Raw genomic sequence first — 141400 nt, forward strand, 5'->3', positions numbered from 1 at the left:
TCCACTGAGCAAACTGTCTTTTTTTTTTTTTTACAGACTTTTCAGAAACTGTCTTATTTATTTTTTTTATAGAGTTTTCAGATTTTTACACATTGTTTTCTGATTTTTTTAGATTATGTAGAGATAGATCCTCTTCTCCCATGATCTCTAAATTTACTCAAGAACCTTGAGGGATTTGGAGATATTTAGGTTTTCAAAAACCCTTTGAGGTTGTTGACATTATCACCATCTATTGTATATATGTGTTCCTATAGACATATTCCAAAAGTGCTAGAAGATAATTCACATCTTTAGTTGATTTTTCTCTCTCTCTGTATGCACATTAAAAAGTGGGATAAAATAAGGTAACAATAATGTTTAGGTAGTGCAGATTGGAGGTGGTGACCATTTGAGAACTGTATGCAGCGAAATTTCATTTTAATGTATGCCAATTAGTGTACATTCAAAGTGACAATAAAGTTATTCTATAAATTTATCTTTGTAGATTGCATGCTTATTTTCCTTCGGGAAGGCTTGCTAATTGATCAAAGGTGTTCACTGATCAGAGTAGGATAAAGTGCAAACGTTATTTCCCGTAGAGTGGAAACTGCATTTTACTCTATGTGCTCTGAGAAACCCGGACAGGTTGATCAGTTTAGAGTTCCGTCTATCGCTCAAACTCAGAAACGTGGTGTTGAAAAAGCCTTAGGTACAGTTGCAAATACGACCATGTCTCGTGCAAAGGTTCATTGATAAAACAGCAGCCCTAGTTTATCTTGCCCTTCTCTCACTAACAAAAAAACAAAACACCCGATCGCTCCTGGCTTGCTCTCTTCCCTACGATGCTCCGGAACATCAGGACAGCCTTCTTTGACTTCTTGGACTACAACTCCCAGAATTCCCTAGCTAGAAGCCATGCCGGTTATGAATTCAGGCAGCCGCGATCCAGCGCTCTAGCTCGGCTCCCTCCTCTCTATGGTTCGAAACAGAAATAAACCGCTTCCGCCACGCCGCAGCTGCGCAGTAGCTCCGCGCCTGGCACGTGATGACAAGAACCTTACAGTATTGGACTGTGGTAATTCGAGAACTTCTCCGGCTGCCTAGAGAAGGTTAAGATCGTCCGGAAAGTTTCTATGGTATCCGAGAAGGGAATGAAACCAAAGGCACCCACTGGCGGAAGTGCTGCTTCCTCGTGCTTCCGGTTGGTACCTGGGCCGAAGGTGAGTTTTGATAGGGATGAAAGCGGGAAGGCTGTTGAGGTGTGTATGGAAGTTTATGGGGGAGGCAGAAAAAGGATGGAGCGGGGTCTTGGTGGAGGCGAGGCTGCAGGCACAGGAAAAAGGGGGGGAAGATAGGGTAGGAAACACCAATAGGTTTGCCCACTTTCATTAGGGAAGCTAGTAAAAAGACGCGCCTCCCTCCACCATCGCCAGCAATAGCCGCCAAAGGAGCTCACACTGTGCGAAAAAGCTTTTGAGATCCGCCTTTCTACTTCAGGTCTTTTTTTTTTTTTTAATTTGATTTATTTTTTTCCCAGTATAACAAAAGTGTGTAGAAGATTAACAGAGAAAGCCCTTCTTTCTATCAAGTTAGCTCAGCATCACGATTAAAATAAAACATACTATATGACATACATTTAAAATACAAAATGCAAGATTACAACGTGTACAGGTTAAATTTAATTTCTATCCAAGTAATTGCCATCTTACGCTTCTCCTTTCCTCATTGAGGCCTTTTAACCCCCATCTCTTTCTGCTTCAAGAGTTGATATAGTGGGGTTTTTTTTCTTGCCATGACACTGATTGTTAAAGTGGGAAATAGGGCTCGAAGTGATTGGTGCACTCTCACATTTTATTAGCCAGATTACAAAGAGCCTTGGTAGTACAGGGGTTTAAGGCACCCTGTTATTAAGCTGGTTATTAAGACCAGCTGCCTGCAATTACTGCAGGGTTCGAATCTTGCCAAGGCTCAAGGTTGACTCCGCCTTCCATCCTTTCTAAGGTAGGTAAATTGAGGACCCAGTTGTGGGGGCAATAAGCTGACTTTGTATAAGTATACAAAAAGGATGAAGGCTATTGCTGAGCACATTGTAAGCCGCCCTGAGTCTTCGGAGAAGGGCGGCATATAAATCAAATTTAAAAAAAAAAAGGATTAGTTATCAAAAGAGGTTATAATAGGATTATGTTATAATAGGAATAATAGGGTTAGGTTATAAAATACTGAGCATGTACAATTTTATTGAGTTAGTGAATGTGCGTGTACATATTTTTATGGTGATAGAATGACTAGCTTCTAATATTTGTGTTCTGCAGCTATAAAAAAGCCATTTACTTGAAGTTGTGATGGATCCTCTGCGGGCTCAGCAGCTGGCAGCTGAGCTGGAAGTGGAGATGATGGCTGATATGTACAACAGGTATTAACATTTATAAGTTCAAGATTTTTTAAAAGCTATTTTAGTTTTTTAACTCCATGAAAAAGCTAACAGAGTTATTATCTCATTCATTCATTTTGGACTACACCATTGGAATATAGTCATAGGTATCTGCAATTAGCCAAGTTGAAGCCAAAATGGCAAAACTTATTTAGATCCTTATAAGGAAATTCCAATTGTCGTTGAACTTTGATCATGGAAGCTGTTTTTTGCTAGGCATTGGTGGCCAGGGCATGAAATGCTGGAGCTCAATGAGACCTCATTGCTTGTCATTCAGGTGAGTGGACAGGCTTAGGAGTTTTTAGTTGTGGAGATGCTGGTGATATGGCTGAGAAGGTGTGGGCTCCTCTACTTCTGTAGCTCTGGTGGTAAGTCAAACGACAAAGCATAACATAGTACCAGAGAATGAGGCTGTCAATTTATGAGAGAAGGAAAATATAAGAAGGAACTTTTTTTTAATCTTTTGATGTTTCATAGTCATTATTCTATAATTTAATTTTAGTTTTAATATTACTTTGTTTTATCAGTTGTATTATATTGTACACTGTCCTGAGCCCCTCTTTGCAGGAGATGGGGGGGGGGTTTAAGTCTGGTGAGATAACTGGATAGTTCTCGGAGACAAAAAAAGTGGAGGGGGAGTATAGGTACAGTAATATCACTAGTATGGAGCAAGAGCATTTATGGGCAATTTGCAGCTATGATGCATTGAGTATGGCAATAGCAGGAAGACTTGCATGCTGGGAGGAAGAGAAATACTAGCATTACCCAGGAAAAAAAGGAGGGATCAGACAAAATGGCTGCTGTTATTTCTTTTAGTCTCCTCCTAGACCAGCCCAGTATTTTGCTCCCTTTAAGTTCAACCCAGGCAGTGAAGTTGACTTTTTTTATCAATATCTGTCCCAGCAAAAAACAAAACAAAACTGTGTAAGTGGTTTTTAAAAAATGTTTCATGTGTATTGTGGGCCCTTTGCAATGACTCTGCAGTTTTCCAGGAGTCTATGGCCCACTATTTGGAAACTATTGATTAGATATTTATGATAGAGTGCTATTAATGCTCAAATGGTTATTAGAGGTAAAATTATAGAAAGAAAACTTAAAATTGAACTTAGTTTGCATACTTGATTATGCAGTATGTTTATGCTGGATATTCTGTATTTTTACTTGTTCTTTTTCCTGAGAAGAAGTTAGGCTGTTTTTAAAGCCACATGTTCAAAGCAAATTTTTAAAATCTCACATTAAAATAATCTACATAAGAAGAGATGGGAAGTTTAGGGATATCAGTGTCGGTTCCGAGTAACACCCCCAACGAAATAAAACTCCGAGGCTTGAAGTTCTTCAAAGCTACATTTTATTAGAGATGTCATATTGGCATATCTGGGAAAACCCGAATCTGAAAGTTTCCAGATTTTCCCCACCCAAAGAAAAGTTCAAATTATTATGACTATATATCACCCTGGCTCATACAACGCCCCCCCCCTCCCAGTTTCCCACAGTAATAAATGTAGCAGGTCTGAAGGCCTAGTGCAAAAGATGGCTTCGAGATCTGACAGCTTCAAGACCTGACATCTCTTCAGATGAGAGCTAAAGACATGATGAATTTGAAATAGTGTATTAAGATGGCACCATAAGTTTGATTCCTGGTGAATGAATGAGCAGTGTCTCACCATCTCAACCTGTCTCTTAATAGAAATTATAGCTTTCCCTTTTAAAAATAAGTTTATTAAAAGTTTTTTTTAAAAAGATAAAAACTAATATATCAGATAAGACAGAAAATGAAAAAAGAGAAAGCTAGAAATGCAAGAAAGGAAAAGGTTTTTTAAAAAGAGAAAATAAAGAAAAAGATACAAAGAAGTGGCTTCCAAACTTCTTTATGCCAGTTATAAGTACAATTATAAATGTCCTCCTTTCTCTAAAGTTACAAAATGTCTGCCTTCTTTCTATCATCTATCCCAGGAGTGTCAAACTCAAGGCCTGGGTGGCGGATCCGGCCCGGGGGGTTCTTAGATCTGGCCTGCAAAACCGTCCTGGAAGCAGGAAAGGACTGGCCCGCAGTGCCCCTGTCAGCAAAAATGGAGCTCGGGAGGGCTGCAGGCAGCTCTTCCGAGCTTCATTTTCCCTGGCAGAGGGTTGCAGAATGCCGTCACAGCCAAAAATGGGGCTCAGGAGCCTGTTTTTGCTGGTAGAGCGCTCGGGCCACCACAGGCACCCCCAACACGAGTGATGTCAAGTTGGCCATGCCCATCCCGGCCACGCCCATCCTGGTCCCCTGAGATCAAATACAACCCTGATGCAGCCCTCAATGAAATTGAGTTTGACACCCCTGATCCAACCTGTCTAATCATCAAAGCCAAAAATCATAAGTTCATTTCCCCCCCTGTTTTCGGCAATAAGTCCATAAGGGTTTTTTAATCAGCAATTAACATGGATAGTAGCTTTTCTTTCCTCGGGGAATTTGGCTATCTCAGCAAGTTCCAATCGTCTTCACCAACCATTCTTCCCTCGTAGATTTTGCTAAATGTTTTCCTTTTTGGGCATACATGTCCAAATGTGATTTCCATAAGACCAGCTTGGACTTCGTAGGCTACCAAAGCTTGAAAAACGGCATAGAGATGGATCCTGGGAAGGTCGAGCAATTCTAGAGTGGGAACCTCCGTGAACAAGTAGACAGCTAAAATTTTCCTCAGTTTCGCTAACTTGCATTGTCAGTTCGTCCCCATGTTCACTCAAATAGCCCTGCCGATCACAAACTTGTTGAAAATGAAAGGAGAAGCTAAACCCAGGCCCAGCCAACCCCTAAACTGGTGATTAGAGTGCCAAACCGCATTCGAGAAGCTCAAAAGTCTCTTTGCCGCCGTCCTAAAACACCCTGACCAAAATGAGCCTTTGTAATACAAGTGGATGCCAGTGATGTGGCCATGGTGCTGCTTTAGTAAAATGCAAAGGGAGAATTGCAGCCATGAATTACATGGAGAATTACACCTCCCTCAAGCTCTCTGAGACTGAGGGACGATGGGCTATCTGGGAGAAGGAAGCCTATGCAGTCCGTTGGGCCCTCCTTACTTGGAGGCAATTCCTGGAGGGCAGTAAAATCCCCTTCGAGGTGTGGACAGACCACAAAAATCTAGAAGCATTGAAGGCTCCCTATTGGGGAATCGAACCCCGGTCTCCCATGTGACTGGCGGGGATATTTACCACTATACTAACGAGGAGTTATCTGCTGCAGTTATCAGATGCAACAAGTTCTATGACTTTTTTTCCAACCTCTATCAGTCCCACCTCTGGTCTCCAATGTATTCAAAAGTACTTTTACCCAAAAAAATCTTTCAAAATTAGTTACATCCAAATTTTTTTAAGAAATTACTAGCTTGTGCAAACTTTGTGTCCATATGGGCTGTGTTAAGGCTGCCCTTAACTTGAAATCCCAGCCACCCAATTCACGAGCCAAGTGCCAAAACCTCGGTTCTTGCCGTCTGTTCTGAAGAAGCACCTGGCCCAACTGCAGATGGCAATCTCACAATCTCTCCTTATATCCAAAAAGAGAACGCTGGCCGAAATTCAGTGAATGGTCACCAATCTCTGCCAATTTTGGTTCAAGCAGTTGAAAGTGGGGGCAGGAATTTTGTACAGTACTTTCAGTATTGCAAAATCGACGGCATTTTTCCCAGGTTAATCAGATAGGAAACAGAACTAGATGAATGAATTAACAAACTTGCAAGTCTGAAAGTACAAACTTCCCACCATCACTTTTAATTGCTTGATATTTTAGGGCAGGTTCTTTCCAATTTTCTTTCTCTGACTGTTAAGCCACGGGGGGCTCCTGCTTCTCTTCTCTTATTGTTTTCTAGGTAGCATCTTTTCTCCTCATCCCCCAAAGTCATCCACCTGTTCCATTACAACTACTTATCTCTAGTCACTGTCATTGATTAATAAATACAAAAATGCAAGATTTTCCTGTTTTGCTTGTTTTTGCATATTCTTTAATGTTCTGGCTTCCATTGACCTTTCATTCGAATAGACTTTTTATATGCTGACACAGGCTTCTTATTTCTTGAGAAATGTATAAACATATGTATATTTATATCTGCAAACTAAGCAGACATTCAGGAATCTGTGAACATAAAACATGAAAAACATGAAAAACAAGCAGGCAAATAAAAGGAACTGGAACTGGCACACACTGGCAGTAACAGTTATATGGTAAAGGGACAAGTAAGAAAGGATGTCTTGGAAGTCTAAATCTAATAAGGTGTTGGCTCCCCTCAATCCCATCCACCTATATTGGGTGGGCAAATATGACCCTTTTACAACCTGTGGACTTCAACTCCCAGAATTCCTGAGACAACTTGGCTGTAGGTTGTAAAAGGGCCACATTTGCCCACCCCTGACCTATATCTTTTCCCCTAAATATGCCAAACATACTTATTATCCACTACTTGATTCATATCCCCAAAGTATATAAGTATTTGCTTATTCAATATATTTTGGTTTACAGCTAGTCCTCGACTTACAACAGTTAATTTAGTGACCATTCAAAGTTACAGCGGCCCTGAAAAAAAGCGACTTATGACCATTTTTCACACGACATCCCCATGGTCACATGATCAAAATTGAAACGCTTGGCAACTGACTCATACTTATGACAGTTGCAGCATTCCGGGGTCATGTGATGACCCTTTGCGACCTTCTGACAAGCAAAGTCAACGGGGAAACCAGATTCACTTAACAACCATGTTACTAACATAACAGCTGCGGTGATTCACTTAATAACAGTAGGCAAGAAAGGTCATAAAAGGAGGAAACTCAACAGCTGCCTCACTGAGCAATAGAAATTTGGGGCTCAATTGTTGTAAGCGGAGGACTACTATATTAATCATTTTATAAGGTTGCCTATCTATGCATTGAAACTCTCGGCACCAATTAAAAAATTAAAAATACCAACAGTCATATAAAAACCCAAGCTGAGGCCCCTCATTAAAAATCTCAGAAGATACCAAGGCCATAAATGCAGACCAGAGCTTCAATGACTACAGTCTGGCCCAGCCTCTGAGCAGAGAGGCAATTCTTCACAGCCTTTTGAAAGGCTGGTAGGATTGGACCATCTGTATCTTTTGCTGCTTATCATCTAGGGCAGGGGTCCTCAAACTTGGCAGCTTTAAGACTTGTGGACTTCAACCAGCATTGCTGGCTGGAGAATTCTGGGAGTTGAAGTCCACAAGTCTTAAAGCTGCCAAGTTTGAAGACCTCTGATCTAGGGGAAGTGCCAATCATTATTTGGTCCAGGACTAATTGACCAATGACCCTTGCATGCCATGGTGTTTTTAGTAACCATTTCAAAGACATAATTTGAAGGTATCCATCTTCTTTCTCTCATTTTTCTTGTCCAGTTTTTTTTAATTACCCTATCATTGCTTTAACTATGCTTACATTTGTTGTTATTGAAATCCTCCATAATGATTTTTAAGTTTGCAATTTCTTTCTAAGAATAGTCTTAGGTTTTGTTTCCTGAGTGCAGTATCCATCAATATCTGTTCTGAAGCCCTGCAAAATGAAACCAATGATTACATTATGTTTTTTGCTGCAAGCTGTATGTTCACTAAATATAAATTGGCATTACTTTTTTTTTTAAAAAAATCATCTATAATTTTTTTTACTGCATTATTGTAAACCTAATTAGTACATTGTATTATTTGAATACAGGTTGTTCTCGACAATAACCCATTCATTTAGTGATCGTTCAAAGTTACAATGGCACTGAAAAAATGACTTATGACCATTTTTCGCACTTATGACTATTGTAGCATCCACAGGGTCGAAATTCAAGCGCTTGGCAACTGGCATGTATTTATGATACAGCAAGATACATCAAACTATATGATAAAGGTTTCTGTTTGAAACTTAATAAAGTGCTTAATACAAAGGTCACCACTGTTGTGTTATTTATTATTGTTTGAAGATATTAAAGAAAAAAGACAAAACAAAATTAATAAGAGCACAAAGGAAAAGGAAAAAGGCTATTTGATTTTTAACTTCCCCATTTTCTGCCTTTGCCGTTTTGTGATGTTCATAATTATTTAGGCCCCCTTAACATTCAACCTGAGTTTTTCTTTTATGTTTTTCAACTATCTAAGTCTTACTTGCAGCTAATAAAGTGATATGGCTGCATGTTAGGACTGTGTATTACTTTGGATCTGGAAGCAAAAAGATGTTTTTCCTTGGGACCTCATTTAAGAAATTAAAGTTTTTTTAATGTATTTATTTTAGAATCCAAAGCAATGCACAGCTTGACTGCACATTCAAATTATTGCTGTTTGGTTACAGTTTTAATTTCAATTGTTAATTGTTTCAGTTCTGCTTTTTAATGTGATGTATTTGCTGAACGAGGTAAACAGATATGAGGACAACATGCTTCCTTGTCTCACTTCTTCTATTTTAAACTTTCTTATGATAGCTTCTCATTCATTACTCAACGGACTCAAGTATTCTGATTCATCAATGAGTCATTAATATTCATTAATATGAATCATTAATACATTCCATGTTCTGACATACTCCTCTTGTAATTCTCATACTGTCTCCATTATTTTTCTTGTGCTCGCTACATTACCTGATATTGGGTCTCTGCTGAATTTGTAGGCATGTGCAAAATACTTCATTTGGAATTTTTTTCATTCTAAAAACTTCACAATATTTCCTGTCTTGAGCATAAAATGGATCTCTTCAAGCATTTTGGAGAACATTTCCAATCCAAAACTGTAATTTTGCCCTTTAAAGGAGGACATTTCATGGAATTTCATGCTTGAAACACTTAACAATGAAACATTTTGCACATCTCTATTTTTTTAAAGAACCTTTTTTTTTATTTGGCATTTTTCTTTCCATATACAGGTAATCTTCAATTTACAACCGTTCATTTAGTGACTGTTCAAAGTTACAGCAGCACCGAAAAAGTGACTTATAGCTGTTTTTCACACTTACGACGATTGTGGCATCCCTGTGTTCATGTAATGAAAATTCAGTTGCTTGGCAACTGGCATGCATTTATGATGGTTGCAGTGTCCCAGGGTCATGTGAACCCCTTTTGTGACCCTCTGACAAGAATGGTCAATGGGGAAACCAGATTCACTTAACAAATATGTTATTAACTCAACATTGTCAGTGATTCACTTAACAGTTGTGGCAAGAAAGGTTGTAAAATGGGCAAAACTCACTTAACAACTGTCTTGCTTAGCAATGGAAATTGGGGGGCTTGATTGTGGTCGTAGATCAAGGATTACCTATATGGCTGCTTTTTGTAAGAAGTTAAGTATTTATTTATTAGCTTGTAGGATTTCAGTAATTTTTGCGAACTTTTATATGTCCCAGGTTTTTAGCCCCATATAGGTAGATACACTTTGTTTTCAACTGTCTAAGCCTCATGTAGAGATGTTAGCATTAACTACCTCTTTTCCTGCAGCTTTAAAGGATTCAGTGGGCATTTCATCTGCATTTGATGTATTCCCGTTTGAAGCTATTCTATCAGGTCACGTTCTTGTTGAGCTAGTTCCTAAATATATTCTCTCTCCCTTCAAATGTCTTTGTCAATTTACAATCTCTTTTGTAAACGATCCAAGTGTAGTCTTTTCATCTTCCTTGAATCTCATTTGCCCATTCAGATATTTTCTATATTTTTTTTGTTGAATATTTTACCATAGCTGAAAAACTTCCCTTGATTTCTGTTTTTTTTTTCTGCTACTTTTCTTTTTCTTGATACTTGCCTGTATTTATTCACAACCTTAACTTTTTGTGCCTTTTTTGATATTGAATGTCTATGTCCAGTCTTCATACATCCTTATTTCCTCTTTTTGATCTTTCCTCAGCTATCAGGACAGCTTATTCTGAAACACACTTGAATCTTTTCCTTGGTAAAATTTTGGTTGCTTATTTGTTTTTGCTTTGGTTTCCATAGGATCTCTTCTTACCATACCTTGTCAGGTTTAGTTTTGCATAATAACCTTGTGTTTCAACTATATAGCCCTCTTGGTCATATTTTACTGATATACCTGTTTTCTTTGGTTTTTTAAGTTTAATCCATTTGAATAGCAGTAATTCATGGTCTGTTTTACAACCTGTAACTGGAAGTGTCTGACTGAATGGATTGTGCTTTTTAATCAGAATGGTAGCTAAAAGAAGATGGCACTGGTGGTAGAGAAGCATTTGAAGAATTGTTAGTAGAATAAGAAACCTATTGTAATTCAGCTACTGAGGCAAAATATGGATTTCTGAATGAAGTACTGCAACTGATTCCATCATAGTGTCATCTGGATTAGAATATTAAGATGTGGTTAAACTAAGTCACTCAGGGTGCTTTGAGTCTGCAGTGTCCAGTATACAAAATTCAGTATTGAATTGATAGTTTCTGTCCAAAAGTATAGCCTAGACCAGGGGTGGGCAAATATGGCGCCTTTGTGACCTGTGGACTTCAACTCCCAGAATTCCTGAGCTAGCTTGGCTGTCTCAGGAATTCTGGGAGTTGAAGTCCACAGGTTGTAAAAGGGCCCCAGTTGCCCACCCCTGGCCTAGACTATTTGTTGATCAAGAAGGGCTCATTTTGTAATTTTGATCCTAAAGAAACCAAAGCTGCATCAGCGATTAATTAAACTCTTACAGGAAACATCATGTTTTAGATACCATTAGAGTTGTGGGCATGATGGTCTTCAGGTGTTTTATGTTGTCAGAATGGAAAGCACATGTAGAACTCTGAAGAATGACCTGTTTTCTCAAGTTCTTTTCTTCTTGCACAATCACAGAATGACCAATGCCTGCCATCGTAAATGTGTTCCTCCCCACTACAAAGAAGCTGAACTGTCAAAAGGGGAATCCGTGTGCCTGGATCGCTGTGTCTCCAAGTATTTGGACATTCATGAGCGGATGGGCAAGAAACTGACAGAACTCTCAATGCAGGATGAAGAACTGATGAAACGGATGCAACAAGGGACTGGACCTGCCTAAACTCCCGCTTCTGATTCTCCCAGCCTATCTCTACACCTTGTGTCTGGACTGGTGTTAATTCTCGCTTTTGCCAATAAAACATCCATGCTGTGTTTTCTCTGCTAGCTGCTAATGGGGCTGAAGCTTTGCCTTCCATTTTTAGGCCTGATAAATGATTATGCCTTGTGAAGGAAAACAGGCTCATCTCTGGAACCCCTTTTGTTAGCTTATTCTTTCTCGTTGAACATTGGAAGCTGAACCTTTGGGTTTGCTTAGTGGGCTATTTTAACACTTACTATCCAGCTCCACAGAATTCCCTGGCTTGTTTCCATTCCTTGTTTCCATTGATACACTAACAGAAAAAAAATAAGTTTATTATCATTCAGTTAAAACACCTTTTATTTATTAGGTATGTTCAGCTTTTAAATTCAAGACTAGGCAGGGTACTTGAGTAGCACCTGCTTTTACTTCCTTAGAGCAGTTGCTATTTCTTTCCCCAAGATCTGTTTACAGTACTGAACACCAAACAGATTTGTAGACATGCTGTGTGCATCTCCCCAGGTGTCCCCCTTTTGCTTTTGACGTCAAAGAACTGCAGGCTTTTCTGTTTATAAAAGTGTTTCCCTGCCTAGGCAACTCTGAGAGGAGTGGCGTTCAACTCCCAGAATTCCCCAGCCAATATGATCATTGCTGGAATTCTGGAAGTTGAAGTCCAACCGTCAAGAAAATGTTGGTTTAGAACAGGGGTCCTCAAACTTGGCAGCTTTAAGACTTGTGGACTTCAACTCCCACAATTCTGGGAGAGAATTCTGGGAGTTGAAGTCCGCAAGTCTTAAAGCTGCCAAGTTTGAAGACCCCTGGTTTAGAATCATAACAGCTGAGGGGTATTAGGGCATTTCTAATACCTTGCCTCCTCCTGCAGCACATGGAACCATTTAACACACTTCCGTGGGGAATGGGAGTGGTGCATCACATGACACAACTATCTCTTAGCTAATATAGGTAGTCAGCCAAGCTAAATGGGAGGAAAACAATCCAATTTACCAGCCAATGTCAGGAAGGGGGAGAGGTAGAATCTTCCCTTTCTCCAAATTTCAAGGAAAAGGAACAAGAGCAGTAATCATGCTGGCCTATATGATATTGCCTGATAACGTAATTGTTAAATGTTTAAATAATTGATGTGAGCTGAGTGTTTCCTGTGTTTGGGCTCATTGCTAAAACTGGCTGCAATTGCAATAGATAATCGGAAGGGGGAACTGGAGTCTGCAACTTTGAAGGCCCCAGGATTGCTTGGTTGATTTGCAGATTTCAGGAAGTAGGAGCCCCCCCATATGTGGAACTCTTCATGGACACCAGGAAGAGATCGAGTAGTGTATCTTGGAGAATTGTAGACTATTTGATAAGGGACTTCTGATTCAACCACTTCTTCAAAGAAAGATTACTGAAATTATTAGCTTCTTGGCTAAAATATAGCTGCTGTTCTTGTTCGATGTACTTACTGAGCCAGCAATTTTTCATTATATCCTGGTAGCTTTTTATTGGAGGGTACAAACCATTTCTCTGTATTTTGAAACAGAGATCCTATTTCTCTTCATGTGGTCTTAATTTTGCTAGAAATAAGGTGCGGCACTTTGTTGCTTTCCAAATAGCTTTTTGCCTCAAATGCACTTGTAATTCAATCTCTGTTGAAGAATGCCTCTGTGTTTCTGCATTGTTCTGGATGCTGCAGTCTCTAGTGTGACATTTGTGAACATATAGGTGCTTTCAGAAGACTGCCATGGGGATCACTATGCGATCTCTCCCCCCACCCCGCCATAGATTGATATTTTTAAAAACTGTCTCTCAGAACAGCAATTATTCTTTGCCTGCTTGGTGCGCCTTTCTGGGTCCTTAACGCACACACCCACTTTCATTTGAATTTCACAGCATATTTGTGGGTTGTGGAGGCTAAATTATGCCTGTTGTGGCTTATAGGAGAAAAATTCGAAGGGGGAGGGAAAAACAGATGGAGGCCATGGGAGGAAGGTGAAAAAGCGTGGGTTGGTCCAGGATGGTGCGTGCTTGGGAGGGAGGGAGGGAGGGAGAAATAGAAATAAAACCATGAATTAAAAAAATCAATGCAATTAAATAGCAAATTCAGTGGAAGAGGTTTGGGTGAAGGAGACCATGGGGAAACAGAAGGGGAAAAAAAGATGGCAGTAAAGTGGAGGTTTACATCTCCTCTGCACATGTACACACACACAAGTGTGAAACAAAACTTCGCAATTGGTACTTTTTAAGGGGTGAGTTGAGCTGGTTAGCATTGACTAGTCCAGAGGTCTTCAAACTTGGCAGTTTTAAGACTTGTGGACTTCAACTCCCAGAATAGCTGGCTGGAGAATTCTGAGAGTTGAAGTCCACAAGTCTTAAAGCTGCCAAGTTTGAAGACCTCTGGACTAAGGAGTAGGAGAAATGAGTTGGCTGGTGAAGGCAGAAGGGCCATTTGCCTTTTTTTTTTTTTTTTTTTTTTTTGCTTTATGAAATTGAGGTTCTATGGAAGCAGAAAGCCTTGGTTTTAGTATTCGCTACCTTTCTATATTGGCATTTAATTCCACGGGCAAATTATTGCTATTTGTCCTTCAGCCTCACTGTTGCCATTCTGTGTCAGCACTCAGCTTTTTTTAAATAAAAAAAAACACTGAGTAGACTTCTGAGCCCAAAACCCTTAGACATCCAGCTAAGCACACTGCTACACCTAATGGCCAGCAGAGGTCGGTGGTCAACAAAGACGTGAGCACTTCTTTTATCAAAACAAACAATTTTTAAGGTATGGCTAATTTTTTAATGAGTATGGTTCATAATTGGGCCCTTTAGATTTCTTTTAGACTCACTCTACCTTTTCTAATTAAATAGCGGTACTTAGCCAGAGGGTGATTTATTCAATTAGAGCTGCTTAAAGCAATTAGAAGTTATTTAAAACCACATGCTGGAAGTTATTTGGCAACCCTTGCTTGTGGTTTTATTTCTACCCGGGGTAGGATGCTACGCTGCAGTTGCTTTCATGGTTCCCTGTATGCACCCTGCGGGGGCTGGGGAGAGCAACCAGAGTTTAAGACACAGCGGCAACAGCAAAATTGCAAGACATTCACAGGATTCCATGATTGTGCAAAAGTGGGAGGAGGAAAGAGAAATGGAACCAATACATGTTTCAAATAAGACCTGGAATTTGATTCATAATAGTTCACTTCTGTTCTTCAATTTCATTTCTCTTGAGAGGAAGGTACTACAGGTAGACCTCGAACCATTTGTTTAGTGACTGGAGAATCCTGGAGAATTGAAGTGTTTGAAGTTAACAATGGTAGTGAAAAAAAGTGACTTATGACTGTTTTTCCCATTTATGACTTGCAGCATCCCTGTGGTCATGTGATCAAGATTCAGATGCTTGGCATCTGGTATGTGTTTATGATGGTTGCAGTGTCCCGGAGTCACGTGATCACCTTTTGGGACCTTTTGACAAGTCAATAGAGTAGCCAGATTCACTTCATGAATCAACTACATAATTGTTAAGTGAATCTGGCTTGACAACAGCAATGATTGACTTAACAACTATGGCAAGGTCATAAAATGGGGCAAAATTCACTTGTCTTGCTTAGCAACGTAAATTTTGGACTCGACTGCATTTGTAAGTTGAGGACTACCTGTACTCCAATCGTTAGGAGTCAAAAATAGACTTTCATTCAAATGTTTGCCAATAGACCCAGTACTGTTCTATATATCTATGTAACAGTGGTGGATTGCCCCCGGTTCGGACCGGTTCTATAGAACCAGTAGTAAAACCGGCGGGAGGCTTTGCCCACCCACCCCGACGTCATCAAGAAGCTTCTGCGCATATGCAGAAGCACACACACACGAGCCCCATTGCGGCCCCATTGGGAACTGGTAGTAAAGGTAAGTAGAACCCACCCCTGTTATGTATCTAATGAACATATTTTATAGGTACTTTACAAATTAAAAATACACAGTAAAAATGCATATTCTATTTTCTGCCCAGATCGTGCAGGTCCTGGTTTCATGTTGGCCCTGTACAAATTGGTCCTATACTGTAGAATAAACTAAGTTCTCATCTACGTCTCTGAGGATTTTTCACCACTGCTGGCCTGAAGTGCTTACAACCATTGAATTAGCAGAAGACTCTGGCATGAAATTTGCCATCCTCATTGCCAATCCCTATCTTGTTCTCTACTGTCTCTCTTTTCAAGGCCCAGCAGTCACCTGACTTCCTTCCAAACTAATGGGTACCAAAAGCAAACTATATCTCATAGTTGTCACTGAACACGGTTAGCTTAAGGGGAAAGCAGTATTTTAGTATGGCTCAGGAAAGCTTAAGATCGTCATCTTGTGGGTTGGGGACAAGATGAAGGTGACATCAAGAGGACACAGCAGAAAAATGATGATGCCAGGGCTTGTGTGTGCTATTGTTAGATACAAGCGGGGAAAGGTCCTTTCCTGCAGTAGAGGCATTCTGTCTTTCAGATTATGGATATTCCTTTTGGGGAATATGCACAAGAATTTAATGTGTTTCTTTAACAGGCTGGGGTGTCATCAGGCAACTTTTTCTTTCTAGTCTCTCGCATATGTTTTGTATTTTCCCATTTAGGTTTTGCCTCCTATTTGACGGCTTCCTTATTTACATTTTCCCCCTCCAGGTCTACTCCTCATGGTGGCCTATTAAACTTAAGAGTATAAACCTCAAGCATTCAGAGGGACAGCCTGGCTTGGTCTGTCCCCTTCTGTTGTTTCCAAAATTTTAATCTGCATTACTGTTGATCCCCAAACCTTGTCAGCCTTAGCTTTATGCTTGCCATTGTCATGTTAGCAGTAAAAACCTGCATTTCTGTTATCAGGGGCTCTAATAGAAACTAATTTCCCCTGCCACGGCTTCTAAATGGAAGGCAAATCCATGTTTCTTCTGTAAAGGGTAAAGCTGAACTTCTGCCTCAAGCAGGCTATGCAATGTTTACAGATCAATTAAGCTTAGAGCCATATATCTCAGGCTTTTTCATCTTTTGTGGCGTTGCCATTCTGTGTCCACCAGTTGACCTTAACCATCAAAATGCTTTTTCTACATTCAGGGGCATGCAGTTCCTGCTTCATATTCCTTCACTCATTAACCACCTGTAAGTCTCCAACCCTGTCTTTTAAATAATCAGATAGCTGAGATGCTGCCCCTGTTCAATTCAGTGAGAGAGAGGATTATTTCATAATTGCTTATGCTCAGCAGCCAGATCTTCCTTATTTAGCACAGTATTTTCTCCTATGGATTGAAGGCATTTTTCATGTTGCTCATCTAGGAATTTCAAGAACAAGATTAGCTGGAGAGAATTTCAGGCAGGATCTTCTATACCTGGTACACTGAAATTACCTGCAATGGATTATATTTTTGCAGTATGCTAAAGACTCTGAATATGTTGCTTCTGACACAATCTCACATACATTGTCATAAATAAAAAGAAATGTAAATGAGAGGCAGCTGCCGGTATGATGGATATGTGCCAGGTTAAAAAATGTTTTCAAGGTGTAGTAACCTAGCTATGGTAAACTAGGGATATTGGAAGGATTGTTCTCCCATTAACTATGCACCATCGTATGCTATTCATAAATCTCAAAGCAACATTGATAAGGGGATGGGGCAAATACTAACTCAGGATTTCCCAAATTGTGAGCTATGTGAGGTCTGCCTGCCTTGAGGAGGTGCAGATAGAGGCCAGAGGAAGTATGAAGATTTTTTAAAATGTCTTTATTGAAAATAGTTTATTGTTTTTATTGTTCATTTGTATTCATTTGGTTTTTGGATTTTTAGGGGAGGTGTGTACATTAAGATTACACTGAAGGGAGGTATGATGGCAAAACGGTAGGAATGCTTGATCTAACAGTTAAACAAAACAACCAAATTACACAAAAACTACATTAAAACAACAATGTCACTGTTATAACTGCAGGGCTGGGTTGACAACTTAAAACGACATTCTGTGAAAGGAGAGATGGGAAAATGTTTATTAGAGTTATATTTTGCCTTTCATTCAAGAGTTCAGGACAGTAGACAAAGTGCTAGCTTCTAATTTTCTCAAACTTCTGAAGGTAGGATGGGTTGAGAGAGAGAATGCCTTATCCAAAATCATTCCCATGGGTTTAATGCCAATTTTTATCTGATCAGTGGTCAGAGATGATGGTCATTGTAGTTCAGCAGTCATAAGTTCCCAAGCTATAAACTTAAGTGATAGAAAAAGCAAATAAATGCCTAGATAAGACAAGCCATTTGTTAACTCTAACTGAAGCACAAACTAACAACACATTTCAACTTGGCATGTTGCCTGAACCCAGCCTATAATGTTCATAAACTCAGTGTGTTCGTAATTGCAGAAATGAGTGTAGATGGATTAAATTATAGTTAAGCTAATGATAACTAAATTTGTGATGCAAACCCACCTGTTCAGAAACACCTGAGTAACACATACAGTGCATTTGCTAGCTGTATCCTACATCATGAAGCTTTCTATATGTACCAGCATTATCTCTAATCAAAAATGTTTTTATAATGTATTTGAATACTAATGGAGTATATATACCACCATCTCCTTATTTGAGTAATCATATGGCAATAAAAGCAGCCATTAAAACAATCAACCAATAAAACAAATAGCCATCTATTTAAAAAACAGCACAAATAAAAACCTCAAACTTGCGTGAAAAATGAAAGCAATCTGGCTTCTGGACTTAGCTTTTCAGGTGGCCATATTCTCACTTCTGGGAGCTGCCCAGAGTGTGGTATAAGATGGGTGACTAATATAAATGTTTTAAACAAATAAATACATTCCCACATCATACACTACTGTACCCCTAATAGAGGAAGCAGCTCCTTGGCAAATCTTAATACTCAGGCAAGTAAAGACATGGGGAAAGACATTCCCTCAAACATAACAGTCCCAAAACATTTAGATGTCTGAACATTTAGATGTATTAACATTAACTCTGACTGGAAGCATAATGGAAATCAAGCAAACAGTGGTGAAAATCCAAATTTAAAACAGTGGTGAAATCCAAATTTTTTTACTACCGGTTCTGTGGGCGTGGCTTGGTGGGCATGGTGTGGCTTGGTGGGCGTGGCAGGGGAAGGATATTGCAAAATCTCCATTCACACTCCACTCGGGGGCCAGCCAGAGGTGGTATTTGCCGGTTCTCCAAACTATTCAAAATTTCCGCTACCAGTTCTCCAGAACCTGTCAGAACCTGCTGGATTTCACCCCTGCTTTAAAACCAGGAATGATTTTGGTACCAAGCCACCACTATTGAATCAGCTTCAATCTGAATGTTTTCAAAAGTAACCCCAGGTGAAGTACATGAGAGTACTCTAAAATATATAAATTCCTGTTCTATGATTAGGTCACAGCTCTACCACCAACTTGTGGGTTCCCCATCAAATTTTTATAGTCTTCAACAGTGATCCAAGAAGTACGTTTTTCTATACTGTACCATTCTGGTGATCTCACCTAAGCAGCTTCATATAGAGATTAGACTACAGAACATTTCCAGTTTTTGGAATTGGTATACACATAAGAGTGAAACCATCATATAGCCGCCAACTTTTACCATGCATTGCTGTTGCAAAAAAAATATTTTATTGTTAATTTATTTTTATTAATAAAAATATTATATAAAAACTGGTGAGAAACACAAGTATGCTAGCAAGATGGCAGTTATCTTACTTCCTTCCCAGTCAGGTCAAGCAAGACTACTTCAGTCTAGAAACCTTACCTCCAGAACATGAGTGAATGGTGATCATCCATAGATAATTTCTCAAAGATGTCTGAAGCTAATTGCCTGTTATTATCTCAGCATTTTATCTGGAAAGCAACTGGTTGATTGCCTTTTATACCTGAGTTCAGGGAAGTCTTTATCTGAAGAGATTGTACTATCATTTTTCATAACCCCCTGCTCCTGCTTAGATAACCCCCCCCCATCCTTTCAAACCAGCCAGCCAAATTCTTCTGCTAGCTTTTGTAAGCCAAATGATTAAGACTGCATATAGTGGAACAGATTGACTCAAGCATTTATCTTCTTTTTTCAGACCTTGCCGATTAAAACCAACCATCCCATATATGACTAGGAAATGCTTTTGATACCAATCTAGACAGTCTTAAATTACAGTGTTAAATTCTGATTAGATACAAGAAACCTTCTCAAAGGTTTATCAGATTTTTTTATCAATTTATCAGAGCAGATGGGTGAGAATTTCACTTCTACATCCACCAAGTAAAATGCTAACCAAATGCTAAATATTACCACCTGGAACAAGTCTGCTGGACAACACTTTGAGGATACCATGGTGGAGATAACATGTCATAGAATGAGCCAAACAGCTGGACCTAATTATCTAAACAGCTCTCAGAGGTTTTCACTATAATAGCATTAAGCGAACGGGTTAGTGAGAAGCAATTACTTTTGGGGAAAGAGGGACAAGATGCATTTATGTCTACTGTCTTCTGCTGCTGCTCTGGCTATTAATACATAGGCACAAAATACAAATCTGGGGATTTTGCATTCCCAAATGATATTTCTGAACCACTGGGATACTTATTCTACATGTTATCTAGGATTGTGTTTCTAATACTAGGCACCAGTCTTCCACAAGATCTTATTATGCTGCCCATCTGCTATGACTGTTAGAAAACTGTGTTTAAACAAATAATAAACTATGATGGCTGAAAACTTTTGCATAAGTACCATAAATAATCACATATTCCACACACACCTATTCCATCTAGCCGGGCTGGCTTGATCCCATCCTCTCAGTTTTAATTGAATTCAGTTTTAATTGGGTTGTTTTTAAATCTTGGGCCGAAATTATTTAATTGTTTTTTAAATTGTTTTTAAATTTTATATGCAATGTTTTATCTTGGCTGTACACCGCCCTGAGACCCGCAGGAGAAGGGCGGTATAGAAATAAAATAAAATAAATAAATAAAATAAATAAATATCCATTTTATTTGGAAAAGATCTTCTTGACCTATATTGACCTATGGTTCAATATCACACCAAAATGGAGCACTGAAGCAGACATATTCACTTTCTTGGTGAGAGCAACTTCATGTGGGATACAAATTTCCTTTTAGGATCTTAAAGATTACTTGACACAGTCCGTCTTGTAGCAAAAAGTCAGAGCCTATAGCAGTTGGGCAGTGTTGTCCAAGAAACACTGTCTATGAAAGCCTTCACCAATATATTAGTCTGCTGGCACCTTTTATGATTAACCAATTTTATTTAAAAGACATTTATTTATTTATTTTTAAATTTGTATACTGCCCTTCTCCCTGAGGACTCAGGGCGGTGAACAGCCAAGTAAAAACATAAACTACAAACATTAAAATACAATTAAAAAGATATAAATTTGGCCCCATGATTAAAAACAATAACAAACAATTAAAAACATTTAAAAAAGTGTTAGGCCAGCCGGGCTTGCTGAAAAAAGAAGGTTTTAAGGGCACGGCGGAAGGCACCGAGGTCTTGGATTCTCCTTATCTCTGGGGGCAGCTGATTCCAGAGGGTAGGTGCCCCCACAGAGAAGGCCCTTCCCTTGGGGGTCACCAAGCTTTTCTGAGCTGCAGCTCACTTCAACAGATACACAAAGTGTATTTAAATTGTAGCGAGGGAAGTAGAGGGAAGGGAGGAAGAGAGAGGTTGGTTATGCACATGCAGGTAACATAGGAGACAGATTACATGTAGCCTGTCAAGTAGTCATAAGTCTCAATTGTATTCTGTCTCCTCAGGAAATTAGGAGGAGTCCAGCAGCACCTTTTCCAACTAATCAACTTTATTAAAAGCCACGAGCTTTTGTGAGCTGCAGTCACTTCATCAGATGCACAGAATGGCTCGAGTAGAAGAATGTTGAAAAATGAAGTTTTGTTGAACTGAATAAACAACACTGAGCAGGCTTCTCAGTTCAGTTTCCAACTGAGCTCTTTGCATGAGCCCTAAATAGGCACACGGTTAGGGTTAGGGATATTGCTAAGCAATTAGTGAATTATCCTTCTGCCTTAAAACACATATTTTAGCAGTCTCTTCAATTGAAGAGCCACAATATCTATACTTGTCTTATGATAACTAAACGCTTACTCCATCTGTGCAGGCACACATACAATCATAAATGCTTTTAGTCTCCAAATAACATATCATTCAGGCTGTACCATGCTGTTAACTTGCATTGGCCTATGATTCTCCTAACTTTACAGCGCAACTAAAACGACCTACAAATGTTTAACATAGTTGCAACAAGTAGTTTCCCTCACATGGATATCACTGTGGTTTATTTATCCCACCCGCTCTCCCCCCTGACTCTTGTTTCTTTACCCATTCTTGCTACATGATAGACGTAAGCTCAGCTGCCTTAGCTAGTTTGGCAAGTTCAAGAGATAACCAGTTTAGAGAGTGTGCTTTGTGATGCACCCGAGGATATAAGAACATGAACAGGAAATTTAAAAGGTTTTTTTAAATATAATTTCAGAATTTCAATGTTTCTTTGTCTTTCTCAGTGTTTTTTTTTTTTTGTCTTTCAGTCCATTGGATCAAAACTACAAGGTTCTTGAAATGACACAAGAATTGGTGAACACACATGAATGGTATGTCACAACAACTGATGGAGGAACACAAACCACAGAGACATAGGAAGGGGGAAAATCTAAGCAAATATGCTTGATAAGAGGACAGTAATTTCACAGTAAGAGCTCACAGTAGGGAGCTGTGGATATATACGGCTTAGAACGTCAAACAATATTCTTAGAATTCTTTGTCACAGGGCATATGTCATTCTTATCCTCTTTTCTCGGAAAGCAATTTTTAACTAGACTCTAGGAGAAGGGAATCTAGAAAAACAAGAAAAATCTATCTAAGGGGGATTATACTGTGAGATAGTGTTTTAGTTTGCAAGCCATTTCATTTTTAAAAATTATGGACTGCCACTGATTTGTAAGATACCTCTGGCAAAATATTGTTTTGCTGACCCCTTCCCTTAAGAATTTTATAGGTAGTCTTTGGTTAACAACTGCCCTATTTAATGACTGTTTGAAGTTACGATGGTGCAGAAAAAGTAACTGTTATGACTGGTCCTTGAGCTTATGAGTGTCACAGTGTCCCACAATCACAATTGCCATTTGCCGCCAGCTTCTGACAAGCAGTCAATGGAGAAATCCCAAGCCACAATCACGTAAGTCACAAGTCATAGTCATCTCACATAACAACTGCAGGTGATTTGCTTAATGACCATGATGGAACTGATGCTGTAAGTCCGGTGCAGTCACATGTTTCATTTTAATAATTCTTTCACTTGGTGAAGGAGTTGTCAGTCCCAATTGTGGTTGTTAAGCGAGGAAGATTACCTGCATTTGCTACTCTTAAACTGAGACAACAGGCCAGTGATTAAGACTAGATAGGAAGTTTGGAATAAGCTTTAACTCAGAAACCAATGGAAAGAGGGGTGTTTTGTCGCTTTGTAGAAAAATGACTCTATGCAGCTCATATTTGTTCGGATGAGCCACCTGGAACTGCAGCAACATGCACACTAGCACTGATAGTTTCAGATTATGCAATGCATACCCATGGTTACTGTATAGCACTCCTTTTGCAAGAAGTGAAATCTGACCTAATCGAGCACATGTGGTTGGTGTTCAGAATGGAGAATTCATTCTTAAAACTCACTCTGGTGCCCCCCTCCTCGTGTTATGGCACTTTCGTGCAATGCACAACTTGCATACCAGCTTGCAGAGATCCTGATCACACTACCATATACAATACAATACAATACAACAATTTTATTTCTATACCGCCCTTCTCCCGAAGGACTCAGGGCGGTGTACAGCCTATTAAAAGCACAAGACAAACATCAATTAAAATAATTTAAAATTATTAAATAATTTGGCTCAATTTAAAACCCCAGAAATTTAAAACACCCAATTTAAAATTATTATGTTGATAGCCCGGCCTGGCGGAACAACAGGGTCTTGAGTGCACAGCGAAATACCCGGAGGTCGGAGATCTTACGCACTTCCGGGGGCAGTTCATTCCACAGGGCTGGGGCTCCCACAGAGAAGGTCCTCCCCCTGGGTGTCGCCAGCCGACATAACTTGGCCGATGGCACCCTGAGGAGACCCTCTCTGTGGGAGCGAACTGGCCGGTGGGAGGCTATTGGTGGCAGAAGTCGGTCTCGAAGGTACCCGGGTCCTATGCCATGGAGCGCTTTAAAGGTGGTGACCAACACCTTGAATCGCACCCAGAAGACCACTGGGAGCCAGTGCAGCTCGCGCAGGAGAGGTGTCATGTGGGCACAACGAGTTGCGCCCATAACCACCCGCGTGGCCGCATTCTGAACCAGCTGGAACCTCCGAGTGCTCTTCAAGGGGAGCCCCATGTAGAGAGCATTACAATAGTCCAGCCGGGAGGTGACAAGGGCATGAGTGACCGTGTGCAAGGCGTCCCAGTCCAGAAAGGGCTGCAACTGGCGAATCAGGCGAACCTGATAAAAGGCCCCTCTGGCCACAGCCGTCATATGCTCTTCAAAAGACAGCTGTGCGTCCAGGAGGACACCCAGATTGCGAGCCCTCTCTGTGGGGGGCAAAGATTCACCCCCCATATGGCAAATGCTTGAAAAATATACTTTGAATTAATGTCAGCTCCTTCCCCACCCCATTGTGGTAGTACTGACAACATGAAGGAAAGGAGAAACAATGTTTTATTTATTTTTTAATCCTGGAGCAAAGGCAAGCAGCCCAGCATGACACTCTGAAATCTATTGTCCGCTGCATGCATTAGCTCAGCTGAATCAATGGATAGAAATATGTGCTTTAAGGCAATATTTGTCCCAGCTCACAATTACTTTTGTGTTTTCTTCTATTTTCTCTGTTTTTTTAGACTTACACTATCCCCAAACATGTTTTGCACGGCCCTGTAAGCATCACATCCCGGCGCTATGGGGCGTATATTTCTGCACCTGTGTTATAATAGCAACGTTTATATTGTTAGACCTCGTGTATTTGCTTACAGCGGGGTAGGGAAGCAAGTCGGTTCCTCTCCTTTCTCTGGTTTCGTCGTTTATGGTGAGGGTGCCCAAGACAACTTTAGGTGACGTTGCAGCAGAGGATCGGCCTCTGAAATGAGGACTCCCCCACCCCCACCCCCCACCTCCAAACGAAGTTGCCCTATTGGCTACTGAGCCAGGACGGGACGAAAGCGGCCGAACCTAAAATCCAGCAGAGCCGAAATACCTGAGCGAGCGAACGAACGAACCGGGCAGCCTTCCAAGAGAAGCCCATCTCTCTGTATATTTGCCGTGTACTTTTTCACCCTTCCTCGCGATCTCGCCCCAAGTTCCACGTTCTTTTTTTGGGGGGGGAGAAGGGAAGGGGGGGATACCCAAACACACACCGATGACCTTATAAAGTCACGGGCAGGCGAGCCTCTCGATTCCTGTCCTCCCCCCCGCCCCTCTTCCCGTTTTGACACGAGCAAGGAACACTTCCTGCCCGGGGGCACCGCGTGGGAAACGCGCTTCTCTTTTCCTCCAGGTTGAGCAGACCCGCGCAGCTGGCAGGCGAGCGAAGCGGCGGCGCCAACGGGGCTCCGGCAGCAGCGTTGAGTCGCCTCCTTCTCCGCGGCTCGCAGGGGAGGATCCGCCCGCTCGCCCGCGCCCGGGGCAGCCCCGTTGGCAACGCCTTGAAGGCAGCTACCCCGAATAGTCGGAGGGAAAGGCGCGCCTTCAGTTCAGCCCGCCAAAGGGCTGGAGCCGAAAGTGAGTTGATTGAACTTGGGAGAAACAGTTTGGAAAACCGGGGCTGGAAGGCAGGCTTAAATAGGGGCAGCTGGGTAGGGGCCGGGAGCGAAGGCGATCGGGGGGTTGCCCGAAAGCCCTCTTTGTATGGCTTCACTCCCTTACTAGGCAGGGCTCTGGCTTCCACGTGGCAGCGGCCGCGGCTCCTTCCAGCTTGGGCTGACTTGGGTGGAGGGCGAGCCGTGCCAGCCATGTCTTTGACGCCTGCCCCTCGCGGCGTTTTAGATTTGTTCCGAGTTGGGAAAATGAGGCCTGCCCCTAAAGGCGGGAAGACAAAAAAGCGGGGAGAGGAAGGGGGTGAATTGGGATGGGGGTGGGGGGAGAGGATCGCCCGAGTGGGGGAAAAGAGGGGACGAATTGAAAGGAAAGAGTCCCGGGTGGCGATTATAACGCATTGGAGAATGTGAAGAACTGGGGTGTCCACAGCGGCCTGCCTCCCCCCTCAGGATAATAAAACATGGGTCACAGGAAAAGGGTGAGGAGCGACTACAGCAGTGGTGGGATTCAAGTAATTTAACAACCGGTTCTCTGCCCTAATGATTTCTTCCAACAACCACTTTGCCAAACTGCTCAGAAAGTTAACAACCGGTTCTCCCGAAGGGGTGCGAACTGGCTGAATCCCACCACTGGACTACAGGATTTGCTAAACCCGCTTATGGCTGGAGTACATATTGCGTGGGCGCAGAGGGCTCATCTCTTGCTTAGTTGGCATTAAGAGGGAGGGGAGCCAAAGGGTCTCAGCAGGCCTCAAACTTTGCTTGAACTGTGCTTCAGCTTTTACAGATCTCTCAGAAGTTTGCAGAAGAAACCTGACTGGGCTAATATTGGATCCTGCACAATTGGTAAGGGAAATGTAGATTTCTAAAGAGCACCTTTACACTCTTAACTGCAGTGTACCCATTTTGTTTTTGTTCTTGTTCACCACCTCTAGACTTTCATAGTTTTAAATTCGAACAGATGTCAGTTCCCTGGAGCACTTTGTGTTCCTTCTCTCTGTTCATTTTGCCTGATATTTTCAGATCAAAAGCTTATCTGTGTTCAGATTAAACTGTAGCCAGTCACACAAGGGTGGGGGATTTGAGGTGTTTTCTTTCCACTGTTGGTAGCTGAGTAGGATCACTGTTGTATATGTGACCACCATACAAGTGTGATATCCCCGTCACATGCAAGGGAGGGACTTGATTTTAAATTTGCCACACATGTAAGTTTCACTGAATACAAGTCACAAATCTAAGACAAATGTACTCTTTTATGCGGGGTCCTTGGTGTTCTCTGAGCTTGGTTTTTTTTTTGCAGATGTTTCATAACCCAAACTGGGTAACAATAACATTATCAATGCTAGCAGGGAGTAGGGTTACCCGACTGCCTACTAGTACTGATATTATCCAGTTTGAGTAATGAAACATCTGTAAGAAAGCAACCAAGCTCACAGAGAGGACCAAGAACCTCTCATTTCAACCCTGAGCTACAAATATTCTCCTGTATTGGTACTATTTTATCCCTGCTCAGATGACCTGTTCCTAAATCTTTCCAGATGATCAGCCTTGTTGGGGGAGGGGGGGGAGGGGCAGTGAAAATATCTGCATGGCTAGTGAAACAGGTCCAAGAAATTGTTAATTGGCCAAAACTTGAGTTATAGATGAGATGGGGTTTTATTGATGAATCCTAGTCTAACAACAGTTTAATTGTTGATGTCAGTGACAGTGGTCAGTAAAACCAGCAGTTTTACAGTACAAACCTTGCTTTTAGTGGTCACAAGCATGTTCCCTGCCCCTAAAAGTCTGTAGACTCCGGTGTTAAGTGTGCCTGGACTTTTCATTATAGGGACTGGTACTTGGGTCCCTTTGAATCGGGGGTGAAATGCTACCGGTTCGGACCGGCTTGGGCGAGTAGGTAGCGATGGCGGCGGGCAGTTCGGAAAACCGGTAGCAAAAATCCCTGCCTCCACCCCCCATGCCCAGCTGAGCCGTGTGATCATCAGAGGCTTTTTTTCTTTTAAATGCCTCTGACGATCCAAGCTCTGACGATCCCAGCTGAGTTGCCTGATCGGCAGAGGGTTTTTTTTAAAAAAGGGGGGGGGGTTACATGGTTTTACATGTAAAAAATGGTTTTAAAAGTTAAAAAAAATTGGTCACTCCCACCTAGTCACATTACGCTGCCCCCCAAGCCATGCCCACAGAACCGATAGTAACAAATTTTAGATTTCACCACTGCTTTGAACCCCCTGCCTTGATCTGTATCAGCACATCGGGGGTGGGTTCTACTTACCTTTACTACCTGTTTGCAACGGGATCGCGCACGCACCCTGCGCATGCACAGATCACCGATGACGACATCCGGGGTGGTGGGCAGGGCCTCCCACCAGTTTTACTACTGGTTCTTGTGAACCAGTCCGAACTGGGGGCAACCCACCACTGCAGCACATCCCTAAAATATTTGATCCAGATCTCCAAAGTGGCCTATCCATACAAAAGGTATCCTTTGTCTCTGTACAGTCTTGGCTATTTCATAATAAAGGGAGCCCTTGGTTATCTCTTCACCATCCAATTGCTTGGTTTCCTGCTCCTTCCCCTCTACTTCTCCATTCGTTACCCTCATCTCATCTTATCTTATCGTCTCTCTACAGCTCCCAGAAACAACTACAGACTTCTGTTACAGAAGCAGAACAATATAAACAAGGCTCACTATTTTATAATAGTTACATTGTTCATCTGCCAAACTTGAAGTTACACTAAGGCAGTCAATGACCCAACCCATTTATCATGACAACGCTGTGTTTTTGCATGGACTGCCAAGAATAATGTGGTATGAGGGGGAAACTTAAATTGCATCCCTCAAATAATAATAAAGGTAGATTTGCATTGATATCCTACTTTGGCCTGCTCAGAAGTAAGTTCCTCTGAGCCATGCTTCTAAATAAATATGCATTGGATTTCTGCCTGAATAATGCTTGACAATGTGCAGTTCTGTAGCATGACTCTAATATGATCAGTGCCTTCCTCTGCCTATTAAATTCTCTCTGGTTATCTTAGTTAATTCCCTGTGACGTACAGGTGAGATCATTATCTAGTGCCGCTGCTGAGATGATAGTGCCCATTTGGAATTCTCCTCTTTTAAAAAGCAAAGCGGGGGGGGGGGGGTGTCTCCAGAGGTTTTTCAACCATATTTATAATTCTTAAAAAATGTATAATGTTCTCTCACTGCTAATATACTGTTTTTCTTGCTCTCACATTGCATTACAAGCAATTGTGGAAAAACTAGATTCATTCTTACAAGTTTTGCTAAGATCGCAGGAAACAATGGTGTTTGTTGGTTCATAGTTTGCTCAGGCCTCTGCCTGCTGCTATCCTGCTGCTGAAAATAGGAGGAAGGACCACTACTTACTTAGAAGTGGAATCCTTGAATGTATGCATTGTTCGTTTTAATATAATTGGGCAACATTGGATAGCAACTACTCTCCTCCTTTGTAAGGATGCCTATAGGATCTGCCTAAATCGAGTTTCCTTTGCAGCATAACAGTCCCCTATTTAGTTTTGTTTCACAGAAAATGCTGTTTGTATAAAGTTATGTGAGGTAGGGATCTTGATATAACAGGAGTCTGATAGATTGATTCTTTCAGCGAAGAGAAAAAGAACCAAGAGAAAGAATCTCTTCCTATTAGTATAAGTCTTCTTTCTCCTTTTCTTTTGTTGTACTTAACTAACTTAAAAGAGGAATAGATTTTTAACTACCTGGCAAAGCACACAGATTGGAGTTGTATGGAACCCAACAGCTTCATTCTTGGAGGTTTATCTAAGCAGCCTTAGCCTAGGTCTGTGATGGCTAACCTTTTTGCCATCGCGTGCCAAAAGCTAGGGGAGTGGGGGGGGGTCGTGCGTGCGCGTGCCCACACCCATAATTCAATGCACCCCACCCCCACGTGCTTGCAACCCCCCCGTTCTCCCGCTTTTGGTACATGATGGCACAGTGGGCCCGCTAGGCCCATTTTTCACCCTCCCCAAGCTCCAGAGGCTTTTTAGGAGCCTGGGGAGGACGAAAACGGCCTCCCCCCCCGAGGCCCACCGGAATCCGGAAACGGCCCATTTGCTGTCTTCCGGTGGGACCAGAAGGACTGAAAATCAACTGGGAGCTGAGCTCGCATGCCCACCGATATGGCTCCACGTGCCACTTGTGGCACGCGTGCCATAGGTTCGCCATCATGGGCCTAGGTATTTCCAAAGTTTTCTTTTCTTTACTCCATGAGGGACAGAATCTTGCTTTCCATCCCTAAAACAATAAGGCATCTGGTTTCCAGCCTATTACTGTAATTTACTAAATTTCACAGAACATTTTGCTGTCACTAAATGAAATGCAGGGCCGGGAATTTATTATTTTTGTGATTTATACCCTTCTGTCTTGAATAAGATACAGTCAGAAGCCCTGTGCAGTAAGGAAATAAAAACATAGGGATATACTTGCCTGCTTCAGTCTAATAATTTTTCCATCTGACCTCATGCTCTGTTAAAAAAAATATGCAGCAATAGTTGTTCATTTACTTTATTCAGGATTATTTATTTATTTATTTAGCGTATGGCTGGTCACACACTTTATTCAGGATGCATAAAGATAAGTGGAAATTCAGGGAGCCCATATTAAAATCTAATGATTTGGAAGGATCTGCCATGCACTTTGTAGGTAGGGAATATGCACAGTATTATCAGAAGCTCTAGATCCTTGTTTTTCTTGAAAGAAGTCATCAAACAAGTTTCACATTTAGATAACTGATAATTGGTAGCAACTGGAAAAGATTTAATTCTCTTCAATGGCCTCGTTAAAGAATAGTATGCACAGCTGCAAATATAGTATTGCTAAACATCAGATGATCAGCTGAGTGTTATGAAAGAGATCTGTTAGGATAGCATAACCTTTCCATCCGATGGCCTTTAAATGTGTTGGACTTTAACTTCTATACAGTAGTTTTCAGTGCACAGGAAGTTTGATCAGTTTTAACATTCTGGAAATCTGGAAAGTACAGTACAGGTAGTCCTTGACCTATGATTGGGTTGCAACTGGTCAAAGTTATGTTGGACTCCCCCAAAACTACTTATGACCTGATTTTATAGTTAACAATGATCACACACACACAGCAGTCACATGACTGCATTTTGGGTGCTTGGCAACTGCCTCATAGCAGCTTGCAGGATCTTACATTTATTGCTCTTGCAGTGTCCTGTGGTCATGTCACTGATTTTCATTTATTTTTTGCTGATTTCTCTCACTAGCAAAAAACACCCATTGGGTAAAATGTATTTGCTTATCAACCATGGTTCAGTTAACAGTCATGGTATTCGTTTAATGACCACCATAAAAAATGTTGTAAAATCAGGTCTGGTCATGAAATGACCTGCTTAATGACTGCAACAACTTACAACCTTATTTACAGGTTCAATTATGGTAGCAAGGACTGCAAATTTTTCATATTCTACATTATTTCTATAACTTGATCTGATTGTTGAAAGCTTTAGGTCAGAATCTGCTAAGATCTGAATACTTGTATCAAAAGAATTTCCATTTTTTGCAGAACATAACACCAAAATACATTATTTTCTGGTTACCGTACATATTCAGTTAAGGGATATTCTGATTAATATAGGCAAAATATTTTTATAGATTAGAGATATTTTCTTTCCGTAATTTTCAGTCGTTTCACTTCATTTTGGAGGAAATGAAATAAATTTATCTTTTTTCCTCCATGAGAGAAAAATTCCTTTTAAGGGTAAATTTTATAATTATAAGATGGCTAAGAATTAAGCATAATGTAATCATTTCTATTGATATGCAGCATCCCAAGTTCTATAGAGTTTAACTACAGTTCAACTGATGACACCATGAAAGGATTCATTCCATGGCACTTTTTACCCTTAGGATGTATGAACAGCCAAAGTTACAAGAACTCTCAACATCTCATCATAACAAAGGATGTTCAGATACCACTAAAGAACAACAAAAAAAGAAGTATAAAACAGAACCCCTTTTTTCTGAGGTGTAGGAATAATCTTTCAGGAAATTGGAAGGCAGATTTCAGTGAAGTCTTTAAAATGTTGCGGAGGAATCCATTTTTCTAAAGGAAGGGGGAACAAAAATAAAATTACAGCTTAATACATTCTCTAATCCAGACCAAAGTAATGGGACCAGTGCAGGGGTGAAATGTTCCCGGTTCAGCTAAACCGGTAGCGATGACGGTCGGTGGTTCGGAGAACCGGTAGCGATGTCAGCTTGAGGCTCCGCCCACCCGCCTGGTCATTGTTACTTCCTGGTTTTAACCTGTACCCTGTTTTTTACCCTCTGCTCATGCGCAGAAGGATTTGCACATGCATAGAGGGTCAGCGTGTGCGCGTGGGCAGCGCGTGCACTTCCGAACTGGTAGGGAAGGTAAGTAGATTTCACCCCTGGACCAGTGCATCAAATATAAAACATCTTAGCATTGCAGAGCATAGAACCCAGATAGAGCACTGTGTGTGCATTCCATCCTCTGTGGTTTATAAAACTAATGACTCATCACACTAAAGTCAGGCCTCCAACCTGACAGCCATTTGGCTCAGTATTCTAATCTTGACATTCATACCTTTTAGGATTTGCCCACATTTTTCTAGGAAGGGAACTTGGCCACCCCTACTTCACTAGCGCTGTGCAGTGTATAGTCTTAGGCTTCCAATGTTTGACAACACATTCCTGTAATATGGATTCTTAAACATTTCAAGCAGCAGCTGCTTTTTGGCACTGGATACTTTCAAGTAACATCTGTCTTGAAGGTTCCTTTTTTTTTTTTAAGTTTCTGTACTCAATGATACAGTCTTGTTTCTTCCAGTTTTCCATTTTTTCTAGTTTAAGAGCTATCACCATCTCTTTCTCTTCCCCTATTGTGCTTGTTTACAATGCTGCTGGATCTGGTGTCATCTCTGAATTTCATTACCAAGCTGTTTACTTCCCATTCTGCCTCATTACCTAAAGCATTAAATCAATCAAGCCCCACCTTGCATCTCTGGAACTTCAGAAATACTAGTCCCAAACCAAATGTTCAAAATGAAAAACCTAACAATTCAGGAAGTTGGCACAGTTTTAGTAAAATCAAAGTTCTGTGCCAGGACAATCTGACTTTTGCATGTTTAGGTTACACATTTACATTTTTAAGTTCTCTGTTGACATTTCAGGTTTTTAGAAGCACTTCTGAAACTTTGTCTCCCAGGTAGGTCTTTAACCTACAATGTCCTGATTTACTTCTGCAGCCTCTTTCACGGTTTTAAAAATGAATGTTTAGATTGCCACCTCTGGTTTATGTAAATATTCATACCCTTTTCTCCAAGAAACGCTGTGCTTAGTGATCTTCCACATTGCCATCCTTCCAGTATTCTCCTGAGAAAGGCAGAGTATTTCAAGATCATTCAAGTAAGCAAGTGGGGGATTTGAATTTATGGCATATATCTTTAGGTCAGTACTTCAATTGCTACATTAGAATGGCTCCCCTTGAGCTAAAAACTTCATGCACGATCCATTTATGACTTCAGTGTAATTCTTTGTAATCCTTTCTCTAGTCTAGGACTAGGTTGTTCTGTGAAGATCTCTCTTGTCAAAATAATACTTCTGATACAAATAAATTGTAAGCTTTAGTATAGATATGCATATAAATGAGCATCTGCACTACAGCTGATGCCCACTTATGTACCGGTAATTGATTTTCAGAAAATAAACAAATTAAAAAAGCTCATAGGAGCATGTTGTTGTTTTTTAAAAAAGAAGTGGTACTTGAAATATCCTTGCTGTAAAAAACAGGTTAGCAAGCAGGTTGCTGAAGCTAGTTTACTCTTGGCCTGTGATAGGCAATTTCAAGCAGAAAACGAGCAAATTGACTGGGCTGGTTTTGGCCAGCAAGCAAGGAACAAGATCTCCTTTTGTAGTATATGAAACTCCACAGTGACATTCTAACCCGGTCATGTAAAGGAAGGGATGTATATTGACATTTCCATGGGGCAGAGTTTGCCACTACTCGGCTACATAGTTTTATCTTATATTTTATCTTCCTTTTTCCTCATGAAAAATGAAAGGGTGAAGGGGAAGGTGGCAACTCACAAAACAGATGGAGTCTCCAATGATGCATGTGCTTCTGCAGGGAGGGAGCTGCAACCTCTCTGTGGCTCCTGCCCTGTGAGTGGCAGCAGCTGCCAGGCTGCCCTTGTTTAACTCCAGTAGCTACAAGTCAACTGATTGTGTGGCTCAGACCTCTGTCAGAAGAAATCCTAGCAGCTGTTTGCCCTCAGGCTAATAGCTGGGCCAGCAATTTCCTTTTTTTTAAATAGTTTTCAAGGTTATATATTCCCCCTTTTATAGTATTTTGCTGCTAGATCTTGCCTTCCAGGATATAATAGTCAACAAGTATCATCACCCCGATGTGTAGTGTCAAGCTGGAGTGCTGCTTCATTACTTGTGTAGATTTTTAATAACTCCAGTGAGTTTGGAAGAGTTTTGTGTCCCATTATTTAAAAGTAGGTATCTCTTGCTATCGGATCTGACTATTGTTCCATCTAATATAGGTGGTGATGGGCAGAGATCTACGGGCTTTCCTTCTTAACCCTTTTTGAAGGGAATAGAGATTGAACTTGGGACCTTTACCATGTAAGAGCTGTGATGGTGCAGTAGTTAGAAGTAGCCAGCAGTAGGCAGGCTACTTCTGACTGCCGACTGACTGCAGTTTGGCAGTTCGATTCTCACCGGCTCAAGGTTGACTCAGCCTTCCATCCTTCCAAGGTTGGTAAAATGAGGACCCAGATTGTTGGGGGCAATATGCTCACTCTGTAAAGCACTGTGAAGCTGTATATAAGTCTAAGTGCTATTGCTATAGCAAGTGTCTTACCACTGAGTTATAGCTCCTGTGTATCTTACCTGTAATTTCCAGGTCAAAATCAGTGGAATAGTAAATAAGACCTGAGTGCCAAGAAAGATGATGATCTTGTTTTGTTTGCAGCCTCCTCTTACAAGCCAGAGGAAAGATGGCACCCACCTTGCATCAGGCATACCGGCGACGCTGGTGGATGGCCTGTACTGCGGTGGTGGAAAATCTCTTTTTCTCTGCTGTTTTGCTGGGCTGGGGCTCCTTACTCATTATGCTCAAACTTGAAGGCTTCTACTCCCATATGTGCACAGGTGAGTAGGATGGGGGTCTGAGCCTATTAGGTGAGTTAAAATGATAACAGGTGTGGGGAGGTTGCGGGTGCTATTCTGAGCAAAGTGTTGCACTTTCCATTCCCACAGATCTTTGCTTGCCTCAAGGATCTTTGCCTCCCCAATTCTGCACTTAACCAAAACATTTGCCAATGAAGCAGATTGGGTCCTATTGATAAGGCCTCAGTAGGGACAGAATTAAGAATGAATCTGACAGAACTTTGAGTAGTAACTTGTACTAATATTGTGTACTTGATAAAAGAGAGGGAAACTCAATGCAAATGGATTCAGCAGCTTCAGCCTTGGGGTCTGGCATTCATATGATTCTTCCAAGGATTCTACCCAAATCTTGTAATATATGTGAGGGGCTGAAGATGGAAGAATAAACAAATTAGTACCAAATTGATAGAGCTGGTTTTATTACATGGTAATGGCTTAAAACAGTTTCTGTGGGGTTCTTTATCATTAATTTTCATAAAACATCTCCACATTGTAGTTCCCCATGAAGTGAAGTTTCCCATGATCCTAATTCAGGCTAAAGCTGTGAAGCATTCCATATTATAGGATATAGCAGTGTTCCCTCACTGTGACCATGTGAGATTAACAATCCCACAAAGCTTGTTTCAAACCACCTTTTTGTAATAAACACAGTGGCTGGATTAGCTCTTATTTTCCTACTATTTTTCTCAAGGACCTCGAGAAATCTTAAAATAGTGTTCTTCCTTATAAAATTGACCTTGTATTTATAGGAAAAACAGATTACAATTCCTCCAAGTATTGAACCTCTCATTTTTTGGAGTCAGGCTTTTTTGTTTCTTGTGTTACAGCACCTCAGATCACGGCCTGTCTCCTAAATCTTTGACAAGCAACAGATTACTGTCTGACTTTATTAAAATTTTAGAAAGAGCTGCTCTCACTATAAATGATGGCCAAATCCATTACTATCCCACATTCTCTTTAACTTAGAATCACTCCCTGCCTTTCTTGGCTGGCTATTCTACTAGCAAAGCAATCCCTTTACGTTCAGAATGGGCCCACAGCAATCAACTGGAACACTCAGAATGTGATTCAGATCCTGTTCCTTCCCAGGTCATTTTGCTCCTCTTTTTGCTTTCTCTGCTGTGCATGAGAACGTTGTGATTAATCAACAATGTTGAACCAACAATCAAGAAATAATACCCCAATCAAGGAACTACCAACTCAGAAAAACAAGCTAATAATAAACAGCCAAGTCAAGGAGCCACCAACTCCTACAAACATTGACAGGGCAAGCCACTAGTATATAAAATGAGAGCAAACCCCATTCCCTTCTACCACTGATGATGTTACCTAGTTTGGTAATGCAGTGTCTGAAGAAAACAACCAAGCTCAGAGAGCATCAAAGACCTCCCCAATTTTGTGTTTTCTTCAATGCAGCAAGAAGGAAGATGTGCAACAGGGCTTGATTGTGCTTCTTTAGGAACAAAAAACAATCATGCCCTTGGGTAGAATAGATGTAAAAATGGGATTTGAAATCAATGTCCTAATCTATTTTGCCATTTTCTCTTTAGAGAAGAATAACACCAATGTTTCACCTGTGGCTAATGTAACCCATCCCTTCAGTTGTGTGGAACAGGAAGAAATGCTTACTCTGGGTTTCACCATTGGCTCCTTTCTCTTGAGTGCGGCTACTTTGCCTCTTGGCATCCTGATGGACCGACTTGGACCCAGGCCTCTTCGCCTAGTTGGCAGGTGAGAAGAACAAGGTCTCTGGGGCAAATGGCACGGTGGCCTATTGAAGAAAATACCTGAAAGAAAGGGAAAAAAAGTGCCTGGAGGTTACTAGGTCCCAAATTCTCATTTCAGTGGAAATGAATAAATATTAGAAAGTTGTATTTGTAGATTAGAAACCGCACTGGAACGGGGAGAACTAACAATAGATTGCAGCTTTTAGGGTGGAAAGTGTCATTTTTGAAATAATTGGGGGATAATTTTCAATAATTTTTGGTGTCCCTTTGAGGCAGAATTTCCATACCTGGAGCTTTTCAGTTGTGTTGCACTCACAATATGGCCACTAGAATTCTGGGAGTTGTCATCTATACATCAAGCGGGCACAGGTTGAGGAAAGCTGCTTTGAGGACATAACTTAGCTCAGCAATGATTTGATATATCTATTATTTCTTTATAGTGCCAGCTTTGCTCTCTCCTGTGCTCTCATGGCTCTGGCTGCCCACAACCCGTTAGGTGAGAAGAACTTTTGTGTTAATTGAATTAGTAACTTTTAATTACTTGCAAATGGGAGAGTCTTCTCTCTTCTCTGATTTCTCTCCCCTGACTTTCTCCTGGTTCTGTCATCCAACTCAGCAGCCCGCTCATTTTGGTTTCCTGCCTTTGTGGCCCCACATGTGCACTACGAGTAATCCAATTCATAGAGAAATGGTCCTGGGAGGGTAATGGCTACATCCTCCTTAATGGCTCTAGATATATTAAAAAGACAGGTTCTCAAATTGGCAGTCTTAAATCCCTTCAACTATCTCCACTCTTCAAATGTGCTAGATTACAGTTTGTGTCTTCCCCAACTGGACATTTGTGGATCTATTCCTTTAAAAAACAACAACACCCTATACCATGTTCTCAAGTCTTTCTGCTATCCCACTCAGTCTTCCATTATATTTCTATTTCCTGTTACAAATCTCCTCCATTCCTTGAGAACACCACCCATCTTCTCATCCCATATTTCTGTTCTCCTTCCCAGTTCTTTCTCCATTGATTTTTCTTGGCCTTTCCTTAAATGGTTTTGGTGGAATCTGCCTGACCTTCACCTCCTTAACTGTAAGTACTGAAATAACCTTTTGCTTGGCCTGTCTAACTAGAATTCTTCCAGCAAGTTCAAAACAGCCTGTTCTGTTCTGTTCTAACTTAAAACCAGAATGGGATTATTCTGGTCTTAAATTATTTTGCCCATCCCTGGATTTTAAGATACAGAGGCCTACTCTGGGTTAGTTTTCAGAGCCTGACTCCTAATTAGTTTGTTCATTTTACTCAGATTCTGTATATTGTTCAACCCGAGAAATTTCTGGCACAATCTGTAATTGAGTGGCTTTGCCAAGACTTTCTACTAAATTTCTACTAAACTGAGACCACAGCTTTCCGTCTGGGCCTGTTTTGATTGGGTGTGTCTGTTTCATTTCATTTCAGACACATTGATTACATACTTATTCTTAACTGAGCCTAGATGTATTCTTGTACTCTTGGCTGAACTGAAGGACACACCAGGAATCTCATGTCTTTTAGAATGTAAAGATTACAGAAAGCATTTACGAAAAAGAGAGAGATTCCTCAGATCACTAAGCTTACAGCAGGTTTATAAATTAGATCCAGTTCTTTTGTAGTGCAGTCATAGGTTAGAAGGTAGTTCTTCCTGAATTCCCACTGTTTTACATAAAAAGTGAAAGGTCACTGCCCCAACCTCTTTTTTCGTGGCTTGTAGAGCTCTTTCTGACTGTGACTGCAGGAATAGGATAGTAAAGAACTATTTGGTGGCTGGGGAAAGGGGCAAGGGCCATAGTGGGTGGTGATGGTTTATTATAGCAGCCCCAAAAGACTCTGGATTCAGTACATAATTTAAAATATATTGCGAGTTAATTCAACTCACTGTCACTGTCAGGAGGAGTTCAATCCTCACTGGCTCATAGTTGACTCAGCCTTCCATCCTTCCGAGATTGGTAAAATGAGGACCCAGATTGTTGGGAGAAATATACTGACTCTGTAAACCACTTAGAGAAGGCTGTAAAGTGTTATAAGTGGTATTTCAGCACAGTATAAAGAATCATAATAATAAAATACAAACAAACACATGGGTGTGTGTGATGGGGATTCCACTAACACATAAACCCTGGACCTAGGAACAGGTGGATCTGAAAAGATTTTCCCCAAAAACTGGAGAGAGGGAAGCTTGTGTGTCTTAGAGATGTGGCTTTCCAGAAGATAGGAGCTATGACATAGAAGGTGTGCTTCCTCAGTCCCATATGTGTTTAATTGACACAATCTGGACTGGCCCCACTCCACCCGAACGTATCAGGTGGGCAGAATTATTGAAGTCAACTAGTTCCACAGATGTGGCAATTCAAACAGGGCGGCTACTTTGTGGACTTGGGCTGAGATATTCTGTCTTGAGTGGGTTGTGAGAGAAGGTTGGCTTATTTTTGTTTCTAAAACATCATTAAGCTTATTTGAGGTTTACAATGCACATCTGTATGGTCCTCTTCTCAAAACAATGGGAATCCAAAGTTCAGTATTGTAGCCAGAAGAGACATAAGCAAGTTCAAGGTTGCAAAGAAGGTCCATTGCTTTTTCTAGTAAAATGTCACCTCTTTGTTGAGGGGGTGTATTCTAAAAAGAACAGATTTGGCACTTGGTAACACCACTATGACGCGACAGTGGCTTTAAGTGCCTGTCTGCAGAAAGGAGGAGACTGTGTGAAGGTCTCTACCACTGCCACAGCTCTGCTGGGAATTGCTGCATCTGTAATTTGATCCACCGGCTGATTGCTTGCTTGCTTGAGTTTATTATCCATGGAAGCAGTTCTAGACAGCATACCAATAGAAGAAACAATTTAAAACAGGTTTAACATGCATAGCAGAAAAGAACACCAATTACTCACATTGGGGAAACAGCAGTGTAAAGCCAGGTTCCCCAGGTGAGGTCATTAATTGCGCTGTCCCAGAACCTATTGAAGAAAACCAAGGTATCAAGGCTTTCCTAACAGGTGGGGTGGATGGTGCTCCAGAGAGCAAGAACAGCCTCAAGAGAAAGCACATCTGTGAGCTCCAGTCCAGCATGGTGGCATTTCCTCAGCGATAGGCTCTGGAGCATATCAATCTTGTTGGAGCTTTATATTTGCATGATTTTCTATTCATGGCTTTTAGGACTGATTAAATAGCCACTGTAGTTTGCTTGTACAACAGTGAATGTCCTTGTGCTTCAAATCTAATTGCTTGGACCAAAGAAGTTCCAAGAAGCATGGATCCATAATTTTTGCAATGCCTCCTGCGCCATCTGGCACCTAGAGGATGCTAGAGCCACCATGAGCTCTAATTAGTTATGATTAAGATACTCAGACTTTCCACGTAAAAGCCTGGATGCTTCTGGGCCACTGGAAGGATATATGCAATTCTAAATTCTACATGCCTTTTAGTTGTGGTGGGGAAGGGGAGAAAAACACGAGGTGCCAAAGATAAATCTCTGTCTCAGCACAATTTTGAAAAGCATACTGCTGTTCTTCCTCATTGGCAGTTTTAAAAAAACTTTCTTGACAATTTGTGCTTCAGATCTGTTTTTGCACCATGTACATTCAAGATAATATTTTTATAGTGATTTTATGCATGCCTATCAGAATTGAAATTGTACTGTGAAATCTATTTATTTTATTGTTTATTTATTGGTTCGATTTATATGCCACCCTTCTCCAGAGACTCAGGGCGGCTTACAATGCGTTAAGTAATAGCCTTCAGACTTTTGTATATAACTGCTTAGTAGGGCTTTCGTCCCCCCCCCAAGCAGTGTTCTTTTTTATACAAAGTCAGCTTATTGCCCCCACAATCCGGGTCCTCATTTTACCTGCCCCAAAAGGATGGAAGGCTGAGTCAACCTTGAGCCTGGTGAGATTTGAACTTGCAGTAATTGCAGGCAGCTGGCAGCTAAGTGCTACTTAACAGCACTTTAGTCTGCTGCGCCACCAAGGCTCCTTTGAGACTGTTGAGACTGCACCTGTTGCAGGTAGACACCTTCAGTAGCAGAATAGAGAAGTATGAGAGGGGTTTGTTAACTCACCCTTAGTGCCCCTGGAAGTCTGCCTAGAAGTCCATCCAGATGTTCCTTAGAAAGAGACCCTGGGTTATAAGGGAAAGATGATATCCGAGGGGAAAAAAAAGATTTTCCTTCTACTGCTGTTAGTTTGCTGGTGCAAAACCCCATTCTTTGGGATTCCTTCAAATCAATTTGCATAACTTCTGTTTAATACCCAAGAGCATCTTTCGGCATCTGTGCTTCAAGTTTGAGTGGTTTTTGTTTTTGTTTTCACAATGGTAATTAAAGCTTTGCAGTTTGGGCTCAGAGGGATTGCTCGTGTGGCACCTGTTTGTATGTCCCTGCCTGCATGCCTTTAAACAGCCCCCTAAACCTCGGTAAAATGCAGCTTCTTTAAAGCATTACAGAAGATGCTACACAAATGCTTCACATTCATCAAAATTTAAATTTTAAAGCTGGAATTTAAAAAAAAAATCCACACAGCAATAATGGCAACACTGCACAGAAAACTCTGTTTCTCTGGTTTTTATGAGACAGCTGGCCAACAAATATGATATGAATATCGGATGATGTGGATTATGATAACATACCTTGACAGGAACTGATGAAGATTGTTATCTGCCTGAAAAATCATGGGGATCACTTGCTTGATTCCAGACTTTATTCGATGAATTATATTCATCGAGTAGTTTGTGGACATAGATATGAGCATCTCTTTACAAAAACATAATGATCTGTGAGAATATGTGCTCTGACTTAGTGATTTTATAGCCGCACCATAAAGTTGCATCCCTGCTCATAAGGGCATCCTGAGCAGGTGGGGTATGATCTCTGAATTGACAGTGACTTATCTCTTTAAAAATATATATATTTAGAAAGGTCTGTGCAAGACACATAATTGTAACGTAATCATATATGTGTGACTAGTCTTTTGAACATGGTTTTCAAGGAGGCATTGTTTTTACAGCAGGCCTTGAACCAGTCTCTGGAAAGATGCTGAGTTTTCTCCACAGGCTTGTTTCTTTAGCTATTCTTATGCCGTTGACCTATTTGCCCATCACAGCTCTTCTATTATTGTTGTCCTAATGGCTGCTCAAAAGTATGAAGCTCATAGAATTTCCCTGAAAATTTGCTTGTCTTTCTCTTTCTCTCAGTGTTCTTTAATATGGTAAAAAAAAAAAAAGCCAAAAATAATTTTAATAGTGATCATCTAAACATTAAACATTCTCTGCATTAAGCAATGAGCAGCAGATGCTGAACATTTTTTTTCCAAATGAAAGAAGTGCCAGTGATTTAAATGGGGCATACTCCCTTGTAAGTTTGAAACTGGCTTCTATTAAGCTGCTCTCGGAACCAATCCAACTGCAAATAAATAGTAAAGATCATAGATTGCCCATGGCCGACAGGTTACATATGGCTCTCTGATTCACTTTTTTTGCTCCCAAATTGTATTGGCCAAGTTCAGTGACACAATCATAGCTTTTTAGTAACAGAGTTCTCTGATCATTTTGTCCATAATGAGGGACAAAACTGATGTAATAAGCTTCCATGACAATTAAAGTAATTATTTCTTCCTTAACTTTTCTTCCCCCCCACACACAAAAAACAAACAACCCCAGACCCTTGGTGAGAAAAATCACATTACCAGCCATGATACCTGTGGTTGTCAAAAGATGAAAAAAAAATAATTAAACAACTCTAAAGTCTGGCCCTGCTTTAAAACTATTGCTCACCCCAACAATAGACAATTTACAAAATATCCATGGCTTTTCTTGGCACAGGAGTTTGCTTTTGTAGCATAGAGAATAAATATAGCATTGCTTTGGAGCCAGATTCTCAAGCATAACAACTAGGGAGTAGAATAAAATCTTTGTGCCCCTTTGAAAGGCTGAGTGTTTTTTCAGACAAAGCGGGAAAAATACATTCGTGCACAAAGAAAACATATATTTGGAATATTAGTATATCTAATCAATTAGATAAGGTAGTAAGTCTTATCTATATACTACTAAAACTCTTATTGTCATGACTTTTAATTGGGTGAAACAGTGCAGGTAACAATTTTTAAACAGATGCCTCAAATGGGTTAATTTACAGCAGGCGTGCAAAACCCAGGACCCATGACTTTTGAAGGAATGAAATTGGGAAGGTTGCGGTTGCTTCAGGCTGATCCCGTGGTTGGGCTGCTACTTTAGTCATGTGATATTCATTTGGAATATTCTATAACAGTTTCCCAGCCATTCACATAATCCCTTGCTTCCACTCTCCCAGCAGCAGCCATTTCCCTGCCTGCTGGGGAGGAAGGAAGGAAGGAAGCCCTCACACACACATCCTATTCAGTCCATGCCAGTGGTGAAATTCATTTTTTTTTACTACCGGTTCTGTGGGTGTGGCTTGGTAGGCGTGGTGTGGATTGGTGGGTGTGGCTTGGTGGGCATGAAAGGGGAAGGATACTGCAACATCTCCATTTCCACCCCACTCCAGGGGAAGGATACTGCAAAATCTCCATTCCCACCCCACTCTGGGACCAGCCAGAGGTGGTATTTGCCGGTTCTCCAAACTACTCAAAATTTCCACCACCGGTTCTCCAGAACCTGTCAAAACCTGCTGGATTTCACCCCTGGTCCATGCCAATCCTCCCATGAGTCTGTGCCATCCCCTGAGTGCCTTCCATGATTTGCACCACCTCCTTTGAGTGTCTTCCCCACCACACTATACATGTTGTGCACTCCGATGACAGGGAAGGAAGGAAGGAAGGAAGGGATGGAGAAAGGAGGGAAGGAGGGAATGTCTAGTATTTCCTAACATGCTGGATTTCTCTCTTTCTGTTCTGACCATTATCTACTTATGTGATCCTCTATCAACATTTTTTCCTTTATTTGCTAGAAGTAAATCCACAGCAAAACAAAATGTTATAGGATAAAAGCATTAAAATCTGAATATTATCCTTTTGAATTACAGTTAACACCCACGTGCCTATGAGATTTTTTAATGTTAAATCTCTCAGCCCTACTGTCTCTCATTAGCATTTCTCTGTGCTCATATAATTTAAGTAATTTACAGAGATAAGTGAATTTAAATATCTGTAGTTGTAAAATTTAGCAATTTTAACCCTTGTATAACAAATGGTAGAATGCAAACATACAGATTTAAACATTTTGCTCTCTGTGTGTGTTACGTGTGTTTCTAAATCTTCCTTGTTGGGCTGTGTGTATATGTGGTATAAGCTGTATGGGTTGTGTGGTGTATGTCACTCTGGTAGAGTATCATGAGCTCTTCTCCTGCATGAGATTCCTTGAATGCCATGTTTTATGAGACAATACTGTGAAATTTGGGTGACCAAAGATACCTGTGCCTTTAAGAGACATACCAAAGAGAGATTAGTGCAGAGGTCTTCAAACTTGGCAGCTTTAAGATTTGTGGAAGTATATAAGGGTGATTCTTTCTAACTAAAGCCAAAATAAACTGCACACCTACAAGCACAAGAGAATAATGTTCCCTGTTCAGTATGCTGCTTCTTTGCAAAGCTTCATAGATAGATGATGTATAGCATAGCTATGCTGGCTGGAGAATTCTGGGAGTTGAAGTCCACAAGTCTTAAAGCTGCCAAGTTTGAAGACCTCTGGATTAGTGGCTAGGGCTCAAAGGTCTGTATCTGTTGGAATTTCCTGCTGTTCACCATTTATAAAGGCACAGGGTGGCTCTGGTCACTTCAGGCTCTGCAAAGCCCATGTTGAAAGAGTAAGGATTATGACCTTGGCAGGAACTTCTCTCTCCCTGTTTGCTTATCAAGGTGACCTGACCAACAGCTCTTCCAAGCCCTCTGCTCTATCCCATTGCAAAATGTGTAAGAAAGACATTGCTATCTCAAAACATACAAGGATTATACCTGCTTCACTAGGAGATCAATGCATCTTTTGGAATAGGCAGAAAAACACTCGCAGGGCACAGATGGGGAGTATCAGCCAATGAGCAGGCAGAATAAAGTGCCACACCTTTCCCTTTGCCTTGGATAGAGGCATATGTTAGGGAACTGGAGAAGGAGCCGTTCTCTGCTTCATTGTTTACCCAAATCCAATGTTAGGTTTGGCACCATGCCTTCCTTAGAGCTGTTCTAGAGGAAAAGAAATGAGCTTAAACCAGGGGTGAAATACTCCCGGTTCGGACCCGATAGCCCGATCCGGTAGCGATGGAGGTGGGTGGTTTGGAGAACCAGTAGCAAAAATCCCTGTCCCCCCATTGCCCAGCTGAGCTGCGTAATCATCAGAAGCTTTTTTTTTTAAAGCATTTTTTCTACAACCTCGTTGGCCGAAAAAATGCTTTTAAAAGTAAAAAAAAAAAAAAAAGAGCCTCTGATGATCGCGCAGCTCAGCTGGGATCATCAGAGGCTTTTAAAAGCATTTTTTCTACAACCTCTTCGGCCGAGGAGGTTATAGAAAAAATGTTTTTAAAGGGAAAAAAAGCCTCTGCTGATCAGGCAAGTCAGCTGGGATCGTCAGAGGCTTTAAAAGCATTTTTTTTACAACCTCTTTGGCCAAAGAGGTTGTAGAAAAAATGGTTTTAAAAGTAAAAAAAAAAAAAAAAGTTGGCCACGCCCACTCCACCACCAAGCCATGCCCACAGAACTGGTAGTAACAAATTTTACATTTCACCGCTGCTTAAAACTGATAGTACAGGTAGTCCTTGACTCGCAACCATTTGTCTTTGAAGTGGCCCTTCAAACTTACAGCAGCATTGAAAAAAGTGACTTATGACCCTTTTTCACACTTACGACCATTGCAGCATCCCCATGGTCACGAGGTCAAAATTTGGGCACCTGGCAATTGGTTCATATTTATGAGGGTTGCAGTGTCCCGGGATCCTGTGATCAGGTTTTGTGACCTTCTGACAAGCAAAGTCAATGGGGAAGCCAAATACACTTAATAACTGTGCTGAACAGTTGGAAACTGCAGGGATTCACTTAACAAATGTGGCAAGAAAAGTAAAATGGGGACACTTAGCTGTCTCATTTAGCAATGGAAAATTTGGGCTCCATTATGATTATAAATTGAGGACTACCTGTTAATATCACCCCTGCATAATCCAACAGCCTCTCAATCCGAGTGATAGTTTAGGGCTTAATTTTGAAGACTCCTGGGATGCTTTAATGTTCATCCCTGGATTTCCTGGCCTGTGCTGGACTTCAGGGATTGGGGTTTGTTTTTTGTATTTCAACTGGGCAGAAGGATGGTGACACCTCCTTTACATCTGCTCTCTTGCCTTACATCTGCTTATTGAGACTCTTCTTCTCTGCAGAAGTGGCTAACCTGTTAGAGTGGTCTGCCCCACCCCTCCCCCACTTTCCAGGAGGTTGATTTTTCGACTAGTGCAGTTCATGTTTCTGTTGATGGTTTGGCCTCCTCTGGAATATAGAGATTGATTATTACCCCTTGAACATTTTCTCCCATGTCATACAGCCTGTACAATCCCTTGATACACATGAGGGCAAGTCAGGAGATGACTAATACACAAGTAGAGATAAAAGCCCATCCTGAATCTGATTAAACATAAGAGCTCATTATCAAACGTACTTTGTGGTGGTGATGGAAGCAGAAAGCAGTTTCTCTTCCGCCATTGCATCTCTTCCCAGTGTCATCCAGCACAGTTTTTCTGAATAGGTGAGAGTTGTTTGGGATCCAGCTGAATGCAGATCATAATCCTCGATGACTAGCTGTGTCACGTTAACTATTGATCACAATCATAATTTAGACTCTGCAGCTTCAGACCAATTTCTAGATGTTTTCAGGGCTCGGTTTTCATTAGATTTCTTTGGATATTTTATTTTTAGGGCCTTCTAACACTGTTTGAGTGTTTGAGCTAGCCCTACATCTGTTTGCCTGTTATCCTTTATGGCTTATTGTATTCGGCAAGAATGACATGCTCAGCTTGGTCTGGAAGTTATAAATCCTGCTTACATAAGTGATCCTAATCTCATTAAAGGAAGGTGTAGTGAGCCCATTTCTGGGAATAATATCAATGACTAGAAGATCTAAATAATTTTTAGGCCAGTGGCCAGCATTCCCTTCCTGAACAAGGATAATAGCTGATCAGTTGGAGATGCTGATGGATGAATTTACTAGATCCACTTCAATAAGGTTTAGGGGTTTTGACATGGAAACTGCCTTGATAATCTTTGCCTGGAGAAGATGGAGGAGTGAAACTTCATTGATTCCCCAGCTTCTTTCAGCAGCTGACTATCACCCATGGAATCTTTCTGGAGACAACTAAACAGCTTAACTGTAGAAGGTAGAATAGCCTTGATGTGGTTCTCCTCATTTTGGATGGATGGATGGCTGCAAAAGATGATAATGGAGGACTTCTGACTGACCTTTGTGGGGCTTCACAGGTTCCAGTGTATCCTCCATGTTGGTCAATACCTACATGGAACCAGGAACTTCATTTGGTAATGGACTGGATGACCAAGAGCAACAGATTGAAGCTCCATTCAGAAACGACAGCATGCTGTTAGTGACGTTTGTGCCCAGAGTCTGTTCTGAATGGTCTTTTCATGTGCCTTAAAGGATCAGGTTCATAGCAAAAGGCTATTTGCAGATCCATAAATGAATGTAGAGGCCCAGGTAGCCTTTATGGCATGGAGTTCCTTTATTAGTTTAGGCTGATATGGTACTGTAGCTACGGCCCTAACTGGATAGACGTACAGTAGCTTCAAAACAATATTTCTACATATTTCTTGTTGTAATGGGATGTATGTGAGGCTACCCTGAGACAGCTCAGCAGCTTCACTTAGCACAGAACTCTGGTAGCAAGAGTATTGAAAAGAATTGGTCAATGTGAATACATCATGCCAGTTCTTTATGATCTCCATGGTCATGCAGTTTATTTCCACTTCAAGATGCTAATTTTAGTCTTTAGTGCCAGGCAAATATATTTTTGTTTTCCCCAGTCCTTTAATTATAATGTTGCTGTGATTTTTAGATCTTCTATTGCTACCTTTCTTACAATTTTGTTATAGAGTCTGAAAAGTACCTATAACATTTTAATGTACAATATGCTTTAAACAACATGTTATTGTTTTAATTCCTGGTTTTTATGCTTTGAGATTTTTAAGGAAGTAGTATATAATTTTAAAATAAACATTATATTAGTTAATGCTACTATTCTAGGCCACTTAGTTCATTGGGTCTTGGCTTCTGAGTACACAAGTGAAGCTTTGGACTGTAAATTGTTAGGAAGTGATAATACATGTAGTTTGAATATGTATCTTTGATGGAAAATTAGAATTTAGAAGAAGTGGGAATGATTTAGAAGAGAATATGGAAAATAAAGAAGGATCCAGCTTTTTGGGTTAGGGTTAGGGTTATAGTCTACAGAAAATAAAAGACTCCAAATAAAAGAGAATAATTTGAAAGGTCCAGACTAGGGGATATATTTCTGTTTATTGTTGCTTCTTTTTGTATCTCTTTAGCTGCCCAACATGTTTGGAAACTTGCGTTCTACTTTCATGGCACTCTTGATTGGCTCTTATGCTTCTTCTGCTGTTACTTTTCCTGGAGTTAAGGTATGTAGTAGAACAGGATGATGCAGCAAAGAATGTCCTAATCCCAAATTCCTGATCTGGAGAGTCAAAGGCAGCTGTGGGTTGTATATCTGCATGTTTCTTTCTTGGCTGATGAGACATTCAATAGGCTGAGAGAGACACTTGAGGAATTCAGATGTGTGGTCTACCAGCAAAAGTTCTACCACTGGGAAGAGGAAGGGAGAGTAAAAGCAGGCCTGATTGACAACTCATCAGTCCTTCCAAAGGTGCTTTTCAAAAGGCAACTGGACTTCCTTGTTTTTTTTTCCCTTGAAAACATTTTGTTTCTTATCCAAGAAGCTTCTTCAGTTCTGAGGGTGAGAAGCAAAATGTTTTCAAGAGAAAAACCAAGAATGTCAAATTGTCTTTGGAAAAACACCTTTGGAACAACCATAACCTGGATGATTTTGAGAATCTCCATAGACAACATCTGTCATTGCTTCCCAAGCTTAGGTGAAGAGATGGATTCACATTTTCAACTGTGTGCACAGAATCCACAGGAATTGCTTTCTGTTTGGATATTAGAGAATTCATCAGCCTCTTCTATGACTACTTACTGGAATGTCCAAAGCCATCCCATCCTTTTTCTGTGGCTTTTCTACCATTTCTCACATTTATTTTGCCTCTTGTCCTATTGCTATTAGCTGATCTATGATGCAGGAGTTTCCTTCATCGTTATCATGCTTGTCTGGTCAGGCCTGGCTTGCCTCATCTTCCTCAACTGCATGGTCAACTGGCCTAAGGAGTCCTTCCCAGCTCCAGAAGAGGCCAATTATACGTAAGTAAGAATTGCATGGCAATGTTGCTCTAACCAATCAAAATTATACCTGTTTTCTACAGGTAAACTCATCTGGTAAACAGAGTGCAAGAATGATGATTCCCGAGAATTTATATTGTGGCTCTTCTCCCTCCTTAGTGCGGACACGGCACCAATCTATCCCCATCAGATGTGCTCTATTTATTACCCTTAATTTCTACCTATTTGCCATGTTCATTAGAAATTTTGGGAGTTCAGGAGCACATCAGCTTGTGGACAGTTACAGTACATTACGCTAAATGGAAGTCGGGCTGATTTGCAATTTCTTGCCTATCAGGGTCAGCATTCTCTGCTTTAGTAGCTTAAGTAGTACTATTAAAGAGAGACGTGTCAGTTTCTGTGGAGCTTCCTTCACAGACTTTGTTTCCTTCTGAATTGCTTTGGCTGTCTTCTGATGGCATGCTTTTGCTGCCATGTGCTGGCTTGATTTGAGGAAGTATTGTTCTTCTACCTTTTGCTAAAATTTACATCTTTGTTAAGCATGTATTGCAGAAAACTTGCATGCTACTGGGTTACTTAACTATATTCTAGTTGGTTGGTGATGAACAGAAAGCTTAGCATGCAGGAGAACTTCAGGCTTTCAAAGTGATTCTTACTTCTGTAATATTCCCCTGGGTCAGAAACTCGGGAGAGGGGGGGAGATGAAAAAGATCTGGCACTCTTCCTGAAATAGGCATAGTACACCCCATCCAAACCTTGGCAGGTTCCTAAAGGTGCCAGATGTTGATGCCAGCCTTGGCTCAGCTTTTCCTTTCAACCCCAAGGCATTTCTCTCAAGAGTTTGAAGAGAGGCTTGTTTTCCCTTGGAATAGTCCACAAGTCTTGACGCTCTCCCTAATGCACCGCTTGTATTTGGCTTGGGTCCCATCAGGCTCTTCTGGTACATGTTCTATTGTACTTCAGGCTCTCTTGTCCTTTCTTCACCTCTGTTTTCTGCCAAGTAGCAGAAATTAAGGAGGGAAAACCCTTTCTTTATCAGCTGCAGTGGAGAAAGTCTAGGCTTAGTTTTAGCTAATATGAGGTGACATTGCCAGGATCACTTCTGACCACAGCCATACATTATCTACAGACCACGATCTGCATAATTGTAGTTTATTAAACAAGAAGCGTTTTATGCAATTAAGACAAAATTCATTTACTATACTTTTTAACTACAGTGGTCCTATGTCCTTAATTATAAATGACAATCCTTTATTTCAGAAATGTTTTAGATTTATTTAATTTATTTATGTTCTCGGTTTTGTTCTTAAATTTTCCTTTGTAAAGCAAAATTATAAACTTAAGCATTTTTAAAATCCCTACAGACCTCTTTCAGATTTGCTCCCTTTTCATGTTTGTCCTCTATTTTTCTCAATAAAAGATGGTCACTATAACTCATGAAGGCTGGGTTCACTTGAGAGACTACCAAAAGCCAAAGAGTCTGTGTAAGGGCTTTGTTCGGTGTGTGAGCCCAATTCTATCTCTCTTTCTCCTCTTCCTCGATCCTTTATCCCTGAAACAGGAAGAAGATCAAACTGAGCAGCCTAGCTCTAGATCACAAGGTGACCGGTGACCGATTCTACATGCATGTGACGGCTGTGGGGCAGCGGCTAAGCCAGAGGGAGCCACAGCTGAAGGGGGGCAAAGAGGCACTCTACCCATCAGTGCAGGACCTCTGCCAAGGACCCACCAAATCTGCCCAGCGTGAGTGCTCCTCTTGCTTCGCCATCCCTCAGTTCAGTGAGAGAAGCTGGACGGGGAGAGGATGTGGGCAAGGGGCCTTTTTCACAAAGCTTGCAGTTTGATTTGTCATGTGCCCGATGTGCAAGGCTGCAGGGGGTTTTGGGGCTGGTACCAGCCTTCCTAAGAAGTGGGAACTTCTATAGTTTGTAGATTTGGCACTAAGATGTATCTTCCCTCCCAGCTGTTCCTTCCCTCTCCAACTTTGGGCTTGTTGCATCAGGGGGAGTTGTTAGCTGTGGCTGCCACAGCTGAGGACAGACCCTGGCATCTGGCTCCATCTGTTGGCAGGAGATGGCCCCAGCATTTTTGTTTGATGGCTTTAGTCCTAATTTTGGAGGGAAACACCTCCTCCTAGGCAGCGGTGAGTGGAAAAAAAACCAAAACAAAATTCAGGATAGAAATAGGAATGATGGGGATCACCAGTCCAACTACTGTTCTTTGGACTATACAGAAAAGCAAACAAGCAAACCAACAACAACAACAAAAATTTGTTTATAAAAATTTAATAAATATAATAAATAAATTTAACAAACAAACAAACAAACAAATAAATAAAGCGGTGTCGTAGTTGAATTAACTCTGCATTGTTCTCTTACTGGAACACAGTCTTTTCTCTCTAGGTTTCTAGCAATCCTATAGCAGTATAGGTTAGAACACAGGTGTGAAACTTGCAGCGTCACGTTGCCATCACATGACGTTTGGGGCCTTTTTCCCATTCGCAGAGCTGGGGTGGATGTGGCCTGCACATGACACATCTGGCCCACGGGCCACCAGTTTGACACCCTGAGTTAGAACATCAGCCAGGGAAATAGTGAAATTTGTAAACAAATAAGTAATGTGGCCAGTACCTTTATGGACCTTGAATTCAATCCAGGTTTACAAATAACAGAAAACATTTATTTAATTGATTAAGATACAAATACTGTTAAACAAAAATCCTCTCTCCTTGTAGGTAGTCCTCGCTTAATAACCACAGTTGGGACTGGCAACTTCTTCTCTAAACAACACAATCATTAAGCAAATCATCATGTGATCCCAACTACAATTGTACTGCTGGCTTCTCCATTGACTGTGCTTATCAGAAGCTGGTTGTGAAGTGTGCTGATGGTGATCATGTGACCATGGGATATTCCATTGGTTGCAAATGCCCTCTGGTTATGAAGTACCCCATGTTGCAGCGTCCCTATGATCACGTTAATCACGTGATCACAGGGACGCTGCAGTTGTCACAGGTGCAAAGACTAATCGAAAAGTAATATTTTCTGTGCCATTATGACTTGAATGGTTACTAAACGGGAGTTGTTCAGTGAGAACCCCCCTGCCTTAAGCATCACTGCCTTTCTGTTAAAGCCTCCTGAAGTACTGCATAGTCTGTCCAGCTGAAATCACCAGATCTCTTCCTAAGAGATCATAATCTCTGACTCTGAGGTGAATCTTTATTACCGACCTTGTTGAAAAGCAGAGTGCTAAGAAAGGATTGTTTAGACCAGGGATCTCCAACCTTGGCAACTTTAAGCTTGGCGGACTTCAACTCCCAGAATTCCTCAGCCAGCTTTGCTGGGGAATGAGGAATTCTGGGAGTTGAAGTCTGCCAGGCTTAAAGTTGCCAAGGTTGGAAAGCCCTGGTTTAGACCATTCTTTCTGGATCTGATGCCAGACAGATTGGCTGGGACAGCTTACTTTTTCTAGGAGGCCATAGTCATAAAGCACCTTATGGAGAATCCAGTCTTGTTTGAGACACAATCCAATTCCTTCCTAGTAAGTAAAGCGTAAATGGAAAGGATATTGATTTGTTTGTCCGAAAATCATTCTAATCACCGCAATGTATTCCTTCTGGGTGTAGGCTCCATCCCCTTCTGCCACAGTGTCTGTTCTCCCATCTTTCTGTGGAGCCTCATCATAATGGGAATCACCCAATTGCGAATCATCTTCTATATGGCAGCCATGAACAAGATGCTGGAGTTCCAAGTGACGGGTGGCGTGGACCTGGGTGAGCTCAATGGGAAAGGGTGTCTGGAAGCAATGCAGGAGAAAAGGGAAGCAATGGGAGGAAGGACATTTCTTCCTGCTTAGTGAACTTCTAGTTGAAAGTTCTATCCTGAAAAGAAAATCTGGTTAATCTGATGTGGGCTTTTTCTTTCTTTCCTTTTTATTCCAGTGCCAAAAGAATTGGAGGATAAAGCCGAGAAAACAGGCAGGAGCCTTAATTGCCTGGGGCTAAAATAGGTCTCACAAAGTATATGTGTAATGTAATCTGATAAAGGACTTCTACATTCAGTTCTCTGTCTAAGCTTTAAGGTGAAATCTTCCATTTCCTAGGAAGCAAACCTTTCAAATATTTCCCATGTACTTCAAAAAATTCTAGCCATGGCTGTGAGCTCAAGCACTGCCAAACACCTGCCCCCTTTGTGTTCTCTGATTACTGGGTATATGTAAGGGGATGATTTTTCACATTAGTGAAATCAAAGTGCTGAAAGAACCATCATTACAACTGTGAATGTTAACAGGAGCTTCCTGTAATGGAATGGGAAGTGCAAGACATAAAATCATGATCAGCAGGTTGATCCAGAGAATTTCTGCTGTTCTGAAAGAAGTTTTCATTTCTGTTATGATGTGATTTTATACTTCTATCCCATCCCCCCTGCCCTCCCCCCCCCGAACTTAGAATAATATGCCTTAGGGCTCCAAAATGATTTATTTGGGTTAGAGAAGGAACATTTCTCTTGGTTCTTCGGATTATATTCTCATTTCCTCTCTCCTTTCTTTTTTGTTGGACAGTCAGTTTCTACTCTTCCATCTTTGGTGTCATGCAATTGTTATGTCTTCTCACTTGTCCCTTCATTGGCTATGTGATGGACTGGCACATAAAGGATTGTGTGGATGCACCAGGAAATATAAACCGTGCTGGATCTATCAAGTGAGACTTCTGATAATTTCCAAATGTCAAAACAGCAACTGTAGAAGGCAACCCATGCTTGAGGGTAGATATACTGGGGCGCTTAACAGAAGGACCAGTGATAACTTTCCTTTATCTTCCTAGTCCTGAGGTGAAAGGAATTCCACCTAAAGTCCGCTACCTTAAGATCCAGAAGCTCACCAATGCTATCCGAGCTTTTGTCACCACCAACCTTCTGTTGGTTGGATTTGGTGTCACCTGTTTGATCAACAACCTTCCTCTGCAGGTAACTTCTATTGTGTTCTTCATTCCTCTCTGATTTTCCTTGATATTCCCTCCCTTTGATAAAGTTCTTCTGTTGCCTCAGTGCAGTTTCCCTTCCCTCACCAGCTCTTTAACTTGTTTTTCATTTAATGACTCCTGTTGATTTCCTCCTCCTTTCTTTGTGTCTTTTCCCCTACAGTTTGTGACCTTCATTCTTCACACTATGGTGCGCGGCTTTTTCCATTCTGCCTGTGGAAGTCTCTATGCTGCTGTGTAAGTTATGCCACTGGGGTGAATCTTTTGCACTTAAGAATAGGTACAAGGGGATTGGCCTAGTTTGGTGGACTGGTCTGCTACTTGGGTTAAAATGGGGTAGTCCTTCTAGTCTGAACAGTGTAGTCTGTCCAAGAAGAAGAAGCTGTGTGAGATTGGCTTTCTTTTCTTGCTTATTGTCTTCTTTTCCCCAAGGGAACAAACCTAAGAATGGAAGAGGATGAAGTAGAAGACAAGCATCGGTTAAATTTCTTTTCCAATTACTGAGTTCTAAATACCGTTCATGGTTTTTAAACAAGAGTGGCAGTTTATCTTCTTCTTACATTTTCCATTAGCATTTTCTTAGACCTAAATACACGTTTAATCCATTGAGGCTTCTAAATCTTTATAATATTGATAGATTGGACAGCTTTTCAGCAGGGTGGGGAACCTATGGCCTTCTAGAGGTTGTTGAACTATCGTTCCCAGCGTTCTCCGTCATTAGACATATTGACTGGGCTGCAGAGAGTTGCAGTTTAGCAGTTTCTAGAGGACCACAGGCTCCCCAACCCTGAACAATTAATAGATTTCCATTTCTCTAAACAAAATAGAAACTTGTGGTTGTTAAGAATGGATATTTCTGTGTAGATGTTGGGGTAAGGGTTGTCAATAGCCTCTCTGGCTTTTTGAGAGTCATTTTCTTCATATTATGTTTGATCACCAGGTATCCTTCCAATCACTTTGGTACATTGACCGGACTCCAGTCTTTGATCAGTGCCGTATTTGCTCTCCTCCAACAGCCACTTTTCATGACTATGGTGGGGCCATTACACGGGGATCCCTTCTGGGTGAGTTTCAGCTGTTTGAATGAAGATAGGAGTTTCTTGAAGAAGGAACGTGGTGTTTTTTAACATCGTGTGATATCCATTTCATTATTTAGATTTACTAACAAACACTCCAGCAAGCTCAGTGCCAAGCTGATATGCTTCTTCCCATACTAACAATATGTTTGGGTTCTCAGTTTTCTTATTCTGTACTTTGTGTATCAGCGTATCCCTTACCTTGTTTTCCCCAAAGCTGTTGTACTGGAACCCACATACATCCTATGTCTAATTTTCAATTCTCACTCCATATCAGCCACTTTTTAAAAAGGGGTTTTAAAAAGTGCTTTACAGATTTGGAAAAGAGTGATATTGGTGATGTCACATAAGCTCCCAAAAAATTCTTTGACTGGCTTTGTTATCTGACTTTTTCTCTGGGCAGTTGTTGCAGGATAGGAAGAACAATTCATATGAGTATGTAGTGTAATTATCTATTGTAGGTAGATAATTATCTAAAATAAATAAATGTGTGCGATCCCATTTTGAATTAAAGAATATTAGAAAGAATATCAAAATCTGAATCTGACTGAACACTCTTAAGAGTCCTTTATTAGGACTTATTTAGTGGCGATACGGTCGGCAAAATGTTCGCATTTTTCCGCACTTATTGCATCCGCTGATTCTCACCCAGCCACACTGTTTAGGGTAACTCGCTCTCTCCTTAATGTAGGGGGAGCCGAGGAGCCCTTACAGGGTAGAGCTGAGGAATTTGTGCAGTTTCTGTTGGATAAAGTTGCTCAGATTCAGATGGACCTGGACTCTGATTGGGCAATTCCGACCGAGATGACCAGGGCAGGTCTTAGTCATATTGTGTGGGATGAGTTTGAGCCTGTGACTCCTGAGGAAGTGGACAAGGCTGTGGGTGCGATGAGTTCCTTCACTTGTTTGTTGGACCCGTGCCCCTCCTGGCTGGTTTTAGCCAGCAGGGAGATGACACGAGGCTGGCTCCTGACTTTAGTTAATGCTTCCTTAAGGGAGGGGTCTTTTCCACAACCATTAAAGGAAGCGGTCGTAAGGCCCCTCCTCAAGAAGCCTTCCTTGGACCCAGCAGAATTAAAGAACTTTCGTCCAGTCTCCAATTTACCCTTTGTGGGGAAGGTTGTAGAGAAAGTGGTGGCACTTCAGCTCCTATGGACATTGGATGAAACAGATTATCTGGACCCTTTTCAATCTGGCTTCAGACCTGGCTACAGCACGGAAACTGCTTTGGTCACTCTGATGGACGATCTCTGGCGAGCCCGTGATGGGGGTCACTAAATGTTATGTGCCAGTGCCTGGAGGCTGTGAGAATCTGGATGGGAGTCAACAGGCTCAGACTTAACCCAGACAAGACCGAGTGGCTGTGGGTATTGCCTCCCAAGGACCATGTCAACTGTCCATCCTTAGCCCTGGGAAGGGAGAAGCTGTCCCCCTCAGAACGGGTTCGCAATTTGGGTGTCCTCCTTGACCCACAGCTGAGATTAGAGCAACACCTGGCAGCTGTGGCTAGGGGGACCTTTGTACAGGTTCGCCTTGTACACCAATTGCGACCCTACCTGAATCGGGAGGCTCTTCTCACAGTCACTCATGCCCTTGTCACCTCATGGTTGGATTTTTGCAACACACTCTACATGGGGCTACCCCTGAAAAGTGTTCGGAGACTACATTGGTCCAGAATGCAGCCACTCGAGCGGTCGTGGGTGCATCTAGGTACTCCCACATTACACCAATCCTCCGTGAGCTGCACTGGCTTCCTATCGGTCTCCGGTCACAATTCAAGGTGTTGGTTATTACCTTTAAAGCCCTATATGGCTTAGGGCCAGGCTATCTTCGAGACCGTCTTCTACTGCATAGCTCCCAACGACTGGTAAGATCCCACAGAGTTGGCCTCCTCTGGGTCCTATCAGCTAAACAATGTTGGGTGGCGGGTCCGCGGGGGAGGGCCTTCTCTGTGGCTGCCCCGGCTCTCTGGAATCAGCTACCTCCTGAGGCCCGGACCGCTCCCACCCTACTGGCCTTCCGGAGAATGGCGAAAACCTGACTTTTCCAGCATGCTTGAGGCCGTTGATCTTGCCACTGCAATCTTGCGAGATCCAGCCATGAGCGGTGTATATGGGGTTTTTTTAATGTCTCTTATTGTATATTGTTTATATTGTCTTTGTTGTAAGTTGCCCAGAGTCCTCGGAGAATTGGGCGGCATAGCAGTACGAAAAATAAATAAATAAAATTAGGGCTTTGATGCAATCAAAGCAGTCTTCTTTGAAGAAGCTAGTCCAGAAACAAAACTAGCAATTTCGTACCAGCTACTATCACTGATCATAAATGGACATAATTCGTATGATGTTCCTTGCTTTATTCATAGGTGAATCTTGCCCTCCTTATCTTCTCATTTATGGGCTTCCTGCTCCCCTGCTACCTCTTCTACTACCGCTACAAACTGATCCGGAAGCAAATGGCCAAAGATGATGCTCATATGAAATTCCAGGACAATGCAGCTGCCAATGGCTTACTGAACAACGAAGCCACCTCTTTATAAACCAGGCATGGGGAAAGTGGGGAGTTGTGGATGATGGAGAACAGAATGCAGAATTGGTGTGCCTAACAGATGGAGCAAGGCGCTGTGAGCAAAGGGATGAGACAATACTGTGAGAACATTACATTTGGGAACTATGAAAATAACTGAGGTGCTTTTAATTCTCAACAAATGCCTATCTATATTTATATCTATATTTTTTATATATAGAAACAAAACTCTATTTTTTTGCAGGGTATTTTAAAAAGCTCAGTGATTTTTAAATAGACAATTAGAACATCAGTCACTAAGCATTGCAGACCAAGAAGCATTTATGAAAAGATCTTGGATGAAGAATTGGCAGGATGGAGTACCGCGTCTAACCTATAGCACCTTAGGTTGCCCTTGCCAGTCATAATTTTCCAGGGTTGTTTGGCCCTGGTGGAAATGGACTCTCACCACTTCCCTCCTCCCTGACTGATAATTATGATAGAGAAAATCAGGGAGTGTCTGCAAAACCCCAGAAGTAAATTGAAAGGGATTATTGTTTGCCAACAGTCCCAGGGAATCCCTTGTGACTCGGTTCCCCTGGGTTTTGGCAACTAATGTTGGGGTGTCAAAAAATCTGATGCCGTGTTAGATCACTGCTTGGTAATGAATGCTGCAGGTTGTGCCTTAGCCCCCAATCTTGTTTTGAGCTTTATAAGACAAGCCACCTCCCCATGAATTGTCCCCCAGAGATGAATTTAATGGCCTTTTGAGTGCTGTGAATTTTTCCAGATATTGTTCTTTGATCTGTCTTGATTGCAAGTGTGACAAGGTTTGTATACTACAGAAATGTAGGGAGGCATTGATTTAACAAGACTTGTGTCAGAAGAATAGAAGTGCCAATTTTTCATGACTGACTTTCTGCCTGGGCCCTTCCAAAATAAATTTTAAAATCCTAGCAACTGGATTTGCACCAGTAGATCCCAGCCAAACTTTTTATTTATTTATATGGAAATTGTGTTGCTGCCTTTCTATTAAGAGCAGGCTGTGGTTTTTCTTAAACAAAATAAAGCCATACAGTAATTCCAACGATAAAATTAAATAAATTTCTGTGCAACATTAAATCCAATAAATGTCTTAAAAACTAAATAAGCCAACTGGCAACTGAGTGATAAAATGTAAAGTAGATTAAAAATAGAAATGATGGAAACATGGTTCAAAATGTTTTATGAGGTACATAAAGTAGGATTTCACTGGACTGGGCTGACTCTTCCTTGGGAGTAAATTTTATATATAGGTAGTCCTCGACTTACGACCACAATTGAGCCCAATATTTCTGTTGCTAAGTAAGAAATTTGTTAAGTCAGTTTTGCCCCATTTTATGATCTTTTTTGCCACAATTTGTTAATTGAATCACTGCAGTTGTTAAGTTAGTAACAGTTGTTAAGTGAATCTGGCTTCCCCATTGACTTTGCTTGTCAGAAGGTCACAAAAGGTGATCACATGACCCCAAGATACTGCAACCGTCATAAATATGAATCAGTTGCCAAGTGTCTGACTTTGTGCTGTAACCGTCATAAGTGTGAAAAATGGTCCCAAATCACTTTTTTTTTGGTGTTGTAACTTCTAATGGTCACTAAATGAACTGTTGTAAGTCGAGGATCACCTGTACTAGAACCAACTCTGAAAATGTTTTAGGCCTACACAAAGATACCTGCAAGTTTCCATTCAATGGTTGTGGCATGAAAAAAATGGAGGAGAAGGCATTATTGGTTGTGGTTGATAAATATTCTATTCCAAAACAACAGAGGAGAGAAGATCATTCACCCCATTTTTACAACTCTGGCAACTTCAATCTTAAAAGGTTAAAGTCATCAACATTCAGCTAATGTAGCCAGGGCAAATCGTATTTGGCCTATTTCTGCTAAAAGTCTGGCTGCCATATTCTGAATCAGTGGAATTTTTTGAAATAGTTTCAAGGACTCCTCTCTGTATAGCATACTGCAGAAGCTAAGTGTGAAAATTGCTAGATGAGCAGCATTTGGAAACGTTATAGCACTTTCACTGAATGGATGCCATAATGGGACTTGCCTACTTGTGAATGCCTACCCTGGTGGGCCTTGTAGTCACAAAACATCCGTTTACTAGGAGACACACTGGTGAGATTATTTTATAATACTTCCCGCCCAGCATTCCAACATTGCTCAGTCTTTTTTTCTGGTGAGTTAGGAGTGTTTCCAAAAAAATGATGCTGATCCTTCATCATTTTCTAAGAATACCTAGGACCTTTTTCAGAAATATTCTTCTTTTTTTGGAAATAAATGTGAAACTAGAATCTGATATTTTGTTGTACATCATTCCTTTATGTATAATATCAATGGGTGGGGGGGAGGTTGCTAGACACCAATAAAAGTATCCCCTGGTATATTGGTGCCCATTGATACCATTTTACTACTATATATTGGAACCTGTGCGAAAATAACTGAGTTTGTCACCGTTGGAAAAGAGTTCATCTGATACAACTGTCAAAGCTAGAAAAGAGTCTATTTGCGGATATGCCAGTTACCTAGATATCTAAAAGTAATGTTTCCAGGGTTACTTTTAAATTGCAAATATATAAGGGAGCCAGAAGGGGTTATACCTACCATTCCTACCTCAATTCATCAAATCTTTCCTTTAGAGCAATATCTATCCATCCATCAATCGATCTATTGATCATCTGTCTGTTGTCTATTCATATTGTGTGTATGTGTGTCCTGTGTGTGTACATCTCTCTCATCTCTATTAAAAACAAAGTGACACTACTTCAGTTTGTCACTCATCTGATTTAGAAGCAGCCTCTGATGAGTGATGCTCTCATGCCTGATGTACTGGGAGAGGAAAAACACTGTCATGGCATTTAAATGGGTCCATCTTTCTACTCCTCTTAATGGTTTTTTTTTCTCGAAACATTTTGCACAAATGCAAAAGGAGGAGGTAGAGGCCTGTAGTACAATTGGGAAGGCCAGTAGTTTTCCAGGATCTCTTTCTGCTGGACCATTTTCCTACAAGGTAGAAGAGGGGCTTCTGCAAAACCTATTGCTCCCAACCAGCTCAGAAAGATGCTTTAGCCACTGTCCATTAGAAAATGCTTAGCAGATCTTCTTGTCCCTCAATATAGGTCTGTCTTCCAAGGGCAATTGGAACAATCTGCATCATGAACAGCAGAGTGAAATGGATTTATCTTATTCATTTCATCCGGAGTAAATGGATAGAATACATCACTGTCTGCCTGATCCCCTTAGCCAAGATACTGGTAGAATAAGAATAGGCCAATGGCCAAGACATAGAGAATGAGAGAAGGCCTCTTTAAAAGCAGTATCAGAAGCATTTAATTAGGGGGTTACTAGAACATGGCAAAGACATCTGACAGAATGTATCTGCCCTCTGTGGAAGGGACTGCCACTCTCGAATTGGCCTTTTTAGTCACACTAGATGCTGTTTTAGGACCTCTTTCCAGAGCACGATACCATAGTCTCTTGAGACTGAAGGATGCCAATGGCAAAGACATAGAAATAGTGATGTTCCCAGTCCATCCAGCCTAATATGAGGAATTGCCTTTCTCTAAGTAGGACGCTGTCTGATCTGGCATCAGAAGATAGGAAGGATTCTATTCATGGTGCCCTTGGAAATTTTCCAGAGCTAAAGTGTTACGTTTTGTGGATTAGCGTAAAACAAGTTTCAGAATGCAAGCGATGGGGACTTTCATATCTTTTAGGACAATGCTGTTACTTGTTTGATATTTTGACTTACTTTTCCTTAGTCAGCTACCCTCATTCAGAATTGTTCATTTCCCAGCATCAGCGCTGAGCTTAAAAAACAAACAAACACTCAGAACAGGTTAAAGTTAGTTAGCCTTAGGCCCACATCAGTGCAAGGGATGTGCATATGAAGCTTATTCATTTCTGTGACAATCAACATATATATCTATTTTTCTACCATTATCATTCAGGGGAAACAAAAAAAAAAAAGGTAAGATTGTAGCCCTGCTAATATTTCTTAATCTGAGACAGGCCAGAATGTGGATACTTGGTGGTACCAATAAATAACCCACCCTCATTAATCTGCTTCCAATCCCAGTTGTGTTTTAAAAAGGCATTTAGAGGTAAACCTTGAGTTCATGACCATAGAAGAGCCTGCCCATCATGGTTGTAACTCATGACGGTCATAAAATGGGGTCAATTATGGGATGACCTTTGTAGTGGTCATTGCTAAATGAACCAGTGATTCACTATGAGTGTGGTTTTGCCAAACACCAGAAATAAATGTCAGTTTTATGCTAAACTATTGTAAAACATGATCATGTGACTGCAAGATGCTGCAAACAGCTGTAGATGTAGCCTGGTTGCTACCTGAAATCAGTCATGTGATCCCATGAAGGACCTAAAGTTGGAACTTTGAATCTGGGTCGTAAGTAACCCCCCAGGTAGGTTTATCAGAACTTTGAATGGTTGCTAAGTGGCTGGTCATAAATTGAGTACTACCTGCACACATATCCAACTGCACCAAAATGGAGATGACGCTAAATATTCATGAGACACCAAAAGCAATGCATATTCATGAGACACCAAAAGCAATGTATATTCTGACTGTATTTGGATATTAATCTGACATGCTTTAGTTCTGAACTAATAAAGCTATTTTATTGAAGGCTTGAATGCTTGCATAAATCTCCCTGACTGAACCGGATTGCTGGTATGTGTGGTTGAGGGAAGAGTTCCACTAGGACAGAAGTCTGCAACTTTAAACATTCAAAGAGCCATTTGGACCAGTTTCCCACAGAAAAGAAAACACCGGGAGCCACAAAACCATTCCTGTGCCCGACTATTTCTTGAGTGGCCACAAAACTAGCATATGTAGTTGAATTAAATGTTCTGTTTTCTTCTGAAACTTTTCTTTTCTGGGATTTATCCATGGTTGGCCTACCGGGGGTTGAAAAGCTCAATAAATTGTGTGCCGGCGGGTGTTACACATTGGTGGTTGTGACACATTTTGAATGACGGAGCCGCAGCAGAGGGGTGAAAGAGCCACATGCGACTCCAGAGCCGCAGGTTGCTGACCCCTGCACTAGAAGGTTAGCAACTTGTATCACACTTATATCAAGAAGAGGACAAGAACTGGCAAAAAGATGTAAAGAATAAAAGGTGGCCAGATGCCATGACACCTGCACATGAAGTCTCAAGCCTTGAGCGAGACAAAAAACATTCAAAATCACTTCAGAAAGCTGGACAACCATTCTGAATTGACTGCATTCGTGTTCAGAAGCAGGTTACAATGTGTACCGTAATGTGTGGTTATAACTTGGGAATGATGTTCAGTGGTGCAGCGGACTAAAGTGCTGTTAAGTGCTGGCACTTAGCTGCCAACTGCCTGCAATTACTGTAAGTTCGAATCTCACCAGGCTCAAGGTTGACTCAGCCTTCCATCCTTTTGAGGTAGGTAAATTGAGGACCTGGATTGTGGGGGCAATAAGCCAGCTTTGTATAGAACAACACCGCTTGGGGGAGCCGAAAGCCCTAATAAGCAGGTATATACAAAAAAAAAGTATGCAGGCTATTGCTATGATGCATTGTAAGCCGCCCTGAGTCTACGGAGAAGGGCGGCATATAAATTGGACTAATAAATAAATAAACATGTTTGCTGTTTTTGAATGCAATTGTTTCAGTGAGGAAAACAAGACCAGCTTTCAAGGTGGTGACGGAGGGCATCCTTTGATAGTTGTTTTCTGTTTAATTTTTATTTATTTAAATAATTTATATGGCTATCCACTCACTTTCAGTGACTTTAGGCGACTTACGAAAAATAGAAATTCTACGGCTTGCCTATTTTATATAATGACCCTAGTTGGCTCACAGCAATCCATAAAACTATAATTAAAAAGAAAAGTACCCTTCCTTCCCTTCCCCAGGTGCCAGACCAAACATCCCCACAGCTTCTCCCCACATGCTTGGCAGTGGTGGGTTGCTCCCAGTTCGGTCCGGTTCCTGCGAACTGGTAGTAATGGCAGCGGGAGGCTCCGCCCACCCGCCCAGATGTCATCATGAACGATCTGCGCATGTGCAGAAGCTTCTGCGTACTCCCGTTGCGAACCGATAGCAGAGGTAAGTAGAACCCACACCTGATGCTTGCGGGAAGAGAGAGGTCCTCCAGAAGGCTTAAAAAGCAGGGATCTCTCTGGTTTCATGGAGGAAGCTGATCCAAAGGGCTGGGCTGCTATTTCTTGGTTGTGTGCCTGCAGTCTTACACAGTCACCTATTCAGAAGTAAGGAGAGAGCATATACCGTGTGAATCTGGCTGTCCATTCCCCGGATGGCAGTAATTATTTTTCTGGTTTTGGACCAAAGTTTTTGAACTGACTTGCTGGAGACTAGCAAACAACAGTGGTCGTGAGAATCGCCAAGGATGTGGTGTCGCTGGAGAACATTCTTTTTTAGAAAGTGCCATCTTTTTCTCCAGGTGGTACACCTGTTGCTACTCTGACTGTAGCATGGCAGAGAGAAAGGATGTAGCTCAGGGGCAGAGATGGGTTTGCATATATAAAGTCCCCAAATCAATTCGTGGCACCTTCAGTGAAAGGTTTTCAGGTACTGTGCCTGAGAAACAGCTCTGCTCGAGACCCCAAAAGGCTGCTGCCAATCAAGCTAGACAGATCTGGGTTAGATGAATAATTGGTCTGACTCTATATAAGACAGCTCCTTCTGCTTAGTTAATTAATATCCTATCTTTCTGATCCAAGGATTCCCCCTCAGGCAGCTCACAAAATCTGTATATCTATAGCTAACGAGGGTTCTACAAGTGTCAGAGGGAATATCTAGTAGGTATCCATGACACAATTACTGGAGTGGCAAAGTAATTTCTGCCCTCTTCTTCCTCCTCCTCCTCCTCCTCTCTCTCTCTCTCCCTCCCCCCTCCCCATCACTCTGACACACACACACACACACACACACACACACACACACACACACACACGCTACAGTGTGTCTCATATGGCTGCACCCTCCTCTCCTGCCTGGTTGAATTGTGAGCTTTTTTTGAGGAGTGTGTACAGAGCCCATCACCTTTTTAATGGAAGAAACTCATTGCTGGATTCTTTTCCCCAAGCCCATTCTGGGGGTAGAGAGTATCTGTGCTGCCATTTTGGTCTTTCAGTTTGTAGGATTAGGCAGCTGGAGGAAGCTATTGGGGAAACATTTTATTATAAGTTTGAAAATAAATTCTGAAGGATATTTGCCAGTTTTCTTTGGTGCCCTTAAGAGCTCTCTCAGTAATTTATTTACTAGGCTCTTAATGCATTACCCATTAAGTTGTCTGTTTTTGTAGGCAACATACAACTGTTACCAATGCGACTTTCTAAAAATAATAATAATGCAGCATATTATTATTATAATACCGTAAACTGCTTTGTTTATTTGGATGGGAAGGGCAATCTGTAAAATATGTTATGATAGGAGAAAAAAATTAATTTTCATAATGGAACAGAGCAAAAAAGTTTAGAAACGGGGTTTTTTTAATGCAGTAAACCAGGGGTGGGTTCCACTTACCTTCACTACCGGTTTGCTCTCATGAACATGTGTGCGCTTTGCACATGCACATTGCTTCTGCACATGCGCAGTACCTTCTGTGATGACATCTGGGCGGGTGGACGGAGCCTCCCACCACCGTTGCTACCGGTTTGCGCGAACTGGGGTGAACCGGTAGGAACCCACCACTGTAGTAAACTCTGATGTGATTTGGGTTTAGTCTGTGTGAATCCTAAAGCTTGGTCAGTCAAAGACAGCAAACAATCCATAACCATGCTTGTCCTAGAAGTTAAATTCCACCTTCCACAAACTAACAATGGCATCTACTCCAGGTTCAGATGACATCATGTGCCTGAGTATTTAGTTATAAAAAGCTAAACATTGCAGGAGGGCAGATGTAAAATAGCGTTGGGTGTGCACTGATTAATGGTTTCCAGAGGTTTAACATAATGTTGAATACTTTGAGCTCAACATTTTGCAGGTGGTTGAATTCATGGAGTGCTACATTATCTAGATGACTTCATAGAAACAGCATGTGGTCTTCTCTCTGGATAGAATTCTGCCTCCTCCTTCAATCCATATTTAGGGCCCTGTTGTTTGGGCTTGGATGCTGAGAAGCATCAGGCCTTATTAGTACTTGATGGAAGATTGCCAGGGAACACTGAGGCTGTAGGCTAGACTGGAAATTGCAAAAAAAATAAAAATAAAAAAAATATCTTGGAAGGGGGCCACAGCAAACCACTTCCATGTTGCTGCCAATAAATCTTTATAGATGAGTTCATTAAGTCACCAGGATTCAAAATCATCTTAAAGCAGATCTTCTTTTTATGAACCGGAGTCTATGCTAATGTATGATTGGTTTTCCTGAGTTCTTACTGTCATAAACCTTTATAATGTGCCTTCATTTAATGAAATGGGGAAGAATTGGACACCTAAAAAATGCTGGAAATGTTTGCTTTAAGGTTCTTGAAGTGGACTTTAAAACAAACAAGATTGCCATCTATGAATAATTAAAAACTTGGTTTCAGGAACATTTGATTATATTTTAGAAATAGTATTTTCTCCCACACATATAAAGAATCTCTGCCTGGAAAATGTCAAGCAGTTTTCCTTTGTTTTCCATTATTCATAATATGCGAGTCAGAAACAGCTCAATTAAACTGAAAGGCAAAGTATCAGGCAAAAAAATCCTTTCAACTAAAGGTACAGTTAATGTAGAGAATTCATGAGCATGGAACTGGAACAAAACAGGAGTAGCAATTACATGGTCATTAGGCCAGAAAGCTTTGTGTGGATTTATAGCAAATATTCAATATTCATTAATTTACATTCATTTTTAAATGTTCGTAACCTTCTTCCAATACACATTTCCAGGGATCATATTACAAAATACATATCAGTTCATTAAAGAGATCCCATTCTTAAGAATAAGGAAGGAAAATCCTATTCTTAGAAATCGTGGCCGATTTCCAAGCTTCCAAGGTTGAGAAACACTGCTCTAGAAGGTAAAAGAAACCTCTTTACTGGATGAATTCACATATTGCACAAGTCGTGATCTGCTTAAGCCAACATGCATCCAACTATTGTACATCCAGCTATACAGAATGTGTGTATTCTCAAGAATATCAAAAATGTGTGTATAACTGAAGGATATGTGGCATTGTTCGGCCACATTGACTAATGGCACCAATATCCTACTATGGATTTTCATGTTTAGAATGATTCAGAAGGAGCCATTCGTGCCCCGAAACTGTGGCAGCCTAGGTCAGTCCTTACTCACCGTTTACTTAAAGCCTGCATATGTGTGTGTGTGTATGTGTGTGTGTGTGTCTGTGTCTGTGTCTGTGTCTATGTATGTGTATGTGTATATATATATATATATGTGTGTGTCTCTCTCTGTGTGTGTGTGTATATATATATGTTTTCTGAGGTTTTCGCAGGTGTTTGTATGTAGGTCTTTGGTTATTTGGGTTTTCTCCCGCGTAAAATTGGAGGTGTCTTGGCAACGTTTCAACGAAGTCTCATCCGTCATCTTCAGGCTGGCGTTCTCGGCTTCATGCTTCTAGCATTGCTCCTAGAAGCACGAAGCCGAGAACGCCAGCCTGAAGATGACGAATGAGACTTCTTCGAAACGTTGCCAAGACACCTCCAATTTTACGCGGGAGAAAACCCAAATAACCAAAGACCTACATATATATATGTGTGTATATATATATGTGTGTATATATATATATGTGTGTGTATATATATATGTAAAAGTTGTATATATATGTAAAAAGTTAAAATCTCGGGTGTTTTCCCGCATCATTAAAAGTCTGTTAATTGAAATACTTAAAATCCTGGCTAAAATCCCAGCTTAAAATCCTCCAAAATCCAAACAAAACACTTTGTAAGGTCTTTTGAGACTCTGGCTAAAATCCTAACCAACAATATGTGTGTGTGTGTGTTTTTTCTATCGAGACACCTGGTCTACCCCAGCATATGGGAGGGAGCATACTGCATCCCTTTCGCCTTTCAGCTCCAATCCAGGAGCCCTCAAGCAGTCGCATTCACGACAAGCCATTTTATACCAAATTTATATTTCGCTGATAAATATGTATATATTCTTTATCAGCGAAATATAAATTTGATATATATATGTATGTATGTATATATGAATGTGTGTGTGTGTGTGTGTATGTTTGTTTTACAGCCAAAGTGGAAGCATGTTGTAATGCTCCCAATTTTCTAGGTGCACATAATATGCTGAAGTATGGTTTATGCAAAGAGCTAGCTCTCTGGAAAAAAAGCTCTAATGCTGGGAAAGGAGAAAGAAAAAGAAGGGGATGCCCAGCCACAAGGTGGATGGCCCAGTTAAGTGGCAATGAGTGCATCTTGTGGTCCTTAGGAGTTGAAAACAACTTCATGGCATGTAATCAATGGCTGGTTAGTTTGAGGTGCAGGGTGTTGTATGAATAATTTTTGGTTAAAAGTCCATTCTTCCCTTCAGGATCAAATTTTTTTTGGGGGGGGGGAGAAAAAAGGTTTATCAGTTTCCAGCAGAGGAAAATGCTGCTTAACATGAATCGACTGGTCCTTTTGCTATTCTTAGTCACTTCCGCTTACCTGACAAGCAATAGACGGAATGACCACATGTGCCTCTCTTTCAAGTGTACTAAAATACAAAAACCTCTAAACGGGTGGCTCATGCTTTACATCAGCATCAAATCGTAGCAAATAAAATTATTGTTTGCAACATGAAAGAAGAAGATTGAGGCAGAAAAAGAAAGCGGTATTGATATGATTTGTGTACAATCCAGTGGGGGGCGATGTGAATACATTGTGATGCAGTGAATAGGTAGAAGCGTGTTTTTCTCCTGGCTTTAAAGGCAAACCCTCTGATTTCTCTCAAGTTCTCCTTCTCTGTTGGAAGGCTGCGTTTCAAGGGGAAAGGAGTGGATATTGATGACTTCTTTCCTTTTAGCCAACAAGCCCTTCAAAACGCATTTTAGACTTTGAGTACATTCCCAGCCAGCTCATTGATAGCAGAAGCTGAGGATGAATGAACCTGTCTGAACAGGAGGAAAACTAACCCCGTCTTAGCAGGTGGCACCGCCTGGCAGACTTCTTCTGGGTCAGACCCGATCAGTGCTTCGATGGGAGATTTCCAGAGAACGTCAGGGCTGTTGGTATATGGGGAAATCAAGAAACATCCGAGAAGATAGCAGTGCCAAACCGTTTTTATAGGATTGCCAAGAAAACTGCTTAGATCTGAGCATGAAGTCACCAGCTCAGCTTGAAGCAATCTAAGGAAAGGAGGTAGAGCTCAGTGTGACATACCGCTCTGTATCAATGAAAACAAGCCTTGGGCATCTACACTATGATTTCTCATGAACGGAGCCAAAACTTTTGGAGCCATAATAATAGCATCTTAAAATGTGGCTTTTATTTGATAACGACCTGAGAAACATTCAGCCATGTACAAAGGACGGAAACGCAGCATTCTTTAAGAACAACAGAGAAAGAATGCTATTTTTTTTTTTAAAAGGCCAATCTCCCTTCGCACCCCCACCCCCATCATCTGTAGTGGTAGAATATGATCGTGTTGTGGTAGAATAGGTGCCTTGATGATGCAGGTGCTAAATGGGTAAGGGTTTTTTTTTAAACAATTTTTGTTTCTTTCATAAAATGGAGGCAGCCCTGTTCTTAATAACAAAACAAGCCTCTCTGCGGCAGGAAACAGTTCCTGCAGCTGCAGATCAACCAGATAGAGAAGCTAGAAATGAGTCAAGGCATGGGGGAGGGGGGACAAAGAGGCATTTCCCCCCCCCCCCCATAATGTTACAGTTATAAACAGCAACAATAAAATTAGCAGAAACCCCCAACCTTTGCTCTGCTTTGGGATGCAACAGTTGCTGGGGGAAGCTGACAAAGATTAAACAAACACAAGTTTGACTTGCCCGGCATTCCCTTTGTGTTTTAAACATATATTTTAAACATATAATGAAATAAAGTGGTTGATTGGATCTAGATACTCTTTGATGAAATAGATGAGGTAGACCTATCTCAGATGCAGTTCAGGTTCAGTTTTGGCACTGAAAGAACCTTGCTTGCTGTTGGATGTTCTTTGGCGGGAAAGAGACAGGATGAATAGAGTTCTCATTTTTAGGTGTTATATATCAACCACTTTTACCATTTATTGTCTACTTGGTGTGTTTGTGTGCGTGTGCACGTATGTTTGTATGTGTGTAACTGTATCTCTGTATGTGTGTGTTTGTATGTGTGATATATATCTCACAATACACACACACACATATAATAAACACACACACAGAAAGACACACACACAGAGAGATTTGTCTTTCTTTTGTACGCCACTGAGTCACATTGTCTGAGCTGAGCAACCATAAAAATGCTTTAAATAAATGAACTTTATTGATTTTCCTGGACCTCTCAGCAATTTTCAGTACCATTGGCCTGGCATCTTTTTTTTTTTTTATAGAAGTTTTTTATTTTTATTTCTCATAAAACATATATAAATGTACAATTTCTTTAACTATTCTTATCACACATATTCTTATTTTTTAGTTTCCATATTGGTTCATTCTTCATCCTAAAACTTTAAAATACATTCGGAGTTGCTCTTCTACCATTCCATTTCCTTCTTCCACAGACCTGGCATCTTGTTGTCCAGACAAGGTGTAGCTTCAACTGCCTTCAAGTGGTTCTTGCTTACACCTGGATGGCAAATGGTTACCTCGGAGTAGGACTTAATCGCTGGTTGTTTTGGTACATCTGTTATCATTTTATTGCCTCTTTATGCTAGGCAAAGATGCTGTTAGTGTCCCAGGTTTTTAATAATAATACTCTTGTGGTATTTTTGACTTTATGTTACTGCTTTTCCCTTCTCTTACTGTGATATTATGCTGCTGATTAAAATATAATAATTGAATTGAATTTATGTTGTATTAATTGTTTGAATGGTTGCGTGTGTAAATTATTTCGAGTTGTTTTAAAATAAGATGTGTTGTGCATATATTTTAAATGAATATAAATAAACAAGCCATCACTTCAGTGGTGTTTTAAGCATATTAGCTAATCACCAGAATACTTTAAAGCATCTGGATAGGAAGTTATTCTTTTAAAAAAAATGGCTGCTAGAAAGCTCAGAAATGAAAATGGCTCACCAAAAGGCTTGTCCCTACCCTACAGCCCCTGCCCCCGCCCCTGCCCCATATTAACAAATTTTAAGTCTGAACTTGATAGATGGAGAAAAGTATTAATACAGAAACAATGATTGTATTCTTGGTATTGTCTGTGGAGATTCTCAGTCATCCAGGTCATGGTTGTCCCAAAGGTGCTTTTTCAAGAGGCAACTGGACTTGGTTTTTTCCTCTGGTTTTCGCTTCTTGGATGAGAAGCGAAACATCTTCAAAGAAAACCCAGAAATCCATTTGAAAAAGCCTCTGAAAAAGCACCTTTGGGATGGTCATTGTTTTGACATTTTAATTACATTTACTGTAAATATGGTTCTGTTCTCCTCACCAATCATTCCATTGTCCTGGTTAAGTGTGGCCCCCCAACTTGAAACAACACACATGCTTTGAAGATAGATCTATTGCTGAACTTCAGGCTGCAAAGAAATGAAATTTAAAACATTGCAGACTAGTACAGAACAGTAAGAGGTGAGAAATGTCCAGTTCCATCCCAATCATAAATAGTCTAGGTTAGAAGTTTTATTTACCTTTTCTTTTTTCGCTAAAGTGTCCAACTTGAATCCAATACAATGCCTTGGCAACACGTTGTTGTTGTTGTTAGTTGCAAAATCATGTCCGACCCATCGCGACCCCATTGACAATGTTCCTCCAGGCCTTCCTGTCCTCTACCATCCTCTGGAGTCCATTTAAACTCATGCCTACCTCTTCAGTGACTCCATCCAGCCACCTTGTTCTCTGCCGTCCCCTTCTTCTTTTGCCCTTGGCAACATAGCTTTATTCAAAATGATAGCAGGAGGGACAGAACCTGCATCTTATGATTCATATGCTACACTAGCCTGAATAGGGGAACATAACCCTGAGTGGCCACATCATACTAAATCAAAATGTGTGTGTGTGTGTGTGTGTGTGTTTTAATTGTATTTTGTTAACTATTTTTTGAGAAAAGGGAAAAAAAGATAAACAAGAAGAAAAAAAGAAAATCTAGAGTAACTAAATAGTGAATTTACCAGCATGATAGATTTAGATTAATTTTTTCCAATATTTCTTAATTAGTTTTAAATGACTAAGTATTTAATAGGAAGGATTAAGTATCCTTGTAGCAATTACCATGTAAATAAATTTTGATATACTTAGTAGGAAAGTAAGATTTAGTAATATTTAAGTAAAAAATAGCAAGTTGGAAAAGAAATCTAGGTTTATGAATTTGTTTCATTCTATTATAAATAATCGTTGTAATTGTTCAGCTTGCCACCAAGTATGGTAAAAATGATCCAACCTGGTTGCAGAGGTGGGTTTCAGCAGGTTCTGACCAGTTCTGGAGAACCAGTAGCGGATATTTTGAGTAGTTTGGAGAACCGGTAGTAAAAATTCTGACTGGCCCCACCCCCATCTATTCTCTGTCTCCCAAGTCCCAGCTGATTGGGATGAAGTGGAGATTTTGCAGTAACCTTCCCCTGGAGTCGGGTGGGAATGGAGATTTTGCAGTATCCTTCCCCAGGAGTGGGGTGGGAATGGAGATTTTACAGTATCCTTCCCCTGCCACGCTCACCAAGCCATGCAATGTCCACCAAGCCACACCCACAGAACCGGTAGAAAAAAAAAATTGAAACCCACCACTGCCTGGTTGTTATTTTACCAACAATTTTTAGAGAGTGATCTGTCCATTTTAGCAAACAATACTGGAGTGAAACATCAGCAATAAAATACTTTATACCAGTTTTTTCTAAGTATGTTTGGTGTGAATTTAATGTTTTTCTTCCATTGAAATTCCTCTTGAGACATATTAAATATTATATGTAGGATCTTCATCCATTTAATCACAGCCTCTTTAAATTGTTTGGTTTCAGAACATATTTCAACACATAAGGCCCAGCAAATGCTCTGAATTTGCGTTAAAAGGTTTTCAAATTCATTAAGAGTCTCCAAGTGTTCCCACTCATTTCTGAGATTCTTTGAACTGTTTTCTTGAGATTCTTTTACATCTATAATGTTTATTTGAAAAATGAAAATGGTTGGATCATTCTGGCATTTTCAAAGAGAGTTTCAAAATATTTTCTTCTTAATAATCAAATCTTGCAGTTTATACAAATTGTTATCTCTACTGAGTTTGCTTCCTCTTTATTAAAATAAAATTTTAATAACTAGATGAGAGATAAGTCATTCTTCTGTATTTATCACAATTTTTTTAAATACTGTTTATTATTGCATGATCTCTCTATAAGCCATTTATTTCTGTTTGTATCAGTCCAAAGATTTTTGTACAAATCATCTGGGATTTCTGTTCTTTCAATAAAGGCAACTCAACCATAAAATGTTATGATCCAATCTGTAATCCAAGTTAGACAGTAAAGTGGTTGGAGTTGCTGAACCCTCTTGTTCCTCCAAATTTAAAGTTAAGTATTTAAATTTAATCCTCAATCATTTATTAGTCCACCAAAAATTGTTACTTGTCTGTTTCCATCATTTAATACTTTATTTTCAATTTTTATTGGGAGCTTTTGGACAGAAAATTAAACCTTGGCAGAATGTTCATTTTAATGACTATGATTTCTCTAATTAATATTGTTTTAACTTTCTCCATCTTAAGTATATATCTAGTGTTATATTTTTGTAATTTTGAAAAAAACCCTTATGTTTAAGTAGTGTTTTGGGTTTAGAATGCAGTGTTTAAACTGTAGATTCACTTTTATAAACTTAGTCAATTATGGTTTATTCAAAAAACCATTTTTAAGCAAACCAAGACTTAATTTGTTATATGAACATAGCCAAATTCTTCATCTGAACAATTACCGGTTATTGTTTGAAACATGCTCTTAACCGGTAGATCCTTATCCATTCACATTAAAAACCTAACATCTTATTTAATCAACAGATTTTGTTTCATTTTATTAAGTAATATAAAAGAATAAGATTAAGATTTCTCTCAAATCACCTAACTAGATACTTGCGGATGCAATGTACTTTCTATACAACACTATAAAATGAAAGTTTAAAGTGCTGTTCATTTCTCAGCTTTGTTCCCAATATAGAAACAGATAAATTTTATTAGGCTGTTGTAAATGATAACTTAAGTCTAATCCCAAACTTTTGTCCTCCAACCCTCAGACTTGCTGGCTGGGAAATTATGGGAAATGCATCTGGGTGAGTCTAAGGCTGAAACCTAGCTTAGATAATAGGCTTGACATGACTTGAATGGCATCCATCCTCACTCCCACTAGGCAACCATCACAATTATTTCCCTCTTTCCCTGAACCAGTTCTAATGGAACCATCTGTGTTTTCATTTCCTCTTGACTATGGTGATAGAAGCACAGTATGATGCTATTATCAGGATTCATATTCCAGCACATTTTATGAAAACTGCCCATCCAACAGTGACATTGTTCCTTTCTACATTCACATTGCCTTGATGGAGGACATCAGAAGACTCTGAATGCCATGAAGTCCAACCAACATGTGAAGTACAAGTGACTCAGGATTTAACAAGAGCGGTGATGTGATTTGGAAGATAGCTATATGGGAAAATGTGTCATCATAATTTCCTCTGAATAGTTGCAGTTTCCTCTTGCTCACCCACTATTCGGAGACAATATGAAAACCCACCTGGATTAATACTTTCCACACAAAAATAAGGAAACACAACATCTTTATTATGAGGCAGAAAATACGTATTGAAATTTTCTCAAGGCATAGAACAATTTAATATAAAGTGACCAATGAGTCCCTCTGGAAGGAAGAGGCTGAGATGAAGGATGTGGAAGCTTCAGAATGGAATGGATCTTCACTGGGAAAGGCCTGCAGCTATACATAAATCTGTGCCTTGGCTGGTAAGGGAGTGAATACTGCTGTAGCAGGTAACGCAATTAGAGACCTACAAAGGAAGTAAATTTAGATGTAGGAATACAGTCAGCAATGAGCATCAACACAAGGCTGCCTGTCACTTAAGCATATGTCCCGAATAAGACACCTCAGAATGTGTTTACTTTATACCCAACAATTATCAGGGCCTTTGCTATACAAAGGTAGGATTTGCACTTCATATTAAACTATAATGTGGTTTAATTACCCTTAGTGTGAACCCATCACCATAATTTGTTGGCTTAGTATGTTGTGTGAGTAAAGTATTTTGTGGCTTATTCAATAAATTATAATTAAACTATCAATATGATGTTTAAACAGAATCAAAAAATTGTTCTTTGTTAGCCAAGACAGTTGTTTCTTACGTTTTTTTCTATAGATCTTGTAGATGCCCAGAATAGCACTGTAGGCCAAGCTTTTGGCCCCTAGTAGGAGGAATATAAACTTCCCCGCATAAAGGCTGAGTTGAACCTCAGAGATACCTGAAGTTGATTCTGAAGAAAGAAGGAAAAAAGAAGGTGTTGTTGTAACAGAAGCTAGCAGCACACTTAAGGAGACATTTCAGGCTGATATTTTAATACCTCCCTCCCCCATTCAGTTTGTAAAGCTGGCAACCCAAATGTTTTGAGTTGGACTTTTCCCATATCATTCCACTGAATGCTAATCCTTTCAATAAATAAGCAACAGGTCTTGGCCAGTCTGGTCTAACTATCTTGGATAGTTCATGCAAAAGTAGCAAATTGTTAATTTTAAAATGTGATTTATTACTGGTGCTTCGAGGGAAAATTGCAGGATTTTGCCTCAGCCATATGCCAGAAGAATTTGACTGTTGGAGGCATACCTCTCTCTCTCTCTCTCTCTCTCTCTCCCCCTCTCCCTCCCTCCCTCTGTGCGTGTATATGGCAGTAGAGGTAATGGCTGTAATTTGCCTTTTTGCCATAAGTAATTTGCCATTTTGCCAGGTCTGCTCTTCTTTGTAAAACTCTGACTTTACATGGATGATCCAATCATAAACAGCCACGTGGATGGGGGCGGGGAAGCAGATGTGCTTGACCACTAGCAAATCAACTTCAAGGCCCAGAAAGTTTTCTCTTCCAGAAAGGAAGAAGATGAAGCCACTTTCTGGCCATGTCTTCCTGATTACAGAACTCAGCCAGTTGATTCATTCTCCCTGCTGCTCGCTTAATTGCCCAGCATTCCCTTACCTGTCTTGTGGTCTGGACTGCTCTTCACCGAGTCATCCACCACCAGCCCCTTTTGGTTGACATGGCAGGAATAGTTGTGGCCTTTCTGCCACTCCTCTGCTGACACACTCAGGCGACTGGCAGTGGCGAAGTTGCACTCTCCTTCTTTCTTGACTGGCTCAGTAGCAGAGGAGAGTCGGTCAATGTTTTGGCCATCGCACTTCCAGATCACATCCAGTGGCCACTCGTAGTGGAAGCCCTGGGCCAGGCACACAAGGGTCATATGCTTTTTGTGGCATAAAGGACTCAGGAGAACGACACTTGGTGGTGGGTGATTCTCACACTTTGGATCTGCAGGGGAGAAATAACCCGCATTTTGCCCTTATAGACTGAGACAACCTTAACCTGTGATTAGAATTGAGACTCAGAAACGAAGCAGCCTGTCAAGAAAGGTCTCTCTTCTCAATCTTCATGCCCTTCATGCCCTCCAAGAAAGACAAGAGTCTGGTGGCGCAGTGGACTAAGTGCTGTTAAAGTAGCACTTAGTTGCCAGCTGCCTGCAATTACTGCAAGTTCGAATCTCACCAGGCTCAAGGTTGACTCAGCCTTCCATCCTTTCGAGGTAGGTAAAAGGAGGACCCGGATTGTGGGGGCAATAAGCTGACTTTGTATAAAAAAGAACACCGCTGGGGGGGAGTGGGCAAAGCCCTACTAAGCAGGTATATACAAAAGTATGAAGGCTATTGCTTAATGCATTGTAAGCCACCCTGAGTCTCCGGAGAAGGGCGGCATATAAATCGAACTAATAAATAAATAAATAAATAAATAAACAAACAAACAAACAAACAAACAAACAAACAAACAAACAGATATTCCAGGTTGAAGTCCCATAATCCTCTGGAAACATACCAGCTGGAGTTATATATATTGGCGGGCATGAAGTTGGAGAAGGCTGAACTTCGGTTTAATTATATCACTTGCTACCACTTGGACGCTTTTACTAAGCAGATCAATTAATGCCAATGGTACCCTTGAATCATATTAATGAACAGGATGATTAAAACAGAATAAAGTCTCTGGTTTTAGCTCCAGGGGTATTTTCAAAATTGTGAATGGCTGCATCCATTTCCTGTGGCTGGGCTTGCTTTTAAGACTGTTTATACTAAAGCATTCCTTAAAGTGAACATTTTTCTAGATTTTTTTAAAAAAACTTTAAAGTAAGATAAATAGGCCAAACAAATGCCAACAACAGTGAAATAAACTAGCGCAAGACTCAGTTGGGGGTCTCGTGATTTTAACTGTTGAATATGAAGTGTGGTCTTGCTACTGCTTTGTTTTTAAAGCTGCTTGGATGATCTAGTTTCTTTTAATTTGATAACCCTTAAATTGCACTGAGAGACAGATTGTACTGACTAAGGAGACATATCAGAAGATCATGGGTTCCAGTCCCACCTTAGGCACGAAGCCAGTTGGGTGACCTTGGGCCAGTCACTCTCTCTCAGCATGCAATGGAAAACCACTTCTGAAAAACCTTGCCAAGAAAACTGCAAACTCCTTGTTTGGACGGTCACCAGGAGTTTAAACAAATGACTGGAAAGCATCCCGCCACTAAAAGCATTACTGCAATTAAATCAGCCTTCCCTAATTAGCAACCATCCATGTGCCTTGGACTACAGCTCCCAACAGCCTGAGCATTATGGAAAGTATGATCTAATACAGAGGTTTCCAACCTTGGCAACTTTAAGCCTGGAGGACTTCAACTCCCAGAATTCTGGAAGGTGAAGTCCACCAGGCTTAAAGTTGCCAAGGTTGGAGACCCTTGATCTAATATATCTGAAAAGCAACTGGCGGCATTAAATCTGTCTGAAGGAACGAGAGAGCTGCCTCCGAGTTTGAGTTTTCTTAAAAGCAGAACAGCTTGGGAGGCTCCAGCGATCCACTTCCACACCAGATCTCAGCGACCAACTGGCCAAACCTGCCCCCCCCTCCCAATCGTCGCTCTTTCCAGCCCCATTGGCGACCAGCCTTTCCCAACAAAGGGCTTTAGTTCTCAGAAAGCTGCGAAAACGGCGACTGATCGGGAGGACCTGCTGGCTTGTTTTTCTCGGGAACACAGGGATCTGATCCTGTCACAGGTGGGTTCCCTCTGTCCGAGCCACGGATTACCGTTTGCCCGTCGCCCAAGTGGACTGATTCCCGGGACGTCGCTGACCCCCTCCCGCACCTTCGGCCCGCTGCACCGGCAAAGGCAAGCGAAGAGCCCTTCTGCTCTGCTGCCTGAACTGAGGAGAGGGGTGGGGGCTCGCTCCAGCTTCTCCTCCGCTGCTCCCCACCCACTCACCCACCCGCGCTATGATGAATCCTCCAGGCATTTGGCGGGACCTTCAGGGAGCCAGGCGGGTGCCTTGCTTGGGCGCTCCCTTCGCACGTCTAACGAAAGGCGAGTGGGGACTCCCTGGCAAAGCCGTCCCACTACCCAGGCGGCAATGCAAGACTCCCCCCCCACCCCACCCCGGCGATCTGACCCTCTGCCACTTCCCAGCCTCGGAACAACCCAGCCTCGCTCCCTGGCAAAGCCACCGGGGTGCCTCCCGGGGGGCAGTCGAGAAAGAGAAGGCGAAGCGGAGCGCTTTCGGACTCACCTGTGACCAGGAGCTGCGTCCCGGTGGAAGCGAAGTAAGCTTGTTCTCACAGCGCTGCGATCTTTCCGGACGCCTTTGCAAAATCTCCCCCGCTCTTTCCGAGCTTTTGGAGACCGGCCTTTCCGCTCCTCTTCCCCCGCGCGGGGCTTCCCGCGTCCAGACGAGCCGGGTTTAGTGACCGTCCCGTCCAAAAGGAGGCAAGGAGATGAGCTCCGCTCGGCCAAGGACGTTGCAAACGCTCAGCCCGGCGAAAGGGGCGGCGGGCAAGCGGGAGTCCTCGTTTCTCATTCGGCAGCCTGCCAAAAGGCCCTGCGCCCCAACGCCTGTCCGGCTCCCTCCGACTTCTTCACCCGGGACCGGACCCGGGATCCGAACCCTTTTCCGCGGCTCCTAGCAGCCCCCACCCTACTTGCTCGCCTGGCCGGAGAATCAGACGCGCCTTATACCACCGTGCCCAGTGTTGTACACAGTCAGGCGAGGCGCGGCAAAAACTTCCTTTCACTTTTTGTGCGCAGGCCCGAACATCCAGATTGCATCCAGAGCGTTAATTCACGCTCCCTCCTCAGACGCCGGACGGTCTCTGGATATTAGGCGTTTCTGAGGCCGGGAGCCGGGGGTGGGGGTGGGGTGTCCTCAGATCCGGAGGGGGTGGGGGTGGGGGGCAAGCCTTAAGCGGCTCAGGTGGTTCTCATTTCTCCTATCCATTCCCCAGCTTGAAACCGCCGATTTCCATTTTTAATTTATTTATTTATTTATTTAATTTGTATACCGCCCTTCTCCAACAGGACTCAGGGCGGTGAACAGCCACGGTAAAATACAACATATAAAATTTAAAAGCAGTTTAAAAGACATTAAATGATTTTGGCCCTCACCCCCTTCCTATTTCTAGGATTGGGGATTAGGGATTGGGATTGGTCAACCGCCCAGAGCAGTGGTCCCCAACCCCCGGTCCGCGGACCGGTGCCGGGCCGTGGAGTACCTGGCACCGGGCCGCGCAGCGGACGGGGGACATGAACGCTGCAGCGCACAGCCCAGGAGCCTTTGCGCTGCAGCGTTCATGTCCCCCGGCCGCTTTTGCGCACTGGGCCGTGCGCAAAAGCTCCTGGGCCGTGCCCCCACCCCTGCGCGCGCTCAGCGGGCCGCGGCGATAAAAAGGTTGGGGACCACTGGCCCAGAGGATGCTGAACAAAAGGTGCTACTGTACTGTGTCTGTGATTTTTTTTCTTCAACCTTTGTTATAACCTTCCCCCACACCAAGCTTCCCAGGAATACCCCCCCCCCAGTAAAATGGGGTAGTGCTGGTTAGGGCTTTGAGGTGAAAGGCCCACCAAGTGGACATGCTGGGCGTGGCACAGGATGGGTTTTACCTGTGGAAGGCCGGCCTCTGGTTTCAGCGGGTCATGGCATGCCTCCTGCCCTCCTAAGAAGAGCATCCACCCCCTGCCCACAAGCTCAAAGGCAGCGCATTAGGATGGATGATGAGATCATGCGGATGATGCTGATAGTGGTTTGAAATTCGTAATTGCTGAAGTATTGAATCATACTGAACATCAGAATGGTAGGATAGAGGAACAAGGATCCTCTAATCCAGTTTCCTGCTCAATTCAGAAATCCCTTACTTCAGTATCTCACATCCCCAAACCTGTCAATTCAGTAGCTGAGAACAGCTCTTAACTGTCTGGAAATTCTTCCTGATATTCAACCTAATTTAACTTGTAATTAAAATCTCTTGTCTTTTGTCCTGTCTTCTGAAATAACTTTGAATAATTCTGTCCTGTCTTTAACACGACAGTCTTTCGGATGCTTGTAGACAGCTACCGTGTCTCATCCCTGTCTCTAGAGTCTAGGGCAAACATTCATTGCCACCAAGTCTTATTCATGGGGGTTTTTCTGCCTATCATTTTGATTGCTCTGCTCTGGAAATGCTCCAGTTTTTCAGTGTCCTTTTGAAAACAGGGCACTGAATTTTCTAGGTATGGACAGACCAACAAAGAATACAGAGATGCCAAACCAATCTTGTTTTATTCTTTGACAAGGTGACTAAATTAGTAGACCAGCGAAATGCTCTGGACATAGTACGGTAATAGTATAATTAGACTTATGTAAGGCATCCAACAAAGTAGAACATAACCTACTTCTTAGTAAGATAGGAAAAATGTGGGCTAGACAGCATCACTACCAGATGGATTTGTAACTGGCTGACAAACCATACTCAACAAGTAGTCCCTAATAATACTACCTCTACACGGAGGGAAGTAAACAGTGGGACACCACAAGGTTCCATCTTAGGCCCAGTACTCTTCATAAATGCCATAGATGAGGGAATAAGAGGGGAACTCATCAAATTTGCAGACAAAACTAAGCTGGCAGAAATAGCCAACACCCTAGAAGACAAGTTCTGGATCCATAAAGATCTTGACGGACCTGAACTATGGGCCTTATCCAACAAAATGAAATTTAATGTGGAGAAAAGAAAAGTTTTTCACCTAGGCAGGGAAAACCAAAAATACAAGTACAGATTAGGCAAAACCTAATTCAAAAATAATAACTGTGAGAGGGACCTTGGATCATCACTTAAACATGAGCCAGTAGTGTGCAGCCGCCGCCAAAAAAGCTAATACAATCCTTGGTTGTATAAACAGAGGCATAGAATCAAACTCACGTGAAGTATTAGTACCACTTTATAAAGTCTTAGTAAGGCCACACCTGGTATACTGCATCCAGTTTTGGTCACCACATTACAAAAAGGATGTTGAGACTTTGGGAAAAAGTGCAAAGAAGAACAACTAAGATAATTAAAGACCTGGAGGCAAAAATGTGTGAAGAACGGTTGCAGGAATTTGGCTAATCTAGAGAAAAGCAGGACTAGGGGTGACATGATAGCAGTATTCCAGTATCTGAGGGTTGCTACAAAGAAGAGGGGGGTCAACTTATTTTCAAAAGCACTAGAAGACAGGATAAGAAACAATGGATGGAAACTAATCAAGGAGAGAAGCAACCTGGAATTAAGGAGAAACTTTCTAACGGTGAGAACAATTAATCAGTGGAACAGCTTGTCTTCAGAAACCTCCAGAACCACTGGAGGTTTTTAAGAAAAATCTGGATAACTACCTGTCTGAAATGGTAGGGTTTCCTCCTTGAGCAGGGAGTTGGACTAGAAGACCTCCAAGATCCCTTCCAACTCCATTCTGATTGATTGATTTCTCTTGATTATACTTCTTATGTTGATGCAGAGTTGTATTTGCTGCTTCTTACAGCTGCATCATACTATTGGCTCATGCTGATCCACCAAGACACCCAGATCTTTTCTGCATGTTCTGCTGCTTATATTCATGCCTTCAGTTTTCATGCCCAAATAAAAAGCTTTATATTTGTTCCTGATGAAATATTTCTTGTTTCTGACCATTGTTCTAGCTTGTTACTAAATATTCCCTCTAAGATAGGAGTTCCCAAACCTTTTGCCATTATGCCTCCCTTTAGTATAATCTTAATATAGAGACCGACACACCCCTTTAAAATCCAAGCCTCCATATGAACACAAATGAACAATGAAAACAATTCAATGAAACTTTGGGAAACAACAATTTATTGCAACAATGTACAACAAAAGGTTCTTCAGTCTTCCCTTGCACTCTGTCTGCCCCTCCCCAAACTGTATACCTCACCTGAAGAACCCTGCTTTAAAGGGTTTGCTATCCTCCTGTCTTTTTGTCACCTGCCAATCTGATAATGTTTTAATCCTGGAGCTACTGTTCAATCAAGCATGTTTCCAAGTCATGATAGCTTAGCACAGTCACATTTTGCCCTCTTCTTGATTGGAATCACAAGGAAGGCTTTGTTGAATGGTTGACTGAAATCAAGATATATTATGTCCATTGCATTTGCATGATCAACTAATTGGTTACTGTCAAAAAGGTCTGTACTCAGGTCCTCTCCCCACTTTTGGAACTGCATCTACTCCTTTCTAGTTGTCTGGCACCATGTGTGTTTTAAATTCTTCTCAAAGATCACAGCGAAATGCCACTCTGTTAGGGCTCTTGCCTTAAAGGTTTCACTTGTTCATGGTAACCTGGTGCTTCCTCACTACTAAAGATGTGGGGGTCAACCTATTTTCTAAAGCACCAGAAGGCAAGACAAGAAATAATGGACTGAAACTAAGCAAAGAGAAAAGCAACCTAGAACTAAGGAGAAATTTCCCAATGATGGGAACAATTAACCAGTGGAATGCTTTGCCTTCAGAAGTTGTGGATGCCCCATCACTGGAGAGTTTTAAGAAGAGACGGGACAGCTACTTGTCTGAAATGATATAAGGTCTCCTGCTCGAGCAGTGGGTTGGACTAGAAGACCTCCAAGATCCTTTCCAACTCTGTTATTTTATGTTCTACCTCTTTACTTATCTTGAATTGCCACTTCCTGCTTATATCAGCTGTTATCTTTAGGGACAAGGTGGCTCAGTGGCTAAGACGCTGAGCTTGTCAGTTGAAAGGTCGGCAGTTCAGTGGTTCGAATCCCTAGTGCCACATAATGAGGTGAGCTCCGGTTACTTGTCCCAGCTTCTGCCAAGCTAGCAGTTTGAAAGCACATAAAAAAGGCAATTAGAAAAATAGGGACCACCTTTGGTGGGAAGGCAACAGTGTTCCGTGCGCCTTTGGCATTTAGTCATGCCAGCCACATAACCACGGAGACGTCTTTGGACAACACTGGTTCTTCGGTTTTGAAATGGAGCTGAGCACTGCCCCCTAGAGTTGGGAACGACTAGCACATATGTGCAAGGGGAACCTTTACCTTTATCTTTAGGTTTATTTGAACACCATTCTCCTTTGCAGAGAAGTTCAAAGTAGGAAAGTAGGATGAGCTCTGTCCTCTATGTCACCCCCCTACCATCTTCTCCAAGAAGCAAGTACTATTTCTTCCTCTTACTGTTTACATAATTTAAAAAGAACCCTCTTTTCATTACTCTTAGCTTTTTGAGTGTTAGTCTTGCTTTCTGCAGGTTTTAGCTATTTTCTGGTATCCTTGCTTAGTGATTGCACCCATCTTCCATTGCCCCTTTTAATTCTTAGCTTAGTCAAAAGGTCCCTATGCATCTACAATGATTCTTAAGCCACTCATCCATTTTTTACTATTCACTGAAATAATATGCAGTTGTACATTCAGTACCTTAATTATGGGAAGTTCAAAATCTTATGTAGTCCCTTGACTTAAAGATGTTTATCTATGAGAAGCTGCTTGTTGTATAGTACTTCTTAAAGGGCTTTTCTGAAATTTAGAAGTGCATATCTAAGTATGCTGCATTTTCCTTTCTGTAGATAAAAACTCTTATTTTATTTTGACAGCTGAGCAAAGCTCCATTTCCTGTGGTAAAGCTATAAATGATTTAAAATGTGCAAGATGCCATCATCTCTTTTTAAAGTCAGAATTAGCAAACTTTGTTTTTTGCTTGTATGCAAAAGCAGTTATGAGTTTCAATATACATAACCATTTAAAGACAACCTGTCTCCTTAAAAAGATTATTTACTTCAGGGTTTTAAAACAACCCACTTTGCATCATTGAGTCAAAATAAACTCTCTTTCTACTCAAACTGTTCTGCCCCTGCTTTTAAAGAATGTTCTACTAAGTTTTAAGATCATTAAATTGCAATTTTATATATGCCCATTCACCATAGCTTCTAGCACTAACACGAAAGATTTGGTCATTCCTTATTCTCTCCCTTAACACCTAGATGCATTTTTTAAAAAATACTTGTTCTTCTTTTTTAATACATTTCCTCACCACCCATTAGCTTTGCTCTTATAATTTGATCAGCAAGTTAATAGACAAAAATGATCTCCTTTATTGTATTTTTCATCAATACTATACTAAACGGCCTTGGCAAGCCAGGATTCCCCATGAACACAGGCCTTGTCCCTAGTGACCATTCTATGATTCAAACAGTTTTGTGCCAGGCCTGCCTGTATAGTGCAAAACTGGCTTATCACCAGTTTGATGTACATTGGATGTACATTTAATTGATCCTCCCTCCCAACCAGTGTCGATGCATCATAGCTAGATAATGGCAAAGAGAAGCTTTAATTGGAAGATGGAAAATGCATATCATAGAATGTTTGTGAGCCAATCAGTTCCCACAAAATCTCCCCCACCAACATTACCACTGAGGACAATACATTCCATTAGACAGCTCAAATATCATTACTCTGGTGAGACCTTATATTGTTAAGCCAAGGTTTACACCAGAGGTGGGTTTCAGCAGATTCTGACCGGTTCTGAAGAACCGGTAGCGGAAATTTTGAGTTGTTCGGAGAACCAGTAGTAAAAATTCTGACTGGCCCTGCCCCCATCTAATTCTCTGCCTCCTGAGTCCCAGCTGATCAGGAGGAAATGGGGATTTTGCAGTAGCCTTCCCCTGGAATCGGGTGGGGATGTAGATTTTACAGTATCCTTCCCCTGCCATGCCCACCAAGCCACACCCACAGAAAAAAATTGAAACCCACCACTGGTTTACACTTAACATTTTACTTGCCTCACTTACACTTTACCATGGCACAATCAGACCAATTTTTTCCTTTGGTAGTTTGACTTTGATCTCATCTCATTCCCAGCCCATGAGTAAACCAGCCTTAAGTCCTTAATAGCAATAGCACTTAGACTTATATACCACTTCACAGTGCTTTATAACCCTTTCTAAGTGGTTTACAGAGTCAGCATATTGCCCCCAACAATTTGGATCCTCATTTTACCCACCTCGGAAGGATGGAAGGCTGAGTCAACCTTGAGCCTGATGAGATTTGAACTGCCAAATTTCAGGCAGCCGGCAGTCAGCAGAAGTAGCTTGCATACTGCACTCTAACCACTGTGCCACAATGGCTCATAATAGATGTTGGTTTTGAAGTAGTGACTCTTTCTTATACTATTTTCCTATTTTTATCAGTTTCATCACTTTCCCTCTCCCTATAAATTGAGAAAGACAATTATTCAGTTACTAATCAGTTTCATTCTTCACCTCTGCAGGGACTAGCTAGTAGAAAAATCATGCCCCCCCCCCTTTAGAGCTATTTCTGACCTGGGTGCCTTTCTATATATTCCTTTATTCTACCCCACTTTTTAAAACTCAGGAGATGCCAAAATATGGTACAGGTATGCAAAGAAGTCTTGGCCAACTACCCCAGGGAAGTCAATCCTTCTCCATTTGTGCTACAGGCTCCTGAGTGCTGTTCTCTTACATTGGTTGGCGATGTGTAGAAGAGGAGAAGAACAAAGAGGAAAACTAATTGCTTCTAATGAGTGGTTCACCCACAGACCAGGACATCACTTGGCAATGATTCAAACAAAAGGAAAGAAGTCGCTGGCAGTGGGCTCAACTATCAGTTCTATGTTGGCATTGTTAATGCCAAGTCAAGAATGGGGTGATTTTGTTCTAACTAGCTAGTTAGAAAACAACTTTTGTTATGTTAAGGATTGCTATAAATTGATTTTTTTCCCCAATCCAAACCTATGTATAATCAGAAGACAGCACCACTGTCATCTGTGTGTATGTGTATACTCAAAGTGGGGAAAACGAAAAAAAAGCCACAAAGCATACACCTCTTAGGCACTAAATAAAACTACTGTGTTTCCCCGAAAATAAGACCTCCCCTGAAAATAAACCCTCCTCTGAAAATAAACCCTCCTCGAAAATATTTAAGCACATGTGCAGCTGGTCTCCACCATTTCCTCTGGTTAGGGTTAGGGAGACAGAGCTGGAAATCAGGTAAGACGGCAAGAGGAGCCCCGTCTCACTCCACGCGCCCCAAAATAATAAGACCTCCCCAAAAGTAAGGCCAAGTGCTTATTTCGGGGGGTTCAAAAAATATAAGACAGGGTCTTATTTTTGGGGAAACATGGTACGAATATAGTCATATCACATCATAAATTAAATTATTGATAATATCAACAATATAAAAGAAAAGCTTATAAACTCATATATGTATTCCAGTTTCTAAATAGTCCTTCAAGATGGACTTCTGGTGATAAAATCCATGTTCAAATATAGAAAGAGAGATGAGTTCTTTAGACCATTGTATAATTGATGGCAAATGGATGTTCTTCCAGCTTTATAGTATCCTTTTTTTGTGATCATAAAAGCAGACAATATTTATTTCCATTATCTTCCTGTTAGTTTCCAAACCATTGATATATAATTCAAAGGAATGTAAGCCTCTATAAAAAGAACGAGTCTTTGAGAACAGAATTAATATGTAAAACGATTTCTATCCAGAGAGAACCCTTGTAGCGCTTGGTGACATCTGCCATGAGCCAGTGTTGTTTTTTTAAGCATAACATCTCCAGTAGTGAGTTGAAACTATCAATTTCTTTCTTAAAAAAATGATAGGTATCCACTTGCGAAATAATTGTGTTGTTGATGTTGAATTAACCATAATTTTTAACATATGGAAATGTGACACAGAGAGGCTCAGAGGACAGTATAGTGATAAACATTAATGCTTATATACCCAATATTTTCCAATATTCTTGGATGTCTACTTTAATGTGTTCTAATAGCCTTTTATAAATAGCTGTTACAGGCTTATTATTATAAACAATATGTTAAATCCTCTAGAGCTAGAGAAGCACTTAAGGCTGCTGGCCCACATCTAGATCATGTCAAAAAATGTTTTAACTGAAGATATTGCCTCTCTGCACTGTCTGGCAAATGATATTTATATTTCAACTCCTCCAATAAGAACCCCCCTTATTAAATAGAGGTAGTAGATTGAACAACAAAACATCAATGCTCCAAATTTGTTTCCAGGTCAAAATGCTGATTGTTCCCATGCGAATTCTAACCAGTCCAATCCTGCTTAAATTTGGGGATCAGCCTAGGTCAAATAAGTATTGTGACCTGCTGAGATATAAGCCCATTTCTTGCTTTGTTTCTATTTGAAGAATAATTAGTTTGATATTCTACCATCGACTATGTCATCACGGATGGGCCAGGTGAGAAACTGTCCCACCACCTAAAGGCCACTTTCTTGGATATGTTGTTACATGATGTTGTGGCCAAGAGGTGTTTTGGGTGCATAGGCACCTTAATTTAATCTTTAATCTACCTATCTTGTTCAAAGTTGGTTTGATGCACCATGGCTAGCCATGCCTTTTATAAAGATATCGTTTGATCCAGGGGTTAAATGCTCCCGGTTCAGACCAGATCACCCGATCTGGTATTGATGGAGGCGGGTTGTTTGGAGAACCAATAGCAAAAATCCCTGCCCCCCACCATGCCCAGATGAGCCACACAATCATCAGAGGCTTTTTTAAAAAAAAATTAAAAGCATTTTTTCTACAACCTCTTCGGCCCAAAAAATGCTTTTAAGAGTAAAAAAAAAAAAGCCTCTGATGATTGCGTGGCTCAGCTGGGATCGTCAAAGGCTATTAAAAGCATTTTTTCTACAACCTCTTCAGTGGTTGTAGAAAAAATGCTTTTAAAAGCCTCTGATGATCCCAGCTGAGTTGCCTGATAGGCAGAGGCTTTTTTTCTTATAAAAGCCTCTGACGATCCAAGCTGAGTTGCCTGATCGTCAGAGGCTTTTAAAAGGAAAAAAGCCTCTGCCGATCAGGCAACTCAGCTGGGATCGTCAGAGCCTTTTGAAAGCATTTTTTTACAACCTCTTTGCCGAAGAGGTTGTAGAAAAAATGGCTTTAAAAGTAAAAAAATTTTTTAAAATGGCCACGCCCACCCAGTCACATTACCCCCCCACTAAGCCACGCCCACAGAACCGGTAGTAACAAATTTTAGATTTCACCACTAGTTTGATCACATAAAAATAAATCCTCCCGGACTTGGTTCTTGGTTGCATAGGCCCATTAAATTATCATTTATTTTGAGCAAATTGATGAAGTGTATCATCAATGACCTTTAAGTCAGTTGAGAGACAGTTCCATTTATATCCAGGGAAGCTCAAAGATATTTGGAGGGTACATTTGCCCATTTATTTATTTCTATTTTTTTTTTTTTTAGAATGGAATAATTCACGGGGGCTAGTGATGCTGGGCTAAACAAGATGCTGTCCCAACCCATCCTGCCCATCTGCAGTATATATGGATGTATGATTTAGGTTAGGCCAAAGCTAATTTTAAGATTCAGCATGATCTGTGAGTCTAGTTGTTATACAGGTTTAGTTTGCTTACAATCGTTCTAAGATAATTATTTTTTATTACATAGAAATGTATACTTGCATCGATAGCAGAAAATATTTGTAACTCAGGATTGAACTGTGGCATCTTTGGTTTCTCTGAGCTTGGTGGTTTTCCTGCAGACGTTTCATCAATTAGATAACATCATCAGTGCTACATAAATACATTATTTATTTAGTTTGAAGGGCAGCATATGCTCATTACAAAGGCATGATACCGGTACAATTGTTTTATGCACTGTTTGTGAGCTAGTTACAGAAATAGCATGTTGATCATTATTTAATTGTCTGTCTTCTGAACATTTACATGAATAAGGAATCAGGAAAGAATAGCCAACTTCATCAGTAGTTAGGCAGTCTGATCCTATCCAGCATTAGGCAGACCAAATTTCCATTAATTTTCTTATGTATACAGAAAAAGAAACAGTATGAGTGAGAGAAGGTTTAAACTGGAAAAGAAATAGTGGGGAAAGGTTAGTACTTCTTTCCCTGCACCCCCCCCTTCTTTCTTGCTCAGGATCACAACAATATTTTGTACAACAGCTTTAGTGACTATCTATCTAGATGTTTCCAGGGAGGAAAGTGTCAACTGCCTGCTTCCTCTTAGGTTTTGCTTATGCCTTCAAAGGTAAAACCAGCTATTCATTTTTCCCACCACAAGAGATTTTTGTAAAGGCAGTTCCTGCTATTGTATCACAGTGGATCCCTGATACCCACAGTGATTGACTGCTTTGCAGAAACTCTGGAGCAATCTCACCAGGTCTATTTGAAAGCCCTAAATTCCTCTTCGCTGAGTTTCCATGGACCCGTTGTCCTGTAAGTATAGCTAGTCTCTTCTTCTCTCCCTGTAAATAACTGCCTAGTAAGCAGGGATTCAGAGGCAGGATTTCACAGGGAGAAGAAACATTCTCCAGTCTACTATCTGTCTGGCAACTAGGGCAGTATTTTAGAGTTCTGCTAAAGGTACGTAGGTAAGTCTAATTCAGCTACCTATTTTCAATACTGATGACTAGATGTTAACCCAAAAAGAATGGCCTTTTCTTCCCTTGTTTGTCGATTTTTGCAGACTAATGATTTACATTTAGCTCAAACTGATTATTATTTGTTTTTGAAGTGATAATGTTGGTGCAGCAATCTACCATAGCTTAGCTGAGATTGGGTTGGGTTCTGACCCACCAGTTGGAATTCAAAAGGGATATATGGCACCAGCCTAGGGAAATTCCACTGTATTTGTTTACTTCTTTGAAACCATCAAAAGCTACAATCTTATAGTCATTTACCTGGCTGGAAATAATTCTCAATGAATGCCATAGGACTTACTTTTGGAGCAGATGCTTTGTGGATGGTATGGCAAGTTGGTGGCCATCATTGAATGTTGTGAGGCAAATTCTTGGGCTAGGCTTTGATATTGCATTATGTCTTCATGCGGTTGACTTGGTTTTAATTCAGCATGTTGTGTAAGCCCAGCCATCATGATTTACACAGTACCCAGCCATTAATCAAATTATGGCTTAATATCTAGACCCGTACCAGTCGGGCTTCAGGCAGGGGTACAGCACGGAAATGGCATTGGTCGCATTGGTTGATGATCTCTGGAGGGCTCGGGACAGGGGTTGCTCCTCTGTCCTGGTCCTATTAGATCTCTCAGCGGCTTTTGATACCATCGACCATGGTATCATGCTGCAGTGGTTGAGGGGGTTAGGAATAGGGGGCACCGTGTTGTGGTGGTTCTCCTCCTTCCTCTCTGACCGCTCACAGTTTGTGTTGGCAGGGGGGTAGAGGTCGACCTCGAGGTGCCTCGCTTGGGGGGTGCCACAAGGGTCGGTCCTCTCGCCCCTTCTGTTCAACATTTATGTGAAGCCGCTGGGCGAGATCATCCATGGTTTTGGGGTGAGGGTACATCAGTACTCTGATGATACGCTGTACATCTCCACCCCAGACCACCCCAGACCCCAATGATGCCCTTGATGTGATGTCCCGCTGCTTGTAGGCCGTGCGGATCTCAATGGGGAGAAATAGGCTCAAGCTCAACCCTTCCAAGACCGAGTGGCTGTGGCTTTCGGCGTCCCTGGTATAGTCAGCTGTCACCATCATTGTCTATAGGGGGTGAATCTTTACCCCCCCTCCCCACAGAGAGGGCTCGCAATCTGGGTGTCCTCCTGGACACACAGCTGTCTTTAGAAGAGCATATGATGGCCGTGGACAGGGGGGCCTTCTATCAGGTTCGCCTGATCCACCAGTTGCATCCCTTTCTGGATCGGGACGCCTTGCGCATGGTCACTCACGCCCTTGTTACCTCTCGGCTGGACTACTGTAATGCTTTCTACATGGGGCTCCCCTTGAAGAGCACTCGGAGGCTCCAACTGGTCCAGAATGCGGCCACGTGGGTGATTATGGGTGCAACCCATTGCGCTCATGTAACACCTCTCCTGTGCGAGCTGCACTGGCTCCCAGTGGTCTTCCGGGTGCGATTCAAGGTGTTGGTTACCACCTTTAAAGCGCTCCATGGCTCAGGACCTGGGTACTTACGAGACCGCCTTCTGCCACTGATAGCCTCCCACCGACCAGGTTGCTTCCACAGAGAGGGACTCCTCAGGGTGCCATCGGCCAAACTATGTCGGCTGGCGACACCCAGGGGGAGAGCCTTCTCTGTGGGTGCTCCTGCCCTTTGGAATGAACTGCCCCCGGAAATATGCACAATCTCTAACCTCCGAGTTTTTCGCTGTGCCCTCAAGACCCTGCTCTTCCGACAGGCAGGGCTATCCTTGTAAAGTAGTTTTAAATTTGGAGTTTTAAATTTTTGGGTTTTTAACAAAACTTGGCCGTAAATGTAATAATTTTAATAATTTTTAAATTTAATTGGGGTTTGTATTGTGTTTTTTACTTGGCTGTGCACCCCCGAGTCCTTCGGGAGAGGGGTGGTATAGAAATAAAATTATCTATCTATCTATATGATGTTTAGACCCAATTTCTACAGTAGAAAAGATAGAATAGAATTGTGAGCTTTCTGGTAGAGTAAAAGTGGTCAATTGAAGAGAGAAAGAGAAAGTTAGCGATTCCCCTGAAGTAGAAATAACTTCTACTACTCTTTCATATAGAGGGGAAAAAACTAGGATCCAGAGGAATTCATTGTTGCTAATCAAGAAGAAATAGGGTCCAGAACTGTCCATCCCATGCTGATGGCTTTCAGATGTACTGAAACTACAACTCTGAGAATCTCTAGCCATTGAAATAGAGGGCTCAGTTGGGAAAATCTAACAAGAATGATAGTAAGATAGAATTGCTAGAAATGTTAAAGCTCTTTCCCCCTCTGGCTAGGATGTGACTGGTCCTCCAACTCTTTGGCTAACTAGTGCCCGTTTGTATACTGTGTGTCATGAAGCAGCTTTGGAATGAGATGGCCGAGGTATGCAGAGGCCAGAAAATGGCTCCCTTGAGTGTGTGTGTGTGGACTTGTATCCCATGATGAGAATATAGGAAGCACACAGATGCCTGTTAGATTTCTACCCTGTTCCTATCTCAACTGCTGATCCATGCCAACACAAAGATAGAATCCTTAGCCACTTCACTGGAGGTCTTTCAGATTCAAAATTCAATTCAGTGACTGAACTGACTCCACAACTGCTCATCTTCCAGGTCTTCCAGCTTTTGTAGGCCTTTTCAGGACATGCCCAGATGCTGGAGGCTTATCTGTCCAAGCAGCAAGCAGTATCAACATACATAGCAATTATCTTGGTTGATCGTGAAGTCAAATTTTAGTCTTTCCCCTTCAGTGGTATGGTAGGAGATAACAGCTAGGTCAATTTACTCCAGAATTATTGCTCACCAAGCCTATAAAGACAGAAGACTTCAGTGGGTGTGGGAGATGGGAATCTCCCCTCATGATGAAGAGAAGGAGGAAAAGGGTGAAAGAAAGACAGCAACTTGCCCATCCTGTGTTGGACAGGTCACCTCAATATTATTTGATGAGATGCATATTTCCATCTCCTCTCCTCAGATACACCAATGCTTACCACACTGCTGGGCTACAAAGAGGAGGAGGCATTGGATAAGCACAAAGGCAGGCAGAGCCACAACTGCAGCCATCTTGGTCTTGAATTAACAGACAATGGAAGCTTTTCTAAACTAACAGAAAAATGGAAGCTGTGGTTTCCTGCAAAGGCGCTCAGTCTTTTGCATAAGAACATCAATGGTGAGCTATATTAAATGTGCATGTTTCTATACTAAGGCAGTTTCATCCATTTCTCAAATGAGAAATGCACCAATTAATATTTGGTAAAACTTTTTTAAATTAAAAAAAAAACTTTTTTCTGGCAAATACATTCCTTTTTTGGATTAATGTATCTCCATTTCATTTTTATTTCTTTTTCAATTGTTTTACCATATATTCCCTTGTGAGTCATGCATACTTAGTGTGCAAGCCCACTGGCAGAGCCATTCCTTCAGTCTCTTGCTTTTGTTGATGTGAGCCAGTTTTGAAGATAGTAATTATCTGGAAAGTAGGATAAACATACAGTAAATAGGCAATAAACATATATGAATTTAAATAAGGAGGGAATGTGCAGCAATTAACAAGTACAGCAAATGTGCCTCTGTGGCTTAGGAGCTTTTACAATAATTTCATATAGTTAAAATTATGTTGTAGAATCATTCCAAATAATAAAAAAGTGCTTTATAAATCTATTCTTGGAAAGTAAATTAAAGAAGTAATGTCCACCCCGAACTTTTAAATGGGAAGGAGGATGGCACTTTCTCTCCCCATTCTCTGCCTCAATGTAAATGCTGCATTTTAACACAGTGCATCTCTGAGCTGTTGTTTCTTTAATTATGACTTTTTCTTGATGTCATAAAGAAGAGCACGGGGAGACTATTCTCATCTACTAAACTCTTCCGGAGAATGTGTTTCTGCAAACTCCTGGCTTTTCACTACATCCCACTGCCTGGTTTAGCAATATATCAAAAACATTGCCTAATGATTAAATAAATAATGCATCTTTTTATCTGTTGCAGCAATACCCTCCCCCCCTTTATTCCTCAGATCTCTGGCTCTCTCGTGTTCCAGCCTCATCTCCTAAAAGCATAGCCCTCCCCATCCCCAGGAATCTCCAGTGTCCACTTCTATTGTACAGTTGAACAGTGAGCTTCTCACTAGAAAGTTAACATGTCCTATCAAGTGAAGCTCACCAGAAGCTGACTTCCTGTCAGTGGTACCCATGGGGGTGGGGGCAAGAGGCAATACTACATCCATCAACTGTAGGAAGTTAGCACCCACCCCTCTCCTAGAAGAAGGAAATATTTTAGGAAATATTAAAAAGGCAGAATATTATGTTTCCTTGGATAAGAAAAGGAGAAACATGTTTTTAAAGACAAAGCAGCTTCCTGCAGCTTCCTGTTCCCTCTTCAGCTCCAGGGTGATGGGATTAAGACATGGCCCTCAGGACATGATAGGATTAGCCCTCTACTCCAGTAGTGGGTTTCAATTTTGGCCGCAACTGGTTTACTCGTGGGCGCTCACACGCTTGCGACACTTGTGCGCATGCACATAAGCTTCTGCACATGTGCAGAGACATCCGAGTGGGTGGGAGGAGCCTCCCGCCGCTACCGCTACCGGTTCGCCCAATCTGGGGCGAAACGGTAGCAATCCACCACTGCTCTACCCATGTCACCACAGGGCACCTGGGAAGATTACATCACGCAGCAAGGTTTAACCAAGCCTGGGACTCAGGACAGCCTACAGAGTTTCCCCTGCATGGCCCCATTGGAGTCTGACAACCAATCAGAATACAAGATCAAAATAAAAAGCCCAGAGAGGGTATAAAACTCAGGCACTCTCAGCATCTCTGCCCTTTTTTTTCCTCTTCACCCAACATCATGTTAAGTTAATAACATGGTTGTTAAGTGAATCTGGCTTCCCATTGACTTTGTATGTCAGAGGGTCACAGAAGGGGATCACGTGATCCTGTAATAATAATCAGGTAATAATAATCTGACCTTCCTTGAATTTTTCAGGATTGGTCAAGATCAGCTTGAAGATTAGCCTGTAGCTGCTCGGGACATTGAAAATACCGGTTGGAAGCCATGCTGATTATTAGAATGTCTCGACACATTTCTATGTATACTTTATATACTTCAGACTCTGTTTCCTCTTCTAAATGTTCCTGACTCTTCTTTAAATGCTCCAGAATATTATTTATGTTTCTGAATGGGCAACTGCTCCTAGATGGCTCCTGGTTACAGTCTCCTGATGAATCCTTAATCAATTCTCAATATTTCTAATGGGTAATCGAGAATTGCCAGCTACCTGAGACCAGCAAAACAAAATAGCAGCTCTTGCTTTTTCAAGCAACAGTTAGTCTGCAAAATTAAGCAAAAAAATATATGTGTGCAAGCATGAAGTTGTGGGTTTGACACCAGTTATTAGAAAAAATGGATAGTTGACTCTGAGCATACGTGAGGTTTGGCTGCATTTGTGGAACTGAAGTTGCCTAGGCTGAAGTGGTGTGTTTTTCTGGATCAATATGGCGAGGGATTCCCCCAAAAGATACTTAAGACCTGATTCCAAAGTTCTGATGGCTATCTTTCCCCACAGTCACGTGACTGCATTTTAGGCACTTGGCAACCAGCCTGCATTTATGGTTGTTGGCAGCACCCCACAGTCATGTGATGATAATTTATGACCGTTTTGCCGAAACCTGGCATTTACTTCCATTTTGTTTGCAAAAGTGCCTTGATTTGCTTAATGACCACCACAGAAAAGGTCATAAAATTGGTTCAGTCACGTGAGTGATCTGCTTTACGTCCATTAGTGGGCAGGCTCCATTGCGGTTGTAAGCTGAAGACTACCTGTAACTGTCTAACAATTTGTTTTGTAACCGATTGTGTTCCTGCTGGTATCACTGTTCCCTCTGCAGCGTGTAGCTACCCCCTTGAAACAATGGGCTGTAAGTTTCTAAGTTTCGCTAATGCAACACTGACACTCTGATTGCCATTCAGCGAGTGCTGCAGCTCACCCTTTTTATGTTTCCAAGGCATTCTCCTTGTAATTGAAAGTCCTAAAGTTGCCTACGTAGGGAATTGGCAAGGAAGATAGTTGCAATGCCCATCTGGACTGACAGCTGTGGTGCCTTGTCCTGCAATTGGCTGGCAATTTGCGGTGCTGAATTATTGCTGACTGGCGATTAGGAAGAGAAGAGAAAACTGGTCACAGAGTCAACTAATTGGACAAGATCTGCAAGGATGGGGACTAAAGTGAACCAATAAAGAATGAGAAGACAAAATACCAGGCATCAACATTTTGCTCCCACTTCATACACCCAGACTTTGACCATGCTATGTGACCCAGAAAGAGGAGAGCAGATGCTGGAAGCATCCCAGATGGAACTGGACCAGCTCTATACTTGTGAGCCACCCAGAGTTGCATAAGTGAGATGGATGGCTATATAAATTGAGATAAATAAATAAAGCCATCTTGACCCTGAGTGTTGCCATTGGAAAGGAAAATGGTTGCTCTTATTGAAAAGTCTTTGCTCTCTCTTTCTCTCAATCTCTTACATGGGCATGTACACAGAATAGGAGAACTCCTGGCAAAATATATGATATGCATACCTATTTCTAGTTTTTTTTCATAATGCAGTTTGGTAGAAACAAGGAACTAACCAAGGTGGCTATTTCCCCCCAAATCAAAAAAAATAATTCTTTATTATATCCAGAAGAGAGATATATTAACTAACATTTCTTCAATATAAATTCCCACCATTCCCAGAATGGTGAACAATGTAGTAAGAGTCAGCAACAACAAAACAAGAAAAACACAAGCTAATGCAGCAAAAGGAAATAGCAGCAGTTCTTTCAGCTGGTAAAATAAAATTAAAAAAAAATCCTCTAGTAGAACGTTGATCCTTAATGATTCTGAAAAGTCTGAGAGATTGGATATATTTTTGCTTGGTTCCAAACTACAACAGGTGAATGTGTCTTGAAAACCCATTCTATCAGTGAACTGCTATCATCCTCATGATTTTTTCATTGATCTTGTTTAAATGGCAGAGAAAATGTTTGGAAGATGACTGCTTCAGTTATCCGAAGAAGTGCTCAACAAGACAGAAGAATTAAAAAACACATAAGCAGAATTATACAAAGGCAAAAAGCAAACTAATGGTCTATGTGTGTGTATATATATATTTATACTTTCAAAAAAAGATACATAATTTCAACGTTCATATTCAATATTTGTACCCAGAAAAGCACTGAAGTGGATCAAGTTAATCAAATAGGAATTACTTTATTGATTTTATTAAAAACAAATTAGTGATTACAGTACATAATTTCTTTCTCACTTTTCATTGGGCTGGAACAAAGAAAAATGGAGATCAAATAGGAATAAGATGATCCTTTAATTAAAGGAATTCTTCAAGAGACTGTGCTACTGTGTTAATTTTTCAGCCCGTTCTATTTCTCACACTTGTAAATATCATTTATTTAAAGAAAGATGTATTTTACAGTGTTCTGCTATAGTAAATCTGGCAATAACAAATTGAGTTCGTTTCTTGTTTTGTATCATTTATATTTCCTGGGACCGCTCCCCCCCACAATCAACTCTTCTTAAGGAATTACTCAAAGCAGGATGACCCTTTACCCTCAAATTCCCATCAGCCCAGCTAGCTACCAACAGAGTGGGACTGGGGAATAGTATTCCACCAAATCTGATGGGTGCCCAGTTGCCCATTCTGATATAAAGAGTGTTCAGAAATAAAGTTCAGTTTAGATAAGCTGTTCCCAGTCTTGTACATTCTAGATGTATTGAATGGTCAATCTTACCTTCCTGAGCCAGAATGACTACAAATGCCTTTGAATGATAAGATCCTCCAAACCAGGGATGCTATTCAGCAGGTTCTGACAGGTTCTGGAGAACTGGTAGCGGAAATTTTGAGTAGTTCAGAGAACCGGCAAATACCACCTCTGGCTGGCTCCAGAGTAGGGTGGGAATGGAGGTTTTGCAATATCCTTCCCCCAGGAGTGGGGAGGGAATGGGGCTTTTGCAGTATCTTTCTCCCAGGAGTGGGGAGGGAATGGGGCTTTTGCAATATCGTTCTCCCGGAGTGGGGTGGGAATGGCGATTTTGCAGTGTCCTTCCTCTGCCACGCCCACCAAGCCGTACCACACCACACCACACCACGCCCACCAAGCCACGCCCACAGAACCAGTAGTAAAAACATTTGAATTCCACCACTGCTCCAAACCCTTCATGAAGGAAGGCATTAAGTTGGTAAAGGCTAATATTCAATAGTTCTGATGCTTTGATTTCAGTTATTTTACCCTGATCTGTAGCCACATGGACAAAGGGTTTTCACCAGCAAGAAACAGAGATGTACTTGTCTCTTGTCATTGTCCTCTTGAAACTGTCAGATGGAAGCATGGTGTGCCAACTGGGGAATACTATGGAGTCTTCTCAAGCTGGATGGAACTGTCCTTCAAGAATTTATTCAATTCATGTCAGTTGCCTTCGCTATGTCTTACAGTAATGGATTCCACAAGTTAATTGTTCAGTAAAGTTTTTTCTCTACTCCTTTGGCCTGTTTGAAATCTCTTTCCAGTCAGATGGATGATGCCACATTTGAATTATTTGACAATTTTGGCTTTCCTCTTCAGCACTTCTTCCAGCTCTATTATATTTTTTTTCAAGGATAGCAACCAGAAGCAGACACACTGTTCCAGATGCAGATTTGTTTAAAGGCAATACAGTATTAGCATTTATTTTCTGTCCCTTTTCTGCCAATCCTGTCTTTTCCAGAACTGCCATACTGAGTCAATATCCTTTTTGAGCTAATATTATGATCTCAAGATCTTTCTTCTTGTTAGTAATAGACAGCTCAGACCCCATGAAAGTATATTGGAAGAGGGAGGGTATTGCCCCAATATGCATAATTTTATTTTTATCTAAATTGTATCTCATTTATCATTTGGTTGATCATTCAGATTTTTTTTTTTGCAGTTCTTCATAATCATCTTTAGTTTTTTACTACCTTGGATAGTTTAATATTCTCTCCAAATCTACCAATAACCTACATAACCCTTATCAAATTTCCTGTCATCGCTGTTTAAAAACCGAGGCGATCATATACACTCACACATCAAATTGTGTGCACTCTGAATTTTCTACTTCTTTAAACCCCAGCTCCCTGCATATAGCACAGTGTGCTATTGAAAATCTTAAATCAGTAATGCTGGGCTTGCATTTCTGAAAATTCATCTTCAGATTTTGAATATTTATTCATATTTTGGTGAGCTGGAATTCACAAAGTCTGAAGATTGTCACTTTCAATCTGAGTGAAAAAAAAAACAGTTTAAAGTAACAGAGGGGTGTCATCTTCTTTGGAAAGAAAAGGTGGAATGAAAGAGGCAGAAAAATAAAGGAGAATTTCTATCCTGAAGCTTCTATGGGTACATTATTTATAAGCAATATCAGGGAAAGGTTTGGACCTCTATCCACTCTGACTCATATTAAAGTTCAAAATAGAACAGACTGTAATGCTACTTTTTAAACTAAAGCGTTTTGTTGGCAACTGTATTAGGTGGAAAATTTCTTCATTTTTTCTTCTCAAAGAAAGATAAATTCTCTAACAATTCCTCAAGGGTATAGGACTCCTCCTTCACAGTAACAGGAGTGGAAAGTAGGACTATTAAAAACAAAGAAGCAAACAAACAATAGAAGGAGTTGATTTATAAAGCCTTCCTTTGGGAAAAGATGGAAAGCCAAGGAGAATGCAGATCAGATGAGAGAGCCAACTGTACAGTCAAAGAAAGGCCATGTCTTTTTCACCCTTGCCTGCATCTGACTAAATACATGCAGGGATGCTACATTCCATTCTTGAGAATGTTTTCAAAATCCCTCATCACCCTCTCATCAAATTAAATGAGAACTGGTAAGGAAAAAACGAAGGAGAATTTTTCTATCCAAAACTAAGGTAAAGGTAAAGGTTCCCCTTGCACATATGTGCTAGTCATTTCTGACTCTAGGGGGTGGTGCTCATCTCCGTTTCAAAGCCAAAGAGCCAGCGCTGTCTGAAGACGTCTCCGTGGTCATGTGGCCAGCATGACTAAATGCCAAAGGCACACAGAACGCTGTTACCTTCCCACCAAAGGTGGTCCCTATTTTTCTACTTGCATTTTTTATGTGCTTTCGAACTGCTAAGTTGGCAGAAGCTGGGGCAAGTAACGGGAGATCACCCTGTTATGCGGCACTAGGGATTTGAACCGCTGAACTGCCGACCTTTTGATCAACAAGCTCAGCATCTTAGCCACTGAGCCACCACATCCCTTATCCATAACTACTTTAAGCAAAAGACAGAATTCCTCTTCTTTGCTTTTTGAAACGTGAAATTTGAGTGGCCAACCATGAGCCCTTGCTAGAGGTTTAACAGAATAACAGAGTTGGAAAGGATCTTGGAGGCCTTCTAGTCCAACCCACTGCTCAATCAGGAGATCCTATATCATTTCAGACAAATGGCTGTTGAATCTCTTCTTAAAAACCTCCAATGATGGAGCACCCACAATTTCTGAAGGCAAGCTGTTCCACTGATTAAGTGTTCTCACTGATAGGAAGTTTCTCCTTATTTCAAGATTGGTTCCCTCCTTGATTAGTTTCCATCCATTGCTTATTGTTCTGCCTTGACTCATATAGATAGATAGATAGATAGATAGATAGAGATAGAGATAGATAGATAGAGATAGATAGATAGATAGATAGATAGAGATGATAGAGATAGATAGATAGATAGAGATAGAGATAGATAGATAGATAGATAGATAGATAGAGATAGATAGATAGATAGATAGATAGATAGAGATAGACAGAGATAGATAGATAGATAGATAGATAGATAGATAGATAGATGTTGAATCATGGTTTATTATAAATCAGAATGGCTGACTTAAATATACAGTACTGAGTTGTAATTTGTGGTTTAAAACTAAACGGGTTACTGCCAGATCCTTGTTTTTGCTACCATTTTGTAATTGTGTGGATTTATGTAGGTCAGGTCTGGTAGCCCCAGTTGAGTTTCCATTACATTCTGCCATTTGCAGGAGGGATCTAGAAAGTTTCTAAATCATTTCTGCAGCAGCACTTTTGTCCACTGCTCCAACATACCTACAGCTAGGCGGCTGCAGAAATCCAAATGAGTAGAGGGCAACAAACTAATTGAGTTTTGTGAATTCAGATTTGGTACTATGGACCAGGAACATAATTTCTTTGCAGAGGATGCAGGAATGTTTGGCTGGATTTAGAAACAACAGGGCTGTGTTTTGTTGTAGGGCAAATCTATGACTCTAAAGTGTGGAAAGGAGATTGTGATAGAATGCTTTAAACTGGCCTTTCCCAAATAGATAGCCCTGTTTGGAAGGCCAGTTTAAAGCATTCTACCACAATCCTTTTTCCACCAAGGGAGGAAGGAGGATCCCAAAACTCATCACTCCCTCCCAGTGTATTGGCTGAGGATGATGAGAGTTGTGGTCTGCCACACATTGCGTGTGCTTGGTTGAGATAGCCGTCTTTAACTGGTTCCTGATCATAGATCGAGTGTAAGTTCATTTTCTTATCACCTTAGAGCCAATTGCAAGTTGATGATCTGTGTTTGCATAGCATATGAGAACAGTGTGATATCATGACACATATGTCTGTTTCACATTCTATTTTGCCACTTTGGTTTGTAAAACATAGTTTTTTAGCTCAGTGTGAACCTAGACTATAAATGATGTACAGCCACAGATTACATGCAATCTCAAGAGTCCTTTGAAAAATTGTTGGCAGGTTATTTTAATGTGACAGAGGGAGGAAACTATTAAATTCATGGAATGACTTACATTTATGTATTTAATTTAATTTAATTTATATTTCATTTACATTTAATCCGATTTTCTTGGTATCCTGGCCTGCCCGTTTATCAGAGTAAATTCAAATGCAGGACTACTTCAAGTGCAGCCCTCTGCTAGATAAAGTTTGCATCCAAATTGAGCTTAATTTGCTTGTGAGATTTATATCCTACCTTTCCTTCAGCTCATGTTCATATTCCCCCTTCCTCCCATTTTCCCAACAACCTGAACCTAGAGAGATTGGTTAGCCCAAAGTTACCTAGTGAGCTTCCAGGCCTGAAGGCAGAATAGAAAACAGAATATACAATACAGAAGAACAGACTTGGAAGGGGCCTTGGAGATCTTCTAGTCCAACCCTCTGCCCATGCAGGAGATCCTCTACTAGAATCTGATTCTCTCCACTTCCACTCTTGACCATCACCTTGAACCCAACACCACACTTGTGTTCATGATCATTGATTTCACTTTGGTCTTTCTTGCTATGTAACCTGAAACCTCCGTCAGTGCTCCTGTTTGTAATTTAAAAGGTTTCACCAGAGCTTGAGTTGTCAAATGTTTAGGGTAAATATATCCAGGCTGGAAAAATCTGGAATGGCCAGAGGTTTCTATATATTTTTATTACTATCTAGTAGTGATCTGAATTTTTGCAGTGGTAGGTCTATTAAGTGTTATTTCTGCCTTATATTGTCAAATTCCTATGATATTGCTACTGCTAATGTTGAAAAGCCAAGATCTCTAGATCCAGTCCCTTATTTCTCCAGAATGAGATGGATGTGCTTATCATGATAGCATCATTGATGATCATTTAGAGATGTCGAGCTTTCATCATTCCTTGATTTATTAGAGAATGTGTATCCCGATAAAGGCTCCAAAAGGTTTACATGAATAAAGTACACTAAACATTTAAAATGCCACCATACTCCTATACTTTCATTAATTCAGATCCTTATCATCTGATTAATGTAATTTCCAATCAGAGTCCAATTCTATCCACCAAAATAATATAGCAAAATGAAAAGAGATGGTCAAATCTCACTACTAGTGCCTAAATTCCTTGTTTGCACAGGCCATTCTTAAGAGGTTTATAGGAGCCAGGGTAGGCACCCAACAGACTTGAAAAGCTAAGCTATTCCATTATATTTGGGCCACCAATAAGAACATCTTCTTCTAGTCCCTCCATTCTCTCAATCACTTGAAATAAATATATAGGGCAGCCAATTCCAATTGAGGACAGTTCTGAAAGCAAGCAGGAGACAAGACATACAGGACTTCATAGATTTAAGAGGAACCTTTTGGCTACCAATACTGTATAGTACTTGCAGTAGCAATAGCAGTAGCAGTAGCACTTAGACTTATATACCGCTTTACTGTGCTTTACAGCCCTCTCTAAGCAGTTTAAAGAGTTACCACATTGCTGCCAACAATTTGGGTCCTCATTTTACCCACCTTGGAAGGATGGAAGGCTGAGTCAACTTTGAGCCTGGTGAGGTTTGAACTGCCAAATTTCAGGCAGTTGGCAGTCAGCAGAAGTAGCCTGCAGTTCTGCACTCTAATCACTGCACCAACATATATTGTAATTGTGCTGCTAAGCCAGCTATCCCTGCTAGCAACCCAACTGCTGCATTTTGTACCAACAGCAATTTCTAGCTCATATGAATAGAATAGAATAGAATAGAATAGAAATAGAAATAGAAATAGAAATAGAATAGAATAGAATAGAATAGAATAGAATAGAATAGAATAGAATAGAATAGAACAGAACAGAACAGAACAGAACAGAATAGAATAGAATTCAATTCTTTATTGGCCAAGTGTGATTGGACACACAAGGAATTTGTCTTTGGTGCATATGCTTTCAGTGTACATAAAAGAAAAAAAAGACATTCATCAAGAATCATAAGATACAACACTTAGAGATAGTTACTAAGGTTACTAATAAGCCATCAAATCATACTAGGAAACAAAACACGATAAATCGTAGAGATACAAGCAACAAGGTTATAGTAATAAGTGGGAAGAGATAGATACTAGTAAGGAAGAGAAGAATAATAGTAATACAGTCTTAGTAAATAATTTGACAGTATTAGGAATTAGTTGTTTAGCAGAGTGATGGCATTCAGGAAAAAAACTGTTCTTGTGTCTAGTTGTTCTGGTGTGCAGTGGTCTATAGCATCGTTTTGAGGGTAGAAGTTGAAACAGTTTATGTCTAGGATGTGAGGCATCTGTAGATATTTCCACAGTCCTCTTTTTGACTCGTGCAGTAGACAGGTCCTCAATGGAAGGCAGGTTGGTAGCCATTGTTTTTTCTGCAGTTCTAATTATCCTCTGAAGTCTGTGTCTGTCTTGTTTGGTTGCAGAGCCAAACCAGACAGTTATAGAGGTGCAGATGAGAGACTCAATAATTCCTCTGTAGAACTGAATCAGCAGAAAGGAGGCTTCAGGCAGACTATTGCAGTAGTCTAATTGTGTGGTGATAAGGGCATGAGTCACTACCCGGATGAGTTTGTGGAGAGAGCAACTGAAGGCGCAACAGTTAAACGTGGGTACAGTTTCATCTTTCCATTAAGGTTGAATGGTGTAAGTAGATTTGATTATTAAATGGTTCTTGCCATCTAAAAGCAAGGTAATGACCTTGATGCTATCCAGCTCAGTGGCCCCAGTGAGAATGATTGTTGAATGTTTGCTATTCTTTTCTCATGTTTTTCTTACAAAAGAAATTCCATACGTCTGCTGAATTGCGGACTCCAGAATTCCATGAAAATGAGCCCCTCTGATACAAGTGAGATTCATTGCCAGGTAAGCAGAGAGGATTCAGCTGCACATCCCATTAAACCAATGGAAGAAAATCGTTTGTTATGACTAACCTCAGTTGGAACAGGGCACTAATGTGATTAATCTGTCAAAGCTTTAATTGCCAATTAAACCTATCCTCGACTACATCAGGAAGATTCCTGAGAGATCTGAGGCTGTACAGGCAACGCAGATGTGCTGCTGCCTTCACTGTAGCACGTTGATGAAGAGGAAACTTAAAAGTGGGTTTTCCTGGCAGTTTAACAGATGTTTGCCATCTCTGGGTGAGACTTCATGTTTTCAGTAGGAATGCAAGCAATTGGAAGTCGGTGCTAGATTGGGTTCATCATTGCCAAATTGTGATGTAGTTTGCTGGGGCTTGGCTAGGCTTCAAATGGCTTCTTCACTGGGTCTCCAAATGTTGGGGTACCCCTTTTATGGCAATGCAGAAGAATGGACAGCCTGTGACCCTTCAGTTCAATTGTTCCCATCTGCTCAGATTGGCCCTGCTGCTAACATTAAACAGATCCCCAGCCAACCATCTCTGGTTTAGTGTTTTGTATGGACTAAGTTTCTATGGTTACTGAATAAACTATGATTTAAACCAACAGTGGTTTAATATGTCTAAACTAAGTGTCTGTTTTGGTTGCTGGTGTCTGAAATAAAAGTGTCAGTACATCTTTTAAAGCAGGCATTTCTCTAACTATGCTGGAAGTTGAACATGTTCATTTTTGGAGTCATTTTGTGAAGCTTCTATAATAAGAAATAAGATTCTGTTTTGCTAAACTTGAGAAAGAAAATATTTCAAAATAGCCTTTCCTTCTGGCAATGAGTGGCAGGCTGATTAAATTTGAACATGTTTTCTTACATTTTAAGAAACCGTCCCTTTTCCTTATGGAGTATCAGAAAATATACCTTCATTGCAATCTTTTTAATATAGAAATATTTTCCCATTTAAATGAGCTATTCATTTAAAAGAAAAGTACAACATTAAGAGCAAACTTCCCATTTGAGTCAATTTGATTTTAAAAATGGAATAAAGGGGCATGTATTTCTTATGTGGAAAAAGAAATGGGGTAGTGATGCTATCCAAGGAACAGAGGGAAGGGCTGGGACTTTATCTGGCTATAACTACACCTAGACAGAGGTGAAATTCGACCGGATCAGGCAAACTAGTAGGGACGATTTGAATTGGTTTGCTGAACTGGTAAAAATCACCCCTGGGTATAATACGTAACTTTTGTTTTTTCCTTAAGATATATGCTAACCATCTACCTGGTTTGTTCGTATTGCAAAATGTATTATGTTTAGCATATTGCAAATTAGTTGCAACCTGATCTGCCATCAACATATTAAACTGCCCTCGCAATAAAATAATTGCTTCTTTTATTTTCTTATCTGCTGGATTCAATATTACTGCCTGCTCTTTCTTTTTTATTTCCTCTTCTAACTCCATCCATTTTTTCCCCTTCCCTGCAGCCCTGCCATGCTTGCCTGCCTTCCACACAGCCTTCCCGGCAGTCCCCCATGCCCACTTGCCTTCCAAGGTCTGGTCCCGCATCCAACCTGTGACGAGAGACATGCCGCTTCTAGGCTGGGCTGGCCAGCAGGTAATCAGGTGGCCCTTGGGGAGACACAGCCGCTGTGCTGGGGCTGAGAGGGGCAGTTGCAGCGGCACTCCGGGAGGGTGGGTGAATGTCCCAGGACTGCACATCCGCCTTCCCTCCTGGAGTGCCACTGCCACACCAGAGCTTGCCTTCGCCTCTGTAGCCCGCTGGCCCCTTGGGACAGCGCAAACACTGCTTTTGCCCTTCTCTTTCTTGGTACAGCAGTTCTGCTTGTTGGGCCACTTCCCCAAAGTGGCACATCTCCCGTCACAGGTTGGATGCAGGACCGGACCTTGGAAGGCAAGTGGGCATGGGGGACTGCTGGGAAGGCCGTGTTGAAGGCAGGCAGCGGCACCAGCACTGGCATGGGGGAGACAGGCAATCCAGATGCCCCGTGCTGGTGTTTGTTCAGTGCTGCTGCAGATAAGCCAAGAGACAGTGGGACAAAGGGGCTGGTGCATTGGGATTGCCTCTGCCTCCCCCATGCCTCTGCCTCCACCTTCTGTTGGTGCCCCCACACAAGCCTCCCATAGGAAAAAGAGTGAAAAAGCAAAGCAGCTTGCTGCAGAGCTGCCAGCTTTGGGAAGTGGCTCAACAGGCAGAAGCGCTGCGCTTAGAAAGAGATGGGTGAAAGTCATTCTGCCCTAAAGCAGAGGCATTCTGAGCCTTCAGCGTATCCCAGGATTGCAATGCTGAAGGCTCAGAATGGAGTCATTTTCATGAAAGGCAGGAAAATGGGGAAGGAGATTTTCCCGCCTATCATCCATTCCTGAAGCTCAGCACAGACTGAGAGAAGGATGGTATGCAGGAAAACTCCCCTCCCCATTTTCCTGCCATTCGTGACAAGGAGTCGCTGGGAGGGGAGGGGCCGGGTGAGGCTCCCCTTGACATGAGTGATGTCGAGTTGGCCATGCCCACCCAGTCACATGACCCCCACCAAGCCAAGCCCACCAAGCCATGCCCACAGAACCATTAGGGAAAAATTTTGAATTTCTCCCCTGACCTAGGGCAATACTCAGAAGCATGCCACCAAAGTTACTTGCTCCCCCACATAGATTATAATATTGTTAAATATTATATACATTACTGTTATAAGAGGGCCTATGCAGAAAAAAACTACTTTTAATTCAGAATGCCATGTGATGGTTGTAGCTGGTTTAGTGCTGGGCTGAGAAACAGATCAGGATAGGTATGTGAGTTCAGGGAGGAACGTGAGGATTCATATGGGGCAACGAGAAAGCATACTGGCTCCCACTGAAGTTGCAAAGGGAAAAAAAGAGCCTTCATCTCATGGCACTCCCGTCATTCCCGAGGCCTTTGCAATTATAATCATCATTGTCACCACCATCACAAATACTCCTGGATCATCCAGAGCAGCTCTTTCTCAACTCTCTTTCCTCCCAGTTCTCTACTGACATGGGAACAGTTCTATTCAAAAATGGCAAAAGTCAGCTAATTGAATGCTTCAAAGTCACTTTGCATTGCTCTGAGATTAGAGACATCACACGAGTGAGGGCAGCTCATCCCATTGGGCCAGTAACTTTGATACACCACCCAGCTCTATTCTCCTTTCTGGGGTAGCTTTGGGTCTACTCTACTGAGCCCAATACTACTTCCTGCCTGCAGCCTTGGACTCCGCTGTGTGCTTTACCAACCAAAGTAGTTACTTGATTAGATTTCCTGGTCCTGTTTGTGATGCCACTGTGTATGGAAAATAATCCTGGAAATCAATAATTCTGAGCAGGTTTCATTTTTCTTAGTGTGTTTGTTCAGATATTTCAGCAAGTACAATGAGACTTCCCCCTAGGTAGGGATGTGTGTAAATAAGCATGCAAGGTTTGGATAGGCAGTTTCTGGATTGCAGATGTTGCTGAATTCAGAATGGGACAACTCACCACAGCCAACTGACTGTGGCCAATTTGCCATGGCCAACTCACTACGGCCAATCAGCATGGCCAACTTGCCGCAAGACAACTTGCCATGGCCAACTTGCCAAGGGACAATTTAACAATTCAATTTAATTATTGAAAAGAAATGTAAACAATATTTTCGTTTTGGTCATTCACATTTCATTCTGTCCCTCCCTTTGCATCCTTTCTTTATTCTATTCCACCATTTCTTTGATATTAGTGTAACTCTTGTCCTACAGTGAGTTGTCCCATGGCGAGTTGGCCGTGGCAAGCTGGCTGTGATGAGTTGGCCGCAGTGAATTGTCATAGATCCCACTGAATTTCAGCTTTCAACAGTCCCTGAATATCTAGTCCATTTGATAGAGTAGAGCAATAATCCTGGACATGAGTATTTATTCTTAAGGAAGCCCCACTAATCTAGGGCACTAAACAGCAGCACTCTCCATGTTCAGGTTGCCTTTTATAACAATCTCAGTCTTGATGGGCTTCTCTCCAGTGGTTGTAACATTCACCGTTAAGTTGCACCAGTGGTGAAATCCAATTTTTTTTACTCCCGGTTCTGTGGGCGTGGCTTGGTGGGCGTGGCTTGGTGGGTGTGATGTGGCTTGGTGGCCCGGCTTGGTGGGCATGGCAGGGGAAGGATACTGCAAAATCTCCATTCCTCCCTACTCTGGGGCCAGTCAGAGGTGGTATTTGCCGGTTCTCCAAACTGCTCAAAATTTCCGCTACTGGTTCTCCAGAACATGTCAGAACCTGTTGGATTTCACCCCCGAGTTGCGCTGAGCAACATCTATGACTTTAGTTGCTTGCTGTCCAGCTGACCCCATCTTGCTAAAAAGCAAAGGAGGCTTTGTCTCTGCTTGCATGCTCTAGTTCTAGAGTGTATACCCTTCTCTCTTTTAAACAGTTACTAAAAATCTTACAATGGCAAAAAAAAAAAAAGGATGAGAAAAGGGGTAGAAAAAGCCTACAGGGACAGGCATGAGCTGCAGTCATTCCCAGAATTATTCTCAACTCATCTCAGAGGATCAGTTGCTAAACTACCAGCTGTTGAGCTTCCGAGCCACAATACATCTCCAAATAAAGATACAGGTAGTCCTCAACTTACGACCACAATTGAGGCCAAAATTTATGTTCTTAAGTGAGACATTTGTTAAGTGAGTTTTGCCCCAGTTTATGACTTTTTTGCCACAGTTGTTAAATGAATCACTGCAGTTGATAAATTAGTAACCCGTTTGTTAAGTAAATCTGGCTTCCCCATTGACGTTGCTTGTCGGAAGGTCGCAAAAGATGATCACCGGGACATTGTAATGGTCATAAGTATGAACCAGTTGCCAAGCATCTGAATTTTGATCACATGATCATGGGATGCTGCAAAGGTCATTACTGTGAAAAACGGTCATAAGTCATATTTTTCAGTGCCATTGTAACTTTGAATGGTCACTAAACCAACTGTTGTAAGTCGAAGACTACTTATATATTTAAAAAAGACAAGCCATCCCTCCAAAGAGTAATTTGAATTCCACTACTTTAAATAATTGGTTTAATCCAAAGAAGAAGTTGAAGTTGAGCTGCAGGTCATTTTTCTTAGCATCCTTTCGGTTCTGAAACCCAAATATTTGAAGAATGTCTCTGAATATGTTAATTTATCATGCTTCAGTACTTTCTTTCCTAGAGACACAACACAAATAGAAATTCAAAGGATGACCAAATTTTCTCAGCATGGGATCTTGGCTATTCAATTCCTTTTGTAAAGAGGCTCAATGGGTTCTAATATTGCCATTTTTTTTTGGGTTTCAGTTTGGAGCAGCGTATTCTTTTCATCCAGTTATTTAAATGTGGTACCAACTTTCCCAGCCTGGCACTGTGAAGATTCTCAGTCACAAAATTCTTCTGGATGACTTGGGATGAATCTCTCTTTCAGCCCAACTTATTCACTGGTTGATGGAGTACAATAAGCCTTACATGGAAGCAGCTGGGAGAAAGAGATGCTGAGTCCAATACTTTACGTTTCTGCAGAAAATGCAAGCTATTATGCAAGAATACAAATATGCTTCTTCATTCATTCATTCATTGTTCTTCATCATTCACACTTATACAAACCTTTGTTACCTAAAATCTTAGACATATGAAGGCTGATTTTAAGGTTCTTTAGTGGAAGATATAATGTTTTTGACTCTTTGCCCACCATCATATTCAAGAACAAAATAGGCGTTTGGTGACCAGCTTTACATATAACATAGATCTTGTGTATTTAATCATGATATATACCACCATTAATATGCTAACCTATAAGAACCATAGGGACTGAATTCACCATACACTAAGTAAAAAACAAAACAAAACCACCTCACTATACATTATTGCTTGGGATAATGTGGGAACTGATGTTATATTTCATACCATGGAACTTTTATAGAATGGTTTTGAGCTAATGCTAGCACAATGCAAATGAATTTGTGTTAAGCTGTCCAGGTGTCCTCAGTGTGTGGATCCTTCCCAACCAGATACCTACTGGAGTACAACTACCATTATCCCTAACCAGCATGGAAGTTATAGTCTTGTTGATCCAGAGAGACTATGATTGGAGACGATGGGTAGAGGGGAGGTTTCCAGAGTGGCCTCAGCAGTCTGAATCAGATAGCTGCATGGAGATGACATCAGAAGAAGTTAAGAAAAGCTGGGGAAGCTTATTCTGTTTTGTACCAGTCTCAGTTCCTACCTCATTCACCGTGTGCACGGCAGCACAGAGATAGAAGCCTGTGTCACGCGCCTGAAGACGTAACAGATCCAAACGCATCTCCCGGTTTTTTGAGCCTTCCCACTTTCCTTCCAGCCGATTCTGCCAATCCTTATGTATTTCTTGAAGTTCCCTGTCAGAAGTGTAGAGATACCTGAGGACTTCTAGTTCTGTCTTCCCAGGCAATTGTTGATACCAATAAAGTCTGTAGCCTGCTTCATCCACAGAGCACTTGAAGGAAATACTTTGCCCTGTTGAGCCATTGGCAAAGTTTGGAGTCTGGATGACTGTCACGGCAGAGCCACGGCCCACAAAGGCTGAAGAAGGAGAAAGAAAAATCAGGTGGGGAGGCTAGAGAGGATCCCAGGAGACTATGGAAGAATTAGGTCAAGGGAGAACAGTGAAGTCTGGAGGAAAATGGGGCTCCCAAGCCCTTTTCAGGGCACTTACCACACCAGAAGGCAAAGAGGACATGGGAGAAACGGAGTCCAAGGAGCCTAGAGCAGGAGTGAAAAGGTATCTCGGCCATCTCAGCCTGGGGCTGCTACTGCAGCACCTGGGAAGAAATCATAAGCTGCTGGGTTTCCTGTCACGTGCTGGAAATGTGGCTGCAAGAACTGCCTGGCCTGGGCCTGGTGGTGGGAACTGGATGCCCAGACCCCCTTCAGGCCTTTGCTCCTGAGTTCAGGCAGAAAAGAAGTGCAGGGGTTGGGCAGAAATGGGGGCCCCCATTTGCCTTCTCTCTGTGTGTGTGTTTGGGGGTGGGGAATTTCTGTTGCTTAGAAAATGAAACTGCTGAAGAGAGGCTGGTTTGCTACACCTGTTGGCTTGGCTAGAAATAGTTTTAAGGGCAAAGTCATTCATATGTTTCCGTTGTTCTTTCAAAAGTGATGGTTCTATGTACCTAGCCAAAAGCCATTGAATGATTTTATTTGGCTTTGAATGCAGCTCCCAAGGCCCTTATTTTGAGCATTTTCTCTGTCCTGCCATTGTCAGTAATTGTGTTTCTTGGTTTTTAAGGCTGCAAAAATAAGGTCAAAGACGTACAAGTGATGGCTTTGAGTTCTCAGAAGAATTTGGAGGGTCGGAGAGATTTCAGTGCATATAGGTTAGTCCTGATGTTTGTTTCTCTCCAGGACTCCAAAAAGAACAATAGCTAGTGAATGTCTGCAGCAGGGAGGAGGGGAACAGCATCAAAACGGTGCATGAGATTGAGAGGTTGTAGCTGCATCTCTTTTTCATGCCTGCAAAGTGGGCAGTCCACATCCAAAGGGGGGCAGCGCTTCGATCACTGGGTTGCATCCACCATTTTGACACTGCTGACTCCCATCTGCAGAGTATCTGTGCTTATTTTCAGCAATTGGTTCAGCTTTCAAAGTATTGAACTTCTTGGCACCAATATTTATATTTTGTATGAATTGCATTGCTTCCCAATGGAGGTTTATGTATTCTACATTAATAGATGGGAAACAAAGTTCTGAGAAGAAGAGGCATTTGTGTGGTAAAGAGCTAAACCCATTTTCCAAAGCAGTTCGAGAGGTGAAGGGGTGACAAAGAGAAAACACCCTCTCTATGTGTCTCTACTGAACAGTCCCCCATTGCCACTGCTGATCAGCTGATGAATGCCCCTCAGAAACAATGTTCAGGGGGTGGTAGGAAAGAGTGTGCCCAAACCAGCTTAAAGTGGCCAGTAGGATGATGGGCTGATGTGACCCAATGGGATCAACTGACTTCACCATCAGTGAAATATGTCCGAATATCCACCAGGAAAATTAATGAGTCTTGTTGGCTGTTGAAACCGGAAGGTACTATTATTAAATCAGAACAATACTTTATGCTGCTTCAAGCACAGGCAGCAGATTAGATGAACATGAGGACATGGCAGAAAAAGAGGTTGCTGGAACATGTTGGTGCCATGGTTAGGTACAAGCAGGGAAAGGCTGCACCTAGAGCAACTTTTATGGGATTGATGGACAGTTAGGCTTGAAAAAAGCCTTTTCTACCCTGTTAGGTACGGTGTCTCAACAGTGACAGATATGGTGAATTCAGAAGAAGGCTACCAAGCCTGAAAAGATCTAGAAATCAAGCCTTATGAAGGATAATTAAGAGCTCTGGGATTTATTTTGATTGATTATGAGCCATCAAGACTGTCGATTCTTAGTGACCATGTAGGTAGATCCTCTCCAGGATAATCTGTCCCCAGCATGGGCCTTCTGATCTTCTAGGGGTTTACCCATCAGTCTGGTAACTGAGTCCTTCCACCTTGCTCCTAAAGTCATCCTCTTTTCTTTTCTTCCACCTTCCCTGCATTATAAACTTGAGAGGTAAATCTTCATATAATGTCTAAAATACTGTAATCTGAACCTGGTCATTTGTGCCTTGAGTGAGAGTTCATATGTTTATTTGTTTTATGACCGATTTTTGTTTTCTTGGTTTTCTGTAGTATTCTCAGAAATCTTTTCCAACACTAAAGTTCAAAAGTGTCAATGCTCTTCCTATTGTGCTTCTTCAAAATCCAACGTTTGATTACATAGACTGTCACACGGAATACCACAGCTTGCATGATTTCGATTGTTACAGATGTAGTTACCTCACAGCACGTGAATATTTTTTCCAAGACCTTCATAGCTCTTACTCTGTGGTGTATTTTTTGACTGCTGGTTCCTTTACTGTTGATGGTTGATCCTAAAGGGAAGAAGCAATCTGTGACATCAGTATCTTCATTGTTAAGGAGATTTTCTTAAACATATAGAAAAGACAATTGCAGTGAGAGATGGTGGCACTCTTCAGAATCTGAAAAAGAGTCGAATAGAACCCCAGACAGTAGAATGAGAAGCAATAGATTAAAATTACTAGGAAGGAGGTTCAAGGTAGACACCAGAAGGAATTTCCTGATTATAGGAGTTGTCTGCCAGTGGAACAGGCTGCCAAATGTAGTAGTGGACTCTGTTTTGCGGGAGGTCTTCAAGTAGGGATTGGGTGGTCATTTTTCAGAGATGCTGTTATAAATCAATGCTAAACAAGAGGTTGGAATTGATGACCTCCTAGGATTCCTTTTGATTCTATGGTTCTGTTATTCTCCCCTTATAAGGTAAAGGAAAATGAAGACTTTGACAATGCCCAGAGGCACACTGTACAGTAGATGCAGTTGCAGCTACTTTTTTTGGCTCAGATTTATTTCTGAACCTTCACCACAAACTTGCCTACTGCTGAACTTAGGTAAACCTATTCTAAAGAAAGTGTGAATTACAGGGCTGCTTGCTTATCTGTGGAAGTTTCCTTATTCCCCAGATTATTATTGCCCAATGATATTGTACACTTCTGTTGAGAAATTTTCATTGCATTAAGTAGAACTTACAAGTATAGAAATGTATGCTTTCTATTTTTAGATAATTCTGCTACAGTGAGAAAAGGAATCATAACTTGAGCTTGTCAGCTGAATTAACTTTGCTTCTCTTCTTTCCCTCTTCACCCAGTAATTTTTATGCAGTCTTAAACCTTTTTGTCCTTGATGGGTTTACTTAGTTTTCATTTAAAAAAAAATCTGTTTCACCTACAGTGTCTTTATTTGATTGGTTTACCTATTTGCCTAATGGCTATGATGCATAGTTTGGTCAACGTCTTGGCCACAGCTGGAATGAGGGAATGGTGGTGATTACCCTGAATTGAATTGTCCCTATGTAGACTCTTTCTATCCATGAATTCTTGGTTTTTAGAATAACTCTGAGACATGAAGACATGTCTAGAATGCTGGAAGGCAAATCTGATTGACCATGGGTAAGTGCCTTTCTTACGAGTCACTTTGTAAAGATAAGAGTGGCAAATCATAGTGAGTCTTGTGTTCTTATTGTATGTGTAGAGAATTATCTGGTGGCCCTGTTTAAGATGACTTGGTAACTCCTCAGAAAGAATGGGCTGGAGGAACATCTATATTTCTGCTGTGAAGAATGAGTGACTTTATCTGATGTTCTAGGCATCAGATAAAGTCACTCAGATCTGCTCTGAGCTAGATTCTGGATGTGCAGATCCCAGAGAGTTGAATGAGGCATGCTCTAGCATAAGTTATCTGGAAAGAGCTCAAGCCTGTTGGTCCTGAGGAAGTGGATAGGGTCCTTGAGTCTGTGAGCATGGCCACCTGCATATTGGATCCATGTTTCTGGTTGGATTCATGCCTCTCAGGAGAAAGCATGTGGGAGGATCAAAATGGTGGTGAATGCTTCGGTGAGAGTGGGAGGATTCTGCTGGATTTAAAAGGCAGTGATCCATCTCCTCTCAATAAGCTATTCTTGGATTCAGTGGTACTGAATAATTGTACTCCCGAGGGCCCTGAAGGAAATGAATTATCTAAATTCTTTTCAATAAAGTTTCAGACTGGGATACAATATCAAAGTGGCATTAATTAGACTTGTAAGTTACGTTTGGTGGGGCCAAGTTGGAATGGTGCATCTATCCTGTCCCTTCTTGATCTCTTAGCAACTGTTAATACTGTTGATCATCATATTCTTCCAGAGTGGTTTTGGGAGTTAAGAATTGAGGGCATGTGTTATAGTGATTCTCCTCCTTCCTTCATGGGTGATTCAAGCCAGTGTTGGTAAAGGAGAAGAACCTTGTTTTTGGAATTCCTCAGAGCTCTATAGTCTCTTCACTCTTATCCAACATCTTTATGATACTACTGAGAGAAATTGTTGGTATAGGATCGGATATCATCAGTATGCTTATGATACATTGCTACCCTGGGCTGACCACCTGATATCAACAAGGTGTTTTGTCAATGAGTATCTAGAGGTTGTGAGGGCCTGATGACATCAGCACACAAAATGGCATAAATCACCACCAGGATATACTTCCTCATTAAACAACCTTCATAAATAATTTATATTCCCCAAATACTCCATGAAAAAGCTTCAAATACTTTCTTCACGTTGCAGCTCTTGTCATTTTCCTCGGTGTCTTCTTTCCACTGCATTTGTAACAGGTGCCTATACAGATGTTGAATAGATATCATCCATTAATAACAATAAATATTATGGCATTGTTTGCTGGGCTATAACTAAGCACATACTTATTGGATTTTTGAATATCATTCACATGCCATTTCCTTGTATGTTTTCATTACCTGAATAATACATCATGTAATCATCTGATTTAAGTTGGCTATGCCAGTTCAATTAAGTTTATTTATTCCTAAAGCACCCACTGTAATATGCTTCATTTCCTCTTTGAAAATTGCTAGTTTTTCTTGGATCATGTTTCTTACACTCTGCATCCTTAGAGAAATCTATTTGTACAAAGTGGAGAAACTCCTCTTTCACTGCTTGCACTATTAGTGAGCAGATTTCCTTGTGGCTTTGAACTGGTTATATCACCCAGAAACCCCATGTGAAAGTTAATATTCTGCCCCAGTATTAAGGAATGCTTCCAACTTAAATATAAATCAAGGTATATGGCAAAAATAATTTATATTCCCTAAAACGGATTTGGGGAAGAGGGTGTCCCATCATCTGGCATTCAAATTTATCTTATTTTTTTAGCCATGCTGACAGGTAGTCCTCAGGGTACAACCATAATGGAGCCCGCTTATCACAGTCAGAAGTCTTAAAGCTTGTAAATTTGTTGGTCACATGACTGATCTCATTTCATGATTTTCTTTTGCTCACATCGTTAAACAAATGAGTTGGACATTAAGCAAACGTGGGGGCATTTAGGTGCATGGATTGCTATGCCATGCAGTTTTGTCAAAAAAAAAAAGTTCTTGGCAAAACCATCATAAAACATACTCATGTCACCACTGTTTGTGGCAAGAGGCTGAATGTTGCTGAATGCCAGAAAGTCAGTCACTGGAAGGGGTAGAAGGCGACCCCTTCAGAACTTTGGATCCCAATCACAAGTCCCCTTTTTTGAGTTGGTTGTAAGTTTGAACGGTTGCTAAGTCATAGGTCAAGGACTACTTGACCTACTTGTTGACACCACAAAAAAGGTTTTTGCTGCCTTTTTCAGGTTTGATTTTGATGTTCCTTATCCTAGTGCATCGGTTTCCTGCCTACATGCAAAACTTATGTACTCTCACGGATAATATCTTGGCCCTCATTGTGCAGGTCTGTTCTTGTGATCTTGCAATCTATTAGATCAAAAGTCTCACCCCACAGCCCGTGTATAAATGGGCAGTTCTGGGCATCCAAAAGGCATAAATTGACTAAAGGCTGTTTTAAATATGACACCACTAGGATGTAGAACAGGATTACCCATGGATTTCAGGTAAAAGATGGATAGGAGTAGAAAAGTGTAAAGGGCAGATTTGTTCCTGATACTCAGTTTTGCACCTGCCACTGTTCCTTTCTCTTTCACTGTGTTCACCGCAGCACAGAGATAGAAGCTTGTGTCATTTGCCTGAAGTTTTGACAATTCCAAATGCATTTCCCGCCTGCCTGATTTCTCTGCGAAATTTGCTTTCAGCCGATCCTTGAAATCATTTCCAATATCTTCAAGTCTTGTACTGTAACTGTAGACAGTCACAAGGAGTTCCAATTCTGTCTTCCCAGGCAGTTGGCGATACCAAAACAAATTATAGCCATTGTCAACAGAGCAACTGAAGGAAATACTTTGCCCTGTCGAGCCATTGACAAAGCTTGGGGTCTGGATCACCGTCACAGCAGAGCCACTGCCCACAAAGGCTGAAAAAGGAGAAAGAAAAAGGCAAAATCAGATGGGGAGGCTAGAGAGGAGCCCAGGAAATTATGGAGGAATTACGTCAAGGGAGGACAGTGAAATCTGGAGGACAATAGGGCTCTGTTGAAGGAAGGGGACCAGCCCCTTTCAGGGCACTTACTGTACCAGAAGGCAAGGAGGACATGGGAGAAGTGGAGTCCAAGGAGCCCAGAGCAGGAATGAAGAGGTGTTGGAGCCATCTCAGTCTGGGGCTGCTACTGCAGCAGCTGGAAAGAGATCATAAATTGCTGGGTTTCCTGTCACGTGTTGGCAATGTGGCTGCAAGGGCAGACTGGCCTGGGCCTGGTGGTGAGAACCGGATGCCCAGATCCCCCCCTCCCCAGGTCTCTTGCTCCTGAGCTCAGGGAGGAAAGAAGAGCAAAGGCTGGGCAGAGATGGGGGGGGGGAATCCCCATTTGCCTTCTTGTGCCTGGGGGTGTTATGCTGCTTAGAAAATGAAGCTGCTAGAGTGGGGCTGGTTTGCTACACCTGCTGGCTTGGCTATAAATACTGTAGCTTTAAGGGCAAGTTCATTCATACTTTCAGTTGTTCCTTCAAAAGTGATGGAATATGTACCCAGCTAAAAGCCCTTGAACAATTTTATATGGCTTTGAATGCAGCTCCCAAGGCCCTTATTTTGAGCATCTTCTCTTTTCTACCATTGTCAGTATGGAAACTATGTTTCTGGACCTTAAGGCTGCAAAAAGAAGGTTAGAGATGTACAAGTGATGTCAGTGAAATCTCAGAAGAGTTTGGAAGATCAGTGAGATTTCAGCCTATAAAGGATACTTGTAATGTTTGTTCCTGTCCAGGACTCCCAAAAACCAGTCTTCAGGTGTCTGAAGGGCATCATCATCAAAAAGGTAGATATGATTGGGAGATTGAAGCTGCTGCTCTTTTTGATATGTGCAAAATGTGCACATTAAGAGGGGAAGGACTTCAATTGCTGGGTTGCCTCCACCATTTTGACACTGCTGATTCCCATCTGTGCTTATTTTCAGCAATTGGTTCAGATTTCAAAGTATAGAAGTTTTTGGTACCAGTGTTCTGTCAGAAGTGCATCACTTTCCACCTGAGAAATCTAAAATGTTTTTCACTGCTTACAATATTAATGAGAAAATTTCTTTGCTTTGTAGCTTTGATGGGACTACATCACCCACAACCCCTTGTGAAAGTTAATGTTCTGCCACAGTAAATAGGAATGCTTCCAAATTATATATAAATCAATGTATGGTGAAAATAATTTATATTCCCCAAAATGATCTTGAGGAAAGGGGCAGGGTCCCATTATCTTTCATCCCAGTTTATCTTATTTTTTTACCCATATTTATGCACTTTTTTTGGTGACAATACAAAAAAAGGTTTGCAGTTATCTTTTCCAGGTTTTGGAGTTCCTTATCCAAGTGCATTGGCTTCCCTCATAGCTGAAAAATTTCTCCTACTCTCCCTCCCATTGTGAATTATCCTTTGCTTCACTTGTCTTCTTTTCAATTTGACCACATTAGCTGCACCCGCTGGCATCACCCCACCATGGTGGCACAGTGGTTAGAATGTAGTATTGCAGGCTAATTCTGCTGACTGCCAGCTGCCAGCAGTTTAGCAGTTCGATTCTCACTGGCTCAAGGTTGACTCAGCCTTCCATCCTTCTGAGGTCGGTAAAATGAGGACCCAGATTGTTGGGGGCCATAGGCTGACTCTGTAAACTGCTTAGGGCTGTAAAGCACTGAGAAGCAGTGTATAAATCTAAGTGCTATTGCTATCAAGCAGTATATAAATCTAAGTGGCTATTGCCACTGTTGCTACCGAGTTGTCCCATTATGTCAAAATGGTGATCCTGTGGAAGGGCATCTAGTTATGCCTTTGGGTGATTTTAAACTTTGTGTTAAAGTAAGACAGAGGAATAAATCAGTTTTATTTAGTAATTATGTCTGTGGTTTATTTATTTATTTTTTTAAAAAAGGAAAGCAATTCAGTTTTTATATTTTAAGATGCTATACGGCCCACATCCTGTTGTTTTTCCAAAAGGCCCTAAAATATGGTTTGTCATTGGGCCTGGAGACCAAGAAGGAGATGAAACCAATCAAGTGGCTGATTTGTGTTACTTATGTTTTTAAATGGGTTTTTATTAAATGATGGATTGTTTCAATGTTGTAAACTCCCCAAGTCACCTAAATGTGCGTTGGGTGGCTATATTAATTTGTTTAATAAATACCTACAGTGTATGCTTAATTTATGTACAGATGTTTCACATGTAAGTATCCAAATGAATACATCATCATGTTTCCTTTTAAAGAAATCTAAGTCAGATAACATGGGCTTTCCAGGCAAGCTTCATTGGAGAAGAATGGGCAGTATGGAAAAATGGCACACAGCCTCTTCAGGTTTCCTCTTCCTTCCCCCCCCCACAACATCAAGAGGATGTCCCAGCAAAGATGATGCTTCAGCTGCCTTAGGTTCTACAGTTTAGTACTGTAGACAGGTGTAGTAGAAAGAAAATGGTGTTGGGTAAAGCAAATAAATTACCTTCCTCCCAGATCTATGCTGTTGGTAAACCATAAAACATTTAGACACAAAGAATGTGGGTTAAGACCACTAAGAATCTGGGAAAAGTGCTGAGAAGGCCACTGGGAGAAAACACTTAGAGAAAGTTACCGTAATAGTAACACTTACTCAAAGAATAGAGCCTTTGTTTAATGCAATATGCAGTGTCTTTATAATGCCACCTTCATCACCCCAGTATCCGTATCTCATAAACTTACCTATTCAATCAATTACCTGTTATATTAATAAATATGTGCATTTGCATGAATCTAAATAAAAGGGTTGCAACCCCCGCCCTTTTCAGATTAGCCTTGCTACCTCTGGTACTGAAATAAACAGTTTGTGTTTCAAAGAAAGAGTGTGTCTGATCCCCATTATGGAGGAATTTCTCTCATACAATCAATTAAGTAAGTGTAGACTTTTACTTTAGTAGTTATCCCCCAAATTGTGATTAGGAATTAAGGCTGATTGTGAGCTGAAAATTTAACTTGCAGAGAGCAGCAGCAGAGCAAACTTGAATTGAAAACCAAGCCCATAACTGCTGTTGCTGCTGCTGCAGCGGCTAAAGAGAACAGAGAGGTATGAGAGTGTCAGATTCAAGGGCCTGGATCTCTGAAACAATGGCTTTCCTCAATGTCAGTGATTTGTATCTAGAAGTTTAGGACTTTTCAACATTAATGTTTTTTCCTGAGATCAAGCAGATGCTGAATCTGGACTTGATACACTGAGTAGCTCATCCCTTCTCTTTTCTTTCTTTTTTTTTTAAAAAAAATATTTTTTATTAAACAGTTTGTCTTTAAAAACAACACAAAAAACAATCACACATATATAAAAACAAAACATGTCAAAACATAACGTATTGAACATTACATAACATTAATTGTAATTTTACAGCATTTCATATCAATTTACGTACTTTGCTTTTGTAGTTCTGTATTCTATCATTTCTATTTACTACTCAATAGTAGAATAACCGAATGTGAATCCCTTCTCTTTTCTATCTACAGAACCCCTGACCTGGACCACCAAATCTGCTTCCTTGCTTCAGACACCCAACTTCTTTCTGATCCAGATACCCATTTGATGACTTGATTGTGACTATGATTTCTGGGGTCCCCGGGCATTAAAGCTTGGGGCTTGATTGAGAGGCGCCAAGAACTGCTTTAGCCCAAATGCTAGGAGCCAGTGCTCAGATCTGTCACATTTTTGTTCTTTGGATGAAGGCTTGCTTCTATATTCCCGTCCAAAGTGCACTGTCAATCAATTTCATGTGATGACTCTGAAATGAAAGATGACAGGGGGTGCAAACCCAGTGTAATGCTGCAGTTATGCAAGTGAGTGCCTTTTCCCTGGACCAAATGATATCTCCTTAGTGCCCATCTGTTTTCTCAAATAAAGTGAAAGAAGATGCACCATTTCTTTATAAGAAAAAGTGAGGTTGGGGGAACATGACCAAGGTGTATAAAGTCATTCGTGGCATGGAGAATGTAGACAGGAAGAAGGCTTTGTCCTCTCTCACAGATGTTGGTCCAGATGTCAGCCAATGTAGTTGCTTGAGGAGTAATTTAGCAGATGAAAAAAGGAGGCATCCTTCTGTCCTGTCCATGGTAAAACACTAAGTTGTAGCAGTGGCTACTAATCTGAGGGCTTTAAAAATGGACTGAAGGATGTGCTTATCAAGATGTTGGATTTACAACTCATGATTCTTCAAGGAGCTTAGGCTGGTATACATGTCACTTCGTTCTGTAAGCTTTCTCCACAATAACAACCCTTTTGGATAGGCTGGGCTGAAAGGTCCAAAGTCACCAGGGGGAGCTTCCATGGTTGAGGGTGGATATGAATTTGGCCTTTTCTGGTTCTAGTCCAACCTCTCAACCATTTTACCAGACAGGCTCTAGTGTTCTTTGTAAAGCAATGTTACCTCTAGGTTAGGGGCACCAAGCCTTCAAGTTCCAGTTATAGGGAAAGAATTGTATCCATGTTTTCTTTGACAGCAGCCTGAAGAGATCTGGCTGGCCACTGTAACATGTGAAATTCTGGCCTACCACAGCCTGGCCCTCATTGTGCAGGGCTGTTCTTGTGATCTTGCAATCTATTAGATCAAAAGCCTCACCTCACAGCCCATGTAAAAATGGGCAGTTCTGGGCATCCAAAAGGCATAAATTGACCAAAGGCTGTTTTAAATATGAGACCACTAGGATGTAGAACAGGGTTACCCATGGATGTCAGGTAAAAGACTGATAGGAGTAGAAAAGTGTAAAGGGCAGATTTGTTCCTGATACTCAGTTTTGCACCTGCCACTGTTCCTTTCTCTTTCACTGTGTTCACCGCAGCACAGAGATAGAAGCCTGTGTCATTCGCCTGAAGTTTTGACAATTCCAAACGCATTTCCCGCCTAGGTGGGTTATCAAGCTTGGAACCCTTTCCTTCCAGCCGACCCTTCAGTTCAGGTGGAATTTCTTCAAGTGTTGTACTGTAAGTGTAGAGATACCCAAGGACTTCAAGTTCTGACTTCCCAGGCAGTTGGCGATACCAAGAGAAATGATAGTCTGTGTTATCAACGGAGCAGTGGAAGGAAATACTTTGCCCTGTTGAGTCATTGACAAAGCTTGGAGTCTGGATCACTGTCAGGGCAGAGCCACTGTCCACAAAGGCTGAAGAAGGAGAAAGAAAAAGGCAAAATTAGGTGGGGATGCTAGAGAGGAAGCCAATAGACCCTGAGAGAATTAAGTCAAGGGAGGACAGTGAAATCTGGAAGAAAATGAGGCTCTGATGAAGGGAGGGATCCAGGCCCCTTTCAGGGCACTTACTGCACCAGAAGGCAAGGAGGACATGGGAGAAGCGGAGTCCAAGGAGCCCAGAGCAGGAATGAAGAGGTGTTGGAGCCATCTCAGCCTGGGGCTGCTACTGCAGCAGCTGGGAAGAGATCATAAGCTGCTGGGTTTCCTGTCACGTGCTGGAAATGTGGCTGCAAGAACTGCCTGGTGGAGGGAACCGGATGCCCAGACCCCCTTCAGGTCTTTGCTCTTGAGTTCAGGCTGAAAAGAAGAGCAGTGGCTGGGCAGAAATGGGGGGGGGGACATTTGCCTTCTTTTGGGGTGGGGGGGTGCGTTCTGCTGCTTAGAAAATGAAGCTGCTGGAGAGGGTCTGGTTTGCTGCACCTGCTGGCTTGGCTATAAATACTCTTAAGGGCAAAGTCATTCATACTTTCAGTTGTTCCTTCAAAAGTGATGGCTCTGTTCAAATTTTAAGGAGGGAAAAGAAAAACTGAACTATAATAGAACGAGAAGTTAAGATGAAGGGTAATATTGGTTTCTTAAAGTTAGAGAGAATAAATGATATGAGAAAAATTGAACATATAAAATTGTGTTAAAGATGAACAAAAAATCTGCACAAATTTAAGACCAGGCCAATATTCTGTTCAGAAAAGATGTATTGTATTTATTTATTTATTGGTTCAATTTATATGCCACCCTTCTCCGGAGACTTACAATGCGTTAAGCAATAGCCTTCATACTTTTGTATATACCTGCTCAGTAGGGCTTTCGCCCCCCCCCCCCAAGTGGTGTTCTTTTTTATACAAAGTCAGCTTATTGCCCCCACAATCCGGGTCCTCATTTTACCTACCTCAAAAGGATGCAAGGCTGAGTCAACCTTGAGCCTTGCAGTAATTGCAGGCAGCTGGTGTTACTTAACAGTACTTTAATCTGCTGCACCACCAAGTGCAGCAGATTGTATGTTTGTTTGTGTGTTTAAAAAATAAAAAAACTTTACAAAAAAAAAAAGTGATGGCTCTATACGTACACCATGCCTAAAAGCCATTCTGTGATTTCATTTGGCTTTCAACGCAGCTCATAATGCCCTTAATCTGAAGCATCTCCGCCTATCAGTAACCAGTAATCAGTAAATGTTTCTAGATGGCTGTGAAATCTCAGAAGAATTCGGAGGGTCAGGGAGATTTCAGCCTATATAGGATAGTTGTAATGTTTGTTCCCCGTCCAGGACTCCTAAAACCCAGTCTTCAGGTGTCTGAAGGGCATCATCATCAAAAAGGTAGATATGATTGAGAGATTGAAGCTGCTGCTCTTTTTGATATGTGCAAAATGTGCACATTAAAAGGGGAAGGACTTTAATCACATCCACCATTTTGACACTGCTGACTCCCATCTCTGGGCACTCTTGTGTATCAGTGCTAATTCTCAGCAATTGGTTCAGATTTCAGAGTATAGAACTTTTGGTACCAGTGTTCTGTCAGAAGTGCATCACTTTCCACCTGAGAAATCTAAAATGTTTTTCACTGATTACAGTATTAATGAGAACGTGTCTTTGCTTTGTAGTTTTGATGGGACTATATCGCCCACAACCCCTTGTGAAAGTTAATGTTCTGCCACAGTAAATAGGAATGCTTCCAAATTATATATAAATCAATGTATGGTGAAAATAATTTATATTCCCCAAAATGAACTTGAGGAAAGGGATGGGGTCCCATTATCATTCATCCCAATTTATCTTATTTTTTTATCCATGTTTATGCACTTTTTTTTGGTGACAATACAAAAGAACTTGATGTTTCTGGTTCTGGTCCAACCTCTCAACTATTTTACCAGACAGGCTCTAGTATCCTTTGTAAAGCAATGTTACTTCTAGGTTAGGGGCACCAAGCCTTCAAGTTCCAGTTATAGGAAAAGAACTGTATCCATGTTTTCTTTGACAGCAGCCTGAAGAGATCTGGCTGGCCACTGTGAGACCTGAGATGCTGGCCTATAACAGCCTGGCCCTCATCGTGCAGGTCTGTTCTTGTGATCTTGCAATCTATTAGATCAAAAGTCTCACAGCCTGTGTATGAATAGGCATAAATTGACCAAAGGCTATTTTAAATATGAGACCACTAGGATGTAGAACAGGATTACCCATGGATGTCAGGTAAAAGGTGGATATGAATAGAAAAGTGTAAAGGGCAGATTTGTTCCTGATACTCAGTTTTGCATCTGCCACTGTTTCTTTCTCTTTCACTGTGTACAATGCAGCACAGAGATAGAAGCCTGTGTCATTCGCCTGAAGTTTTGACAATTCCAAACGCAATTCCCGCCTAGATGGGTTGTCAAGCTTGGAACCCTTTCCTTCCAGCCGACTCGTCAATTCAGGTGGAATTTCTTCAAGGGTTTTACTACCAGTGGACAGGTACCCGATGACTTTCAATTCTGTTTTCCCAGGCAATTGGTGATATAAATAAAACCTGTAGCTTGTATCATCCACAGAGCAACTGAAGGAAATTTTTCTCCCAGTCGAGTCACTGACAAAGCTTGGAGTTTGGATTACTGTCAGGGCAGAGCCACTGCCCACAAAGGCTGAAGAAGGAGAAAGAAAAAGACAAAATCAGGTGGGGAGGCTACAGAGGAGCCCAGGAGTCTCTGAAAGAATTAGGTCAAGGGAGGACAGTGAAATCTGGAAGAAAATAGGGCTCTGTTGAAGGAAGGGGTCCAGGGCACTTACTGCACAAGAAGGCAAGGAGGACATGGGAGAAGCGGAGTCCAAGGAGCCCAGAGCAGGAGTGAATTGGTGCTGCGGCCATCTCAGCCTGGTGCTGCTACTGCAGCAGCTGGGAAGAGATCAAAAGCTGCTGGGTTTCCTGTCACGTGTTGGCAATGTGGCTGCAAGAACTGCCTGGCCTGGGCCTGGTGGTGGGAACCGGATGCCCAGACCCCCCTGCAGTCTTTGCTCCTGAGCTCAGGAAGGAAAGAAAAGCAGAGGCTGGGGAGAAAAACGGGGCCCCATTTGCCTTCTTGTGGGAGAGGGGTGTTTTGCTACTTAGAAAAAGAAGGGGGGCTGGTTTGCTGCACCTGCTGGTTTGGTTATAAATAGTTTCTGTTGCATTAATAGCTTGATTTAGCATTTGCTTAGCCTGGAAAATTGAATTTGTCTATTTTTTCCACTAGCGATGTTTCTAGTCCTTAAGCTTGCAAAAAAAAAAAAAAAAAAAGGATTACAAACACATGAGAGTTTAGAAGATTATAAAAGTGCATAAACCATGGTTCTGGTATTCTGCATAACACTAATCTTTGATCTCTTCAGGGCTAACAACAACAGCATGAAGAAATGTGCTTGATTTCTTGATTTATATTTTGGTAGAAGAACTGTACATTCTTTGCACATAGCTACTGTTCCAGCTAAGGTGGAAGAGTAGGGAAATTTAATTTAGAAGCATGAGAGCAAATCCTTATTCAGTCATGTGGTTTATATGGTGGCCTTAGGCTGTCAACACCCTTTAGAGAAATTAAAGGGAAAAGGTGAGATATATCACAGATAATTCCAGACTTTTCATCTGAATAGCATTCATTGGGATATAATTTATTCAAAAGAAACAGACCCAACTATAGGATTTGCATCAGGGGTAAAATCCAGCACATTCTTACAGGTTCTGGAGAACTGGTAGCGGAAATTTTGAGTAGTTCGGAGAACCGGCAAATATCACCTCTGGCTGGCCCCAGAGTGGGGTGGGAATGGGGATTTTGCAGTATCCTTCCCCTGCCACGCCCACCAAGCCACACCACGCCCACCAAGCCATGCCCACAGAACCGGTAGTAAAAAAAAATTGGATTTCACCACTGGTTTGCATTATATGTAAAGAATGACCATACCTGTGTGACAATTCATGTGATCAAAATTTTGCTGAAGGGGCCTGGATGGAAATAAAGAGAGGGAAAAGAACCTAACTATAAATGACACTTTTGTGAGAGGATGCTACAGTGTAGGAGATGACCAGGCTGAACCCAAGTGGGGGGATAAATGTATCATCAGTCTCGAGTCTCTTCGCACCCACAAGAGGTCCAGTTTACTTTGAATTCCTTCTACTCTTATCTCCCGCTAATTTCTCTTGGCCCCTAATGGTTCAGATTTTTGTAGAGAGATTAAGTTTACAATAAATGTTTATACCTATTTGAACTGTATGGATCTCCTGATTTTCCTGGCGCTTGACATACGGGCCATGTATCAAGCCAAAGAGAGGAATGAAATATTTGCCAGTTAGATGGGCAAGGAATCCAGAAATCATTGCCGGCATAGTGAGAGAGTTCAACTATCCCGGTATGACCTGGAAAGCAAACCCTTTGATACAGCCACGTAAGGAAGCCAACAGGTTCTTGATGTGTCTTACGGGCCACATCATTGTCCAAAATGTAGTTGAGGGGATTAGAGGATCAGTTACATTGGACTCAAGACTTGCTAAGAGGGAAGAAATAGTTAAAGAAATGGAAGTTGTAGGAGCCTTGGTAGAGACTGACCATGTGATTCTAAAATTCACCATATTGAAGCCGAGAGAACTGAAGGCAAACAGATTAGTAGTCTAGATTTCCAGAGAGCAGACCTCAATAATGGGAAAGGGGAAAAATAGGAAAGATATCATTGATGGAAATCCTGAAGGGAAAATAAGCAAAGCTAAAGCTAAGAATGAAGTGAGGCTTGCAATATATGCCCAAAATAAGAAATAGCAACAACCACAATAGAGCATTTTGAGATATATGTGGAACAAGTAAAGTCAAGGAAACAATTTGCTGATTGGAAAAAATGGCAAGATGATAACGCACAACAAAAAGTTTCAACTTCATAATTCCTATTTTGCAACTGTCTTTTCACAGAAGAAAAAGCTGATTCAGCCTGTCAAAAGCCATATTGTCTGGTGCCGTGTAGAAAAAACTGCTGTGTGAGATCATCCGCTGGTTCAGTGTGAATTATTATGATATCCATCTTTACATTTCCACCCCAGGCCACCTGAGTAATGTCAGAAGCCGTACTGTGTAATGTCATGGAGGTCCTGTTTTGCTGCCTGGAAGAACTGGGCGTCTAGATGGGGAAGATCAAGTGATTTTGGGGGGTGGGGGAGAAACTGGGAGTTTTCATTTCTTTTTCTGAATAGGATTGTACCACCCCAGTCAGAACCGGTGTGCAATTTGTGGATCCTCTTGGCGTTGAGGCTTCTGCACAAATGGTAAGCAAGTGTGTAAGCAAACATTGATAAGCAAACATTTGGTTTGTCTTTGTCTCTGGGGATTTGTCTCAGTCCCACACCTACAGCTTCAACTTTCCACTATTTTGCAATTTTAATTATTATATAATTGAAATCATTTTTTAAAGCAAGGTGAACAAGGAAATGGCTAAGTCCTTGCGCAGATATCAGGTTGCCTACTCTTGATGTAAAAAAAAAAAACGCAAACCCCATGCTAAGAGCCACTGAAAAAGATTTTCCTGTAGGAGCTCCTTGGGTATACCAGCCCTTTATCTCTCCCTTAGTATCCTGAACTGCCAATATCATCGCTCATAATAGACCTTGGCAGCAGTGACAGCAGAGAAGGCCCATTACCCATCTCTTATCTAGACAGTTTCCGGCTCAGCCTTGCAACTGCTGCTCTTCAGCTTTGGCTGAATTCCTGAATGCAGCAGGCCGAACTTACCACATGTTGAAGTAAAGCACATTATACACATTACTACGTGCATTAGTTTTCTCCAGCCTGAAGTCTTGGATTTCAACCCCCATAATCTACAGACAGTGTGACCTAAGCCTGTACTAGGTACAGATAGGACACTGAGGTTCAAGCCATCTGAAGGGCATCTGTCGGCAAAAGAGCCTGTGGATGTGCATGTGCATACATAAAACCAATAAGCTCACAGATGAAAATGTTCTAACTGGACCACTGCTGCTATGTTTTGGCCATCGTTATATACTGCAGCCTTCATTCCACAGATTGCTATCACTCTATCAAGTGGGGTTAACAGGGAATGAGCTCAGTTGTTCTGGCCTGGCTGTGCTCTACACCTGTCTACTTGACATACGATGGAGATCAGTCTGGATAACATTCCCACTTTATATTTTCAGAAACGGCAGATCAATTATTCTTTATTTGTTCATCCAAGCAGTTTTAAGAGCAGTCTTAGGTGAACCAGAAAACATTGAAGCATTTATTAAAGCCTAACTCCACCTTTATCTTCAGAAGATCATCAAGGGGACATTACACAACTCCCTAATTTTGGCTCAACGATGCCTTGTAAATTCGTGGAAGGACATGTCTGCCTGGCACAGCCATTCTTTTAGCCGAACCCATTGCTGAAACTTATTTCTTGATTTTCTTCTGATCTCATGTGGAAGTAATGTTCTCTATCTTCTTCCAGCATAAACCTCACTAGATGCCTTATACGTGACACTTCTGCCATGAATCCAGCAAGGGCTGGACTTTGCCTAGCTCTTGCTGATTTCTGTTGCTGCTGTGGCCATGCCTTTGGAAACCAAGCTCTTTCCCCCACCTTAAATGTTAATACCATGATTAGCACTTCTTTCCTACTCCCGAAAACTTGCTTTATTTCCACCTTACCAAACAAAGAATTCTGACTCTCTTGAAACACTATGTACTATTTTGTAATCTGTAAGGTTTCCTAATAAAAGTATACCCGTAAAATGATTTGGGGATTTTTATTTCTGAAGTAGCACCAAACGTGCTACTAATTCATTTTTGGTATGAGTCACAAGAATTTACTGATGGTGTACAATAGGGCATCACATCGCATGTGCTTTAAAAACAATCCCAAAAGGTCCATTTCAAACCCAAACTGAGCTAAGTGATGCCAGCAAAAAGGAAGAAACACTTCTTCAGCGTTCAACTGAACGTTTGGCTCATTTAAAAAAAATGCAAAATGGTGTATTCAGTTGCAAAAAAACATTGCATTCATTTTGGTTAATGCTAGATGACACGATTTGTGTTCCACCAGATATATTAGTTTGGAAACATCCACAATTCCCAGCATAGATGCCAAAGATCTTACTAGCTAGGAATATCATGCTATTCCAACAACTCCAGAAGGTACATAATTGGGAAAATTACAGTATAACAGATTTACTGTGGGGTAATTTTGTTTTTCGTTTAAGCTGCCTTTATCTTTCAACATCTGTTTCTGCAATGATCTTTGCGGTTGAGTTCAGCTCCCAACACCTTGAGCGCTCGCGTTTGCTCTACAGACAGCTCCGAGCAATTGCTTCAGCTCTACTTTGTGGTTTTACTTGTTTTGACAAGTTAAGTGAAAATAAAGTCTAATTCAGTGTGTGCTTTCAGAAGTAGGTTAAAATGTATGCAAAGGGGACTTTAAAATCCATTTGTTTTCTGGTTGAAGATAGGCCTTAAAAGTATGAGCCAGAAATCCTGCCTCACATTTTCCTAATTCACTGGGACCTTTTAGATCACTGGGAACCAACTTATGGACAGCCAGAGGGGCAAACAGTGTTACATTAGGCAGCCAGGGCAGAAAATGCTAACAATAACATCCTGATGTTAAACAAGTAAGCTGAGTTGAGGGTTTAAGAATATTTTAGGATTTTTATCTTTAGGTTTATGATTGTGAAGCCATTTTTTCCTCTTTCTAGGGATAAATATGTGAATTCTATTTTTATGGTTCAGCTGCTTGCTGCCCAATATTGACATGATCATTCTGAAGAACTACCACCCTCAGAAAAAAAACAAAAAAAAAAAAAACAGCATGGATTGTCCATCCCTGTTTTAAGCCCTTATCACCTTATTTCTAATTGTAAAAGAAACTTAAGTTATGCTGAGCTATATCAGTTCTCCCGGTCTTCTTCTGCAGTGTCCAAAACCTGCTTCATGGTGTGTAAATGCCATTAGGCATTGTCTTCCGCTCTTTGGTGAGAAGTCAGTGCCTTGAAAGAGAGATACAGAATGCCCTGGACAACTTGGATCAAACTGCAATTAAAACAAATATAGTGAAAATATGAGCTGCTCATTTTGCTTTCTTCTTTTACTTCTTTGCATAATTTTCCTGTCCTCTCTCTGGACTCCCAGACTTCTGAGTGTGGCTCTTCCTCCTTTTTTCCTGCCAGCTGTCCCCTCTCAGTCCCCATGTCAACAGAGAATTAAGGGAGCCCTGCAGATGCTCTCAAACATTTTAGTGGTACGTACATATTATTGCTCCTTAGGCTAATCAATGCCCTGACTGCCAGAGTGAGCAATCATGATTTAAAACTGTTCAAGTAGATGGGGCCAGCCATTAAGAAGTATGAGTCACTTTGAAGTGCATATTGAAACGGGTGCTAAGCTGGGCTGATTCAAATCCCTGTGCAGTAATGTTGAATGAGCAGATATTTTACTAGGGTGAATTATGTAGAACCAAGGGAGGGCTTTATTGAATATGTAACCAGAGCTGAAAAGCCTCTGGCCAAGAGTCTAGGATTGAAGGGAGCTACATAGTGAGTTCAGTGGAGCAAAGAGAGGCTATGAATTGCCACACTGAGACATTAAGACAGAAACATTGTTTTTCAGATAGTCTCCAAAACAGAAAGATAAGTATGCAAGGTTAGGGAGCAAGCTGTCATGTATTATAGTTAATTTAAAACAAGAACAGATTGGAAATTTTAAGCAGGATTTTTAGGGACAAAGATACCATGCCACTGGTGACAACCTGGCACACGGATAAGAAGGGAATGGATTGGGATGGTATGAACCAGAAAATTATATCTAGTTTGGCTGACCTTTTTCTTACCTCTTAGTCCAAGTTCACATGTACATGCCTATTTCCTGGTTTCTCTGCAGCTGATGCCTGACAGTGGAATATACAAATTCTGTCTATGTGGTCTTAGTATGTCTGTGACAACATCTTTGTATATGCCTTAGTCAAGTGATGGAAAGGCATGCGTGAAGGTTTCATGTTGAAAGATGAGTTCTGTTAGGAAGTATGGAGAATTGCCAAGGAGGTCCCCACCTTCTCTCCATGAGCCCCTTGGCTAATCTAGGAGACAGAAGGTTATCAGATTAGTGCTCAAAAGAAGATTGCACAGCTCATTTTCTCTTGTATCTTGCTACTATGAAGATATCCCTGGGACTGTACACCATTTTTTACAGTCTCATCTTTCCTCCAAATTCCTCCATCTCTACTTCCTTTGCTTTCTTTTGTTCCCAATGTGTTTCATTGTGAATTGTTCAGTGCCCCAAGTCATGTTTTCCTTACTAAAGTTAGCATGATAATTGCTGACATGCCTTTATTTAAATATTTAGTTGACTGGCAGTATTTCTAAGAAGCACAACTGGCAATAAGTATCTTTAGGAAATATGCTGGCGAATGATGGGCAAGACAAAAAGCATTGCAACGGTGCTTGAGGATATGAAGAAGAAAGGGCTGGCAGAACAAAACATGGAAGAAACTGAAAACAATAGGTAAGGCATCCAGAAAGGTGTTTGAAAATGGATTAATGAAGGCATGAGCTGGTGAAAGGAAACAGATATATAGTTGCTTTCCTAGAAGAAGATAATAGCAACAATGCATTATTGCATTGTTGCCTAGAAAATTGTGTGAATTTATCCATAGTCACCAGAGTGGAGCTCAGCTGAAATACTTTTCTTATTGAAGAATTCAGAGTAGTGGCAGTAGAGAAAATGCCCTGCTAAATCACAGTATTTGGCAATGTGACAGAAATGAACTATCAGGCCCAGATGTCCCAGGTTGTTGTTCCAAACAAAGGCAGCAAGAGGTCAACTTGTTCAGCTTTTGTGCAGCAGATCAACATCCTTAATGGCCAGCTTGGCATGGCTTGTTTGTCAGGAAATTTGTCAAATGGTATCTGGTAGAAAGATGGGTCCAGTAGATGGCACTGCAGAACTATGTCAGCTTGTTCTGGGACACCAGAAAACAAGGAGATATAATGATATCTCAAGGGGGTGTGTGCTTTGGAGAAAGCAAGAAAAGTGACCCCACTCTCTATTAAAAAAACATCTTGCAGCCACGATCACTCATATTCAATTATTCATTGATTAAAGCATGTAAGGTTTTAGGAGAGAGAATGCATAATCTAGTTAGCAGTGACAATGTGTACAGAAATAAAGCATTAGTAATTTAACATTTAAATGTTAGATGTAGTGCAAAAATAAAAAGGTAACCCCCTCAATATTTAGCTTTACAAGATCTTCCAAAATTAACCTTGATGAGAGAGAGAGGGAGGGAGGGAGGGAGGGAGGGAGGGAGGGAAAAATAAAAGAAAAAGGCATAATAGATGTAGTTATCAATCAAGGTCACTTTGATTCTCTAGCCTATGAGTAGTTCTTCCATTTTTTGGAAGATACATCACCCTTACTGGAAAACCTAAACTGCTTCTACAAAGAATTATTTTTCAGCTATGGTATTTTACTTTAGAATAAATACATGTAGGATAATTCACAAATTCCCCTCACAAAAACAAAATCTTGGAAAGCTGCTCCAGCTATCTGTATATTTTATAAGCCTTGCTCAATCTGGTGCCTTTTGAATATCAAACTGTAGATTCCTTCACAGCAGGCTATATAAAAGAAGAAAATATTCCATTGAGTGAAACTTGTGATAAAACCGACCTGTAGTCTTGTAGTTTTCTGGCAAAAGCCCCAAATTATTTTGCCATTACCTTCCTCCACGTTGTTTTTTTTTTTTTTTAAGATCAGCCCAGGTCAACCTAATGCTGCCACCTGCTGCACCTGTAGTCTCACACATCTGGAAAGCAGCCGGTTGAAGAAGCCTGCCCTACATCTTGTGTGCAATTCAGTGAGGCGTATTCAGTGTTTATTCTTACTAGAAAGTTTTGCTCTGGGTTCCATGTCCTAACCAGTGGTGGAATTCAGCCAGTTCGCACCACTTCGGGAGAACCGGTTGTTAACTTTCTGTGCAGTTTGATGAACTGGTTGTTGGAAGAAATCATTAGGGCAGAGAAACAGTTGTTAAATTATTTGAATCCCACCACTGGTCCTAACCTATTACTTTTCTCAGAGAGTTGAGTAGGAAGGTATGTCCAGAGAGGCTGCAATTCCCTGGACCAGAAAACATCCTCATAATCTCCAAAACGCTTTAGTTAACAGGGCAAAGTTGTGGCGAGGCCTGGGAACAAAGTTAGGCGCCTCTTTTAAGGGGAAGGGGAACAGTTGTTTGCCCTTAGAACCGCTTCTTGGCTTAAAATCGACTTGGAGGCAGCGAAGGGAGCCCCCCCGCCCCCCTGCGCTCCTACTATTGGATACCTCCAAACTACAAACCTGCCCAAGTTAGGTTTAGGTTTAGGTTTATTAAATTTGTATACCACCCTTCTCCCGAAGGACTCAGGGCGGTGAACAGCCAAGATTAAAATACATACAGTATAAAAATTAAGATGAATTAAAACAGAATTAAATCAAATTGGCTTCCCAAAATTTAAAACCCTTTGCCCATAAATAACCCATTAAAATTTTAAGCCAGCCCGGCTTGCTGAAATAGGAAGGTCTTCAAAGCTCGACGGAAAGTACGGAGGTCCGGGACCAGTCGTATTCCTGGGGGTAACCAGTTAGTTTCCTTCTCGGGGTAATACCTAACGGATCCTTCTGACGCCTTGAATTTCTGCCTGCCGGGGCGCCATGGGCTGTGGGTGAGGGCAGAAAAACCTTTTCCCGGGCAAAAAAAGGCAGAAGGGACGGTGTAGAAAGGAGCGAGGCGTCCCCCTCAAAGAACCAGGGGCAGGGAGGGACGCCGTGATCAATCTCCCCCACTCTTCTCTCTTCTTCTCCCCCCCCTCCTCCTCCCCGCCGCCACCCGTTCCAAATATGCTTCAAGAGATAATAATGGGGCGCGGGGGAAGGCGGCAGCGATGAGCAAATGGAGGGGCCGAGAGCGGGAAAACAACGTGTTTTTTGCTGCTTAACAGCGAACAGATGGCGAGAAAGGGCTGCATCTCCTGCGGGGGCCGAGATTAAGGAGTGGGGGGGGGGGCGCGGCGGCGGCGGCAGCAGAGGCAGGATTAAACCCCTCAGCTCCCGGCGGCAAAGCAAAGACGGAATCAGGGCCTCTCCCACAGGCCACACCCACTGCCCCCTCCCCTCCCTTCTTTCATTCATAGAGGGATTTGCCGAGGCGAGGCGAAGCAGCGGCGAGGGCGGCAAATGAACCCTCGGAGCGGCGGATTAGGCTGCTCGGCTTTGTGGAAGTTTTTTTTTTTTTTGCGGGATCAAGTCCGCCCGCTTGCCGACCCGCGCCGCTTTGTGATCTGGATATCCCGCGTACTGAGTACAGCAGATCCAGCCCGATTCCAAGGACAGAAATCCTTAGAATGGCAGAAATCTCACCCAGGCACCTTCACGTTTGTTTTGAACCATTAAACCTTCAACTGTGCTTTTTAAAAGGCCTCTTGGGTTTGATCTATCATTCTAGATTAATGGACGTGAGTTCTGGACAAGGAAGCCGTTCTTCTTTCTTGTTGTGACAGATTAACTGGCAAACCCAACAGCTGGATTAAAATGCTCTCCACCAGTCCTTGATCCTCATAAATTAGGGCTATACTCATTGCCAATCCTATTCAGTCCCAGGATGGAGGCCAGTAACTGGCACCTCCACCAGTGATTTAACACGCAATAATTCGATGAGTGGATTCTCCCAGTTTTGTTTCCCCTTCCGCTAAGTGTCCCCTGCTGATGGGAGAACAACCATCAACCTCTCTTCATAACCACAGGGGTTGGGAGAGAGTAAGGGATTTTTGGGTCCACATTTTTAGCTATGTCTCAGCTGATGGGCCACAAGCATGGAAGAAAGATAGGAGGGAAGGAGAGAGCGCTTCCAAAGCTTTGACTCCCTTCCTTAACACTTGGAAGGGAGGCCATGAGGGAGAGCCAAGGGATATAGATTAAGAAGTTTGCACCACGAGGAGAAAGGCAGTGTCAGGAACTTCCATATTTTTTGTACAAGAAAACTGCATGGAGATATGTCTATATGGTCTCCTGGATTCATATGTGATTTTTTCTAAAAGGTTTTCTAATCCTGGTTCTGAAATAGCTTGACTGATAGGTAAAAGATATGGAGGAAGGGTGAAATAGGAATGAGTGATTGATGAAGCTCCATCCTCAGTGAGGGAAGGAATTGGCAGCAAGTGAACAAGGAGTCCAGTGATGGCCTGGCAACCAGCAATACATGGAAGTAGCCAATGTAGTTAAGGAAAGCCATTGTGATTAGTTCATGTGTAATAGCTATAACCCTCACTATGTCACCCAGTGCATCATGGTTGGAATGAAGTATGCTGTTGTGGCCTGCCAGTGGCCAGCAGAAGTGGCAGCAGATTTGGACAGTGAGGAGGTTGGGGAGGAACCTGGGCCAGTCCTGGAGTCTGGAGAAGGCTCAGACGATGGCTCTGAGTCGGAAGCAGAGAGGGGCCAAGGCCAGCTGGTAGTTCTTTGCTGCCTCCGGAGTCTGACATCAGTGAGGCAGAAGAACATGAGCCTGTTCCCAGTGTGCACATGCACAGAGCTGCCAGGAGACAGGAACAATTAAGGAAACAGGGTCGACTTGGGAGTAAGGCTTGGAGATGATTGGCCTCTCCCATAAAACATAAAAGAGAAGCGAACGGGACATGAGCTTTTTCAGGAAGCAATTAGTTCATCTGGCTGATTCAAGATTTGAAACTTCTGTTTGTGACTCTGTGCCAAGTTTGGCCTTGCCCTGCATCTGGAAATTAGTTCTTTGGCAGTGTTCCACATGAGATAGGTGGGTTTTGGTAACCTTCCTCTTATCAAGCCTTGCGGATTGTAATTTACAGCCGGATGAATTAAAGAGGTTTTCCGGGACTAAGTTTGTGCTGTTTACTTTCTAAGGAAGCATAGGTCAGAACATATGCCAATGGCTGTGTCTCAGTCACCACAAAAGTAATAAAAACAAACATAGAACCTGCAAAACTCCTTATTGTCAGAAAAGGTAGAAAACTTCTAATACAATGAAGGGTGATAGGATAATACCAGCAGCATCTACCTGGCAGAACCTATTCTCTTTCCTGGTTTAAACTGACCTTCTGTGTAGCACAGATCGAGCTCTCTTTCCAAAGAGTGTAAATTCCTGGCTTAGAAGGAACCGCTGTAAGACCCGAGAAGAAGTTTGGATAGCAGCAGTTGGCATTAAAAAGTGGGCAGAAGCTTCTGCAGAAGCCAGGGGTCTATTGTCTCACCTACCTCCCAACTCTAAATGGCAACAGATGGCATTTTTCAGGGACCAGAGGGAAGGGGGCTAGCTTGCCATTGCTTCAATGGCCAACAGGAACTCAGCACATCTCAACCCCAAACTGCATTAGCAGCCACATTATTGGTGAAGTGTGCTGAATCATAGTTCATCACCCTGAGTTATATATTAAACCTGCAGGGAATAATAATAACATTCCTTCCTCCAAAGAAACAATATCTTGTTGTGGTGGAGGGGCCTACATGTGCTAAGGGCTGTGATGAACAACATTTCAGACAGGTCTTAGCTGAAGAGTCGAACCAAATCTGTTCCAAAAAACGCCATTCAATATTGTGAGAATACATCATTCAAATTAACAAGAGTCCTGTTTGATGCTATGGCTCCTGAACATCCACCAAAAAATGCGCTACTTGGCTGAGCATTCTCTGCAAGGCAAGCAGGACATGGAACTGGAGGGCTACTGGAAGATAATCAAAAGTGAAAAAGACATTTTAATTTAGAGATTAATGAGTAGAGGCTTGCCATGGTGACGCAGTGGTTATAATGCAGTATTGCGGGCTCACTCCAGGAGTTTGATTCTGAATGGCTCAAGGTTGACTCAGCCTTCTATCTTTCCAAGGTGGGTAAACTGAGGACCTAGATTGTTGGGAGCAATATGCTGACTCTGTAAACTGCTTAGAGAGGGCTGTAAAGCACTGTGAAGTGGTATATACAGTAATTCTATTGCTATTGCTATTGATCAAAGGTGGTAATTTTGCAATTTGCAGAGTGAGCAAAACCAGACAATGAAGCGGTTGTTGATATTAATGAAGAACAACAGGGAGAAGAAGCTGAAATTGATGAAGTTCTGGAAGCACAATTGGTTAATTAAGAACTAGTTGGGAAAATCAAGGACTGAATGAAAGAAACTGAAATATTATGTTTGCCAAAACTGAATGAAATTAACAAGAAAATTTTGGCTAAAACAATGAAGAATGTTAAAATTAAAAATTACTCCAAGTGCAACATCAGCTCAAATGAACCACTAGCTATATGACTTAGCCTATGTAATCACTGAAGAATTTGGGTTTGAAATAGGAAGGAATGAAGTTATTAAGAAATGGAAAAGGCAATTGGAATTGAAGATAAAGAAACTTTGCATGGATTTGAGAAATTTGAAGAATTTGAGGCAGGAAAATTTGAAAAATAAGAAAACCAAAACTAATCTCTCTGCGAAGTACAACCTGGAGACTAAAGGAATTGCAGAGGCTGTGAAACAAAACAAAGTCATGGCTATTTCAGAGAAGATCAAGCGATATGACAATCAAATAATTCAATTCCAGCAGAATTTGCAGTTTAGAGTAAATCAATATCAGTTCTATGAACCCTTGAAAATGGAAAATAATGATTTGCCTGGAGACACCAACATTTTGGAAAAGCTTGTGGGAAAGCAATAGGAGTCACAATAGGAATGCAACAGGGATCAAGCAAGTTGAAAATGAAGTGAAAGTACTTAATATAAAAGACAATAGGATAATTACGGAAGTGATACAAAAGGAATCAGGGAAATAAAAAACTGGAGTGCTGCTGAACCAGATGAGCTATATGGATTCTGGATTATATCATTGACAAATCTATACATGAAGTTGGCAGACCAGATGACTAGGGTTTTGGAAGCACCAGAAAACAACAACAAAAAATGGCTAACAATTGGAAGGAAATTCTTAATTCAGAAGGATGAAGAGAAGGGAAATCAACCTGGAAACTACAGACCTAAAACATTTTGCAAACTTCATACAAACTACTTATGAGCATAATTGCAAATCAAATTTTCATCTATTTGAAAAGAAATGATCTACTCCCTGTAGAACAAAAAGTGTGCTGCAAAGAATGAGAGAAATGAAGGATCAGTTTAAATGAATGATAAATTGGTTTTAAACAAAATAAGAAAAGAAACAAATTTGTTTATAGCTGGGGTAGATTGTAAAAAAGCATTCAATTCTGTTTCACATAGCTGAATTGAGAACTGTCTCAAAATTTGTGGAATCGGCAAGAAACATTTGGCAATGGATGAATACTTCAATTCAGTTTTGGTGAATGAAGCTGAGGGCTGACGGGGAAAAGTTAGGAGTAGTCGAAATTAATTGTGGAATTTTCCAAGGTGATTCATTCACACCTTTACTCTTTGTACTATAAATGGCCCCACTGACAACAGTTTTGAACAAGACAAACTGTGGATATGAACTGACCAAAAAAGGAGAAAAAAACTCTAATTTACTCTATATGGATAAATTAAAATTATTTGGAAATACAGAAGCCAAAATAGATTCCTTATTTAAAAGCACAAAAGGCTTCAATAAAGTTATTGGAATGTGATTTGGCATCAATAAGTTCGGAATTATAACCATAAAGACAGACAAAATTGTTGATGATGATGAAATACAGCTTAACAATAAAGATGCACCTGCCACATTACACCCCAAACCTAACAACTGTTGATTAAAAAAGACAAAAAAAAATCTGGATAATGGATGTTGCAGTATCTGAAGACAGCAGAAGAAAAGAGAAAGAACTGGAGAAAATCACAAAATATAAAGACCTGCAAACAGAGGTGGAATGACTATGGTGAAAGAAAGCTAAGATAGTACTAGTGATGAAATCCAAATTTTTTTACTACCAGTTCTGTGGGCGTGGCTTGGTTTATGTGGCAGGGGAAGTATACTGCAAAATCTCCATTCCCACCCCACTCTAGGAGAAGGATACTGCATTCCCTCCCCACTCCTGGGGGAAAGATATTACAAAATCTCCATTCCCATCCCCCTCTGGGGCCAGCCAGAGGTGGTATTTGCTGGTTCTCCGAACTGCTCAAAATTTCCGCTACCGGTTCTCCAGAATCTGTCAGAACCTGCTGGATTTCACCCCTGGATAGTACTGACAGTAATAGATGCTTTGGGTGAAATCCCAAAACACCAGAAGCACCACTTGAACACCATCAACATTGACCAATTCACCATCAGTCACTTGCAAAAGGCAGCTTTACTCGAGACAGCTTACATTTTGCAATGATACGTTTAACACCATAAAACAACATTTGCCTATCCCAAGGAGTTGGGAAAGATTCCATAGGTGGATGAAAATGCCAAATCCAGTCTAACCATCTGTCTGACCATTTGATGAACCGTAATAATATTCTCCATGGGTGACTTCAAATGGCCTTTTCTGGGCTGAGAATGACACAAAGGTAATATCACATGGTAGAAAAATGCAATTACTGAGTCATGTTCGTGCTGCAACTAGAAGAACTTGAGAATGAATCCATTGGTGATAACAATTAAATAAAGATGAATAGCAGGTAAACAGCCCTGATAGATCTTGTTTTTCCAAAGAATTCCTATTTATTTTAATGTGTTGAGTTTGGAGAAGGCAGACATTTATAGTCCCTGTTATCCTGCAGATATAATCTTCTCATTGTTCCTATCACCCATCTCCTCCTGCTTATGACTGTATGACTATAACTTTGTTGCTGGTATCTTTAAGATTTATATTGACTGTTTCCCTATGACTATCATTAAGTGTTGTACCTTATGATTCTTGACGAATGTATCTTTTCTTTTATGTACTCTGAGAGTGTATGCACCAAGACAAATTCCTTGTGTGTCCAATCACACTTGGCCAATAAAGAATTATATTCTATTCTATAATAGCTTCAGTTCTCTGAATGGTGCTGGCTTGGCCAAATCCATATTAACTGGGAACTGGAGAATATGAGACTGGGCTTGGCTGCACCATGAATCAGAAAAGCTAGCATAGATACTCATGCTGGTTGTACTTCAAGTACCACTAAATTTGTTTCTCTTTTTTGATCTGGCTACCAAAATCACAAGTTTTAAGAGCCCTCTAGTGTTCTTTTGCGTCTTGAAACCCTAAAAAAGATACCTTTTTTTCATACTGAGAATATAGTCCAGGTAGGTGGAGCTCCTATTACTCATGGACATTATAATGAGAGATATAAATATATCTGGGCATGCTTACCAGGTGGGGGACTTCCTACCTGGTGCAAATGTTGTAGGCATTACCCTTCATCTAGACAGATTGGTAGGTGGTGCAAAAGAAGCCATTGTTTGTGGTGCATATTGGTACCAATGTTGCAAAGTAAGGTGCTCCCATAAGTCATGTATAGTTTCCAGGATAGGATGTTGAAACTCAGGTCTGCTAAGGTAGATTTCTTGGAAAAATTACCTATTCCTCCTGCAGCAGGGCCAGGTAGGGAAGAATAATCCAATGTATGGATGAGCGCTTGGTGCTAGGAGGAGAGATTCATATTTGTGAGGTTCTGCAATATCTTTTGAGAGAAGCCACATCTGTAGAAAAAAGATGTCTGTACTGAAACTGGAAGACACGAGACTGCTGGTGCATAATATCAAAGGCCGAAGATGGCAGAGCTGATTTTAAATTGATTCTAGGGAAAAGCTGCTAGGATGCAAGAAGCATTTGGTTCATGAAAAATTACTTTTGGAAGAGGAGGGTGAATGTTTTTGTAAGTGATCAGGAGACAGGATAGAACAAGGAAAATAGGCTAGTTAGTCAATCAAGAAAGCCATAAGGTCACATGCCACAGAAATTCAAGGTTGAATCTGTGTACGGATGCGTATCTAAAAATATCAGGCTCTTGTAAGCCAAATGGGAGAACTACGGTGTTTAATGTTAGATAAATCAGATACTACAGAAGCCTAGAGGAATGGAAATAATGAGTGGTATATGGTTTTCTCTAGATGCTACAGAATTGCTACAGAAAAGACACGGAACTGTGCACTAGATATGGAGTTGCCCTGTATGTAAAGAGGCCATAACATCCCAGGAAGCAAAATGGACTCTTCATTGAATCACTGTGGATGTCTGTGGTTTACCTGACTAAGAAGGTAGAGCTTCAGAGGAGAGGGAAAATGAGGAACGAGAGAGGCATTTGAAAAACAATAGCAATAGCACTTAGTCTTATATACCACTTCATAGTGCTGTACAACCCTCTCTAAGCGGTTTACACAGGGGTGAAATCCAGCAGGTTCTGACAGGTTCTGGAGAACCAG

At 41.3% G+C, this 141400-nt stretch overlaps 3 protein-coding genes, 2 long non-coding RNA genes and 2 pseudogenes across 10 annotated transcripts; 3 read left to right on the top strand and 4 right to left on the bottom strand.

Annotated features, from left to right (window-relative positions):
- Positions 1 to 1043: 1043 nt before the first annotated feature.
- TIMM10 (translocase of inner mitochondrial membrane 10) lies at positions 1044 to 11510 on the top strand. Of its 2 annotated transcripts, none has more exons than XM_034420334.3 (3): positions 1044 to 1199; positions 2292 to 2392; positions 11197 to 11510. In XM_034420334.3, the coding sequence occupies exons 2-3, from the start codon at positions 2322 to 2324 to the stop codon at positions 11396 to 11398; spliced, it is 273 nt and encodes a 90-aa protein (XP_034276225.1). In that variant the 5' UTR covers positions 1044 to 1199; positions 2292 to 2321; the 3' UTR covers positions 11399 to 11510. The 2 variants fall into 2 exon arrangements, with proteins under 2 accessions (XP_034276225.1, XP_034276226.1); XM_034420335.2 differs by having other exon boundaries at positions 1185 to 1238.
- LOC148116530 (uncharacterized) lies at positions 6365 to 7924 on the bottom strand. The gene is made up of 2 exons (XR_015731079.1): positions 7835 to 7924; positions 6365 to 6518 (listed from the first exon to the last, which is right to left on the bottom strand). It is a non-coding gene; the product is annotated as an uncharacterized LOC148116530 (long non-coding RNA).
- A 13077-nt stretch (positions 11511 to 24587) lies between the features above and the next one.
- On the top strand, positions 24588 to 59435 carry SLC43A1 (solute carrier family 43 member 1). 3 transcript variants are annotated; one of them, XM_087881596.1, is made up of 17 exons: positions 24588 to 24720; positions 24967 to 25190; positions 26004 to 26071; positions 34228 to 34406; positions 35975 to 36155; positions 36592 to 36647; positions 37159 to 37235; positions 47674 to 47766; positions 48429 to 48562; positions 50103 to 50284; positions 52167 to 52313; positions 52482 to 52517; positions 53102 to 53240; positions 53364 to 53505; positions 53683 to 53756; positions 54460 to 54583; positions 56958 to 59435. In XM_087881596.1, the coding sequence occupies exons 4-17, from the start codon at positions 34253 to 34255 to the stop codon at positions 57129 to 57131; spliced, it is 1713 nt and encodes a 570-aa protein (XP_087737722.1). In that variant the 5' UTR covers positions 24588 to 24720; positions 24967 to 25190; positions 26004 to 26071; positions 34228 to 34252; the 3' UTR covers positions 57132 to 59435. The 3 variants fall into 3 exon arrangements, with proteins under 3 accessions (XP_087737722.1, XP_034276227.1, XP_034276228.1); XM_034420336.3 differs by lacking the exon at positions 24588 to 24720 and having other exon boundaries at positions 24743 to 25190; XM_034420337.3 differs by lacking the exons at positions 24588 to 24720; positions 24967 to 25190 and adding an exon at positions 25217 to 25704.
- A 14543-nt stretch (positions 59436 to 73978) lies between these two features.
- LOC148116531 (uncharacterized) lies at positions 73979 to 78204 on the bottom strand (the record flags this gene model as incomplete). Its single annotated transcript, XM_087881567.1, has 4 exons — positions 73979 to 74220; positions 74573 to 74701; positions 75413 to 75650; positions 78034 to 78204. Coding segments are annotated over 4 exons (546 nt in total), but the record flags the coding sequence as incomplete, so codon positions are not given.
- A 41986-nt stretch (positions 78205 to 120190) lies between these two features.
- LOC117667197 (uncharacterized) lies at positions 120191 to 122260 on the bottom strand (annotated as a pseudogene). Its single transcript, XR_015731080.1, has 2 exons — positions 122174 to 122260; positions 120191 to 122017 (listed from the first exon to the last, which is right to left on the bottom strand). The product of XR_015731080.1 is annotated as an uncharacterized LOC117667197 (transcript).
- A 642-nt stretch (positions 122261 to 122902) lies between these two features.
- On the bottom strand, positions 122903 to 124970 carry LOC132710589 (uncharacterized; annotated as a pseudogene). The gene is made up of 2 exons (XR_015731081.1): positions 124857 to 124970; positions 122903 to 124711 (listed from the first exon to the last, which is right to left on the bottom strand). The product of XR_015731081.1 is annotated as an uncharacterized LOC132710589 (transcript).
- Positions 124409 to 127605, top strand: LOC148116532 (uncharacterized). Its single transcript, XR_015731082.1, has 3 exons — positions 124409 to 124544; positions 124622 to 124743; positions 126998 to 127605. It is a non-coding gene; the product is annotated as an uncharacterized LOC148116532 (long non-coding RNA).
- Positions 127606 to 141400: the final 13795 nt, after the last annotated feature.

This window comes from Pantherophis guttatus, chromosome 1 (genome assembly GCF_059756535.1).
Source record: "Pantherophis guttatus breed Tessera chromosome 1, ASM5975653v1, whole genome shotgun sequence".
Taxonomy (NCBI): Eukaryota; Metazoa; Chordata; class Lepidosauria; order Squamata; family Colubridae; genus Pantherophis; species Pantherophis guttatus.

What these genes read in the sequence shown, in the direction of transcription:
- TIMM10 (XM_034420334.3), top strand. Translation starts at nt 2,322, where the DNA reads ATGGATCCTCTGCGGGCTCAGCAGCTGGCAGCTGAGCTGGAAGTGGAG. An exon ending in ATGGCTGATATGTACAACAG is followed by an intron (nt 2,393 to 11,196) that starts GTATTAACATTT and finishes GCACAATCACAG; the next exon opens with AATGACCAATGCCTGCCATC.
- SLC43A1 (XM_087881596.1), top strand. Translation starts at nt 34,253, where the DNA reads ATGGCACCCACCTTGCATCAGGCATACCGGCGACGCTGGTGGATGGCC. An exon ending in ACCCACCAAATCTGCCCAGC is followed by an intron (nt 50,285 to 52,166) that starts GTGAGTGCTCCT and finishes TTCTGGGTGTAG; the next exon opens with GCTCCATCCCCTTCTGCCAC. An exon ending in TACACGGGGATCCCTTCTGG is followed by an intron (nt 54,584 to 56,957) that starts GTGAGTTTCAGC and finishes CTTTATTCATAG; the next exon opens with GTGAATCTTGCCCTCCTTAT.